Genomic DNA, 143,613 nt, shown 5'->3' on the forward strand with positions numbered 1-143,613 from the left:
ATTTAAGAGTATGAGGTGAATAGGGCTAGGAAATATATCTCTACTATATATATATATGGACCTTAGCTTCTTAAAAAGCTCATGAAGGTAGAATATGGACTGGATGGTATTGCTAACTTGGAGTGTGCTATGGAAATTCACAAGCATGGTGCGTCGAGAAATGTTAACGAAATGTGTGATTTTTGCAATACATAAATAATGCATGTATGTTGCTGCTGAATGGACTTATATTAGTTGTGGACGTTATAATTTAGTGGTAATTTTTTTATATAGTTTGGGAATTTTAAAAATTTATAGATGACGGGCCTCACTTAAGATTACTAATGGCTAATCATCAAGTGGAATGAAATTTGTTCATTAGATAAAACTACAGGATTGAAGAAATAGGGTAATTTGGTAATAAAATTAGAAAAATTAAGCAATCAAGTAAATAAGATCATTAGAGAAAAAAAAATTGAAGTTGATAAAAATAATACTGTTTTCTTTAAGAATGCAAACAAGTATAGTTATGACATTAAAACAACCCGTCCACCGGAGCGGTATAAAACTAGTTATAACTGGTGATTAATTCTATATATGTGTGATGGATAGTCTTTCTTTAAATCCTTTTGTTTCTACTGTGCAAAAAAAAAATGTTAGCAATGATCATGATGAGAAATAATCTTATTGATGGTCTTGGATTCTAATTTTTATTCTAACAATTCTAGTTCATATATGAAGAAGATATATGGACTGTGGAGTCACTGGAAACAGTGTGGTTTGTCAGTATATTGCTTTCTTTCTTGTTAATAGATAGTTGGATTGATATTATTATTCATATGCTTTTGGCTATTTTTAGATAATACCATTAAGTGAGAAGCTTATGATTACAGATTGAATTTGTAAATGGCACTCTTGGTAACACTTAATGGTAAAATATATATCTCAATCGGTGATGTGACGGTAACTTTACTACACATGATTTCGTCTTTATATAGTTCGTACTTACCATACTCCGTAATAAATCCTTCACTCAAAGGAAAAACTCGAATCTATTGCTAAGCAACCCCCCCCCCCCTTTTCCCCATTTTCAAACCAACTTGCAAACCTAGGGTTTCAATGAAACATCTTCTCCTTGAAATCGCCGAAACTAGAGTTTCAATGGCATCTCTTTCCCATGAAACTACTGAACCTATGGTTTCAATGCTACATCTTCCCCGTGATATCCAACGAAAGATATTTATAGGATTGAGTGTAACGGATCTCATCCAATGCAAGAGCGTTTGTAAGTCTTGGTCGTCTTTGATATCGGATCCGGTTTTTGTTAAAGACCATCTCAACCATCAATATCAAAATGATCGCAACGATAAAGGATTTAGACACAGAAGGATTACTATGTCTAAACAAGCCGATTACTTTGAATGTCGAAGATGCTTTTGTGTCAACGACCATCATCTACTTGGTTCTTCCAATGGTTTGGTATGCGTCTCGCCTTACCCTAATGAAATTCTAGTAATCAATCCTTCAACTAGGGAGGTCCAAAAAATAACCAAGCCCCAAATTCCTGTAGCCGATTCTTCGTGTTTGGGGATTTGGTTATGATTCCCTAAATGATGATTACAAGATCATTATAGGGGTTAAGAACGGTGAGAGTTGTACATGCTTTCAAGTGTTTAGTTTAAGATCCAACGACTGGAAGGTTATCATGGAGATAAACTATGTTTTTACTAGTAGAGTGGGCATGTTGTGCGAGGGGCCCTTCATTGGCTGGTGTATGATACTTCACCCACAAAGAAAAATGCAATTCTCTCATTTCATTTCTCGGATGAGACGTTTCTGGAAGTCCCCACGCCAGATGATGTGACATACAACGCGCTATATACTGGGAAACCCTTCTTGATGCGGTTGGGGGACTATGGACGGGCGTTTATGTTTATTCAGGTTCACATATGTCCATCATATGTGGGTAATGAATCAGGAGCGATCTTGGGATAAATATGGGACAGAACTCGAGATCAAGAATGACGCTGTGCACCTGATAAAACAACTGAAGAATTACATTCCATATAAGAGGCCCTTGTGTCATCGAATATGCTCTCGTGATTATCAGTTGGTCAGCATCGGATGTTTTTCGGAACACCATTATTTGTGGAAAGCCTTGTATCTCCCCACTTTCACAAGAAAGCGCAGAGAAAAAGACAGGCCACGAGTGCCATCAAGTGTCCAAAGGTGCGTCTTAATTGTTATACTGTTTTTTTATGAGTAGTGTACATATGATCAAGTTATTTTGAATGAATTGATTTTGAGCCTTTAACTACCTAGATCTTCTATCTGTATTCATGTTCAAAATGTACCATAACCTTAGCCGATCTATTGTGCCCACAAATAACACCTAGGCATTGCATGACCCAAGCCTCTGTAACCACCTGCACAAGTGTAAACTTAAAGCTTGGTGTAAACATAACATAGTTAAGTAAGCGTATGATAATAATATGTGTGTATCAAGCAATAAATTGTTAACATTGATTTGTGAAACCTTACTTGTCACAGTAGGAACGACATCCCAAACCTTTGCAATGTTCAGTCTCTTTATCACAGAGTTGTTTACACTTACAGATGACCATTGATTCTGAACCGTGCATTGGTTGATAAACAATTGATGATTGAATATTACGAACAGGTTTTTGATTGTCTGTGCATATTATATTGAATGCAACAGATGTATAACAAACGAAAGATAATGGTATTAGAATGCTTGGTAACTGTCTATTGCAGTGAATACACACATATATACTTATATATTGGTGATGTTTCATAACGACGTTTTGAAACGTTGCAACAGTGAGGATCATAATCTTAGTACAAGTTAGCCGCCAAGATATATACGGAGTAATACGAAACATAGACACTAAAGTATACGTTCTAAATATATATAATAACATAACATAATAATTCACCATTAGTATCAATCGTCTATATATTGGTTATTGTTATTGAGTTCCAAGCCCTCTTTTGTGACCTTTTAGTTGTTTTTTACTTTACTCATCTGTTATACAATTATCATATTTTGGGCTTTCTTCCTTTTCTTGTAGTTCTATCTTTCACAGGTATGAGAACTATTTTATTTTTGCATCTACTATTGAATTTGGCACACTAACTTGTTATAAGTTTTCAGGTCAAGGCAAACAGGCATGGCATTCCTGATGCCCGTGGGAACGCCAGTACCAGTTCTGGTCTCGAGAATTGATGTGTGAAGTTGACAAGAGATGCTGGTTGTTTTGTGTTTAAAGGTCTCGACAGTTTAGATTGTGCTTTAAAAATTGTTATTTTGTTGGAGTCTTACTGGTTGTGCTTGATTGTGTTTAACTATATATGCTTTTAAATATTGTGAGTTTGTTGGATGTTCCTCGCGTGTTTGGTTTTAGAAAAAAAAAATTCGATGGTAGATTTCTATTAAGTTTAGGGTGTAAAGATGCAAACTGTGAACTAGGCCTTGAAAAACGGATGGGTCAGGCCTGAATCAAGTAACTGGTTGAAACAGGTTCGGGTTAAAACAGCTCGTATTGGTAAAACAGGTTCGGATCGATGGTGTATTTTCTTGACTTAATAGGATGCACAGACGCAACCTGTGAACTGTAAATATAAATTTAGATATATAAATGACTTCACATTATTCTACAAATCACAAACATATATGTACATCCTACAAATGTATACACATAAGTTTGTGGATTCATTTATAGCTCATTACTAATCGTATTTGTGAACCCATATAAACTAGTTCATCAAGTTGTTCTTGCGGTTCTTCTATAATCCTGTTGAGCGGTTGATTTGTTGTTGGAAGTTTGTTTTGTTGATCCTAAGCAAAACTCCCATTTTCTCCTTCATTTGCAGGATTTGATTATAATTTTGGATGCATATGGCGATCGATTTTGTCCATATTACTGCTGTCATGGGCGGTTGTGGTGCTAATTTGAGATGAATCAATGGTTAGAAACTTAGAAATATAGGTGACAGTGGTGGTGAATAAGTAGATTTATCAGGTTTAAATAATCTCCTAATAAACTAATCGAACCTAACTTCAGTTCAAGCTTATAATATCACAAGCGAACCGGAATCACTTTAGGCCAAATGTTTAAACATTGCACCCCATCATATACTATTAACTTACAAAATAGACTTTGAGGATAAATATGTTTTGATTTTTGACCCGAACACAAGATTTCTCCTGTTGTTCCTCCCATCGTTAAGCCACTGTTACGTCTGCTCGATTGGTCCCACGGATTGGTGTGTTTTCACAGTTTTGATCGAGACGTAGCTAATAAACAGAAGCTGATTGTTCCTTGGAATCCATCAATTAGGAAATCTTTATGTATAGTGTTTCCGAGTGAATCAACTGGTGTTGTTGGTTTTGGGGTTTGTCCTAAAACTAGCGACCCCTAAGATCGTCAAGATTGCACGTGATAATTCGCAGGCGGAGGTTTTTACCTTAAGCTCAAGGACTTGGAAGAGTGTGTCACAGAATTGTCCTTGTAAATCACCTAGAGTTTACACACACACACACATACATACATATACATATACATACCATACCCTAGATCTGTCATGATAAATAAGTGACTAAAGTAGCGTTTCAATTTAGAGCTTTTTCTCATCTTCTAAAAGCTTTAAGCTCCTCTTACCAAACAATATTTTTTATTAGATAGGAGCTTTTTCTAAAAGCTTGTAGCTTAAAGCCCCTAAAAAACTCCTAAAAGCCTTTGCCAAACACACCCTAAGTATCAATCAGCGTTTGTAGTCCAACGGTTAGGATAATTGCCTTCCAAGCAATAGACCTTGGTTCGACTCCCGGCAAACGCAAACTTCGTTTAATATTTTTTTTTGAATTGCATTTAGTAGTGGATGAGGAGCCAGGATCAACAAACCTTCAGAACAACGGTTAAAGACGATATCACCAACGAGGTGGTAGGTGATGTGGGTTAAATTATACATATTTTATATTAATATTTTCTACACTTTTAGATACTTTTTGAGCCATGTTTTTATTAAATATTATTCTTAATTGGTTCATATGTGAGTTTCAAGGTTTCAAGAGACAACGAGCCAAAACTTATAAATCAACTAAAAAAAGAGATATACGTATTTGCTTGTTACATCACACATGATTTACGTATGAGTTATATATTTAAATTTGAAATGTTAAATTTTTGTGTGGATACTAATTATATGTCACAAATTGGCAGAATACGTTGGCGACATATATAATTTTCTTGGATCGCACAGAAGTATAAAAGATTGGTGGGTTGCAAGGCTTTATTTAATTTGGTGTGGACCCGCACAATTTCATGGTGGGTCTATGTGGAGCGAATGGTGAAGTTAGAACAAAATGGCTATGATTTAACTTGACTAAACATAAATTATAATTCAAATCGAGCTATGGGCTGCAGACGTCAAATTTGGTGGGCCTTTTTGTTGAGATTTCTTGGAAAACAAATTTGCACAATCTAATATAAATAATGAGATCATAAGAAAACCCTACGGGGGCAGTTGACGAGAGAGAGATAACCCACCATAGCCGCAAGTCAGAAAATATTTTATTGGGAGGCTTATTTCGTGAGGGTACTGTTCGTTCGAGAAAGAATAAAGGAATAAAGGAAAGAAAAGGACAGAAGCTAGCATGCATTCTAGGCTACTCAATTTGTTTTTGAACAAGACACTCACCTTATTTCCTTTTATTCCTCTTCTCATGAAGTGTAATATTTATCTTATTTTATTGTTTTGGACATGATTATTGGCTAAACACTTTTAGTTATCTAGGCTTGTGATGATGTTTTGTTGATTATTTTGGACTAGTCGGTTCTCATGCTTATTTATTTTTGATTTGTGCTTGAATGAATGTTTCACATGTTACTTGCTTGATTGTCTTTCAATTATAGGTTGCATGTTAGGGTTGTTGACTGTGTGTTTCCAACTTGCTTATGGTTTATTGAGCTCATTCACCATAGAAACTTATCTTTGGCATTTAATTAGAAGTTTATATTCTTACCTACTTAGATATCCGACGGGTGATAAGTAGTCAGGTTTGTCTGCGTTGTTATGGTTTTAGGTTAAATTATCTAACAGGAAGTTTGCCTATTTTTGCCTTAATTTCACTGTTTACCCGTGTCCTTTAAGCTGTTCAAAACCACCCCATGTACTTAGGTGCATTGAGATAGTGAAACCGACGGGTTAGCTGTTTTATAGGGTAATTAATCATAATTGGTGAACTGACAGGTGAACTAATAAGCCGGTGTTTTTACATGATCTCTAAGATTTCTTTTTAGGTGACACCTTGAGAGTGATTAAGGATCCATTAAGTTTCCTAGAGCTTCATATCTTTAGATTCCCGGTTCCCACAACATTTTCCCGTAACCGATAACAGCCCGAGTCGTCACAATTCGGATTCGGATTCGAATATAGTGGTGGCAACACAGGAGGATCAGATATAGTGGTAGTTGAGTCGCCACATCATATGAAGGTTAGCATGTCTATGGATGATCTAGATAGTGGGTCGCAACCGAAATCGTCAAAGAACAAAAGAGGGCTCGAAAGTGCTTGGATCGACAAGTTTTGAGGGTTCAAAAATGGTACATTAGTAGGCATCAATTTACATGTGATTCTCGGTAAACCACATCTGACTACCATGAATGTTCACGGGATGTTGAGCTCCACTGAGGTACTTATTCGTGTTCGTGGTGGTTTGTCACATAATTTCATATCTGATTTTTGGCAAGTGACTGAAAGTGTCAACCAAATCAGTGGAACCCTTTGGTGTCCAAATTGGTAATAGAGAGGTGACACGATCGATATGGTCAAGTATGCAAGGACCTATCATTGCAGATCAATGACCCTAAAGATATATAGTTCAGGATTTTTACCCGTTTCCTATAGGCGGGACTGATCATGTTTTGGGGGTTCAATGGCTCAAGACTTTGAACATGGTCCAGGCAAGATCAAAAAACGATTGGAGGAACTATTAACAGCTGGAAAAGGACAATATGAGGCGTACTTGTGTAGACTATGGCTTTAAACTGGATTACAATCGCCAATTAATACCCGATTCCCAATATATATGAGTTGTTGGACAAGCTATATGGGGCAACAGTATTCTCTAAGCTTGGTTTGCGCACATTAATTCTTTCATACCCTCTCAGGTCACTACGAGTTTCAAGTGATGCCTTTTGGGTTGACTAACGCCCACTATTTTTCAAGCGGCTATGAACGACTTATTTTGCACTTTTATGACGTTGTTTTATAGTGGTGTTCTTTGATGTATCCTTATCTATGGTACAGCACTAAGGGCACTTAGGAGCAGCTCTCGGTTAACTTGCTGCCCAACAGTTTTATTCTAAGCTATCCAAGTGCTGTTTTGGACAGCCACAGGGGTACAAGTTGACCAGGAAAAAATCAGAGCCGTTCAATCTTGGCCCATACGTGCCCTCCAATGTTTGTGAGGTACGGGAGTTTCTGAATTTAACAGGTTAATTATTGGATGTTCGTACGTAACTATAGGCTGATTGTTGGGCCCCTTTTGGTATTAACTAAGGAGTGTTTCACTTGGCACGAAGAGGTCACCCGAGCTTTTAACCGACTAAAGTGTACTCTGATCATAGCCACAGTCTTAAGCACCCTGATTTTTCGGAACCAATTCATAATCGAAGGCAATGCTAAAGTCAGCTTATGATTGGGAGTTACTTGCTTTAGTTTTGCAAGTTCAGAGATGGAATCATTATCTTTTAGGTAGGCTTTCGAATCATTATACGTTGAAGTTCTTATTAGAACAGAGGGTTTCACATAACAAGAACGGCTTCTCTTAAAATTGTTGCCTTTTGATTTTTCTATCATTCACCGGTCGGGGAAAGAAAATTGTGGGGCAGAGGCATTATCGAGAAGACCGCTCACTGCTGAATTATTGACATTACTGCTTCCTTACTTACGACAATACCAGCATCTGTAGTAAAGTTATTTACGAAGCCCATGTACACCAATAGCTGGTCACTGAGGGGTCTTGAAAACCTTTAAACGCATAGCCTCTCAGTTCTTTTGGCCTCAAATCAAACAAGATGTATGACTTTTCTGAATAGTTTTAACATCAATTGTCTTGGATCGGGATTGGGTTTTTTTAAGCAACTTCTGGCAAGAATTATTTCTTCTGCGTAAACCGTCTTTAAAGAAGAGTGCGAGTTAAAGTTTTTATTGTCTTCTTACGCATACAGCCTTACCATCAGAAGAGTCTTGCACGTTGCCGTTGTGGAAAATTGTCCCCACGCGCCTTTGGACTGTTCCGTATTAAATATTAATAGCTTGAGGTTTCTTTTTCGGTTGCTGCTAAACGTACCCTCCTTTCTCTAATTTTACTAAACATACCCCCCCCCCCTTCTAGTATTTAGGAAATACAATTCAAACCTCTTACTTTTCTTTTTATAATTTGTATACCATATTAGTTATCTTCACCTTCTACAACCACTTTTTACAAATCATCCCACCAATCCACCATAATACATTTAACTTGATATAAATTTGAAAACCCCTTTAGTCATCTTGGTGATTACGTATTTTTTTAGTATTAATATTAGTATTAATATTATAAATATTAATAATATATATTTTTTTAATTTTACTAGTATATATATTTACAATATCCTTATTTTACCTCTTTATCTTTTACAAAATAAACCCGAAATTCGAAAACCTAAAACCCTAAACCCGAACCCTAAACCCTAAACTCTAAACCCTAAACCCGAAACCCGAAAACCTAAACCCTAAACCCTAAACTCTAAACCCGAAACCGGAAACCCGAAAACCCGAACCCTAAACCCGAACCCTAAACCCTAAACCCGAAACCTAAACCCTAAACCCGAAAACCTTTACCCGAACCCTAAACCCTAAACCCTAAACTCTAAACCATAAACCCGAAACCCCAAAAACTAAACCCTAAACCCGAACCCTAAACCCTAAACCCGAAACTCGAAATCATAAAAAAAACGCAACTTGTAAAAAAAATATGAAATCCTTATTTTTGTGCTAATTTGGTAATTATATAATTTCAATGGGTAATATTAAAGTTGGTTTTTCCAGGGGGGTATGACAAGCAACCAGTGGGTACATTTAGCCTGACCCTTCTTTTTCTTTATTTGGTGCCTGTATGATTTAAGCAAACAAATTATTAGCAATGATAATGATAATGATGAGACTAATAATTTTATTGATGGTTTTCTATTATATTTAAGTCGAACAATTCTAGTTCACAATCATGATGAAGATACCTCAGATATGGACTATGGAGTCCCTGCAAACAGCCTATTCAAACCTCGGTGATGACACTGCGTGATTTGTAAGTATTTGCTTATCTTTCAAGTTGATAAATAGTGGGATAGAAATTATTCATATGATTGCGGCTATTTATAGATAATACCATTAATTACTGAGAAGCTTATGATTATGGATTGAATTTGTAAATGGCACTCTTGGTAACTTTTAATGATAAAATATATATCTCAATCGGCAATGTGACGGTAAAAACTTCATTAACCGTGACTTGTCTTTATATAGTTGGTACTTGCCATACTCCCCAACTTCACTTAAAGAAAAATCTAACCCCCCCCCCCCCCTTTCTCTTTTAGAACCAACAAAACCTAGGTTTACAATGGAACCTCTTCCCCATGAAATTGCCGAAAAGAAGGCTTCAATGGCATCTCTTCCTCATGAAACCGCTGAACCTATTGTTTCAATGGCAGATCTTCCCCGTGATATCCAACATAAGATATTTATAGGATTGAGAGTAACGGATCTCATCCGATGCAAGAGCGTTTGCAAGTCTTGGTCGTCTTCGATATCAGATCCAGTTTTCATTAAAGATCATCTCAACCATCAATATTATAAAGATCACAAAAATGAACGATTTCGACACAGAAGAATTACAATGTCTGATTACAAACTATGTGAAATAAGAGGTCGTGGCATCATCGACCGTCAGCTACTTGGTTCTTCCAATGGTTTGGTATGTGTCGCCCTGTCCCCGACTGAAATTGTAGTCATTAATCCTTCTACTAGGGAGGTGAAGAATGTAACCGAGCCCAAAATTCTAGAAACGGATTATCTGTGTTGGGGCTTTGGTTATGATTCAATAAAGGATGATTACAAGGTCGTTGTAGGGTTCAAGAAAGGTGAGAATAATACATGTTTTCATGTATTTAGTTTGCGATATAACAAATGGAAGGTTATCGGGGACACACATTATGTTTTTACTAGTAACATTGGTATCTTATTCAACGGGGGCCTTCATTGGTTGGGATATGATACTTCAACCAAAACGAAAAATGTAATTCTTTCATTTCATTTCTCGGATGAGAAGTTTAAGGAAGTCCCCATGCCTGATGATGTGACACACAGAGAGCTATATACCGGGCAAACTTTGTTGATGCGACTGGGGACAGTGGACGGGTATTTATGTTTATTCACGCATATATTTGCCTTTGAGATATGGATAATGATTAAGGAGCGCTCTTGGAGAAAATTTGGGCTGGGACTAGGAATCAAGTATGATGCCGTGCACATGATAAAACAGTTGAAGAATTATATTCCACATAAGAAGCCCTTGTGTCGTCAAGGACGGTCTCGTAATTATTGGTTGTGCAGGAATCGGACGTTCTTTGGAACACCAATATTTGTGGAAAGTCTTGTATCTCCCCATTTTCATAAGAAACCGCAGAGAAAGAGACAGATCACGATTATCTTCAAGAGGTCTTAGGTGAGTTGTAGTTGTATTGTATAATGTCTACTTTGCCTATCATAAACAAATTCACTGTGAGTTCTAAGCTTAGTGACTCTAGTTAAATTAACATAAAATTGTTAAGTAAACATATTATATAATTATAACTGGTGATTAATTCTATATGAGTGTGATGGATAGTCTACCCTTAAATCCTTTTGTTTCAACCGTGCAAGAAAAATTCTAGCAATGATAATGATGAGAAATAATCTTATTGATGGTTTTGGATTCTTTTTAGTCTAACAATTCTAGTTCATATATGCAGAAGATATATGGACTGTGGAGTCACTGCAAATAGTGCGGTTTGTCAGTATTTTGTTTTCTTTCATGATAATAGATAGTTGGATTGAAATTACTATTCATATGCTATTTATAGATAATACCATTAAAGTGAGAAGCTTATTATTACAGATTGAATTTGTAAATGACACTCTTGGTAACACTTAATGGTAAATTATATATCTCAATCGCCGATGTGACGGTAACTTCACTAACCATGATTTGTCTTTATATAATTGGTACTTACCATACTCCGTAATAAATCCTTCACTCAAAGAAAAAACTCAAATCTACTGCTAAGCAACCCCCCCCCCCCCCCTTTCGACTTGCTAAACCTAGAGTTTCAATGAAACCTCTTATCCATGAAATCGCCGATACTAGAGTTTCAATGCTACATCTTCCGCGTGATATCCAACAAAAGATATTTATAGGATTGAGTGTAACGGATCTCATCCGATGCAATAGCGTTTGTAAGTCTTGGTCGTCTTTGATATCGGATCCGGTTTTCGGTTTTCGTTAAAGAACATCTCAACCATCAATATCAAAATGATCGCAACGATAAAAGAATTAGACACAGAAGGATTACTATGTTTAAGAAAGTCGATTACTTTGAATGTAGAAGATGCTTTTGTGTCAACGACCGTCATCTACTTGGCACTTCTAATGGTTTGGTATGCATCTCCCCTTCCCCTAATGAAATTCTAGTAATTAATCCTTCGACTAGGGAGGTCAAAAAAATAACCAAGCCCCAAATTCCTGTAACCGATTCTTCGTGTTCGGGATTTGGTTATGATTCCATCAATGATGATTACAAGATCATTATTGTTAGGTATTACGTGTACGCGGCTGACCCGAAAGGAATCGGATAGGGTGACAAAAATCAATACAATACAACGGTATTTCTAATTGATTTCTAAAACGAATAATAATACGAGACGAATAAGCGCAGCAGCGGAATAAATGACAAAACCCAACACAAATCTGAACTAAATTAATAACCCAAGAAAAAACAAACAGAACCAGTGGCAGCAACGTACCGATCGAAACGGAGCAGCAGTTGAAGTTAGGAATGCGGCTATTAATTCTTCAATAGTAATATTAATTGTTAAAAAGGGGGTTGGTGGCTTTGACTTTCTCACGGATCAATTAACTAATGTTGGCAGTAGGTGTATCGCAAAAAACACACACACAGAACAATTATGATAATAATATAAAGCAGTAAATATGAACAAGGGATTTACGTAGTTCGGTCACGGTGTGTAACCTACGTCCACGGGCAACGAACAGGGTCTCTTCTTTTATTGAGGTGCTCAAGAAAATTACAAGATACAACATTGTTTATATAGGGAGGCTAACTAGGGTTTTATTTCTACCTCCATAAGTTACAAGAAATAATATAAAACGGGCCACTAAAGTTGAGTGGGTGGCCAGCCCATTCAACCCTTCTAGTCTTCAACTGCCCAACCCAAGACGGGCCGGGGCTACACCCGTATAGAACCCAACAATCTCCCACTTGGAGCCTTGGAACGTCTTCACTTGCTCCACCTGTAAACACACCAGTACCTGTAATCTTTTGTCTTCAATATAAACCATGTCTTCTACCTGTTCGTCGCCACCTCCTCAACACTATTCCTGGAGACCAACTGAAGCTACACATAGCTTCAGTTTGTCCAAGGTCACAACCTTGGTAAACATATCCGCCGGATTCCTGTCTCCCCTAATGTTGTCCAACCGAATAGTCCCATCACTGACTAAACCCCGAATGTAATGATAACGCATATGAATGTGCTTTGTTTTACCATGATACACAGGATTCTTGGCTAATTTCACAGCACTTTCATTATCGCAGTACAATGGATAATCTGTTTGTTCCCTGCCTAACTCCTCTAAGAAAGTCCTCAACCAAACAAGCTCTTTACTCGCTTCAGCAGCTGCCATATACTCAGCTTCTGTGGTTGAGAGTGCCACACTCTTTTGCAGTCTAGACTTCCAACAGATTGCAGTATCCCCATAGTGAACACATATCCCGTAGTACTCTTATAAGTCTCCTTACATCCGCCCAAGTCAGCATCTGAAAACCCTTTAAGAATTGCATTCTTGCCTTTAAAGCATAACGCCATCTTTGAAGTTCCCTTTAGGTACCTAAGCAGCCACTTCACTGCTTCCCAATGTGCTTTCCCTGGATTTGACATGAATCTGCTAATAACTCCCACTGCGTGAGCGATGTCAGGTCTCGTGCATACCATTGCATACATAAGACTACCCACTGCAGATGCATAAGGAATCTTTGCCATGTCTGCCTTTTCTCCATCAGTACTAGGAGACTGATCCTTAGAAAGTTTAATATGACTACCCATAGGTGCACTTCGAGTAGCGGTTTTCTCATCACTTATGTTAAACTTCTCTAAAATCTTCCATATGTATTTCTCCTGAGATAAAGTTAGAGAACTGTCCTTCTTGTTTCTGGTGATGCTCATGCCAAGAATTTGCTTGGCTGGACCTAAATCTTTCATTTCAAATTCTTCAGACATCTGTCGCTTCAACTTATTAATCTCTGACATGTCTGAACCGGCAATCAACACATCATCTACATACAACAGTAGAATGATATAAGAACTGGCGAATTTCTTGAGATAACAACAGTGGTCCATCTCACATCTTTTATATCCATTCCTGCCCATAAAATCATCAAACTTGATATACCACTGCCTGGGCGCCTGCTTCAACCCATAAAGACTCTTCTTTAACTTGCACACCATGCTTTCTTTACCAACTGTTTGAAACCCCTCTGGCTGTGCCATGTAGATATCCTCCTTAAGGTCACCATGCAGAAAAGCTGTCTTCACATCCAACTGCTCCAAATATAAGTTTTCTGCAGCCACAATACTAAGCACCAGTCTGATTGTAGTCATTTTTACCACAGGGGAAAATATCTCATTATAATCAACCTCATGCTTTTGTTGGAACCCTTTCACTACCAATCGTGCTTTGTATCTCTTTGTATCATCACTTTCATCCTTGATCCTGAATACCCATCGGTTCTGAAGAGCTTTCTTCCCGGGCGGAAGCTTTGTAAGAACCCAAGTCTCGTTCTTGTTAAGTGAATCCATCTCTTCTCTATCGCTTTCTCCCACTGAGACGAGTCTTTCAAGCTCATTACTTCAGAGTAACACTGTGGTTCACCATTCTCTGTCAGTAGAAGGTAATTAACAGAAGGAGAATATCTCTTAGGAGGTCTAATGGTTCTGGAAGACCTCCTAACCTCTAGCTGAGGTGTAATCATTTCTTGTTCTAGTGGAGACTGTTCAGTATTAGGCTCTGAACTCCCACTGTCAGAGAAATCCTCAAATTCATCTGCATTTTCTTCCAAAACCTCTTCTGATGTTTCTGAGCTCTGACTATCAACCTTCTCACTTGAATCTTCAAACTCTACATGTTCTTTATCAACTTCTTGTGTGAATGACTTTCTATCTTTGTAAAGTCTTGCTTCATTAAAAACCGGATCACGAGCCCGACATACCTTTCTGGCCTCTGGATCCCAAAGCCTATAGCCCATCTTTGTGTCTCCATAGCCTATAAAAGTACACTTCTTCGCCTTAGGGTCAAGCTTGTCCCTCTCAGTATCTTTTATCCCAATGTAAGCATCACAACCGAACACTTTAAGATGTTTGAATTTAACCTCTTTTCCACTCCATACTTCCTCTGGAAGTCTGAATCCAAGAGGAACTGACGGTCCTCTATTTATAAGATATGCAGCAGTGTTGACTGCATCTGCCCAGAAGGTCTTTGGAAGCCCTGCATTTAACCTCATTGCCCTAGCTCTTTCATTCAGTGTCCTATTAATTCTTTCGGCTACTCCATTCTGCTGTGGCGTACCGGGAACGGTATTAATCATCTTTATACCCCTCTCAGCACAGTAATTAACGAATTCCTTGCTGATGTACTCCCCACCATTATCAGACTTTAAACACTTCACTTTCAGATTCGTTTCCATCTCCACGGCTGCCCTCCATTTCTGAAAAATCTCAAATACCTCGAACTTGTTTTTGAGAAAATAGACCCATAGCTTCCGTGTAGCGTCATCAATGAAAGTAACGTAGTAGTTGGAGCCTCCTAATGATGATACTGGTGTTGGTCCATACACATCAGTATGAACGAGCTCAAGTTTCTTTGCTTTAAGTGTTTTTCCTGATTTTATGAAGGTGACCCGTTTCTTCTTGCCAAGCACACAAGGTTCACAGAACCCTGTATCAAGTTTCACCTTTTTCAAATCAGGGAATTTTCCTTTCTCTGCCAGTATCTTCAAACCTTTCTCACTCATGTGGCCGAGTCGTTGATGCCACAAACATGATGGACTCGGTCCACTAGCCACTAAATTCACCTCTCCCGCTGAGATTTCTGCCATGTACAACGTACCCTTTTTCTTCCCGCGAGCAATTACCAAGTTACCTTTTATGACCTTCCATTGCCCTCCTCTGAAAGTAACACTATAACCTTCAACATCAAGCTGCCCAATAGAAATCAGCATCTTCCTTAACCCAGGAATTATTCTGACATCTTTCAGAGTCCATGTAGTTCCTGAAGAAGTCTTCAAGTCGATATCCCCCATCCCGGTAATATTTAGAGCCTCATTATTCGCCAAACGGACTTTACCAAAGTTTCTTGTTCTAACATTCATTAGGCTCTTTGTGCTAAACGTGGCATGGAAAGACGCACCAGAGTCCATGATCCAAGACTCAACTGTGTTCTCAACACAACAGACTAGGGCTTCATCATCTGAAACTTCATTTGTAGCAGCATTTACTTCCGAAGTAGATTTTACTTCCTTTTTCTGTTAAGGTGCTGGAGGGTTGGTACATTGACTTCTGAAATGCCCATTCTCCTGGCAATTCCAGCAGGTAATATCTTTTCTTGGTCTAGATTTGCTTCTTTTCTTAGATTTTGATCTACCCCTGTTGCCTCCTTTGTTCTTGCTTCTCCCTCTACCTTCAGCACTTAGCAAAGTGCTTGATGATTCTCCATTATTTCTCCTTCTAGAATCTTCATTCAAAATCAGGTCACGAACTTTGTTGAAAGTCAAGGCATCCGAACCTACTGGACTGGTGACTGCAGTGATTGTTCCTGACCAGCTGTCAGGTAATGAAGACAAAAGTAGGCAAGCTTGCAATTCATCATCAATCTTGAACTTCACCGATGATAAACGTCTCAGGTGAGAATTGAAGGTGTATATGTGTTCGGTAACAGAACCTCCCTCTTTCATGCGTGTGTTTACCAACTCCCGGATTAGGAACACCTTATTTGCAGATGATGGCTTCTCATACATGTTTGACAACGCCTCCATGATTTCACGCGCTGTGGTTTCGTCTAAGATGTTGTACGCCACGTTCATAGACAAGGCAAGCCTAATTGTTGACTTCGCCTTCTTGTCAATAGCTTTCCACTCATCTGTAATCTTTTCTGGCGGTTCCTCCAAAGCCACATCTAGATCTTTCTGTATTAGCAAATCCGTGATTTGCATCTTCCACCATCCAAAGTTTTGTCCATCGAACTTCTCGATTTTCGTTTTACCCTCATCAGCCATAATACCGGAGATCAAAGAGTGAGAGCCAACACTGGCTCTGATACCACTTGTTAGGTATTACGTGTACGCGGCTGACCCGAAAGGAATCGGATAGGGTGACAGAAATCAACACAATACAACGGTATTTCTAATTGATTTCTAAAACGAATAATAATACGAGACGAATAAGCGCAGCAGCGGAATAAATGACAAAACCCAACACAAATCTGAACTAAATTAATAACCCAAGAAAAAACAAACAGAACCAGTGGCAGCAACGTACCGATCGAAACGGAGCAGCAGTTGAAGTTAGGAATGCGGCTATTAATTCTTCAATAGTAATATTAATTGTTGAAAAGGGGGTTGGTGGCTTTGACTTTCTCACGGATCAATTAACTAATGTTGGCAGTAGGTGTATCGCAAAAAACACACACACAGAACAATTATGATAATAATATAAAGCAGTAAATATGAACAAGGGATTTACGTGGTTCGGTCACGGTGTGTAACCTACGTCCACGGGCAACGAACAGGGTCTCTTCTTTTATTGAGGTGCTCAAGAAAATTACAAGATACAACATTGTTTATATAGGGAGGCTAACTAGGGTTTTATTTCTACCTCCATAAGTTACAAGAAATAATATAAAACGGGCCACTAAAGTTGAGTGGGTGGCCAGCCCATTCAACCCTTCTAGTCTTCAACTGCCCAACCCAAGACGGGCCGGGGCTACACCCGTATAGAACCCAACAATTATAGGGGTTAAGATAGGTGAGAGTTCTACATGTTTTATTTGTTTAGTTTAAGATCCGACAATTGGAAGGTTATCACGGAGATAAACTATGTTTTTACCAGTAGAGTGGGTATGTTGTGTGACGGGGCCCTTCATTGGTTGGCATATGATACTTCACCCACAAAGAAAAATGCAATTCTCTCATTTCATTTCTCGGACGAGAAGTTTCTGGAAGTCCCCACGCAAGATGATGCAACATACAACGCGCTATATATCGGGCAGCCCTTCTTGATGCGGTTGGGGACTATGGACGGGCGTTTATGTTTATTCAGGTTCACAGATGTCCATCATATGTGGGTAGTGAATCAGGAGTGATCTTGGGATAAATGTGGGACAGAACTCGAGATCAAGAATGACGCTGTGCACCTGATCAAACAATTGAAGAATTACATTCCATATAAGAGGCCCTTGCGTCATCGGATATGTTCTCGTGATTATCAGTTGGTCAGGCATCGGATGTTTTTCGGAACACCATTATTTGTGGAAAGTCTTGTATCTCCCCACTTTCACAAGAAAAGGCAGAGAAAAAGACAGGCCACGAGTGCCATCAAGTGTCCAAAGGTGCGTTTTAATTGTGATTACTGTTTTATTATGAGTAATACACATATGATAAAGAAATTTTGAATTAATTGACTTTGAGCCTTTAACTACCTAGATCTTCTATCTGTATTCATGTTCAAAATGTACCATAAGCTTAGCCGATCTTTTGTGCCCACAAGTAGCACCTAAGCATTGCATGACCCAAGCCTTTGTGACCACCCGCGCAAGTGTAAACTTAAAGCTTAGTGTAAGCATAAAATAGTTAAGTAAACGTATGATAATAATATGTATGTATCAAAGCAATAAAATGTTAACATTGATTTGTGAAACCATGCCTGTCACAGTAGGAACAACATCCCAAAGCTTTGCAATGTTCAGTCTCTTTAATCCAAAGTTGTTTACACTTACAGATGACCTTTGATTCTGAACTATGTCATTGTTGTTGGTATTAATAGAAAATAAAAGGATCCAATTACAATAAAAAGGCAGGTAAGCGGGCAATGCGCTGCCACCCCCTAAACAAATTAGTGATCGAATATTACAAACATGTTTTTGATTGTGTGTGCATATTATATTGCAACAGACGTATAACAAACAAAATATAATGGTGTTAGAATACTTGGTAACTGTCAATTGCAGTGAATACATACATATATACTTATATATTCGTGATGTTTAATAACAACGTTTTGAAACGTTGCAACAGTTAGGATTATAAAAGTATTACAAATTAACCGCCAAGATATATAATACGAAACCTAGATACTAAATCATATGTTTTAAATACTAAGATTAACATATTAATTCAACATTGGTATCATTCATCTACGTATGGTTATTGCCATTGAGTTCCAAGCCTTCTTTATGACCTTGTAGTTGTATTTTACTTTACTCATTTGTTATACAATTGTCATATTTTGGGCATTCTTCCATTTCTTGTAGTTCTTTCTTTCACAGGTATGGGAACTATTTTATGTTTGCTTCTACTATTGAATTTGGCACACTAACTTGTTATAAATTTGCAGGTCAAAGCAAACAGGCATGTCATTCCTGATGCCCGTGGGAACACCAGTACCACTTCTGGTGTCGAGAATTGATAAAGTGGAAGCTATGAAGTTGACAAGAGGTTTTGGTTCTTTTGTGTTTGAATGTTTTCAGAGTTCAGATTGTGTTTTAAAAATTGTTACTTTGTTGGAGTCTTACTGGTTGTGCTTGATTGTGCTTAACTATGCTTTTAAATATTGTGAGTTTGTTGGATGTTTCTCACGTGTTTGGCTTTAGAAATTATTTTTTTTTTGTTCGATGGTAATTTTCTTCTAAGTTTATAGGGTGCAAAGATGCAAACTCCCATTATTGCCTTCATTTGCAGATTTGATTATAATTTTGGATGCATATGGCGATCGATTTTGTCCATATTACTGCAGCCTTGGGCGGTTGTGGTGTTAATTTGAGATGAATTCAGGTTAGAAATATAGGTGACAGTGGTGGTGAATTGGCAGGATGTTATTTGTATAGAAAGTTTTATATTTTGCTTAGCCTTTAAGCCTTGATCCATTGGGTCATTAGATTGGCCTTTGAAGTCAAGTTGAGAACTTCTTGTCTTTCATGGACTCGTGGATGAAAACTACATATGTTAACTCTTCAAAGTTCAAACCATCTTCACACATGGTTGGTTACTTGGTTCAGCTCGAAATGACCAGAGTTACTAGCCTATTATTTATATAAAATAATAACATTATTTATATAAAATTTTAATTACAGATACCAAATGATAAAACTAAATATATAAAAGAGTGAACTGTGGTTTTCGTACCTATGGTTTATTCAAATACGTAGTTTTAGTCTAATAATTTCAAAATTGCGATTTTCGTCCATGTGGTTTCATTTCACTTGCAATTAATCCCGACTCCATTAACCCCGTTAATTCTGGTTGTTGAAACCATCAGTATGCCCTCACGTGAGGGGTAGTTTTGTCCTGCAATGTGCTGTTGTTGTAACTCAACTATTCAAGTTATGCCAACGACACCATGTCATCACTCTTCGCCATAGAGTCAATTTCTTGTAGTGGTACTAGATTGAAGAAGGTCGGTGGTGGTTCGGTGGTGGTTGGTATTGATTCATGGCGATATCTAAAGATGATGGGTGGTGGTCGGAAAATTAGCGGCGATACTTGTTTGCGAGTGGTAATCGCGCTGATGGTGGCTAGACCGGCGAAGGAGATCGAGAAAGATAGATTACAGAGGGAGGGAGAGAGAGAGGTGTTTAAATTTAAAAATATTTAATTGTTTATATGTGTGTATACATATTAGTTTCTTATAATTTTATATAATTTGTTTTATCACTATCATTATTCTTATACGACACATTTTGTAGTTTTGAAACCATTACTAACACTATGTTTTATGAGGCAGGCCTTTTATAGAGTTTGCAGGCTCTCACTGGAAGCAACTCTCTATCCATTAGAATAAATATATGATTCACATACATCTCATCCTGCTAGACCCTACCAATAAACTTTGGTATTTAACTGTTATTGTTATTATTATGTTGTTTTTCAACAACATGGACATTTTTGCATTATCATAATTTAAAAAAAAAAAGTTAACTAGAAAAATCTAAGGAAGTTAGCAAATTGGACATGTTAAAATTCGAAATCCTGATGGCCCAATGGGTTACCAACCCATACAAAATAAAATAAAAGAACTTTAAAAAGATTATATTCATATTCATTCATGTGTAACTTAACTTTAGGGTTTCAATGGCACATCTTCCCTTCGAAATACAACGTGAGATATTCAAACAATTGCATGTAAGGGATCTCATCCGATGCAAGAGTGTGTGCAAGTATTGGTTGTCTTTGATATCAGACCCACTATTCATTAAACTCCATCTCAACCATCAATATCACAATGACTGCAACAATAAAAGATTTGCACACCGAAGAATTACTATGTCCAAAGAACCAGATGATGTTATACTTCAACGGGGTAATATTAGTACCAACTTCTTTGACCTCAATGATCGTCATCTTATCGGCTCTTCCAATGGTCTGGTGTGTGTCTCACCTTCTCCTACTAAAGTTGTAGTCATTAATCCTTCAACTAGGGAGGTAAAGAATGTAACCAAGTCCCGAGATATCCCTGAAACCGGTTTTACGTGTCAGGGCTTTGGTTATGATTCCAAAAATGATGATTACAAGATCATTTTAGTGTTTCAGAAAGGTGAGAATAATGCATGTTTTCATGTATTTAGTTTGCGATATAATATTTGGAAGGTTATCGCGGAGATAAACTATGTTTTTATTAGTAGAATCGGTATCTTATGCGAGGGGGCCCTTCATTGGTTAGCATATGATACTTCACCCGAAAAGAAAATTGTAGTTCTTTCATTGCGTTTTTCGGATGAGAAGTTTATGGAGGTCCCCATGCCGGATGACGCAAGATACAACAAGCTATATAATAGTTGGAAATCCTCGAGGATGCTATTGGGTAATATGAATGGGTGTTTATGTTTATTCTGGCTTACATCTATCAATATATGGGTAATGAATAAGGAGCGGTCTTGGGAATATTTTGGGCCAGTACTCAAGATCGATTATGATGTCGTGCACATGATAAAACTATTGAAGAATTACGTACCAAATAAGAGACCCTTGTGTCATCAAGTATCACCTCATGGTCATTACTGTTTGATCGAGAGTCGGATGTTCCTTATCAGCACACCAACGTATCTGGAAAGTCTTGTATCGCCCCATTTTCACAAGAAACCGCAGAGAAAAAGACGGGCTACAAGTACCATCAAGAGTAATAAGGTTAGTTCTTGTTGTGACTATTGTTTTTATGACTAAGTTTTAAGTTTATTGAGTCTAGTTGAATAACATAATATAAGTGAATATATAAATATATGTCTTACTAAAACAATATAAACATTTAACATTGAGTTGTCAAACTTTTCATGGCTAGGCAAAGTATGTTTACTAGTACAGATGGCATTGGATATCGTTCATCTATTGGTCATTATTATTGTGTTCACAAGCTCTCTTTTGTGACCTTGTAGTTCTTGTTTTTTTCTTTTTGTTGTGCCTTAGTCTTCTCTTTCACAGTTATAAACACTATTTTATGTTTGCTTCTGATATGTAATTTGGCACACTAACTTGTTAAGAGTTTTCAGGTTATCAAAAAAGCAAATACTCATGCCGTTCCTTATGCCCATGGGAACACTAGCACGAGTTCTGGTGTTGAGAATTAATGAAGTGGAAGCTGTGAAGTTGACAAGAGGTTTTGGTAGTTTTGTGTTTGAAGGCCTTCAGAGTTCAGATTGTTTTTAAAATATTGGTACTTTGTTGGAGTCTTACTAGTTGTGCTTCATTGTATCAACTATGCTTTAATATTTTGTGACTTTGTTGGATGTTTCTTGCGTGTTGGGTTTTAGAAATTGATTTTTTGTTCGATGGTATATTTTCTCGAGTTTATTTGGTGTAAAGATGCATGTTCGTGCAACTAGTCGAAATAGATTCGGGTTTAAAACAAGTCGTTTTGAATAGAAAAAAAAAAGATCAATTTGGTATGGCTTAAAACAATATAAGAACTTTTGATTGTTTTGTTTAATGGTATATACACATATACATATACGTGTATGCAACAATTTTTCTACAATATATGATACATCCTACAAATGTATGCATAGGTTTCTGGATTCAATTTGATAATCATTACTAATTATACATTTGATACCTCTAAACGTACGCATCTAAACTCGTTTATTGAATTGTTCTTGAATTTCTTCTATAATCTTGTTGAGTCTTTCATTTTCTTCTTGAAGCAACTCAAACTGACACAATATACTCGTTATTTGCAATTCAATGGCCGCATCACTCAGCTCAAAAACGCTCTCGACAACCCTCAAAACCCGCCACAAACTCACCACAACAATCAACCCGACCCCAACTCGCTCCATCAAAATTTCAGACAACAATGCACCAATCAAAACCACACCATCAGCGACCAACCCAGGGCGTTTAAAAATCGAACTCCCACACCCTATTACTAGTGCCACACTTTTGGTAGCAAGAATAACCAAGATTCCAATTCCTATCCAATGGTACCAAACATCTAGTTTCTTGTTAATTCTATTCCTTGCGGGACAAGAAACGATGGTTCTCGAGAGTTCAAGAACTACCATAACTAGATCAACGACGAGTAACACGATGGCTATAATATGAACCGGGGTAGATTCTAGGAAATGTGTTAAGTGGTTTCTCCAAGGAGGTTTGTTGTTGGAAGTTTGTTTGGTTGATCCGGAGAAAAACTCCCATTTTTGCCTTCTTTTGCATGATTTGATTAGATTTTGGATGGATATGTTGATCGATGCGGTTGATATTACCGCCGTCAGGGGCGGCGGTTCGGGTTGGTGGTGTTGGATTTGAGATGAATCCATGGGTGGAAATATGTGTGTGACAATGGTGGTGAATATATGGTAGGTTGTTATTTGTATGGAAAGTGTATGATATAGTGTTAAGGTTTATTGGAAGGCAAGTTAATGCAAGATTTTAAGCTTTATAAGTTATGAGATTGGGCTTTGAAGTTAAGTTGAAAACCTGTGTATCATCTGGATGAATATCACATCTACTAACTCTTGTAACCATGTTCACACATCCTTGGTTTATTCAAACTTGTTAGATAACTTTGAATGGCTAGAGAGCTTATTTAATAATACATGTATTTTTTTAACATAGTTTTAAGAAGCAACGCTTATTTAATAATAAATATATTTTGCTGTTTGAAAAGACTTGTAAGGCTGCAAGTAAACCGAACTAAATCGAACAAGGTCTTGTTCATGGTTGTCTATTAAGCTTTTATCGAAAAGCGAACTGTTCACAAACATCTAACCGAACAAAATCTTTTGTTCATGTTCGTTTATTAAAAAATGAACTTATTCGTGAACCGACGCTCACGAACACAAACGATTGAGCACAAATAAACACATACAATGTTTTATTTCATTTGGCTAACCGAAATAAAACAAAAATGAACGTGAACAAAATTCACGGACATAATAAAACAAAAATGAACGTGAACAAAATTCCTTGATCATGTTTGTTCATATACTAAATGAACTTTTATTAAAACAAATGGCAGGACATATAAAATATTATTACATAGTGATTCATTTCATTATCTACCTACCTTATACATTAGTACGGTCAGATAAAGCTTCTAACAACATCAGCATGACGTCAACAGTGATGCCAAAAGTGAAGCTGGGTTCACAAGGTCTAATGGTTTCAGCACTGGGTTTGGGTTGTGCGGGTATGTCCGGGTTCTACGGACCCCCCAAACCCGAACCCGAAATGATCAAACTTATCCATCACGCCATTGACTCAGGCGTCACGTTTCTTGACACCTCCGACGCCTACGGCCCTCACACCAATGAAATACTCATCGCTAAGGTCAGTAATTAGGCGGAAAGTTCGTTTATGTTCGTCCGTTTTAAAAAAAAAATTTGTTCGGTAAGTTTAAGGACCAACATGGACAAAGGCCGCGTTCGTTCATTAGTGTTCGTGAGCATTCGGTAACGTCCGTCTGTTTAATAAAGGAACCGAACATTTTTGTTTGATTGTTCGTTAGAGTTGTTTATGTTTATTTGTCCATTAATGTCCATTAGTGTCCGTCAGTGTTCGTTTATCCATTAGTGCCTGTTAGCGTTTTGTGACACGGACATTGGCGAAGTTTAATTGAGGCCCGGGTGGCCCCGCCCCCCCCCTGTTTTTGTGCGCAGTAGTGTAAGTTTACCCATTTTCGGTTGAAATTTTTTATACGTAGTCAGGGCCGTATCGTGGGTAAGCTAAATGAGGCAATAGCTTTAGGCCTTCATATTTATAGGGCCTCCATCTTAAATAAGAGTTATGTATTATGAGATTTTGAAAGTAGAGTTTTTTTTAGAATTAGTAACACAATGATGAGCCACAAGCTAAGGATGATTGCTTCATATCCATTATCACGACATATCATTCATATTCTATAATTTTTGTATACTCTCTAGCGTTATACGCATAAAGAAAATAAAAATAAAAGGCCTCAACATTTTAGAAAGTTTTAGGCCTCCGAGGACGTTGAGACAGGCCTGTACGTAGTGTAAGTTTAGCCTTTTCCGGCCAATAATTTGACAACCACCCCCCTCCCCCTGGTGCCTCAGTCCAAGCTTCGCCGCTGGACAAGGACAAACTCAAATCCTTAATGAACATACATGAACACGAATTTTTGTTCGGTAGAGTGTTCATGAACCGACTGTTTATCCGACAAAAACTTAACGGACGGACACGGACAATGTCTCGTCCGGTCCGGTTCGGTTCAGTTTGCTTACACCCCTAGTCAGTATCGTAATTTTAAACAATGTGTTTCGACCCAAACTTGTTCTACATCGAAGCCCGTTCCGACCCAGACTCATTTTGTGTGGGCAACCGGCATTGAGCACACGTAACTGACGTCGCTTACTCATCCGGAGCAAGCGGTAAAGCATGTACCAGGACCAGGTTAAGCGCATCACGTGGCGTTGTAAGCACGTTTCGTGGCCCCGGTACATGTAAGCGCCATTTAAACATGCTTAACTTATGTCGCGAGCATAACCAATGCCAAAAACTGGAAGCAAAATTTAAATGTACTACGATTTAAAAAAAAAAACACAAAAAACGTTTTAAACAACCCGTTTTGACCCAAAATCCGTTCCAGCCTGAACCCGTTCTAACTCGAAACACATGAACCCCTATCGAGCCGAACCAAACCAACCTTTTATTACTCGAAACTTTATGCAGGCTTTGAAAGGAAAAGGACTGAGGGAGAAAGTTCAAATAGCTACTAAATTTGGATTACGATGGATCGATGGAAAGCCAGAGGCGTGTGGTGATCCGGCGTATGTTCGATCATGTTGTGAAGCTAGCTTGAAGAGACTAGATATTGACTGCATTGATCTCTATTATGCTCATCGGATTGATATCCGAGTTCCGATTGAAATCACTGTTCGTTTTTCTTGCTTTTTTTGTCTGTTATAACTTCGCCTAAATTCATTATTTTCTGCCAACTTGTTTTCCCTGCCCAAAAAATTCAGCCCAAATGGCAAAACTGAATAACCAAAACCGAGCAGTTTTTATAAACTCAAAAACAGTTTTTGGTTCGGTTTTAGCCCAAACCGAACTGGCTGAAACAACAAGACAAGCTGTTTTGCTTGGTTTACATATTACTTTGTTAGCAGGGGTGTACATGAAACTGAAATAACCAAAATAACCGACATAATCAAACACAATCCAAAACCGACGATTTGGTTTATGTTTTTCCAAAAAAATTGAATTTTCAGTTCGGTTTCAGTTTTGCATGTACCCAAAACACCGAACAGAACACGTAAAACTAAAAATAAATATATATAAAAAATAAAAAAAAAAACCCTCTTTTTGTTACTGCATTTATGGATTACAATTTTTTATTTTAGAATACTAAATAATTAATAAATAAAAAATTATGTACTCCAAAAGTTGTTGGCCCAAATATGCACAATAATTTTTTTGGTCCAAATTCATTATGTTCACCATTTTTATCTGTCAAAAAATTAAAGTCCAAATGACAACATAAAAACTGAAACCGAGCGGAACCCATTATGAAAAACCGAAAGCCAAAAAACATTATTTTTGGTTTGAACCCCGAAACCGACCCAACCTGTTAGTTTTGCTGCTCTTAATCACTTGTATATGTGACTGAAAGATGGGAGAAGTGAAGAAACTTGTGGATGAAGGGAAAGTGAAGTATGTAGGATTATCAGAAGCAAGCGCTTCGACAATCCGAAGGGCTCATGCTGTTCATCCAATAACCGCAGTGCAAAACGAGTGGTCTTTATGGTCTAGAGATTTGGAAGACGAAATCGTTCCTACTTGCAGAGAACTTGGAATTGGCATTGTTCCTTACAGTCCTATTGGCAGGGGATTCCTAGCTGGCGGTCCGTCATTGGTTGATAACTTGATAGAAGGTGACTTCAGGAAGGTATGCATAATTTTGAATATTAGTAAAAAAATCTTATTTGTATTAAAACTTAAGTTTAAGTTTGTTATTGCAGAGTATGCCAAGGTTTCAGAATATGGACCACAATAAGATTGTGTTCGAGCGAGTGAACGAGATGGCTACAAGGAAAGGGTGCACTGCGGCTCAACTAGCGTTAGCTTGGGTGCACCACCAAGGAACCGATGTGGTCCCGATACCAGGGACCACAAAGGTTCAAAACTTTAACCAAAACATTGGAGCGTTGTCTGTTAAGCTAACACCCGAGGAGATGAAAGAACTTGAGTCGTTTGCTTCAAGTGATGTCGTGAAGGGGGAAAGGCACGCGTACATGCAATATACGTGGATAAATTCGGATACTCCTTCGTTGTCATCTTGGAAAAGTAGTTAATGTGGTTGTAGTACTGTAAACCGTTTGCCACACCAAGCCTTGCTAGTACCATAGTTGCTGACGTGGAAGTTGTCGAGTTGTCAGATTTTTGCCATGTCAGCTTTCTTTTGGTGTGGAGGTGTTCAAACTGCAAAGTGTTTTTTTTAAAGATTGTGCTTTGTTGGAGCTTTATGTTAGGCTTGATGTTGTTAACCAAGGTTCAAAGGTTGTGACTTTGATGTTTTTGGTCTATTTAGTTTCAGCATATGTTGAATTGTTGGTGTTACTTGTTGGAGCATTATCTTAGGCCTAATTATTTTGATTATAATTAAGTTTTCTTTTTTAATTGTTATTGCGTATTAGGTACCTTACCAATCGTACCACAACGAATCAAACCGATACCGATTAAATTCTTACCACATCCTGTCATGCCGGTTTAAATCAAGGGAAAGTATCCACTATAAAAAAAACTTGGGCGAGTATTTTGAAGAAGAAAATTATTGGGACGAGTATTTCATAAAATTTTGTTTTTAGAATTATATATTATAATTAATTTTACATAAATTAGTTTTCCTTTTATATTTATTTAAAATATAAAGTTTTAAATTACGCGTCGACATAAATTTTATTCAAAACCGAGTCAGGTTAAATTAGTTCTATACAAATTTGACCCGGATCGGTTTTGAATGAAATTTATGTCGACACGTAAAAAACAACTCTTAACAGTGTATTGGAATTTTATAAAATTTTATATTTTAAAAGTTATAAAAGAAAAACTATATCTAAGTAAAACTAATCGAGATATTATAATATTCATAAAACAAAAAAGCTATGAAAAAAACTTATCCTGAAAATTCTGTTCTTCAAATACTCGTTCCTTGCATTTTTCTTCTTCAAAACACTCATCCCTACAATTTTGTTCTTCAAAATACTCGCTCAAGTTTTATATATTGAACAATTTCAGGCATTAAATAGACAACTTTTGAATCTATCTCTTGCAAATGAATATTATGAAAATTTCCTACTTTTTTATAACATCGAATTTCTTATATGTTAAACCACCGCATCCTCTAATTTTGAGAGCCCTGTTTTCTATCTCTGTCCAGATTATATTGTCTTAACCAGGCTTACGTTGGTTTCAGAGTTTGACTTAGATGAGCTTGGCATATAGTTTGATTAATCTTAAATGAGCTTGGCATTCGAACCGACAACCAAAACCAATAGAATTTGAATGATAATATTAAAATTAAAAGTTGTACTAATGGATTTTAAACACGTCGTGGCAAAGCGAATCTACAGAAGTAAATAAAATGTCATGAGTGACTTCATCATCCTCTTTCTATTTTTTTTCAATCACTATCACACTGATACTCATGACTTATGGAGAGCTTCTTATAACTTATGAAGGGGTAAAAAGACAAAAATGTCCCTCCATAAGTCACTATAAGTTACAAATTTAAATTACAAATAATATTAATTCATTTTCATTTTGTTGTTTTATGTAAATGAGCCAAACTTCCCACCAAAGTGATATTTTGTGGATCCAACTTATGGGCTGGACTCAAGTACTCTTAAAATAAATTTTGTGTTTGATTTTAATACGCTCATTATAATATTATTGGCTTTAAATTTTCCTTCACTTTTTTATGTGTAATAAGGGTAATAATTAATAAATGTTTCTGTAGTCAATATGTCACTTGCTCCAAGTGACTGATCATTCACTCCGTCTTAGTTAGAAATCACAATCACTTTGACAGGGGACATTTTTGTCTTTTTAATCACTCCATCAAGCTTAGCCAAACATGCCCCTCAACTCATATATATCACTAAACATTAATCACCAAACAATAATAATGGCTTGTTCATCAGTGGTGCCACAAGTGAAGCTGGGTTCACAAGGTCTGGTGGTTTCACAACAGGGTTTGGGTTGTATGGGTATGACCGGTAACTACGGACTACCCAAACCCGAACCCGACATGATCAACCTCATCCACCACGCTATTGACTCCGGTGTCACGTTTCTTGACACGTCTGACGTGTACGGACCTCACACCAATGAAATACTCGTTGGCAAGGTACTCATTATTATTATTATTAATCGATCAATTTTGGGGCTTTATTATTTTGATTTTGATTTAGAGGCTTTTTTTTTTATTTCAATTTTGGGTTTTTTTTATCTTGATTTCAATTTTGAGTTTTTTTTATTTTGATTTCAATTTTGGGTTTTTTTTTTATTTTGATATCAATTTTGGTTTTTTTTAATTTTGATTTCAATTTGGGTTTATTTAATTTATTTATTTCAATTTAGGGGCTTTTTAATTATTTTGATTTTAGTTTAAGGGATATTTTTATTATGTTGATTTCAATTCAGTTTTGTTGATTTTTTTATTATTATTTTGATTTCAATTTAGGGTTTTTTTTTAATTAGTTTGAATTTAATTTCATGCTTTTAGTTATATTGATTTCAATTTAAAGTTTTTTTTTATTTGATATGAAAATATGGGCCTTGTTATTAATATTTTGATTTCCATTTAGGTGTTTTGTAACTACTTTTTAGGTATTTTTTTTATTATTTTTATTTCAATTTAGGGGTTTTTTTAATCATTTTGATTTTGTTTAGGAGTTTTTTTTTATTTTGATTTCAAATAGGCTTATTTTTTATTGTTTTGAGTTTTTGTTGTTGGTTTTTGCAGGCTCTGAAACAAGGAGGACTCAGAGAGAAAGTTCAAATTGCTACGAAATTTGGAATCCGACGGGTGGATGGAAAGACAGAGGCGTGTGGTGATCCAGCGTATGTTCGATCATGTTGTGAAGCTAGCTTAAAGAGACTTGATATTGACTGCATTGATCTGTATTATGTTCATCGGATTGATATTCGAGTCCCAATCGAAGTCACGGTTAGCCTCTCTTAATTTCTGCAAAATACCAACTAGTTTGATACTGTAGAAATACGGCTAAAACGAACCGAACTTTCGACGAACTGCGGGAAGTCCGTTTATGTTCGTTTGTATAGTAAATGAATGAACGTGAACAAGGAATTTCGTTCGAATAACTAAGTGAACAAACACAAACAGAGGCTATTTGTATACGTTCGTTTATGTTCATGAACCGTTCACGAGCAATTTCATTTTCTAAATGAATGAACTCGAACAAGAATTTCGTTCGGTTAGATGTTTGCGAACCGTTCGCTTGTCCGATAAAATCTTAACGAACGAACGAACATGAACAAGTCCCTTCGGTTCGTATACAGCCCTATGTAGAAACATCAAGTATTTATAAAAAAAATAATATGGTTGAGACTAAACATTTTAGACTCAAATGTGTAATAATAAAACTTTTAGGCCCGAAAGACAAAGCTGGAAAACGTCGAACACATTGTGAAAACCAAAACGGATCGGTTTTCTAAACCCCAAAAACTGAATCTTGGTTTGAGCCCAAAACCGACTGATGTACACCGTACTTGTTACTTTCGTTCTTTTTGTTAACATTTGTATATATAATTGAAAGATGGGAGAATTGAAGAAACTGGTTGAGGAAGGGAAAGTGAAGTATATAGGATTATCAGAAGCATGCGCTTCGACAATCCGACGGGCGCATGCTGTTCATCCGATAACCGCAGTGCAAAACGAGTGGTCTTTATGGTCTAGAGATTTAGAAGATGAAATTATTCCTACTTGCAGAGAACTTGGAATTGGCATTGTTCCTTACAGTCCTATCGGTAGGGGATTCCTAGCTGTCGGCCCGTCATTGGCTGAAAACTTGATCGAAGGTGACTTCAGGAAGGTATGCATAAATTTTGAATATTAGTAAAAGAATAAAAATATCTTATTTGTACTAAAAACTTAAGTTTAAGTTTGTCATTGCAGAATATGCCAAGGTTTCAGAATATGGATCATAACAAGACTGTATTCGAGCGAGTGAACGAGATGGCTACAAGGAAAGGGTGCCCCGCAGCTCAGCTAGCCTTAGCCTGGGTGCACCACCAAGGAACCGACGTGGTCCCGATACCAGGGACCACGAAGCTTGAAAACTTTAACCAAAACATTGGAGCGTTATCTGTGAAGCTAACGCCAGAAGAGATGGCTGAGCTTGAATCATTTGCTTCAAGTGAAAATGTTAAGGGTGAAAGAAACGCGTTGATGCAACTGACGTGGATAAATTCGGAGACTCCTCCGTTGTCTTCTTGGAAAGGCGTTTAGATGTTTAATATTAAACGGGGTTTATTGTTAACGGTTTGGGTCAAAACTTGTCGTTTTAAAAGAGTATCAATTTGGTTTGGATCAAAGTAAATTTTAATAAAAAATTGAGGCCACTTTTATGAATGAATAAAATTTGGATATGTATGACTTCTCCAAGAAAGTTATTAATATGTTTTTGTTTATGTTACTCTTGATCATGGTATGTTATGTTATGTTAAAGATCATGCATTTGCTAATAAACTTGCATATTTGTGATTTATGTCTTGAAAATAAATTTTACGAATGAGACATTGATGCATATTTTTTTTTCTTTGAATGGCGGGAATTATTATATAAGGACCACGACTGGCAAGAAGCTAGGACCATTTATAAGCGAACAATCGAGCCAAGGCCGATTCAAGCTTGGCCATTTAATATAAGAGTCGAACTCGGCTTGGGAGTAAATACATGCTTCATTAGGGGTGTAAAATAGCCAAGTCAATTATGAGCTACTTAGCATATATCCATGTGACTATTAATAATATGATACTTTGAGGGTCGCACGCTACGCAACATTATTTAGCATACGCTTAATGTGAGTAAACAATAAATCTCGTCAAGACTAATTATGTGTGTGTTTATTATTTGATGAAATAATATATAGAATGATATAAAATAATGATAAATTAATAAATATTCATTAATCATATTTTGCAAATAATTTCATAAATGATCACTATTTATGCATTAATCATGTTAGTAAACTAGTAACCATTATAAACAATCACTAGCTTGGTCTAGTGACAAAAGTGTGTGGCATTCAACCAAAATTGTGGGTTTCTAGTCTCACACATAGAAGTAAAATAGGTGAAAAAATAATTGATTATTCAAAATCGAAAAAAAAAGTAACTAATATAAATTAATAAAATCAAATCCTTTTTGTCACGATGTAACTAGATAATCGGTATCTAGCCAGTCTTGAATTGATTTGATTGGAATCCAAGTGGATATATTAATGCGCAATGTACAAGTTTCAATACTTTTGTTTATTTGTTGAAATGAGACCATCTCTTAAAAACCGTCTACCCGCCTCTTTATGGTGGCGGGTAGGCCAAACCCAAATTTGAAGGTGATGGTGGCCAGTAGGCCATTGGAAAATTGGCATGTGTCTGCAGACGTGGTGCGTAGAAAAAAGATGAAGTGGTGGGCAGGGTCGAGTGGTGGTGATACTTATTTACTCCGTATATGTTTAAATGTTAATAATTATCAAAATGGACCCCACATTTCACTCTCATTTTTATTTTAATCTAAAATCCATTAAAAATTAAAATGCACTTACGCTTTTGTAATTTTACCGTCTGGAAAACTTAACGATATGTAATCTTACCGTCTGAAAAACTTAACGATCGTTAGTGAAAAGGACGAATGCAAGTCAAGTTTTCTGAAAAAAAAAACAATTACTGAAATTAGTAAAAAATTTGAATGACTCATGAAATAACTTGATATTACTTTATGTAAATAAAATGTAAAATAATATTAAAATCTTATGCATAAATTTAAATACTGAAATAAATATAAACTAATAGATTTGTACTTTTGTAGCACGTCATGGCAAAACGAATCCATGATATCGACGTCATCAGTGAGTTCATCAGCTTTTCAAGCTTCAACAGTACTAGAGATATACTATATATACGTACACATATATTCACTAGCATTAATACAATTCCAATCAACAAACAATAATAATAATAATAATAATAATAATAATAATAATAATAATAATAATAATAATAATAATAATAATAATAATGGCTTCTTCATGACTTCATCAATGGTACCAAAAGTGAAACTAGGTTCACAAGGTCTAGTGGTTTCAGCACAAGGCTTGGGTTGTATGGGTATGTCCGGTAACTACGGACTTCCCAAACCCGAAGCCGACATGATCAAACTCATCCACCACGCCATTGATTCAGGTGTCACCTTCCTTGACACATCCGACTTTTACGGCCCTCACACCAACGAAATCCTCATTGGCAAGGTACATATACTAGGGGGTGTAAATGAGCCAAGCTGAGCTTTGAGCTTGAGCTAGGCTCCTGAGTTGTTTTTTTAAAGCTCGGGCTAGGCTTGTTTATTATTTATCTGTCAATTTATATACTATTTTAATTTTTATACATTTTGGAAAAAAGAAAACTTAAACAAGCCAAAGCTTGGCTCAACCTCGATTGTGCGGTGTGAAATTAATAAATAGAAGTCTAAATGAGGTCAAACATAAAAATGTACCAGGCTTGAACTCATGCTCGACAACTAAATGAGCTATTTGAGGCCCCTGCTCTGGTCGTGCTTGAGAATGCTCGGCTCATTTCGAGCTTTTTATTGATCCGATCTCGATCAGATTCGTTACGTAGTGTTTTTTCTGTATGTTATTTATAATTAATTATTTTTTTTGCAGGCTTTGAAAGAAAATGGACTTAGAGAGAAAGTTCAAATTGCTACGAAATTCGGAATCCGATGGATAGATGGAAAGCTGGACATTTGTGGTGATCCGGCTTATGTTTGATCATGTTGTGAAGCTAGCTTGAAGAGACTTGGCATTGATTGCATTGATCTTTACTATATTCATCGGATTGATACTCGAGTCCCTATTGAAGTCACGGTTCGTCTCTCTTGCTATTCTGTGTTATCGGGCAAAACCGTGTGAATTTCTGACACGACAGGAACTTAACACGAATTTGTGGGTTTGGGTCGGGTCGCACTCGTTTAGCTAAACGGGTAGTGTTTGGGTTTGACCTTCCAGGTTCACTAGTTGACATGTTTAACCTTTTTATTTTTTTTATACGTAACAATTTATATTGATCAGGTATCTTAAGCTAAAATTTAAACTTAAAAAAGAAATTAACATAATATTTAATAATTAAAATGTCATTGTTTTATATAAATTTGTAACTTTTTTTAAAATGTAAACTAAAGTATTAACTTGTGAAAGGAATGTAAAAAGGAAAAAAAAAATACTTTCGGGTCAAATGGTCGTGTTTGGGACTTCCCATTAATATGTGAGCCGTGTTCAAGTTCATGTGACTGACACGATATTAACATTTGTGTTCTTTATCATTTGTATATGTGATAAACTGTAATTAAAAGATGGGAGAGCTCAAGAAACTGGTAGAGGAAGGGAAAGTGAAGTATATAGGATTATCAGAAGCATGCGCTTCGACAATCCGAAGGGCGCATGCTGTTCATCCGATAACCGCAGTACAGAACGAGTGGTCTTTATGGTCTAGAGATTTAGAAGATGATATTGTTCCTACTTGCAGAGAACTTGGTATTGGGATTGTTCCTTACAGTCCTATTGGCAGGGGATTCCTAGCTGTCGGTCCGTCATTGGCTGAAAGCTTGATAGAAGGTGACACCAGAAAGGTATGCATATTTCTAAAGAAAAATTAATTTTGTAATTTTAGAAATGGAAGCTTAAGTTTAAGTTTTTCATTGCACTTTTTCAGCTTATGCCAAGGTTTCATAATATGGATCACAACAAGGCTGTATTTGAGCGAGTGAACAAGATGGCTACAAGGAAAGGGTGTACCGTGGCTCAACTAGCCTTAGCGTGGGTGCACCACCAAGGAACTGATGTGGTTCCAATACCAGGGACCACGAAGCTTGAAAACTTTAACCAAAACATTGGGGGTTTATCTGTAAAGCTAACACCAGAAGAGATGGTTGAGCTTGAATCGTTCGCTTCAAGTGAAAATGTAAAGGGGGAAAGACATGGTCTCATGCAACTGACGTGGATAAATTCGGAGACTCCCCCATTGTCGTCTTGGAAAGGTAATGTAGAAGTTGTTTAAAATTAAGCTTCGGGAAATGGGTTATGGCCATAACGATTTAGATAAAAACGTGTTGTTTTAAAGAGTATTGATCACTTTTGCGAGGCGTGTTTAATATAGAGACTTTTCTAAGAAAGTTTTCATTATGATGCTTTGGATGGCAGGGTATGTTATGTTTAAGATCATGCATCTTCTAATAAAACTTGTATGCTTGTTTTTAATGTCTTGGGAGTAAATTTTACATATAGAACAATTGTTTAAATTTCTTATATTTTATATAGTTAAGCTTTGTATGACTATAGGTGCTCATTTTACTTTTACTTTTTTCTCATTATCATCATATACTTAATTTTTCATAAAACGAAAATATATAATATAACTAACTTAGAACCGTGTACTACATGGTGTAGAAGATATCAATATTGGTTCAGGCCCCACTCCACACACACTAACACAAACTTACGTATACATTTATGTAATATGCACTGAAACAAAATAAACTTTGGAACTCTCTGAGATGCTCAAACTATTATATTGAAATGAGAGTACAAGTAATAAAATAGCAAACCTACTGTCCTATTTATAATAACAAAAGAAATAAGCACATGCATAAAATAAGCACTACCCTATCTTGTTGCAACAACCACTAATTAGCTCCACATAACTCGGTCAACATGGACCAATTCTTTAACTACTCACGTACACACATGCTGACCCATGATCCGCAACCCGTACTTGACCCGAACCTACCCGAAACATCAAGATTATACCCAACAATCAATACATAAAAATGTTAAATGTTTATATACATCTTATAGATGAAAAATGTAATACATGTACAGTGATGTACTAACGATTTTTAAAAAATATCTAAAAGTTAAATGTATAATTAGGTTCCAAAAATACTTTGATTACTATGTAATGTAATTTGACTTAATTCCCTATTATTTGATTGAAAACAAAGATTACATAACTATATTTTATTTTATTTTTGTAAATAATGAATAGTTTAATGTAAATATGTTTTATTACAGTAACTTTTATAAAAAAAGTCATTATTAAAATATATATATATATATATATATATATATATATATATATATATATATATTTAACAAGAGAAAACTAAGAAAAAATTGTTGAAAAAAAAGAAATTAAAGAAAAATCAACTTATGCTTGTAGACGGCAGCCGCCTATAATGAATAATAATATTCTACTTTGCTTCCACTTACTCAACAACGACATGCTTTTGGACAAGTCAACTACCAATCATATATTCATATTCAACAACACCTTACAATATATTTTTAAGTCACCTTTAAATTCATATAAACAAACAAACATTCAACGTTTGAAAACGTGTCAGGCGTGAGAAGAATCAAGCTTGGACCACAAGGGCTAGAGGTTTCATCCATTGGACTAGGATGCATGGGCATGTCTGCCGGCTACGGCCCTGCGAAACCCGAAGAAGACATGATAAAACTCATCCACCATGCCATCAACTCCGGCGTCACTCACCTAGATACTTCTGACATCTACGGACCTCACACCAATGAAATCCTCGTCGGAACGGTAATTTAATTACTAGTTTATAATAGAGGTGTAAACGAACCCAGCTTGACCGAGCTTGAGCTTGTATCGGTTTATTTATACCAAGCTCGACTTGTGAGAAATTTTTCAAGCTAGTATATTATTTATTTATTAATTTATACATTTTTATAGTTAATTTTTTATACGTTTTAATTTTAAGTTTATATATATAATAATATTATTTAGTTATTTCTATCATAGTTTTATATATAACAATAATTATTAAATAAATATATATCAGATATATATATATTAGATAAAGCCATATAAATAACAAGCTTGTTTAGGCTCACGAGTTCGATAAGTGAAGCCTGGACTCGTTTACTAAATAAGGTTTTTTTAGGCTTGGATTCGTTTAATAATTAAGCTTTTTTAGCACGTTTACTAAACAAGTTTTTTAGGCTCGAGCTCGTTTAAGCTGAGCTCTGCTAAGATCTTTTATGAACCAATCAAGTAGCTCGCGAGCAGCTAGGCTCGTTGACAACCCAAGCTTTATTGTCGAAATTCATGTGATTTGTAGCATATAAAGTGTGATTTGATTATGAATGATCAACTTATAATGTGTGTGTGAATTGATATTTGATACATGCACTAAAGGGAGTGAAAAGAGAGGAGGTTCAAGTAGCTACTAAATTCGGGGTCAAATTTGGTGAAGGTGAGGATGCGCTTAAGGCGGAAATTCATGGTGAACCGGAGTACGTTAGAGCTTGTTGTGAAGCGAGCTTGAAGCGGCTTGATGTTGATTACATTGATCTTTACTATGTTCATCGCATCGATACAAAAGTCCCTATAGAAATCACCGTAAGTTCATCTTCATTTCTTTTTATATTATAGTTCGCTCTTATTCGGTTATGATTTGTAAAAATACAAAGATTATTAAATAATGCATGGCTATATATATAGATGGGAGAATTAAAGAAACTGGTTGAAGAGGGTAAAATAAGACACATTGGTCTATCCGAGGCTGGTCCTGCGACTATTAGAAGGGCACACGCGGTTCATCCTATAACAGCTGTACAACTCGAGTGGTCTTTGTGGACTAGAGATGCCGAAGAAGAGGTTATTCCCACTTGCAGGTATGCCATAAGCTATTTTTTTAAAAGAGTATACGGTTAGTTAGTTAGTTAGTCAGTCAGTTAAGTTGTTACCGAGTTGGTTTTACTTTTGTTGATCGTTTAATGCATGATTCTAACTAAACGTAAATATGAAGTGGCCATCGTCGATCAGGATCGCTTAGACGCATTAATACAATATTATAAACTTATTATAAGCTAAATCTAAGAACAAGTGAGAGAAATGTGTATTAAGTTAACTGCTTAATAAACTAACTCTATACTCTTTAAAATTAAGTAATATTATTAGAAAAGAACAAGTCATTGAAAATTTAACATTATGCTTCTATATCTTTATTTTTTTTTAACTTCAGGGAATTAGGAATTGGGATTGTTCCTTACTGTCCGCTGGGTAGCGGGTTCTTTGCATCGGGTCCAAAGTTGATGGAGAATTTGACGGATACCGACTATAGAAAGGTTTGTACTTGTACAACATTACAATTCAAAGTGAATGTGAATATGTGATGTGTAAATTTCATGACTCTTATCAAGATATTTTTTTTTTCATCTTTCATAGATTCTACCAAGGCTACAAGGAGAGAATTTCGACCAAAACAAAGTTGTATTCGAGCGAGTGAGTGAAATGGCGCAAAAAAAGGGATGCGCCCCGTCACAGTTGGCCTTAGCTTGGGTCCTACACCAAGGGGATGACGTAGGTCCAATCCCCGGTAAAACCAAGATTGAAAACTTGAACCAGAACCTTGGAGCCCTTGCGGTTAAACTCACGCCTCAAGACATGGCTGAGCTTGAATCATTGGCTTCATTCAAGGGTGCTAGAATGCCCGAACAGATTTTAGCGCACACTTATACGAACTCAGATACTCCACCCTTGTCCTCATGGAAATCCGAGTAAGAAGATTGGCCGGCTTTTTCTATTGCGCGTTACATATATGAATTTGTGTTTTTGTCATGATGAAATTTGATGTGTCTTGTTTGTTTCAACATGTTATGTTTTAAACTTCCAAATAAAATATACTCTAATTTGTTTAGTAAAGTTTTGAACATATGTACAATTTGCTTGTAATGTATGGTAACTTGTTCTAACCGAAAAAAATGTATAAATCAAACAAAAGTAACGCCTTAGAAAACAACGTAGAGATTTATTATACATCGCGGCTCCCTTGATAAAATACAAACCGAGGCTTATTATCATAAACTCGCATGCCTCCAAGACGAGGACTCTCAAAGAACATACAAACACGATGATGTAACACAAAAGAAATTTATACGTTATAGCAAAACTAACATATCATTTAAGGTTTCCATGAGGACAATGGTGGAGTGTCGGATGATTGATACGTGGGGAAACCATCCATGTACCGCTCGCCCTTTGCTGCCTCATCTAAAGCAATGGACTCAAGTTCTGCCATTTCATCTGATGTTAGCTTTACAGACAAAGCTCCTATGTTTTGTTCAAAGTTTTCTATTTTAGTGGTTCCTGTATAGGAACCACATCCTTACCCTGGTGGTGAACCCAGGCCAATGCTAATTGGCCTGTGGTGCACCCCTTGTTTGCCGCAATCTGACTAACCCGCTCGAACAATGTTCTATTATGCTCAAGATTTTTGGCTTGGAACCTTGGTAGAGACTATATATTAAAAAGTACATAAACATGAGTTTGAATCCAAATTATTGTCTTTATTGTACTATTAATTTTTATGATTCTTTAGCTTACCTGGCGGAAATCACCCTCAGGTAAGCTATCGATCACTTTGGGACCCGATGAAAGAAATCCCCGTCCTAGAGGACTATACGCGACAATCCCAATTCCGAGTTCTCTGCCAAAGTAACATATATGCAAAGTTAAGATAAATATAGATTTAATATGAAAAAGGGTGAATATAGATTTATAATGAACCTGCAAGTAGGAATAATTTCATGCTCAACATCTCTAGACCATAATGACCATTCTAGTTGTATAGCAGTGATTGGATGTACTGCATGGGCTCTTCTAATGGTGGAAGCTGAGGCTTCTGATAGCCCTACATATTTTATTTTGCCTTCTGCCACAAGTTTCTTCATTTGTCCCATCTTGCAAGTAATATTTCAAAAGTTTTAGGCAATGTTCTCATAACCGGACACCCGGTCAGACATCTCTGACCGGAAACATGTTGGTTGAGTCTACTTAGATGCCTCTATATGAACCGGCTAGTTACAAGTCGGAGTGGTGAAGTTAGAAGAGAAAGTATGTATCTTTTGAAAACTTATTTATTGATTCATTTACTAGTGACGACTCTATATTTTATGAGGAGTAAGTTTATGGATGTGTGAGTTTGTCGTTTAAAAAAAAAAGTAAGACATGGATATGATACCGTGATTTCAATGGGCACACGAGTGTCAATACGGTGCTGATAATAGAGATCGATGCAATCGATCTCAAGCCTCTTTAAACTTGCTTCACAAGCGGCCCGAACATATGCTGGATCGCCACATACTTCAAAATAATTGTCACGCTTAATCCCAAATTTTTTGCTAGTTCCACCTTTTCCCTTACACCACCTTTCAAAGCCTGTTTGCAGTAATTTATTTGTGTATTATAATTAAATGGTTTAATGAATTAGCAATTTCACTAATAATACACTAATTAAATGTTTTTACACAATTTAGTGTTGATCAGTAACTGACTTTTACTTTTACCAACCAATATATAACTTACTATGTGTGCAAACGAGCCAAGCCGCTCTCGGATTGATAAAAATTACGAAAAGAGCCTAGCTTTATCGAGCTCAAGCCCTAAATAAATTTTGTTTAGTTATCGAGTCGGAGCTCGACCCTTGTATGGGAGGTTTGTTGAGTCTTGATGAGCCTTATGTGTTTTTTAAGCTTTAACTCTCTAGGACTTCTATTTATTAATTTCACACTGCAAACCCGAGCTCAATCCAATCTTTGGCACGTTCAAGATACTGCACACAAGCTCGAGCCGAGCTTAGTCTCATCTAAGGTTATTTTTTCCAAAATATGTAAAAATAATTAAAATGTATATAAATTTTTTAATTAATAAATGACATCCAGGGTCGACCTCAAACCGACCTGCAACCACCCATACGTACTGAAGATAATCGTCGTTTAAAAAAAATTAATAATAGACAAGCCGAGCTCGAGCATGAAAAAATGACTCACGAGCTGAAAAAGAAAGAGTGGTGTGAAAGAATGTGACCTTTCCGAGTAAGACTTCGCTGGTTTTAGGGCCATAGACGTCGGAGGTGTCAAGAAGGGTAACTCCTGCATCAACCGCGTGGTGGATTAGGTTGATCATGTCAAGTTCGGGTTTCGGAGGACCGTAAACACTAGACATGCCCATACAACCCAAACCCTTAGCTGATACCTCCAAACCTTGTGAACCAAGTTTGATTCTTGGAACATTTACCATCTTCTAGTTACACTTTGATCAAATGAATCTTTTAATGGTTTGATTGTTGGTTATGAGGGTTATTATTAGTGAGTAAATGTTCATGATATATATAGGGTGCATGGTGACGTAATAGCCTACCTATGATCATGTCAACTTGTATATTTAGTATTCTAATTCTAATATGTTATTGATTAATAATATAAGTTAGCCGACTACTTTTACCAAGGAAATTAAACTAGCTAGTCCTTTTCTATATGTTGTAACATCTTTTAGAAGTATTTTTCAGTGCATGTTAACTAAGATCTAGTTTGTTAACTTTTGTTTCTTAAAAAGTTTTGGTGTTTAAATTGTTTCGACTCGTGATAATTATTGACTGATTGTATTAGAGTCGTCGAATATTTAATTGTAATCGAACGTTATGATGAGACCGAAATTATATATGTTAAGTAACAATATATAGCTTGTGTAAGGTCCATTTCATTAGTAGTCTTTCGTATTTGTAACTAGTTTACGTTTGTATGTTTGGGCCCGAGGCCTTGTGTATTTGGTGCCTATTGGGCTTGTTATTAACGGAATGGTGTATAACATACCCACACTATATAATGTGTGTGGATGGAATACACCACATAACCCTTTCACATTTTAATTTCATCCAAGTAAACTCCAAAACTCTCTCAACCTCTCTAACCATCCTCTCACTTTTGGCCTCACTTACCCACACACAAGATCCGAGATCTCGGTCCGACTAGTTGTTTCCGCCAACTAGTTGTGAGGTTGATCCAAGAACGACTAGTACTTAGTTTGTTGTGTTGTTTGATCCGGTCACGGAACCTACAATTGGTATCAGAGCTTTCGGGCTCTACTAGTTGTAGATCTTGGGTCACAACCTTGGATTTTGGTCTTGTGTGTAAAAAGACGGATTTTTTGAGAAAATAAGTGATTTTCGGATTTTTGTGTTCTTCAAGTTCTTAAGAAATTTAAGTTGTTCTTGTTCATGAAGATGTTGAAAATGGGTTAAAGGTTGTGTTTGTGGTGTGTGATTCTCAAGAAATTGTGTTTGTATAGTTGCATGTATTTAGATATGGTTGAGAAAGGTGACAAGGAAAGTGGGTTGGTGACTTACTAAATTTGTTTAAAATTTTTGACTACTTTGCCAAAATCGATCAGTTTCAAAAAATCGATCAGTTTCCAAAATCGATCAGTTTCCAAAATCGATCAGTTTCAAAAATCGATCAGTTTCCAAAATCGATCAGTTTTCTAAAACGATCTGTTTCCAAAATCGCTCAGTTTTCAAATCGCTCAGTTTTCAAAATCGCTCAGTTTTCAAATCGCTCAGTTTTCAAAATCGCTCAGTTTTCAAATCGCTCAGTTTTCAAAATTAGATCACTTTTCAAAAGGATCACTTTTCATTAAATCATATCAGACTTAGTTTTTGGGCAGATTTTAAGAAATGATAAACCCAATTTCCACTGTTACTAGTGTTGAAGCTGTTCAATATGTGATGTTTGAGAACGAGGCAGGAACCACTTCTAAGCCTCCAAAGTTGATGAAATGGGACTGTGATTTTGATGAGTTTAAGTGGAGGTTTTACAATTATCTCAAGATCATTGATTACAATCTTATTAAACCTATTGAACAGGGTCCACACCGTCCTATGACAACTGGTACTGATGGTGAGGTTCCCAAAACCGTGACTAACTACAATGATGATGATCGAAGAATGCTTGCTGAAGATCAAAAGGCCTTTGGTATCCTAACTGTATCCCTTTCACGAGAAATTGCTTTGACACTAAGAGACTACACCACTGCTAATTAGTGAACAAATTTGAAGGGAACCTGGAAATGAGAAACAGCCGTAAAGGGATGTTGAAGGGAGAGTTTAACATGTTTAATTACATTCAAGGAGAATCAATTGATAGTCTCATATCAAGATTTGAAACGTTGATAACAAAAATCAACAGTGCGAAAATTGAATTCGAGCAAATTGAGATCAACGACAAGCTTCTAAATTCTCTCCCTTACTCATGGAGCAACAGTGTTATCACCATCAGGAGAACTTCCAACCTTCATCTCATGAGTTTGTCGGATTTAGCCTCAGTTATCAAGTCATTCGTGATGGATGAGAAGCTAAGGATGAACAATCACATAATTTCTCTATCAAAGGCAGGCATGGCAACTGGAACAGGTGTTAATTCAGCATTCTTAAGTCATTCAAACTACACTACTCAAAATTCAAGTTCAACCTTTAAGAATGCTGGTGTGTCTCAAGCATCATCAAGTGCAAACTCAAGCTCATTTCAATCTGTTGTTAATCAATCCGTGGCTAAGCACTTAATGCTCATGGAATCAAGCCTACTTCAAGCACTCCAGCTTTCACTACTTCAAAGCCTCTACCTACTGATGACTCTAATGTAGCTTTGATTCATGCCTTCCTGTCAAGTCATGAGGAATTGATACAAGGAAAGTTGCTTCCTCCATCGTTTGAACAAGGAGATCTTCCCGAGATCAACAAGTATGATCTCAAGAAAATGGATATCAAATATCAGATGGTCATAGCTGTTCATCGGGCCATAAACTTTATGAAGAAGTACGGGAAGGATAGTTTCAAAGATGGGAAGAATCTTGGTTTTGAGAAAGACAAGCTCCGGTGCTACAACTGTGGGGAGCCAGGTCACTTTGCTCGTGAATGCACAACTCCTCCAATGGCTGTGAGAGAGATCAAGATCACCGAGATGTCTGACAATGAAGGTACTAAGAAGTCTGGTAAGAGAATCATCCAAAACTACTCATCGAAGCCAAGGGTCCCTAGAATCAATCAAGGAAGCTCATCAAAAGGGAACTTCGAATTGAACTCCAAGGCTATGATTACTAGGAATGCCGATTCAACTGTACTTGATTGGGAAGAAGATCAATTTGAAGAGTTAAAGAATCCTCTGAACTTTGCGGGGATGGCATTCACTGATCAGGCTGGTACCTCTTCAAGCACCACCGACGGGATTCCCACACCTTCCTCTCTCATTCCCGAGGTACACAAACTCTGCTCTCAAGAATGTATTGATAAAGTTCTTCACTATAGAAACCATAATGCTAAAATTCTTGAACAAATTGATAGCATTAGAGTTCAAAATGATGATCTTAAAAAGGCTGCAAATATTTACACTATTAGAACTAACACTCATGGTAATGATATGGCCGATCTTAGGGAACAAGTTTCAATTGCTAGAAATTTAGCAAAACGTCATGAAAATCAAGTAGTTGAACTAAACGCAAAAATTGTTAAATTAGAGATTGAGTTAACCTAAAAGAAGATTGCCATAGAAAACTTTGAGTTAGCCACCGAAAAGCTGAACAAACTTATTGGGTCACAAATGGAATTAAGATTAAAGACTGATTTAGGCTATGATTGTTCAGTTGTACCTCCACCATTTAACAATAACTATACTAGCGTTCCTCATCTTGATTTTAATTCTCCTCCTGCTGAAGAAATGGTCTATGGTATTGGTCATGTGCCCATATCAAAGACATTTGTTCCTGCAGCTCCCAAGACTGTTATTTCAGCTAATTCTTCAGTTAATCCTAATAATGATTCATCTTCTGTAGCAGGTTGTGTAGAAGAAAGTGGGTGTATGGAAACAAACATGGGTTTTGGAGATAAAAACTTGTTTTTTGATTCATCTATTAACTACCCTGTCTGTAATAATATTGTTTCCAAAAATATTTTGAACAATATTTTGAAAAATATTTCCAAAATTCTGATGAGAGTGTTCATGTTGGCACGCCTCTTGAAAATGAAAATGAAGTTTCTACTTCAGATAGTGATTGTGAAACTATTTTTGATGAAACCATTATTGATAGAACTGTGCATGAAAAGATCTCTGTGAATACTAACCTACCCAGTTGCTCATCAAAAGATTGTAAAGTTGAGGAAACTAAAATTAATGAAAATCATTTTGAAAAGGAAAAGGCAAGTACATCTGGTAAATATGTGCCACCTCATAGAAACAATTTTTATCAATCCACAAATCTATATTATCAACCTCAACTATACAATCAATTTGGTAATAGCTACTATGGTTACTATCCACAAGATTATGTTAACTATTTCTATACAAATGTTTTTGATGATCGGGGTCATAGATCTGACAGCTTGTTTGTTCCCATACAACCATCTCCTTATTCGCCACAACCCATGTATTATCATTCTGACGGTTTCTATAGGGAAGATAGAAGAAAGTTGTGTTTTGTGTGTGGTAATCCTTCTCACCTTGCAAGACATTGCAAGAACTGGCATGATATGAAAAGGAAAACGAACAGTCGGTTTAATCAATTCAGATCCAGAGCTAAACCAAGCTCAAGGAATAGAAATGATCAATCTGACAGTTCTGCCAGTGAAATGGACGTGAGATCCAAAAGTAAAAAGAATGAAAAACCTCCTTTTTAGATAACCAAGAAGGAGAGAGCAAAAATGAATTCAAAGACCGACAAGTCTGAGAATTCATCAAAAAGAAAGCAGAAAGACACTCAAAGATTGAAAAATCTGAGGATGTTGTTTTAAAACCAAGAAGGAGACGAGATCGAAAATCTTTTAAAAACAGGAAACCTGCTCGTGCATGGAATCCTAAAGACTGCTCTTCTGATTCTGACACGTCCCACAACTTCATAAACAACAACGAGAAAAGGACATTTGACCCTCCCGAGACAACTAAGTCTCGGGAACCTGTATCTAATTGAACTGCTAATGTGTAGGGTCAGCCAAGACATTCTGTTAATAGTATATGGTATTTAGATAGCGGCTGTACCCGACACATGACAGGAGACGAATCCTTGCTGTTTGACATTAAACTGTTCGATGGCGGATATGTTTCCTTTGCTAGTGATATGGGTGGAAATATTTCTAAACAAGGAAAAGTGTCAAATGGAGTCCTGACATTTGAAGACGTCAACTTGGTAGAACAACTAAACCACTACCTGCTTAGCATCTCTCAAATCTGAACCGAAAGCTTGTCACAATAGAACGGGTCGATACTGATGACAACTATGCAGACCTATTAACTAAAGCCTTTGATCGTGCCAGATTTTTGTTTCTCGTTGAGTCACTTGGCATGATCTCTTTTGTACAAAATTTAGTTTTAATTTTTTTATTTGTCTTTATTTTTATTTTAAAATTATTTCATTTTATTTCATTTTATTTTTTATTTTTAAAGTTTATTTTATCTAAGTTCTTTTTAATTTAGTTTCCTTTTTAATTTAGCTTAAATTTTTCTTTTATTTTAATTTTAAACTTTTATTTTCAAATTTATTGTTTTTAAAAGTTTAAAATTTTGAAACTTTTGTTTTATTATTATTTTATTTTTAAATTTTCTTTTTAATTTGCATTTCATTTTATTTCATATTTCTTTTATCTTTTTGTATATAAAATTGTAAATATTTTTTAAATATGTCACAATTTTAGAGGGAGAAAATGAGTATTATCTCACCAAAAAGATTTTACTTGTGCTAAGAAAATCAAAAATTAAGTCAAAATGAGTCTTGACTTTCAAAAATATTTTATATTATTATTTGAAAATGAGTTAACTTTAACTCGTTAAAAAGATTTTACCTTTGTTAAGAAAAACAAAAATTAAGTCACTTGACTTTCCAAAAATATTTTATATTATTATTTAATTTAAGAAAATCTGAAAAAGACTTATAAATATAATCTCTCGTTTAGAGGGAGCTCCTGCTTAGGGGGAGTCGGATTATATTAAAATACAAGAAAATTTTGAGAAATCGATCCGACCTTTGGAAAATGATTGAAAATTGTCTTAGGTGATCCTAGCACATGAAAAGAGTAGATCAAAAGCCAACAAAATCATTGCTTGATGTGTAGATAGGCTTAACAAATGAGTAAGTATCATAGTGATATAAACTTAAATATCTGCCTTTGCTAGTGGTTACACTCTTATGAAGAGGTTACCGACTCCAAAATAAGTCATATTGATGAAGGCAAAAATGTTTTTAGTCAGTCATACACGAGCCCATTAGTGATTGGTCACAATGAAAATTATTTCTTGCTTTAGCTTCAAATATTGAATAATATAAAAAATTATTGAAAAAGCAGAAAAACTGCAAAATACTCAAAAAGTATTCAAAAATCAACAACAAAAATGTTGATAATTTTATCAAACAAAAAGGGGTATATTAGAATCACGTAATGTGGGGCAAACAAGTAAGTCCTAAACACTTTATATGAAGGCATAAGTCAACAAGACTAGTAAGTCCATGGTTCAACCTTTACATATTGCTTGAAAGAAAAGTTTGCAAAAAGTCTATAGAAGCTCAAAATGTTTTGATCAATCATTAGGGGGTCAGAGTCAATTCGGGGTGATACTGATGAACACAAAGTATGCCCGAGGTATTATAGAGTATGTAACATGTTGGATTAACAGGGGACCACACAAGTATTGTGCCTAACTATGTCTTAATGTATCACGGTGAAATCAAAATACTTGTTAAGTTTATAGTGGACCAACATATCTACAATCGACTTTGGGTTCTTGGCATTATAATGTCCAAATAGAAGTGTGATCTAGGACACTATAGACAATATGATTCCACGTCGTGATCTTTCTCACCAAAAACAAGTATTAATAGCCTCTTTTATAAATTAATTAATATAATATTAATATTCTCCTTATCTAAATTTTAAATTTTACTTCAATTTTAAGTTTATGTTTTATTTTATTTTACATGTTAAAATTAGTTTAACTTGTATTTCTTTTAATTTTATTTTATCTTATTTTATTTTAACTTCTTTTTAAATTATTTTTGAAATTATTTGATTTTACCTTAATTTATTTTATTTCAACTTTATTTTACAATCTTGTTTTTAAATTTTTTTTTCTTTAAAGTTTTAAACTTATTTTCTTTAAGGTTTGTATAAATCTTGTGTCTGTCTTAATTTTTAATTTTGAAATTTTTAATGTTCATTTTAACTTTATTTTTTATTTTTAACTTTATTTTTAAATTTTATCTTTATTTTTAACTTATTTATTATCTTATTTTATTCTTATTTCTTAAGTTATTTTACTTTTGTTTACATCTTTGTAGTTGTTTTAAACCTTCTTTTAAATTTTGTATAAATTTCATTTTTGTCTAAAAAGTTTCATTTTCTGTTTGATTTTAATTTAAACCTTTAAAACTTTATTTTACTTTAAACTTATTTTAAAATTTTTATTTTATGTTATTTTTAAAAGTTTAATTTAACTTTTAAGTATTTACTCAAAATGGTTTTTGTTTACAACAAGGTCTTCATTGCATTGTTTGTTAAGTATTGACCCGATAAAATATATCTTGAAAATTGCTTAGATGGAGACAATGATGAGTCAGAAGAGAGATGACAAGGATGAGGATGAGTATGATAGCTATGATGATACTCGTGGTGATGCATGGTAGTGGTAGTGGAATTGGTAGCGGTGAGGCTACCGGAAATAAGACGGCTGATATTGAGCCGTCAAAAGAGGCTGAGAAAACGAGGGAACCGGAAGTTGCGGTGGAGGCCGAGCTCGCCTTCTTACTTAACGTTTGTTCTTTTGCAGGTACCGTTCCTTCAGTTTAGAAAGCCGGTGAAGAAAATAAAGATGATGATGACGGAATCAACTATTCTCCCGAACCCGAAACATCACCAACTGGGAAGAATGTTGAGCCAACCGTTGACAAGCATGTTGTCACTCCTGTTGCTGATCCTGCTAGAAGTCGGTCAAGAAGAGGAATAAAATACTACAGCATGAGCATATTGGGAAACATGCAAGCAAGATCAAAGTCAACAACAAATTCGATGATGTCATCATGCATTGCACTCGCAGTCACGAGCTCACGTTCTTTGATGAGCACAGATTGATTGGATTTGGACTCCGCGACCTCAGGAAGCTAATTGAGTCGCCTGTATGTACAGTCGAAGATGTTCGTCGTGACTACACGGACGCCATCGTTGGAAAATTCAACAAGTTTGTTAGATTACTTGTTGAAAAGCAACCTTTTGAAGAACTCCAGATGGTGTATTTGACTACGAGTCCGAATGCGAGTGGTGAGAAGGAAATAAGACAAATACCAAAAGACTAGAGGGAGATTGTAAGGTCCATTTCATTAGTAGTCTTTCGTATTTGTAACTAGTGTACGTTTACGTTGTTTATTCGTTTACGTTTGTATGTTTGGGCCCGAGGCCTTGTGTATTTGATGCCTATTGGGCTTGTTATTAACGGAATGGTGTATAACATACCCACACTATATAATGTGTGTGGATGGAATACACCACATAACCCTTTCACATTTTAATTTCATCCAAGTAAACTCCAAAACTCTCTCAACCTCTCTAACCCTCCTCTCACTTTTGGCCTCACTTACCCACACACAAGATCCGAGATCTCGGTCCACTAGTTGTTTCCGCCAACTAGTTGTGAGGTTGATCTAAGAACGACTAGTACTTAGTTTGTTGTGTTGTTTGATCCGGTCACGGGACCTACAGCTTGGTTTGATTTATACCTATAGAAAATTTTTCTAAATGCTGATCTTTTATATAGAAAAAATTACTTCATCAAAGATTTAGTTTCTGAATTCTAATTGAATATAGAGAAATAAGAAAGATATGACAATTATGATATAAATCAATGTTGAATAAATATAAAATTTTGAGATATAAAACTATTGAATCTAAATCAATCAATCAATCATACCCAGTTAAGTCCCACCAACAGCAAAGCTATAAGTAGAGTCTGGGAAGGGTGGGATGTAGGCACACCGTTCCTCTATCCAACAGGATAGAGAGGTGGTTTTCAGAGAGACCCTCAGCTCTGTAATACATAAGTATGAGGAAAATATAGTAAATGAAATAGTAATAATAATAATAATAACAATAATAGTAATAATAAAATAATAATAATAGTATTATATGGTGTGTGAGCAAAATAAGGTAAATAGAAGTCTTTAAGTGCTCATTTGTCCCTAAAAATCTTTAACTTTAATTCTATTTCTCCAAGAATTCCTATCTCCAACCATGTCCTCGGAGAGGTTTAGGTCTATCAAATCACGCCTATTCCTCTCATCCCAAGTCAATTTAGGTCGTCCTCTACCCCTCCTCCCCTCTATAGTCATGTTTTTTACGGATCTAACAGGATTCGTCGAATGTCTTCTCTTCACATGTCCAAACCATCTCAATCTCCACTCTCTTATCTTGTCTGATATGTTCGCTACCCCTAATCTCTCCCGAAACACAACATTTCTTATTCGGTCTATCCTTGTGTGCCCACACATCCATCGTAGCATTCTCATTTCTGCTACCTCCATCTTCCGTACTTGTGCCTTCTTGATGGCCCAGCAATCTGTTCCATATAGCATTGCAGGTCTAACTGCGACCCTATAAAATTTTCCCTTTAGTTTAGTTGGGAAACTCTTGTCGCACAATATACCTGTGGCCGCTTTCCATCTACACCATCCTACCTGGACTCGATGGGTTACATCACTGTCTAATTCCCCATCGCTCTGCACAAAAGAGCCTAGATACTTGAACGCTGTTACCTGCGGTACCATCTGCCCTTCAATGGTGATCTGTGTGTCATCATTGTCATTTACCTCCCCAAAATCACAGTGGAGGTACTCCGTCTTTGAGCGACTAATCCTTAAACCTTTTGTCTCTAAGTTTGCTCGCCACTCTCTAACCTCATGTTTAGATCTTGTTTTGTCTTCGCAAGTAACACAATATCCTCTGCGAACATCATGCACCATGGGAGTGTGCCCTGAATCGACTTTGACAACTCATCCAAAACTACTGCAAAAAGAAACTGACTCAACGCTGATCCCTGGTGAAGTCCTACCTCTACGGGGAAGAACTCAGTATCCCCCATGGGCGCACGCACACTTGTTGCGCTCCTGGTATACATATCCATAATTATCTCTATATATTTCCTCGGTACTCCTCTACCCTCCAAGCACTCCCAAAGCACCTGTCTTGGCACACTGTCGTATGCCTTTTCAAGGTCAATAAACACCATATGCAGGTGACGTTTCTTCTTCCTATACTTTTCCACCAATCTTCTTATAAGGTGTATTGCCTCTGTGGTGGAACGCCCCGGTATGAAGCCAAATTGGTTCACTGTAACTTGGGTTTCCCGTCTAAGTCTAACCTCAATCAATCTTTACCATAGCTTCATAGTATGGCTTAGTAATTTGATTCCTCGGTAGTTACCACAACATTGGGCATCTCCTTTGTTCTTATAGATAGGAACTATGACGCTGCTCCTCCACTGGTCTGGCATCTTACCAGATTTGAAGATAATATTGAAGAGATTAGTTAACCACAGGACTCCTTCCTCTCCCAAACACTTCCACACCTCGATGGGTATGTTGTCTGGGCCAACCGCCTTATCCCTTCCCATCCTCCTAAGTGCAGTCTGAACCTCTTCTCGTGTTATCCGTCGGCAGTAACAGTTATTCGGTTGTTGTCGTTGGGAGGTTGTGTTGTCATGTTCTTGTTGGTAAGCTCTCTCATTGTTAAAAAGATTGTGCAAGTAGGTTTGCCATCTTAGCTTGATGTCCTGCTCCTTGACCAGTACATGTCCATCTGTATCCTTTATGAACTTCACAGGTCCTAGATCTTGCCTTCTACGCTCCCTAGCTTTGGCAATCTTAAACATAGCATGTTCCCCCCTTTTTGTTTCTAAACTTTCATACATCCGTTTATACGTCGCGTTCTTTGCTTCCGCCACTGCCTTCTTCGTCTCTCTCTTGGCCGTTTTGTAGGGCTCCCTCAATTCCACTCGTTCCTCCTCATTCGTGCACCTCATAAGCTCCCTAAAACATCTTTGTTTGTCCCTTATCTTGTTTTGTACGGCCTCATTCCACCACCAAGACTCCTTGTGCCCACCTGCCTTTCCTGTTGTTACCCCGAGAGTCTCCTTTGCTACTTGGATAATGTTTGTCGCCATAACTTCCCATATATGAGTTGAGTCCTCATTTAGTCTAGCCCATGTCTGCCTTATGAGTTTATCCCTAAACAGTAGGAGCTTTTCATCCTTCAAGCTTCCCCATCGAAATCTAGGTGTACCTTTCTTCTCTCGAGCAATTAGCTTATTTCTAAAGCCTATATTAGTCACCAGCAGTCAATGTTGAGCCACAACTGTCTCCCCAGGTATGACTTTACAGTCTTTCCACCAACGTCGATCTCCTTGTCTCATCAAAAGGTAGTCAATTTGCGTGTCGCGTCCTCCACTGCTAAAAGTGATCAAATGAGAATCTTTTTTCTTAAAATAAGAATTTAAAATACCTAGGCCGTGTGCCACCGCAAACTCTAGAAGCTCTGTTTCGGTCTCATTCCTATCCCCAAAAATGAATCTAAATAAATATAAAATTTGAAACTTACAATGTAGTTATTATTTAACATTAGGATAACGAAATATATATAGAAATATTAGTAACGAATTAAAATGTAACAACATATTACATACTGATATATAATTATTTTCTTAGTTTGATTGGTCAACAAAAGTTAAAGAAGGGGTCCACCCTCACCGTCGACGTGTAAAATCCTCTTGCCATGTCATAGACTCCGATTGTGACCCTCCCTTGACCCTTCACACGCCGTGTGACTTAATGCATCTTTTAGATACTAAGTGTTTAAAATATATTATCATCATCGTACTTAATAAATCTCACAAGTATCAAAGTTATAGTAAGATCTAAGAAATGTAAGATGTAGATAGCCTTACATTTACCTTCATATGAATAGAAAGGCTACTTCAGGTGAGACATCGGCTCGATAGTAGTTTTGCATCAAGCTTTGGACGTAAGGCTCATAACACTCAACCATCAAGACACCGACCGATTAGTATATATACCCTTGTCTTTGTAAACATACATACCAAATGATACGTACAAATGATATGTATTGAGACACCGACCGTTTACCTGTCACTTTATTGTAAACGATATGTATCATTTGTATGTATAATTAACTCCCTATGTAATATCTCATTTTCTTCAAAAACTTCCTACTAAGAGATTGTTAAAGTCCGCTTAATGATCATACACAATGATTTAATAGAACCAATTGATCATTTTACTTGTTCATTAATCAAGTAGGAGGATTGGATAAATAACCTGATAACGTAATAGATAATTTTATAAAATGCTAATATGAAAGACCAAAAAAACAATATTTGGAGCATAAATATAGCCAGTTTCCACATGTCACATTCATAGTACATTTCTCCATTAAGGAAGCAATCAAAACAGGAAAACATTTGTACTTTTATACCATTTTAGGAAGCACAAGACACGAACCTTATACAACATTGTATTCCACCTTGTTCCACCACCTTCAAAACTTCATAAATCAAACATCGCCATAGCTCCATTGAATCTTATTCAAAATGGAACCCGTTTCACGCATCGGTCCTTCCTGACGTTCCCGGAGAAAAAACCAAAGTCACCGCCTCCATGGTCGATACCGCCTCCGCCACCATCCAAGCTTTCGGTCCTACCAAAAAAATCCATCAACATTTTTGCGTGTAAGTCTGAATCAATGTTTTCAGAACATACTGGAAACATGCATGTGTCCGAGATTTCGGGTTACCCTAGCAAGAACTAAAAAAAAGGCATTTATACATTTAAATAAAAAAAATACTAAAAATTGACGATAATTGTGATAATAATAAAATGATAAAGTAAGGTGAACCCAAAATAATCCAATTGTGTTATGATATTTAATTGTTTTAAGTTTTATTGGCTGATGATAATTTAATTGTGTAGATGTTTAAGTTTAGTGGGCCCAAAATAACCCAATTTGTGGACTTACGTCTTACGCTCCTTTATTTATGGTAAGTAGAGATGGGCAAAAACCGGTTAATCGAATTGACCTGAAAATCAAACCAGTTTAAAACCAATTATGTAGAAACCGGTTTGGAATTGATTGAAACTACAGGTTTAGAACCAACTTGTAATTTTCTTCATCAAAACTGTTCCAAACAGGTTAATTAAACTGAAACCGGCCAAAACCAGTCAAAACCTGAACCAAAACAAATCGTAACTTGGTCAATAAACCGGTTTCAACCCAAACCAACATTACCGATTATAAATCGGTTTTGACTTTTGTTGACCAAACCAAACCAGTTTCAACCCTTCTTATTTTGAGTTTTAAACCGGTTTGAGCACCTCTACTAGTAAGTTTATTGATAATACGATTGTTTATATATATATTTTTTTAATATATATGTATATTTTAAATATAAATCAGGCTCTAGACGGTCGCCTAGCCTCGCACCACCTGCAGGTCGGCCCCGACTAGATAGTAAACCGGTCCACTTATAAAAAAATTATGAAAAAATAAAATTGCATATATATCTAATACAAAACATAATATGAAAAATGTTTTAATGTGAATTTGTTGAATTTGTAAATGTAATAAAATATGAAGACTTAAATAAATTGAATGCGTATTGATAATTTTGTTAATTAGTGATTTTGTTAATTAACATTGGTAAGGTTTCACTTGTATGCCGATGACATGACTCGACAAGTTCGGAAAAACCCCTTTGGCATAGCCACGAGTATGAGGTGAAGAGCGGTGTGCTTTTCATGCCTGGTGTTCCTGGTCCAGTTGAACGTCAAGATCTTGATAAGTTGGTCCAAACTTATGGGAAGGCGATTCATTTTTGGCAAGTGGATAAAGGCGATGAATTGCCGCTTGGGTTACCGCATATTATGATGGCTCTAACACGAGACGGCCAACTATATCCTAACCTCGCTAAAGGTATTGTTTCATTCGTAATCAAACTAATACTATTAAACAAATGAGTATCACTGACAACCAAATTTGTTCGTTTGATTTTTAAATCGAATTCAGACATAAACTCGGCTTGACAAGCTTTAAATGAGAAAGAGTAACGAAAAATCGTCAAAATGGACATGTTGACCACCTTTTAGGTCAAAACAGACATTGACTTCAACCCGATATAAAAAACTTTTTCAAGAATGGTCAATTAGAAAAAGTCAAATAAGTTAAGTCAGCTAAGGAAGTAATTGTACCGGCTAAAACCTTGTCTTCTTAGCCAGCTTAGCTTATTTGTCACTTTTTTTGCAGTGAGCTAAAAGTCAATGTCTATTTTATCTTAAAAGATGGCCAACATGTCACATCTGTATTATTCATGAACAGTTTAACCTCTTCTGCGTCGTCATCTCTGCATGATATTCATCGGTGAATACAAGTAAACGTTATTTTTCACCGGTGAATACACTATACATGATCATGGTGACATTTTTATAATTAAAGCGGATCTTACATTCATGCTCATTGATGACTATGCGGATTGTTTACAGATATGGAGACTCGATATGGCGTCTCCTTCGATAAGGAAAGGGAGAAACGAGCGAACATGGAAGGACCACCCCACGGAATCCACCCAAAGGCGAATGCTGCTGGGATCGGGCTCAAGACCGTGCTACGAGAGATCGAATGCAAGCCTTCCGGTCTCCCTAATCTTGAACCAGTTTCCAGGGATAAAGCTTAAACCTCACCATTGTAATTAAGTCTTTTGTTTTAGAATAAAGATGATGACTGTATGAATGCAGCCATATACATACATACATACATACATATACATCAGTAAAAGTAAAACAATAGTTACAGGTTTAATGTGATTTCTGTACAACAAGTAGGCAAGTGTAATAATAATTCATGTATATCAAGTGAGTTAATATCAACTCACGGAACACGCTCGAGCACCCTCTGTAACGTACTTTTTATCCCGTCTTGATCGAGTGAAGTTACCAGTTGTATTTCTTGTACCTGAATAATATTTTTAGCCACATGTTATTTATAACACTGCATATATGTCTACTTTTATCTGATCTAGTTCAAGTCCAAATATTATATTATGTTATATTATATTAAAATGAGGTGTTGGCGCCAGCGCAAAGATACCGTCGGGCCACGTGGCAGCAGTGAGGCAGGGCTGGGTGGTTGACCGACCCTGGCCCGACACCCCAATATGCCCGATTTTTTTTAATTATATATATTTTTATGAAAAAAAATATGTATATTACTCAACTAATTTAAGGCCCAAATTCTTTTTTTTTTTGCGTTTGGCCCAAAAAAAATTCATGATTCTCGGAGACAGCCCTGCATGGCAGCCCCTTGGAATGTCGCGTCATCAGGTAAAATTGTTTTTTTTTTAAATTTGGACATTTACTAATTTATTTCTTGTGTTTACTGCTGATAATGTATAGTTTTTTTAAATTATGTTAAAAAAATGTATCATAAGCTATAATTATACGAGTGCTAATACCATTCTGAGCATTTAATACATATTTTTGTATCATAAGCTATATGAGTGCCGTTATTATTTTGGTGTTTAATTTTTTTAGTGCAAGTAAGCTATACAAGTGCCGATATTGTTTTGACGTTTACAGCTTTATTATTTGGATTTATTGTTAGTAGCGTAACAAACCTAACTGATACCTAACATTGTAGCCATAGTACATAAGCTCGCATACCTGTCTTCCCGCCCGAGCTAGTAGAGTGAACTGATTTTCATTAGGTGGTGCCTGTAAACAGTGCAAGATCAAGAAACGTACAGACACGCGTTCAAAAGTCAAAAGGTCAACTTACATTCGACAACCAAAGTTGTAAATCTTGTGACACCACTCGTTTCTCAAATCCTTGACGGGTTATCTTTATGTCAATTATGCTGGTTTAGTAAACCAAACCGATTAGTCAAAAACCATATAATGTTCCAAGTTTAAAACACATAATCTTATTATATACCCATCTTCTCGTTGTAGCTCCTCCACTATTGTTTCAAGTCCCGGAAGTGGCACAATAACATAATCATCGGTGTTGTCTAAACCAGAACCAGCTGAACCATCCTGCATACGATATGTTATGATCATTAGTTGAAACACGCATAGTGTTAAAAACTTAAAATATGAAGGAAAAAAAAACTATACCTGTGGAATGACTTTCTCTAAAGTTTCAAGTAGTGGATCTTCCTCTAGTTGCTTTATTGACAATGTAATTCTTGACTTATTCCTGCATATTATTAATTTACGGGTCGCGTTTGTGACGTGACACGAAAAAAATCATATTTAGAGTTGTCATGTATTATAATAATAATAGTAATAATAATAATAATAATAAAAATAATAATAATAAAAATAATAATAATAATAATAAAAATAAAAATAATAATAATAAAAAAAACTGTCACCTGTCGACACCGATGACTTTGACCTTTACGTCATCCCCCTCGTTTAATATATCTCTCACGTCTTGAACCAAGTCCCACGACACCTCGGACACATGTACCAGTCCAGTAAGATGATACAAACCTGCAACGAGTTCCTGATGCATCAATATAAACTACAAACTTTGACTTTGACTTTGACTTTGACCATGTGACGTATACACTTTGACCCCAAAACTTTTACCATCTGGGAACCGCAAATGAGCAAAGGCGCCATAGTCTTCAACTGACCCAACTTTTGCTTCGTAAATATTTCCTATTTTGACCGTGTTCGAATACTTTGACCAAACCGCTTCTTTTTCAGAGAATATTAATTTACGTTTCTCCTCTTCTGCGTGAATCACCTAACCATTCATATTTAACATCAGTTATTATTTTTCTTTATGTATAATAATCTTAAGTTAAAACAAAATTTTCATTTTGGCACCTTAACGGAAATGAGAGAACCAATTAGCGCTTTCGCTATCTCTTGAATGCTTTTGTCTGGCTCTGCATGATTTACCATCAAGTTCGTTTATGTATGATATCTTAATGTTTGTTCATTAAAGGTTATTAATACTTTTTAATGACTTTTTAAATCTTATCATATACATTTAAGCATACTTATCAACTATAAACACAAATATATACACGACTATTATGTAATCCATTTATAAGTATATTAACATATAAAATTGTTAAAAAAATTATTTTTTTAAAAAGACACAAACTTGGTAGCAGGACCGAAACGTTGACACTAGCCATTATCAGTTAACCAAATCAAATAAAATATTGTTTCTATTCGTTAACCGTTCACAAACAAGTTCATTTTCTTAATGAACAAACACAAACAATAAATTTTGTCTGTTTGTCCGATAAAATAATAAAATTGTTACAAAAAATTTAAAAAAAAACACAAACAAGAAATTCTGTCTGTTTGTCCGATAAAATAATAAAATTGTTAAAAAAAATATAAAAAAAAAACACAAAAAAGAAATTCTGTCTGTTTGTCCGATAAAATAATAAAATTGTTAAAAAAAATTTAAAAAAAACAAAACAAGAAATTCTGTCTGTTTGTCAGATAAAATAATAAAATTGTTAAAAAAATAAAAAATAAAAAAACACACAAACAAGAATTCTGTCTGTTTGTCCAATAAAATAACAAAATTGTTAAAAAAATTAAAAAAAAAACACAAACTTGGTAGCAGGACCGAACCGTTGACACTGACCATTCTCGGTTAACTAAATAAAAAAAACATAGTTTATGTTCATGAACCGTTCACAAACAAGTTCATTTTCTTAATGAAGAAACACCAACAAGAAATTCTGTCTATTTGTCTGATAAAAACTTAACGGCGGAACATGCGCAAGGTCATGTAATCATGTTCAGTTCGGTTTGTGTGCAGCCCTATGTATTGTGGTTGTAACATGACTAGAGTTATATAACTAGTGATAATGAATATTTACCTTTACAAGAATGTGATGGGCCCAACTGTGGAAATGGAAGAAAGCCCACAAGAGAATAGAACCGAATGAGTAAACCGCCACCATTGGATCCTTCAACTCTGCCTTGATATACAATCCCATTCTCTAAATGAGCCCTTGCTGCCTTCCAATCAGCAGATCTCTACTTCTTTGCACAAACTAAGTTTTAGATACCAACTTACTAGAGAAAAATAACACTTCATATAATAATAATAATAACCAAAATTTTCAAGTATGCACCAAAGTTGCTTCAAGTTTTCTTATTCATGTAAAGTTACTTTTTTTTAGAACGGCGACTATTTTTTTTATTTTATTTTTTGTGTTTAGGCCACCGCACTCTTCAAATTGGAGAGCCCCGTTGCCCCGAGCTGGCCAGACTGTGTTGACTTAACCGGGGCCCACGCTGGCTTCAGAGTTTGGCTTGGGCATTCCCCCAGGATAACCATACCGTCTGCTACCTCTTGACAGTCGTAGTACCGCCACAAGATCATATGTCACTAGCGAGTGTTTCTACTTAATGATAGTTTTTAATTTGACTTGAAATGAACAATTACGAAATAGAAAATTACCAAAATAGACATATTTGACAAATATCTATCCAAATTGGACATAGCCAATAGAACAATGACGCATAACCCCCTTGGGTACCACTAGGCACCAAATGAGTCTACACATTATATCAAGCAAAACTAAGTTGTCAAAATGATATTAGGACACGTGTCGCAACTGGACTACGTTGGTGCCTAAATGTCGATATATAGGTAACGACGGCACCTTTTGTTGTCTGCCACGGCTCCAGAGGTGCCTAGATGCCCAAGAGAGAAATGTGTAACTGTTGTATTGGTTATGCCTATTTTTGTGTATATATCTCAGTGCCTATTCTGTATAAAACTTTGTCAAACATGTGTATTTGGTAATTATTTAGAGATAGTTTTCACTTAATAACTAACTCGTAATTGATTCATATGTGTTCTATTAAGTACCCTTTGGCCTGTAAACGAGCCAAACGTTCAATGAATGAACTGTTCATGAATTATTTGGCGGGAAGTTCGTTTATGTAATAAATGAATGAACGTTAACATAAAATTTGTGTTCGTTTATGTTTGTTCATATATGTACATATATCTTTGTTCATTTATGTTTGTGAATTTTAAACAAACGAACATAAACAAATTAACCGGGCATGCTCATTTTTCAAACGAACAAAATATTTATCTGACTAAGTGTTTGTGTTCGTTTAAAGTTCACATTAGGGATGTTCACGAGTCCAGGCTAAGTTCACACCTAATGGCAGCAAATTAATTAAGTCCTAACTATAGGAATTACTTGTTAACTGTAAATAGTAAATCATTTTGAGTTGCAATTTTACACTACCAATTAATATTTAGAAAAACATTGTGAATAAGTAAAAAGAGAATGAACTACCCGAGCTTGTCTGACGACATCTTGATCGGAGTCAATGAGATCAATGAGCTGTTGAGTCGTCGTCGTCGTCTTTGCTGAGACCGCATCAGAAACCTTATTATTATTATTATTAGGAGGTGGGTTTGGAGGAGTTAATGAGCTTCGACAAATGAACATATTATTATTATTATTATAAGAGTTGTTCCATTTCAATGGTGAAGCATCGGTGGCGAGTAGGTGAGAGATAAAAGCGATACGAGGCGATGCTGCTGCTGCTGACGTGGCGGCGGAGAGTTGCATATTCCGGTGACGGAAGAAGTGCAGTGTTATGTTTTAAAGGATATGAAGATTGAGATAGAGCATACAAAATACCACATAACTGTTAGTATTGTTTTGTGTTTCATGGGATAATAGGTTTGTGTCGTCGTGTCATGCTCATGCCCACAGATTGTCGTCTATCTCATCATAACTTACTTAATAATAATAATAATAATAATAATAATAATATGGATTTTATTTATTTTTAACTTGATCTATGGTGAGCAAAAACCAAAACATAACCCGAAGACCAAACCGTTAATGATGGTTACGGTTATAGCTAATGTGTCCTTGTTTATAGACTTTAACCGAAATTGAATCGAACATGCATGTATTTTACAAATTTTTATACTTTATACTTTTATGTTCATCTTTTATGCCTCAATTTCTAGTTTTGAGTATTTATTTTTTTGTTGGAACTGTTATTATAAATTTATAACATAGCTTGGAAGTTGCAACGCCATAGCCAAACTTGAAACGGGCATGTTTTAGATTCAATAGTTCATGATTGAGCTTGGAACACATAAGCGAACAATTTTCAATTGGAGCAAAAGAAAAGAAAAATGAATTAGACAATGAACCGAACTTAACGGAAACTGACTATTCAATTTAATGGTGTAATTAAAAAAAAGTAAAGACGAAGTAAATTTCATTATTATATATATTAAAAAAGGAGATTTTTTTCCCCTCAAAAAAACACTATTCATTTTACTATTTATTTTAATAATATTTTATTATAATTTATTTTTTTATTAATTAACTTTTACTATATACTTGTTTATGTTTAAAAACTGATGAAAACATGAAAAGTTAGCTAATGAAGATTATGAAGTTGAACACTTCATGGCCCATACATAGATCCTTCGAACTTCGAAGTACAAACTCCAAACTTAAAATTCACTACAAGAAAATGGGCCTAAATAAACCCAAACATGAGAACATGTTACGGTTGCTTTCTCTTAAAACGGGCTGGGTAGCCCAAATGAACCCTCAATAGCCCATGATTTGAGACATATATATCCACCATCCACGTACTATTTCCAAAACATTTGATTCGTTCCTAGATTTTGACACATTCGAATATTGCTTGACATGAAGAAACTATTCTCTAACTTGAACACGGATTTTATAACGAGTTTTTCAATTTGATGTATAGTCCTAACAACTATATGTATATCGATTTAGAGTGTTTAGGTAAATGTACATGCTGGTACAATGTGACATGTCTGAAGATTCACTTTAGTATAGTTGAAACACAATCTAACAAACTCGAAAACCAGTTTCAAAGACGATCATCATGTCCCGGTTTACCCACTTTTTTATAATACATGGGGCTTCTGAACTTGTTTAGTGGTTACTGGATAATTTGATGTATGTTTTATAAGTATTTGAGCAGTGTTTTGAAAACTTGTTGAATTAATCAATTCGACATTAAACAAAAAACCGTCATTGTCATCGTTTGGTTAGGAGCTAATGGACACCCAAATAAATTACAAGGTTTTGAGAAAACTAGGTAAAAATGATGATAACCAACATGTCGTTGACACGTGTCTCCTCTCTTGGTTGCCCTACCGGCTTTCTAAAACATGCAAACTCATAACCACTAGAGACCGTAACTTTTAATAACTTGTATTTAAGTTACTACTTTTGTTGTTTTTTTAACTACATAAGCGAGTGTCATGTACTGTTAACAATTAATCTTGTTAGTATATAAAGAATATACTACGTAGAAAATTTATTTTAAAAAAATAAAATACTGTTGTTAATAGTTGTTAGTAATTCGTGCGGTCTGACAAACTGCAATAATTTTAATAATAAACTTTGTTTAAGGGGGGGTTAATTATTGGGTCAAATATTGTTTAGGGTCTACTTCAATGATTAATGCCACCTTAAGATCCATAGGCCTCTTTTTAATTTCAGTTTACTTCTTTATTTTCCTATGTCTAGAGACAAATTGTAAAGCAATATAAAATAAATAAAGTGAATTATTCTCGGTATATATTTTTACACTATTTAAAAAATCACCCTTAGGTTAAGTTGCTCACAAGTCACAAATACACATCTTTAGAGTTTTTGATTGGTCTTTTATAAATTACAAAGGTAACTTTTATTGTTTATTTGGTGATATCATATTAACACTTTGGAACAAAGTTATAGGGTTAAAAGCTACACTGTTGTTACTATGTTGGTCAGTTGGTGGCCAAAATGTTAACACGGTTCAGAAGTAGGGGTGAAAGGCGTTCATTGTTTCGATTTTAGTAATCATGGGTTGTAACAGGATAGCTGAGATGACGCAAGGTCCACATGGCAATGATATCACAATTTCAAGGGTGGAACATTGCCGATTTAGTGTCTCTCATTACAATCACTACACATGGTCTTAAGAAAAAGTACGTATTAGTATTTAATCAGGTTATAAAATGACAAAATAATGCATTAGTTTCTAAACATCTACAACTCCTCTAGATTCTCTTTTCCTCTTGTTTTTTAACCGTTTTAGATTTGTTTCTATCCCCTTTGTCTCCACTATTGTTTTCTTTTACCTTTTTTTATCAAGAAAAGAACATAAGAACAAGAAAATTACTTTTCTTCCACTATACTCCCAGTCCCAAACACCATTGTATATGTGACAACCGGCGGTGAGGTTTTTATAATGAATGCCCAAGCCAAACTTTGAAGTGAGCTCGATTAAGACAACATAGTATATATGGACAGAGTGGAGATAACGGAGTTCTTTAATTTGAAGAATGCAATAGCCTAAACATAAGGAAGTAGCCTTTCAAATAATAATAAAAAATAAAAAATTATATAAACGATAGTTATGTCGCTTGATGGAAAGTTTCAGGTTCAATCTTTAGACATGAAACTAGTTTAAGAAAATGGTGTAGTATACAAATATTCTAGTTTGTAGTTAACTAAAAGAAAGGGATAATTTATACTCATACTTTATAAATGTATATGAGAATTTACTGTTTATAAATGAATGTTGTATAATAAAACTTACTCCTAATAATAATATGACTAGTAGTAGTAGCTAGCACACGCTTTACCTTTTAACCTTTTGAAACTGAGGCCGTGAGGCGCATTATGACTTTTTATTAAATAGTCTTTTAGTTGCTCTATATCAATCAATTATTCTTATATACTAATCACTTTATTATATGGTTATTTTTATTGCATGAACATAGTTCCTTAATGAATATATATATATATATATATATTTTCTCATCTGTAATTGACGTTGTATTTTGCTTTAATATTAAATGTTTTATTACTAAGTATAATAAAAGGCACTCTTTCAAACATTGTCATGCATCACATAAATATTTGGGGTTTTCACATTCCACATTGAAAAATTATTATAAGTAATTTGGTTAAATTTGATTTAAACAGCTTAACCTTTTCCAAATCTCTTTATTTTTTTATCAATATGTGTAATTATATATGTATATATGTTTAATATTTACTTTTATCATAAATATACATTATACTATTTTTATTTATTCTATCATATAATTTCTTTGAACGACATAGATTATCACGTGTAAACCCATCCTTTCAGGATATGTCCAACGTCAACTCCTCGACCGTCGTGAAACCATATGCCCCTAATAAGCAGAAGCCATATAAATTCCGTAAACCCTTGCCCCCTATTAAATTCAGACTAGCCTAAATAAAAATCAAACTTACGTCTCTACTTAAAAAGAATAGACTTCTTACTACTAGACCAACTTCCCAAACATTTATTATGATATTATCTATTATTAAAATATTATGTCATATGTATATATTTTTTATATCATATTTGTGTAACTCACTTTCGCTTTCCCATCTCTATCTATTATTATTATTATTATTGTTATTATTATTATTATTATTATTATTATTATTATTATTATTATTATTATTTATCACCTATCTTCAACTCACAACTGCCCTCCCACACACACTTACAAACACCCTCTCTCACACACTCTATCTTTCACATACTTTAAATTCCAAGAATCAGAAAAGACTTATCAATTCTCCCAAAGTTCCAATCTTTCTTACTCCATCCCTCAAAACTAACACACACCCATTTCAAGATTTGCAAGAAACTGCATACCCTTTTAATAATTATGGAAGAAGATCAAGTTTTCACCAACACCGGAACTGGAACTGGAACTGGAATTGAATTCCCTCAACACTGGAATTCAGTCTTTGGAACTGGAATTCAAGGTTCATTTTTCAACTCAAATTGTGAGAATTCAATGGACCAAAGAGATGTTTTTGAGTCTGTTTTGAATTCCAATTCCAATTCCAGTTCCGGAGTTTCAATTCCCGGAGCAGCAGCTGACAGCATTGTGCTCCGGGAATTGATTGGTAGACTTGGTGGAATATGCAATTCCACTGACACAAGTGCTACCAATTCTTGTTACAATACTCCATTGAATTCACCTCCAAAGGCTAATCTTTCAGTTCCAGGGAATCACCAGTTCCCATTCAGGACTGATCCTGGATTTGCTGACAGAGCAGCAAGGTTCTTGAGTTTCGGTGTCGGATTCCCAGAAGAAAATAAAGAGGAACCATCTGTATCCGACACTGAAACCGGAACCGGAATGAAAGGACAGGATAATAATAATAATAATAATAATGGAAGAAAGAGAAAGGTGATTCCTAAAGGAAAAGGAAAAGAAACACAAACAAGTACAACAACTTCTAAAGATGACAAGGTTAGTTTGGTCATTTTACTAGTAATATATTTTTGTACTTGTTGACAGAGTGTTGAAATTTGAAGTAAATCTCGTGTTTGCAGGTTGTGGCAGAGGCAGAAAAAGAGGAATCAGATGCAAAAAGAAGCAAGTCAAATGAAGATAAAAAGAGGAATGAAAAGTCAACAGAAGAAGCACCAAAAGATTACATTCATGTTAGAGCCAGAAGAGGTCAGGCCACTGACAGCCATAGTCTTGCAGAAAGAGTAAGCAATCTTTTCCAACATTAACAAGATTAATATTATTATTATTAGTCCCGAGTTGATGCTGATGACAGAAACAAAGTCTCTTAGATGTTCAAAGGAACTGCGTTCGAGTCATAGTAAATAAAAGAGCGTTGTCTTTATGGAAAACAAAATTATTATTATTAAAATATTATTGTTATTATTATTACGGCTATCTGATGTGGATGAGAGAGAGGGGGGGATCAGTTAGTTTTTATCTCGCCAAAATGTTGTAGCGCATGAGTCTTAGGAGACGCGGCGACGCGATTATTACAAAATTAACTCACATTTCTTTATTTATATTTACTTTTTTTTTTTGGAAAAATTTAGGTGAGACGAGAGAAAATTAGTGAACGGATGAAGTTTCTTCAAGATCTTGTTCCGGGTTGTAACAAGGTAAAAGAAAGTTTCAATTTTTATTACTTTTATGCACATTTTGAAGTAAAAGATGAAGCATTTGGATATTAAGGTTGTAATCTTGATTTTATAGGTCACAGGAAAAGCTGTTATGCTTGATGAGATTATAAACTATGTACAGTCATTGCAGAGACAAGTTGAGGTAATTAAGATTGATTTAGTACTAAATTATCATAGTTTAAATAAAAATATATTGATTTGTTTCTAATGGTTTTTTTTTTTTTTAGTTCTTGTCTATGAAATTGGCCCATGTTAATCCAAGGATGGATGTGAGTATGGAAGCACTTTTATCTAAAGATGTAAGCTTTTCTAACTCGTTTTTATTGAATCCGAGGGGGGTTTTTGGACGTGGATTTTTTAACATGTTATCAGATAACCTGTTATTTAAACTCACGTCCAAACACCATTCACTTCCGTATTTGATAATTTGGGAGTAATTTTGTGTGCAAATTTTCAGATGTTTCGGCCTATGGTTTCTATGCCTGACAATGTGAACCCTTTTGATGCCTCGGTGCAACCACTCCCATACGGATTCCAATCCCAAATAAATGGTATGGTCCTTGATGGACCCGAGAATCCGTTTTCCATGAACCCGTTAATGGCGACCATGAAGCCATCTCACATTGATGGTTTTGGTGAGGTAAATTAAATTAAATTTTTAGTTACTAAAATATATGTCAAGATTTGTATTAAGAATTCTTGTTACATAAAAATTTAGGCTTCAACATTTTGGGAAAATGACCTTCAAAGTATTGTAAAGATGGCAATAAGCCAGGATCAGCCACAAGGCGCCTTTCACGGTGAGTTAACTTTTTTTAAAGTTTGACTTCTTGTGAGTTAAAAAGTCAAGATTTTCTTACGTTTGAACATTTTTACAGGTCAGATGAAAGTTGAGCTATAATACTTGATCACTATACAAATATGATGGATTTATGTATAGAGAGAGAGATATAGAAGACACATTGTTGGTATAATTCTAGACTAATTTCAAGAATCCGGTGGCGGTGTTGGCTGGCGGTGGCCGAGGGGTTATGGAACCTTATAAAGTTAGTTGCTAGTAATATGTTGTAACATGGTAAGGAAAATGTTGTAGGGGTTGATGATAGAAAAAAGAAAGCTTTTTTACTTCAATCTTTTTTTCTTCATATTATTCTTACCATATTGATAAATTTAAATCGAGTTTCTTGATTCATTTTCAACTTTTGTTTGTTTGCTTTTACTTATACGACTTTATTACTCTAAACCGTCAGATATATGTTACTTGTCGAGTTGTTTTAGCCTCTTTTTACCGTCTCACAAAACAAACTACTGATCATTAGTAAAATTTGGGTACTCGATTGCTTATATCTCCATTCGATATCCCAAAACTTGTAGTCAATAACTTGACATGAAACTACTTGAATACATTATCAACAACGGATAAAACAAACACAAAAACATATGATATATATTGACTACTAGATTTTTAAATTTTAACAAATAAAATTGACACAAACAATATGTTTGTTAGGTCTCTAGTCTTTTCAAGAAACTTTTAGGTGTTATCAAGATTGCTCTAAAGATTTTTGCACTATGGTTATTGCTTTAACTTTCTGAAAAATAAAAGATTTTTTTTCTTTTCTTACTTTTTATGGTGATTTTAACTGTTGAGAAGTGTCATAATCAAGAAAATTTATTTTCAAGAAACATCTAGCAATACTAAAGATGATGTTACATTTAAAATATAATGCTTATCTTAGACTTTGTATAACTTGATATATATTTAGGGTTGTAATAAATTGTATAGTACAGTATAATACATATACGATAATATCAAACGACAACATATACGATACGTATAAATAACTAAACTATTTCGAATTCTTGAAACATTTGATTGCGGTTTGCGTAATTTGTGGCAAGATTATATGTTTAAATTTTCTTGTTAGATTGTAGAACAGTTGTTTGTGGGGACATGACATACATAAGTCCATTTAATTTTGATTAATAAGAGGGATTGATGTCTACAATAATAAGTTGTAATATACACATATAGTTTGGTATGCATTTAAAAAATGTTGATATACAAAAAACTTTTCACAGTATATAAAAATTTCACATTAAACTTTACACGTATTTTATGATCGCGTGCTAAAATTATATGCTTCAAATGGTTAGGGGTGTGCGTGGTGTGGTTCGGTGCCAGTTTAGGCTAAAACCAAACCGAAAACCAAAACTTCGGTTTTTGGATTTTTTGAAACCGTTCGATTTCGGTTATTTTGGTTTCGCTTTTTCGGTTTTCATTTTAGTTTCGGTTTTTTCGGTTTTTTTCATTTGAGCTTGAAAATTTGAGGCTAAAAAAAAAGTAGCAAAAAATAATTAATTTAAGTATAAATAATTTTGTTCATTGTTAACTAATAGACTATTATATATTTGACCAAAAATATACGAGTTACATATTTATTAAATTCTTATAAATTACTTAAAATAATAATTTAAATTAAAATTTAGGAATTCGGTTCGATTTTTTCGGATTTTTATTACATGGAAAATCAAAACTGAACCGTTAGTTCGGTTTTTATAAAAACATAAAACCAAACCGTCAGTTTCGTTTCGATTTTTTCAGTTTCGAAATGGTTTTTTGGTTTCTTGTACACCCTATAACATACAATGTACCCAAAAGTGGGTAATGGTACTTTTGGGTGTATCATATGATTATTTTCGAAATGACATTGTGATTGTTCACCAATATAAAATAAATGTGAAGAATTTGTTTACGTTTTTCATGATCGCATAGATAAAAAATATTATATTTGTATATATATATATATATATATATATATATATATATAGGGTTAGTATCATTTAAGAACTCTAAAAAAATTAAGAACTATTAGGAACTCTATACAACCAAACATGTTTTTTAATTTTTTTTATATATTAACATTATTTAAGAGTAGTTTTATCATATTTTATATAAAAAATTTTGATTACATATATTAATCACAAGTTTACATATGTGTAAAATTAATATACTAACAAATTTACATAAGTGTAAAACAAAACATAGATATTTATAAAAACTAATTTTAAAAACTGAACTCGTAAGTATAGATATACAAAATGATAAAGCTACACTCAAATACCATTAACATACAAATTTTTTTTACAAAAAACGTTAGTTTTCAAAGACTCCTTCAAGTTCTTAAACAATTTAACAGTTCTGTAATGATACTCATCCTATATATATATATATATATATATATATATATATATATAAACAGACATGTTGTGGTTGTCATTATATTGTATATATATATGTATATCATTAATGCTTTTCAAATTTTGATGTTAACTCAAGAAATTTGGTCTTGAATATTTTTCTGGATTACAACAAAAGTATCAATGCAATACGTCAAAGACTAGAGATATAAATAAAGGTGGGCCTACATGTGTATGTGCCTTATCCTGACCCATACTCACCTTTTAGGCTTTAGTTTTTCAGCTTACATTAAAAAGAAAGTATACAATATACAACTTATATAAATATATGTTTTTATATGTTATATATAAAACCCAAAGTGTTGTTATATCATTTTATTTATATGGCTAGTAATTTTTCAAAGAATGTAACCCTCACATAGATGATGACAGACCACATAATATTATACTCTTATATAAATAACTTAGAAATATAAATAAAAGAATAGACTATTATTAATAAGTTCTAGAAAAAAAGTTTAATAATACACCATTTCTAGAGAAATTATTATTCCACCGGCTTTACTAAAAATATTTATGAAACCAAAAAATCCCTTAGTAGTTTTGTGTTTATAAAACATTGTAACATCATTGTTAATGGTGGTCTAATTTCTAAATATGTAACAATATTAATATTGATTTATATGAGAGTTTTCATTCTAGCTGTAAACAAAATGAATGAAAAAGACATTTGATTTTGAATAGATATAAAAATAAATGAACAAAAACATGTACTATCACGTAACCTTTAGACATTGTACCTAAAAGTTTGTAGCATTATTGTAAATGTAAAGTACATTCCAAGGCAATTTATGGCAATTCATGATGATTGTTAACAACAAAAAGCCCAATCAACTATTACAAACCTACCCAATCATTTACCCTTTTACACAAGGTTTCCATTTTCCAAACAAGCACACATTTCTAAAATGTTATATTTTAAAACATTGTACAACTTGCATTGCATGATGTGCATATCACTAGAGCCTGTCATATTTGGATTTGGTCATAGTGGAGTGTTGAAGTATGTTACAAGGGAATGTAATTAGGAATAAGGGTTCTTGTGAATAATGGAATTGGGGTTGGTCCCTCTTAGTTATTATCCACCAAATAGTGGTTGAGCCAGCTTATGTGAACATTGACATTGACTTTACATTGTTTTTGGAAGATCATAACTTGATGCAAATAGTAAGTGTTACCAAACTTGTCATTAGATTTCAGTCACCTTCCCATTGATTAACCCAAAGTTTTATATCTATAAAAAGAGAACATTAAATAGTCAATAACAAAAATAATAAAAAAGGCATTTGAAAGAAAATATAAATAAAATCCAGATACAACATTATATTGGGCAAGCAACTTTTGATAAATGCTAATAGTAGTATTGCATAACCAGGGTTTATTTATCTTTAGCACATTGAGTTGGTATATAAAAATTATTTAAAACCTTTTATTAAAGAAATTATTTTAGTTTTGTAAATATAACACTTAAATAAAAATACACCATGATATACGGGTGCATACATTGGGGTTTCATAATATTTGGTTTAGACTTTAGAGTACGGTTTTTTACGTTAGATCTGATATGGTGTAAAGTATTCATAATATTTGGTTTAGACTATAGATTGTTATATGTTACTACTCATTATTCGATTTAGTAACTTTTTTTCAACAAGATGTTTTCTTAAAACATTTTCTCAACCTAAAAGGCAATGCTTGGTTAAAAAGTGGACCTTTCTTTTACCATAAAAATAAAGTAAGCATCACTTTTACTTGGTTAAAGTTCAAGGAGAAAAGATGATTTATATATGTTTGTGACTTGCATGTAATGTTCTAAATCCTTTTTAAAAAAATGGATAGATCTGAGTTATATATTATATCTCTAGCAAATTAAACATGTAAATTTAAAAAGGTATCAAAATTTATTCAAATGATCACTATCTCATGATTCTCATCAACATATTATATAATAAGAGACAATTAGACAAACATGTCGTTAGAGTTTTTATGATTATAATCAATACATCAATAGTATAATGAACTCATTGCCACCGCTAAATCGCTAACCATATAACTTAGTCAAATATCATTTATAATGATGTTAAAGTGAATACTTAGTAGTACATAATAATAATAATAACTAACAAGACTAGTAATAATCCCATTAATATTATTAATATAGTTAAAGAGGGGACGTTGATGGGAGATGTTTGTTTTGGTGCAATTATGATTAAGGAAGATGGGCCAATAACCAGGCTGTCACCAGTTACATATTCATAAATCACACTCTTTGTTTCTTACTTTATGTATCTTTCTTTCTTCCAATCCTTTTAATGGGTTGGTATCATCTAATTATATATAGTTGGATGAACCAATGGAGTAACTTGTAAATAATTACTAATTTGAGTAAATGTTCTATAGTAACAGTTCAACTACCAAAAAAACTGTCACTAATTTGATTATAATGCCCAAAGATGGTCCTTCTGTCAGAATTAACTTGCATACTTTATGTCCCTAAAGTTTTTCATATAAACAGGGCCAACTTTCTCTATCTTTATGCAATTCAAGTTCATAAGATTAAGATATAATAAATATCCTAACTATGAATCTAGGCAAATTGCTAAATTATAAAGATTACAAATCATACTTGGTCCAAAATAACAGCCTAGACATAGAGGAGGCAATTTTAACCCATTCACTCAAGGTCAAATAAAAAGATAACTAAAAACCAAAGGCACAACAAACGAGTCAAACCACTCGCGAGCTACCCGAGCTCATATTGACAAAAAGCTCAAAAGGAGATGAGATCATTCGAGCCTGAGCCTCAAACAAGTTTGTTTAGTTATCGAGCCCAAGCTCGAGCCTTGCATGGGAATCTCGTTCAGGCTCGTCAGGCCTTAACGGGCCTCGTGTATTTTTAAGTTTTACCACCTTTGGAATTGTACGTATTAACTTCACACTGAGCTCGAGCCAACCTTAGGCTCGTTTAAGGTTTTCTCAAAATATATAAAATAATTAAAAATAGATAAAAATTAATTTATAAGTAATAAACGAGCTGAGCCCGGGCAGAGTTCGAGCTTGAAAAAACAACTCACGAGCCGAGAGTTGAAACTAACCAAGCTCGAGCTCTCGTAAAAATATTGTATATGTATCACACCTTTCTCAAAGCTCAACCAGAAAGCAATAATATATGTAAAAACTGGACAAAAGGAGCTTGTAGGACAACCGGCCTGATATCGCGATCATGGCCCATTCTGTGTCTTGATAATCGTTTATAAATCCCTATCTTTGTACAAATAAAATATCATAAACGATTATCTATCTTTATAAGATATTGTAAGGCCAAGATTGCTATCTACTTGGTTTTTTCCTTTATTACATATATACCCTTAGTGGTCCATAAGTAGGGGAGATATACATATCAAAGAAGACAATGCCATAAGCTACTTGTTTAATGGTCTCTACTGACATGAAGTAGACTCACCACACAACAGGATTCAGGGGGGCTACTAAAATGGTACTTGTGAACTCCCTGTCTATGCTTATTTTTTTAAAATAATAATACTAATATCTATATATTATTTAATAAGTGTAATAAACTAATAATAATATTAATAAGTAATAGACATGATCTACTTGAAGATTTCCCTCTATCCAGTTGACACTTAAGGCCAAAGAAAATAAAGAATCTAAGATTCTGAAACTTACATTATCTAAACATGAATCCGAAAGATCATTTGTCTCTCTATGAATAGGGCCCTACATACCCTATCTATATTTCGAACAAAATATTATCATCATACATATTGGCTAAAGATTGTTTGTGAAGGTGAACTGGAAATATTACATTTCTATAACAAGAACTTTATATAAGTACAAACAAATTTTGAGACGAAAGTTTGGTACCTAAATGTTGCATGTGTCTTTTCCGGAGAACCAGGAAGTGGGTTCTTTATCCAGATTAAAGTACTGTTCGTATTCCTCTTTGGGTTGATGGTCAACTGTGAAGTTTGACCCTGTATCGTATATTGGCATGTCATAAACAGGAGTTGATGGCGATGCTTCAGTCTTTTGCTTTTTCTTCAGTCTTTCAATCTGTTTGAAAGCATTTTCAGTTTCTTGTTCAGCCTCCATAGCCCGTGCCTGCATTAAAGAAATAAGAAACATTATAAGTTGCTAAATCTTAAAACAATTCAATTTGACTAGAATGCATTAGTCCAGGTTATGCTATATCCACAGAAAGCCAAATGAAAAAAAAAAACTAAACGGGTCAAACCGGTTGAATATAGCCCAAAATGTATTTCCAACGCATAACACCTCCTAAATCATGTTATTCGTATAATCATATAACTAATAAAACAATATATATTTTTTATCATATTTGGTACACTGGTTAATTATTGAAAATTTAAAACGTGTTTTGGCCCATTTACTTATACATGTGTCAACCTCGTTTGTGTTCTATCTCAAACGAGTCAAATTAAAGTAAAAGGCGAAAAGGACGAACGGATGAAACAGGTCAGCACTAGTTAAAAGTCCATTTTAATGCATACAACGCCCAAAATTGTTTTAGTCAAAGATATACTGTTGTTGCAACAATATCGTTTTTTTTAATAATAGTTAAGTTATAAACATTGAAAAAAAATTCAATAAAACGGACTTAAAGAGTGTTATCCGGTCAACCCGACCCCATATCACCAGTTTTAACCCAAACCCGTGCCACATGTCTATCTTGCCAAATCTATATGCTCTCAAACTCCCAAATCACAGTGATATTATTTATTTTTATACAACCTTCTATCATTTCAGTAAAGAGTATAAGAGCTATTAGTTAACATAAATAACTACAAAGCATTATTATTACCTATGATTCATATGAAATGTATGTGTTAATTAGCAAAAACAAGAATCTGACCTGTGCAAGAGCGACAGCTTCTTCTGCATCTCTGAGTCGAACAATCAACTCACCAGCAGCCTGTACAGCTTCAGAAGTGTCATTTAACTGTTCTTGAAGCCCTTTAATTTCATCTCTATATCTTCGTTTCTCCTTTTCTCTTTCAACTTTTAAGGTTGAGATCTCAGTAGCAAGAGCATTGATGAATCTAGATTCTGCACCTCTAACTCCCGCCTTAACAGCCGCTTTCTTAACATCTTCAATAGAATCTTGAATTTTCCTTTTACTTATAAGCAAGTCCGTATGCTTTTCTTCCAAATCAACATACTGCTCGAGCATCCGTGCGTGATTCTCCAAAGCCATTTGCAAGGCTTCCTTCAGTTCTTCTGAACATTTTCTTTCATAATCAAGATCACGCCTTTGTTTTTCAGCAAGCAAATGGCTTTCTTGAAGTTCAGATTTCAGTTCTTCTATAAGTGAATTCCATTTGCTTTCGGTTTCACTGAATCTGATTCTTTCGGATTCAAGTATCTGTTCAGCACTCTCAAAAGTTGACTCTCCATTAGTTATTTGCAAAAGTGGACTTTCTTTTTTGGTCAACTTTGGTGTACAGTCAATGTACAATTGAAGTTGACTTCTTAAATCTTGAACTTCCTCAATCAACACATCTCTCTCTCCCATATCAAAAAAGTTCTTGTAACGCTCCAATTCGTCTTGAACATTTTTTAACTCGATTCCTTTCTTTAAAATTTCAGGATGGTTCTCATATTTTTCCTTTAGAATCTGTATTGCATGTAGAAACAAAAGCACAAAAGATTACCTCATTTACTTATAAACGAGTCAACTCGGATCGAGTATTATCTCGAATGGATTGAATGGGTTAAATATGAAAATTGAATAAATGGCAAAATGGGTCATACAAAAAAAAAAAGCCAAATGGGAAACGAGTCACACAGGTTGAAAGTTGCATGAAGTGTATTTTTATGCATAAAACCTTCTAAAATCACTTAATTCAATAAATAATTATAAAATTAATACTTCTGTTTTAGTAATCACAATTACCGTATCAGTTTATTGAGTACTTAAAAAATTCAATAAAGCTTTTGCGTGTCAACCCAACTAACCTGTTACTTAACCAGGTCATCTCAATATATCACCTAGAAAGATGAGATGGTAAAAACTTGAATGTAATTGAAGAATAGGAATGCCTATACTTATGAATGGGTCTATTTTCGATTACATTTAACCTTAAAAAATATTGTTAAACAAAAAAATGGCAAAGTGAGAGACGGGTCAAACGGGTTGATATTTGCTTGAAGTACATATTCTATGAACACAACCTTCTAAATCACTTTACTTACATGCTTAGATTAATATACCACTTTGTTTTAGCAATAAATAAAATTGTCAAAATAATATAACTGGAATATAGAATGTATACCTCATGCTTATTTGCTAAAGATCTCAATTCTTCGTCTACAAACTCCTCTGTTGATAATACTCCATCCATGAGGTTCTCAAGGCGGGCAATTTTATCTTCCTGCAATTGCCCAATAACTGAATTGCACTCCCTTTCATGTTGGTATTGTTGTACCTGTAGTGGAATGAAAGTGGTTGAAAGGGTTTTTGCATCATCTCATGATAGCATAAAACAATAAAACAATCAAAACCAACATACCAAACGATTCAGTTGCATGATTTCCGCATTTTGTCTGGTGCAAAACTCCTCCAAAGCCATTTCTCGCCTTATGGATCCAGCAAGAACCTTTTCTGCCGCCTGCAAGAATGTTAAAACATTAACAAGACCAAAAACAAAAAGAAATTAAATCCAAACAGCTTTTTTTATGTTAAAATCATACTTTTGGAATAACAATCTGCTTTGATACATTATCATCCGACAGCGCATAATCAACAGGAACCAACTGTAGACTCAAATCATCATTTGCATCTTTTACTTCTTCCAAACTTTTACCCTTGCATTTGCTGCAAAAAAACTCGTTCTCTAGAGAAATTGTTTGCACGCCGATCTCTTTTTTAACTGGCTTTGGTTCATATGCAACAGACTTATATGGAAATCTGAATGATGAACGGCCCAAAATAGGACTTTTTCTATGTTTGTCAAGTATTTCAAGCCCGTTTATTAAGCTGGCAGCCAAACGGTTAGTTTCCGGAGAAGAAGTCAAAGTGGAGGAATTCCTTAAACTTTTTCTACTGCTTTTAATAATTCGTGGTGTAACGCTTGGAGTGGGAGATTCCAGAACCAGGGTTGCTTCAGATGGGGCTATGGTTAGGCTAGGGGTCCCACCGTCCTCCAACTTCTTTGAAGAATCCTGATCACACGTTTTATCATCTAATGAATGGATCAAGCTTTTTTGATTATTTGCATCTGTAGGGTCAGTGTAAAAGATTTGGTGGTCAACTGTTTGTAGACGAGTTTAGCTTAAGAAGTTATCATTTTCAAGATTTAATGTCTACCTGATTCCATGATTTCGCATGCCTCAGTGGCTGCTAAAATCGTTTGTTCTGCTTCCTCAACTATTTCCATTTCTTCATCATTATCATCATCCATGCGAGGCAACACCATTGGATGACGACTTAAGCTATTTTTCAAAATATTTAAGCTTCTTCGAGCGTTCCAAGCTGTTGAATAGCCCGTTCCTGGGTCAACGTGGTTACCATTTGACTTCATTCTCAACAGTTCTTCCTGTTAAATATCAATTCCGGTTAGTAGATGTTAATTATTAGTGTTCTATCATTCGGGTTTATTAGTGTATGGCCTGTAGACCCAACAGTTCACCCTCCATTGTAATTACAATATTCAGATATTATCACATGGTCACTTTTACAGTAGATATATAAATTTCAACCTGCTAAATATTGTTATTGTGTCAAACAGAAAATATTTAGAAAAAGAAACAATGGCCTAATAGGAAACAGGATGTGTGGAATGTATCAGTTCATGTCAACAACATTGGCTGATGATTAAAGCATAAAACTTCATAAATCATATCATTTTAAAAGTTATTATGTTAGCAAAATATTTGTAATCATAGTTTTTCACCAATTTATGACTTATTAACTTTTTGAAAAGGAATAAGGTTTTTGGGGTTGCTTTTGATGTGAGAGGGAAAAATTATAATGAGTTTTCATAAAAGACCCCAAACACCCCCTTTATAAGCGAATTGTTTGAATAAATTTTTTTTTTAACAAAAGGGGCCTGTTTTGACCAAAACCAAAAATTACTCGTATTGAACCAAACCATTTTGACCCGTTACTAAGAGAGAGAATGAACTAAAACTGTACCTTAAGGTGCCTAATGATTTCACGCAGAAATTTTGGATCATCTTGTGTCTCTTCATTCACAACCGCTTTGTTTTTAATGGCTTTGGCACGCTGAGCAAATCTCAGTGTACTCAAAGTCTCACTCTTACAGCTGTATCATTAAATTACAAAAGATATAAGTTATTGTGAAATCACAAATATGCTTAAGAAATTAAAACAATAAAACATAGAGTTAAATAAAAAAGATATAAAATAAAGTTTCACAATACCTTTGTGCAGGAGATATGGCACAGACCATGGCAAGCTTTGCATTGCCACCAAGAGATTCTTGTAATAAAAACGTCAACTTTGAATCTCGATAAGGAATGTGCCTCTGTTTTCCACTTTGAGAAACCTCAGCAAGAATGTTAATCAAATTCCTGCAATTGAAACACATAACTTAATTCAATTATAAATCTACATTCAATTAAAATAACAAAACAATTATCAGATTCCATACCCGAGCTGTGAGAGGGAACGATTAATATTCCCAGCTTCTTTTAGGCGCTCTCCAGCTGCTCTGGTCAACTTCTGTCTTTCTGACCCCGCAAGGTCAACAAGATTAATTCTGCTAGTTTTGAAGGAACTTAGGCCATCCATACTCTACAAAGTTTAAATCGTAATTTTTTTGGAAATTAGTTTACAAGATAAGATACTATAAATCAACAGTTTTTTCATGTATAACACAGGTAAATAATTTGAAAATGAACTCTCTTTAACCATGGTTTTATTGTATCACCTTGCATCTTGATTCTACAACACAAGTGAAAACACTATGTGAACGTGAACTCTCCATGTTAATACTTGTAGCGCCAGTTCTCCTATTTGACAACCCCTGCAAAGGAAACCAGATTTTATGTTTGTACATAAGAAAAATACTTGTATAATCTAACATAGTTTCCACAAATAGCAGGTGAAAACTGCTGGCCAAAGTTTCAGTCACTTTCCCAACACAGTATATATCAATCCAACAAATATACACCTTTTATGTAAGAGTTTAGATCACGTCAAATTTTAAGACATCAACATATTAAGTGGCGCCATATTTTTATATCAGGTTTCTAGATCTGACACTGAAATACAAGTATATGTACTCTTAAAAGGGTCATGCATTATTTAATCAGGGCACTTCTATGACATGTGAGAATATATAAATCAAAAGCAATTGATTCAATGTGAATTTAGACATAGATACCTTTTTCAAAAGCTGGGTCACATCCTTTATACTGCAAACAGACTCCTCAGTCAAATTTTCCACATAAACACCTGTTTTAATATCTTCTCTTATTTGAAGGTTTTTTTGAGTTGGATCCAACAAGTCAGTAATTTGTTCATTGTAGATCTGCAAATACAATGTTTCAAAATTAGGATACGTGTAACAGTGAAAGTTCACACGTCCATGATAAATAGACTAGCACATTACCTCGAGAAAAGAGCAACGACATTGATATACAAGTTGTTTGCCAGCATGTTTGTTTTGTTCCTATGCAAATTTGCAATTGAAATGTGAGATAACAAGAAAAATGAACATTAAGCTAATTTATTACAGACATATAATCTCACCTCAGAAATGCGAGCAAAAAGTCTTTCAAACACACGGGGTGTCAAACCTTGTTGACCGCTAGATAGTTCGCCTTCTAATAATGCGTTAGCTGGCCCCCAAATTGTGTAGGTCTTACCACTCCCGGTCTACTCAAATGTTATAGACAGTACATAGTTAATACAGTTATACATAACAGCCAAGAGGACACAGAAACAAACTATTACGCTCACAGTAAGAATACCTGTCCGTATGCAAATACAGAGCTGTTAAATCCAGCAAGACAATTTTCAACTAGTGGAGCTCCAACAAGATTGAATATATCCACCTGAATAGACAAACAGAAAACAACAGGAAGGTTATAATATTATAATACATCATCCAGGTTAATACTGAAACAGATTCCACTCAAAACAAACAAATTAAGAGCAACTAGCCTGAGTAGATGTTGAGTCTGCAACATAATCGAAAGTAAATGGTTGTTCAAGAATGGTCAAAGAATCAGTACACGTCTTCTGGACTATAGCTTCCCCCTCTTCTTCGTTCTTGTTTGGTGGCCTCACACGCACAATAACCTAAATTCAGCCACATCAGAATAAAACAAAATATTAAACATCTTCCTTACATTCAAAGTTCAAACAAACAACTTATGAGCACTTTGTTAGTTTTCAAATAACCTACATTGAGCCACAACATAATAAAATCAAATATCTTAATTAAATTCAAACAAACAACTTATAAGCAACCTGTTAGGTTTTTAAATAACATACATTGAGCCACATTATAATAAAATAAAATATCTTCATTAAATTCACAAGAAACAGCCTATGAGCAATCTGTTAAGTTTTCAAATTACCTAAATTGAGCCACATCATAATAAAATTAAATATTGTATATCTTCATTACATTCAAACAAAAAACTTATGATCAAATAAACTAAACATCTTCCTTACATTCAAACACACAACTTATGAGCTATCTGTTAGCTTTTCAAATAGCATAAATTCAGCCACATCATAACAAAATTACTAATTAAAATACAATCCTAGAATTCAAAGTTTCAAACAAACAACTTATGAGCTATCTATTATGTTTATAATTAACCTAAATTCAGCCACATCATAACATAATCAAATATTAATATCTTCCTTATATTTAAACAGACAGCTTATGAGCAATCTGTTAGGTTCTCAATTAACCTAAATTCAACCTCATCGTAACAAAACTATATATCTTCCTTGCATTCAAACAAACAGCTTATGATCAAATAACCTAAATTCAGCAAAAATAAATAAAACTATATAAATAATAATAATAATAATAATAATGATAATAATAATAATAATAATAATAATAATAATAATAATAATAATAATTCAAACACAAAACTTATGATCATATAACCTAAATTCGTCCAAATCATAATAGATACTAAATATCTTCATCACATTCAAACAAACAATTAATAATCAATCAACTAAGCATTCCAAAAACTACCTTCACTCCAGTATCAGCTCCAGCCACACCACTCTCCGCCACAAAATCATTACTCAGCTTCCGCTTCAACACATTAGCCATCGGCGGCCGCGGCGGAAGCGGCGACTTGACTTTTCCAACACACGGCGAACCTGCCGCATCCGTAATCTCACACGGCGGATCATTCTCCTTCAACAACTTCTGTTTCCGACTCGAATGCTTCACCTGCTTGCTAGGGCTAGGGTTTGGCGACGGCGTATCATTCTCCCGTAAGATCGGATTTCGCAACGGCTGCTTAACGTGCTTCATAATAATCTAATTGAGATCACAATTAGTGTTTTGACGGACAATTATGCGAGAAATGAGTGAGAGATTAGTGCAATTGTAATGGTAGCCGTTAGGGTTTTGAGCGGTTTGATTATTTGAATTGAATTGAAATCAAATTGGGGATCGGTGAAGTGGCTTTTTGACTGTATTACCCCTTTGGGATTTGATTGAAGTGAGATATTGCCTCTTATGTTTGGGGTATGTATGGTAATTACCCTTCAATGTTATTATTTCCTAAATAGAAGTGACATTGTTTTATATCATGTGAAATGTTTACTTAATTAGCTAGATTCATTATATTATACTCCAAGTATTTTATTAACTGTTATTGGTATTACACTATAGGTGCGTAAACTGGTTTAAAACTCAAAACTGGTTCGGTTTGGTCAACAAAAATCAAAATTGGTTTATGATCAGTTTCGGTTTGTGTTTTGATCGGTTTCGGTTCGGGTTTTAACCGGTAACGGTTCGGTTAACTGGTTTTGATGGAGAAGACTACAACTCGGTTCCAAATTGGTTTCTATATAATTAGTTTCAAAGTGTTTTGATTTCAGTTTGATTTTCAGGTCGGTTCGGTTAATCGATTTATTTTCCCACCTCTATATTATTTTATTAAGTGTTATTAGTGTGTGGTGCTTGATAAAGTTAACAAGTTGTTTTGTTAAATGCTTCATCACAATCATTATTTTGATAATGGATATTAGACTTGTTAGTACGACACGATATAAGTATTAACATGTTGGAGTTTTAGTAAGTTATGTTTGTTAAACATGTCGACTTGTTTAAAACTTATTTAAATTTGTGTCCTAACAGGTTAAATAATTGCTAATTAAAAAACGTAAAGGATTATGCACTTATGTATATTACCGTGTCTCTAAATATATCATGTTGTATTATGAGATTCCTTATACTAAAAGCTAGAACATAGATAATCAAGTTTCATATTGGTAGGAGTATGCAACCTTAAAACTAATTTACAATCTTCACATGTTATTTATTTCTAAACTTTAACCAATGAATTAAACATTGAGTAAGAAAATAAATGATGATATTAATTGATCATATCTACTGGGAAAATTATATATTTATTATTATTATTTTATAATATGGAGTGATTTAGTAAAAAATTAAAGGCCAAATTGATATAGTCCGAAACATGGAGGGAAGAAATGTGACAAAAATAAATCTCAAGGGTTGACACTTAAAATAGTTGTCACATGGGTCTACCATATTTGTAGGATCAAATTCAAAAAAAACAAAAACAAAATTTGGACACACTTGGTTTGAATCTATATTTTATTAAGCATTGTATTTTGTCACTTTGTCTCAACATTATAATTAAAGTCACCAAAGGATTAAATGTGCATATAATGTATCTAAACATAACATAAAATCACAATTCTAAATTCTAAATAATTCTTTCATAAGTCATTTAATTTAAGCAAATATGAAAAATGCTTAACAGCCTAATAATGTTAAAACTTGAATGGTCGGGCATGTTTGTGATTGAGTTTGAAAAGTACTTATTGACTTGTTGACTTTTTCAAAAAACCATTTTAAATAATTTTAAAAAACTGATTTTTAACGTATTTTAAAAAAGCTAAAATAAAAAAGAATTATTATTATTGCCAAACATTTTTCTAACTTATTGGCTTTTTGAAAACACTTATAAGCCAATAAGTTGTTTGTAAACAATTCCTAGTACAATTCAACCATTTTGTATCACTTGAAGACACGATAATGATCCATCTACTATATAAAAATATACAAAATACGAGTTTTGCAACGGTTCTAGCAACGCATTAAACAAAATATAGACCCCCAATCAAGCAAACTATCCAACTATATTACCGCATTCGCATAATCTTCTCGTCTTTCTAGTTAACAACGTTTACCGAAGAACAACATACGAACGGGACCCACGAACTTATACCCTTAACCTTCTTCTTCCCCTTCTTATCATCATCAATCAGCTTCAGTGGTGACGACACGTCAGCATTGACCGCAGGGTTGACTACAGCTTCATCTTTCTTAACCATGGGCTCAGGTTGTGCGCCACGTGGCGACTTAGCTTCACCCAACAGGTTCTTTAACGGTGCAGACTGCTTCCCGGCGCTCCAGTTTGTAACTTTTGCAATTGCTTCCGCGTTTCTTTTTCTCCCTTCGGAATCATTGTTGACTTTGACCATAGTTGGGAACCACCCGGCTTGTGAAACTTCGGGATTTTGTGGTTTTTGAGAATCTTGTGCGTTAGAAGATTCTGGTTTCTTATCTTTGCTTTCGGTTTCCACTAGTGTCATGAATGAAGGTGGCTCGTAAATATCAGAAGTTGCTGCATTTGACTTCCCGGAGTTGACTTTTAACTTTTCTGTCGATTGAAGCAGTAGAAAGCACTGCGATAGCATACATTCATAAAAGATTAAAAGTTTAAACACGGTAGCAATTGTATAATATGACTAAAAGTTATTAAAGATTCGGATTAAGATAAAAAAACTATTGAAGTTATTAAAGATTCGGATTCAGATTTCATAATATTATTCTTACGGGCCATTGTTAGTCCATATGCTGTTTTAACAATGCTGTCAATTTGTAGTTTTTAATTCACTAATTCAAGTCAATCAAGATCGGATCATAATCTAACAATCCAACGGTCAACGTTGCACTTTTAAAAATGTTGCATTTTTTAAACTCAACAAAAAGATTCTTTTTAGCATATTATAAAACCATTTTTAACATTCAAAAAATTAATGAAATTGTCCTTTTTGAAATATGAAGTCCTTAAAACTTTATAAAATAAATGACCGCGAGTCAGCAAATGTACCTGAAACCGATCCCCAATTTCCCTCCAAACTACTGCGACTACTTGAAGCTACCGACAAAGCAGCACCAGAATCTTGAATGTTCATCTTACCTTCTTCTATAATAGGCACATGAACAACATCAGAAGCATTATTGTCATTCACAACCGATTTATCAACGCTGACATCAGCAACACTACTACTATTATTATTATCCACCTTTTGTTCTATAACTTCATCTTTTGAGCAATTTTCCGACTTAAGCGCACCAAAATCCTTTTTTTCGGTCAAAATTGTATTGGGCTCTGCAACGTGTTCTTTTGAGCATTTTTCTACTTCGAGTGCACCAAGATCTTGACTTTCGGTCAACACCGAATCGGTTTTTTCTACAACTTCATCGGCTTGTTCGTTTAACTGTTTTTCCAAGTGGGGTCCACCAAGATCCTCTTTTACAGTCGAAACAGTGTCAGGTTGCTCAACAACTTCTTGAATCTGTTCTTTTGAGTTTTTTTCCGATTCGAGTGGACCAAGATCGTGTTTTTCAGTCACAGCAGAAATCGGGTTTCCAATAACTTCACCGGCTTGTTCGTTTAACTGTTTTTCCAAGTGGGGTCCACCAAGATCCTCTTTTACAGTTGAAACCGTGTCAGGATGCTTCACAACTTCTTGAATCGGTTTTATTGAGCTCGTTTCCGATTCGTGTGTTTCAAGATCCTTTTTTTCAGTCAAAACAGAAATCGGGGTTTCAGCAACTTCACGGGTTTGTTCGTTTAACTGTTTTTCCAAGTGGGGTCTACCAAGATCCTCTTTTACGGTCGAAACCGTGTCAGGTTGCTTCACAACTTCTTGAATCTGTTCTTTTGAGCTTTTTTCCAATTCGGATGGACCAAGATCCTGTTTTTCAGTCACAGCAGAGATCGGTGTGTCAACAACTTCATGGGTTTGTTCGTTTAACTGTTTCTCCAAGTGGGGTCCACCAAGATCCTCTTTTTCTGTCAAAACTGTGTCAGGTTCCTTCACAACTTCTTGAATATGTTCTTTTGAGCTTTTATCCGATTCGGGTGCACCAAGATCCTGTTTTTCAGTCAAAACAGAAATCGAGTTTCCAACAACTTCATCGGTTTGCTCATTTAACTGTTTTTCCAAGTGGGGTCCACCAAGATCCTCTTTTTCAGTCAAAACTGTGTCTTGTTCGTTTAACTGTTTCTCCAAGTGGGGTCCACCAAGATCCTTTTTTTCAGTCGAAACTGTGTCGGGTTCCTTCACAACTTCTTGAATCGGTTTTACTGAGCTTGTTACCAATTCGTGTGTTTCAATATCCTTTTTTTCAATCAAAACCGCAACGGGCCTGTTCAAATATTCCTCAGTGTGTACATTTGGTGCACCAAGAACTTCACTTTCAGTTAAAACCGAAGCGTTTTCAACAGTTGCGGATTCTTTAGCCTCTTCTGGAGCATGTTTATAATCAGATTCAATATTTTCATGCTTGATTTCACCGAAAACTGCAGAAACTTCAGGGGATATTTTGGTCAACTCTGAATCTTTAGCTTCTTCGGTACTGATTTCAGACGTTCGACCTTTTTCCTCCCCTGCCTCAGCAACATCAATAGAGTTACTCTCTTGTGAGTTGACAATGTGAGTTGACTCAGGTGCGTGTCCCGAGACTCCATCTTTGACCAAACCCGTCTCAGTCAACTCAAGGTTTGACTCGATCGAATCACATACAGTGGTTATCTCAGCTTCTCCAGATTTCTCTACACGGGTATCAACTTTTTCAGAAACTTCAACACCGGTATTGACTTTGTTGATCTCTATTAGAGCATTCAACATATTAGCACCTATAATTAAATATTTATATAATGTATAATAATCCAGAATCGTATAACGTGCTGCAACAAAAAGGCCTACGAAAATAGTGTTTTAGGGTGCTTTTTAAAGTTCTAAAAATAAAATAATCAGTTGTTATGAGTGTTTGGTAGATAACTAACTACATAACCAGAATCAGTTCTGTTGCATCCACTAAAACTGACTATTCAACCTCTAAATACTTATATTATATAATCAAAATCGTAAACTTGAAACCGACCATATGACAAATGTGTCTAGAGTAAATATGAGATTAATAACACTCCACTTACACATATTACTGTCATAATACACTATTAACAACATACTTTTAGATAATGCTGAATTAGTAATTTGGACCTAAAAAATAAAATAACACTAATCACTTTTAATACACAATGCCAAACATCATAAAATATAAATAAACACTCACCATCATACTCAGCATCATCAAATGATAAAAACAAGTCTCTATGCAGAGTTTTGCTTGCAGATCCACTGTCCGGAAATTCGGTAACTGCATCCGAAAACACCTCATCTTCAGATCTACTAAAACTTACCCTGACCCCACCACCACCTTCATCACCCCCAATGTTCATCTTTTTCTCAAACTTGGGACCTTGAACAAAACAAATTTCACATATTATAAAAAAAATAATAAAAAACAAAATAATAATAATAATAATAAATAAATAAATAAAATCTCACTTGGGGTCTTTTCTTTATCATCATCTGAAACCACTTCTGAACTGGCCAAATTAGTGTTATAACCATCAATGGTTCCACAGATCTTCTTGTGTGCTCTCCGGTGTTTCGCACTAGGGTGTGGGTTCGGAAATGGCCATCCAAACCTGTGACATACATAAGCCCCTGCAAACATCAAGAAACCAATAAAATCAACTAACCCACAAAGAAAAATGACAACTTTGAGTCAAGAAACCAATAAAATAATAAAACCCACAAAGAAAAATGACAACTTTTAGTCAACAAACCAACAAAATCATAAAACCCACAAAGAAAAATGACAACTTTTATTCAAGAAACCAACAAAATCAACAAACCCACCAAATAAAAATGACAACTTTGAGTCAAGAAACCAACAAAATCATAAAACCCACAAAGAAAAATGACAACTTTGAGTCAACAAAACCAACAAAATCATAAAACCCACAAAGAAAAATGGCAACTTTGAGTCAAGAAACCAATAAAATCAACAAACCCACAACCAAAAATGACAACTTTTAGTCGAGAAACCAATAAAATCAACAAACCCACAAAGCAAAATGACAACTTTGAGTAAAAAACCCAGCAAAATCATAAAACACACAAAGAAAAAAGAAAACTTTTAGTCAAGAAACTAACAAAATCAAGAAACCCACAAAGAAAAATGAAAACTTTTAGTCAAGAAACCAATAAAATCAACAAACCCACAAATAAAAATGACAACTTTGGGTAAAAAACTAACAAAATCAACAAACCCACAAAGAAAAAAGTCAACTTTTTGAGTCAAGAACCGCTATTAATGTACTAAATCAACAATGGTGAATAGACTATGAGAAAAAGAAGTAACCTGAATGGGTGGTGTGTCTGGTGTGATCTTTAACATCCATTGTTTTTGTGAAGATCAAGAAATTGGAGGGTTGAAGAAAGAAGAAGATTTGGGGAAGAAGTTTAAGAGTGTACGGAGTGTTGAAAGTATAAAGTCTTTGTGGAAGAAGAGATAATGTGGCTGGTTGTTATGGAACAGGACATAAAAAAAGGTGTTGAATTTTGTACCCTTGCAATTGTTGGTCTTTTTCTTGTTTTATCATGGTGTATGATCACATAACGTGTAGTTTACTCGTGTATAGGCTTTTAGAATAATGATTGTATTTCATGTGATACTTTAATTTTATTTTCATGTATGGTGAAATCCTAATTTAGTAATGAGTATATATCATTATATTTATACCTATTGACTAGCTACTTATCTAATCGTGACACGTGTGTTGTCATATATGTTACTTATCTAGAGTAGTGTAACTGTTTTTTAGATTAATATACATTCGTTAGATCATCTCAGCTTTTGATCTAACCGTGCTAATTGAGCACTTAAGCTTAAAATGAAAGTTACATGTTGTAGTTACTTTTTTTTTTTGAAAGTTAACTTTTATAAACAAACGCCCCCATAAACAAAGGCCCCAACAACAAACCAATTACAACATATTACACAAATGCAAAATTATACCATCGGCCCAAGATGCCTATCTATCTCTAAACCTATTTTTAAGCCAAAGATAACCAAGAGACTTGACTTCATCCAAAATCTTTCTAGGAATAGCGTCCTTGTTAGAGAAATGAAGGTCATTACGGGCCTCCAAATGCACCAACAAGTGATAACCAAAATACCATAAAAGATTTCTTTAAATTGATCTTCTTTCCAAACCGTCAAGTGAAGCTTAAGGATGTCCCTTATTGTGAAGGCAAAAGTCGGTTCCACTCTGCACCATTGGCTAACCCCTTGCCAAACAACTAATGCGATGAGACACGAGGTGAAGAGATGGTCTACCATTTCAATAGAGTCCCCGCACAGAGGGCACAAAATAGAATCCAATATAATGCTCCGCATGCTAAAGGCTGATAGCGTGGGGGATACGGGCCATCTCTATCCTCCACCCGAAAATATTACACTTGCTAGGAATCCACTTACACCATTGGAAAACAAAATCCCCACCCGGATTAGGCGGTTTAGCAAGCAAACGTTTGACCAACTTAACCGAGAAGATCTTCGAGTCATCGCCTAACCAAACCCATTTATCATCATAATCCTTCGAAAATTGCACCTGACTAAGAAGAGTTAAACAATTCTGCCATTAATTTAACTCATCCCGAGATTGGGGGAGCGCTTCCACCTCCACTTCCAGACCACGTTTTGATTATGACTAGAAAAACAGTCTGAAGCCAAACATTTTTTTTACCAACCGAAATAGATTTGGAAAAGCGACCTTAAGAGGTTCGTTTTTTACCCAAGGGTCAAGCCAGAATCTTATCTTATCCCCATAACCCGGAGAACCTCTTATGAGATATAAGAAGGGAACTCCATCTAGTTTTAATTTGAAAACTAACCCGGCAATATTGTTCCAAGAACCCGTGAGAGACTTTTTGAGAGGTATCGTAAACCAAGAAACCTGATTATCATGGAAGGTTGAAACAATTTGTCTCCAAAGACTTTGTCCTTCGGTTTTGAACCTCCAAGCTCACTTAGCAAGAAGAGATTGATTAATAACACCAAGCGGGCAAATACCTAAAGTCCTAAACCACCAAATTTCTTCGGTTTGGTAACATTGTCCCACGTCACCAATGAATTTTAATGTGATCCTCACCACCTCCCCATAGAAACCTCTTACGGATAGACTCAAGCTTCTCAAGCACTTCGATTGGAGCCTTATATAAGGAGAAATAATAAGAAGGAAGGCATTCCAGAATAGATTTGATTGGAGCCTTAATCTCCCCCCTATTGAGAGAGATTTGGCTTTCCATAATGATAATCTTTTTTCAAACACATCTATAACTACATCCCCATTGTGAATTCTGTTCATATATGCACCAACCGAGGCCAGGTAAGAGAACGGTAAAGTATAACTATTACAGCCTAAACTCGAGGCAATCTAATTAACTTCAGAGATTTCCAACTTCACCCATAAATAGTAGACTTCTTTAGGTTGATCTTGAGCCCAGAACATAAATAAAAACATCTGATAATCCTAGCAAAACTGGCAGCATCAAAGCAAGAGCCATCGCCAATAATGATAGCATCATCAGCATAAAGTAAATGGGAAATAAGCGGACCACCATTAGAAGAATGGAGACCGTGAAAGATACCGACATCAGTGGCTTTCTCCAGCAAGCTAGAGAAAGCCTCCATTGCCAAATGAAGAGGAAAGGGGACAAAGGATCCCCTTGGCGGACCCCTCTCTCACATTGGAATTCAAAAGTGGGCGACCCGTTTGGGCATAATATAAAAAGCCTTTGATCCACCTACACCACTTATTCGGGAACCCCATTTTGGCTAAAATATCTAGCAGAAAACCCCGATTTACACAATCGAAGGCCTTTTCAAAATCAAGTTTGAGAATAACAACCTTCTTCGCGGATTTCGTGGCCATGAGATGACTTCATTAACTATTAGAGGACCGTCTTTTATGAACCTGCCTTTGAGAAACCCGGATTGCCTGTCCGAGATAAGCGAGCCGATGCCCAGTTTAAGGCGATTTGCAAGAATTTTGGAAATCACCTTACTTATCACCCCAATTAAACTGATAAGGAGATAATCATTTAAAACCAACTAGGCTGGAAAACCATCTGCCCCATATATAAATCCTTATTATCCAAAAACTTGTTAGCCCTTTCAACAGATCCGAAATCGAGTAACAAAGCAGACAAAGGAACTAGGCATCCAAATCCGAGAGTGATTTAAACCTAAGACCAGCAAGCTTAGGCCCACACGGAGTTTTCAGAGAATTTATTTCTACAGAATTTCAAGACCTATATTTTAATAAGTTTGGGGTTGGTACACCAATAGTTGTCTATAGTCAAACCGGGAATATAATTTTTTGACCCTTTACTTTTTACGACACCGTGAAAGTACGTCGTATTGTCGTCTCTGAATGTCACCCATTTGACACGAGATTTTTGCTTTAAATCCTTAGCCTTGGAAAGATCCAATTCCAAAAGGCCTTTTTTGCATTCCAATCTCATCCAGATTTCTGTCTCCATAAGGTCTCTTGACTCTAGATTCTCATCCAGTTCTGCCATTCTTGTTCCAAATTTAATTTAATTTAATTTCAGCCTCTTCCACGTTCGATCCCATGAACTCGACCCACCTCTACCTCGGTTACCGGACTGATCATACGATTTGCCTTTGTAACTACGTTTTGATCGATTGAAAAGTAACTACCTCGGTTAATCTTCACAGCCAAACGCTCGATGTTGGTGCATGTACAAATGACAACTTTAAAACACAATAAATACTAGTGACATGCCACTAAGTGTTATAATTAAAACTAAGAAATAACAAAACAAACAACATAAGTAAAAACTTACTTATGTTTGTAAGTTACAAAAAATGACATTAAACTAACAAAATAAGATGGGGATCTGAATGGTGGCGGTGCTAGCGTTTACACTGAAGTGCACTATCCTCATGCCGTTGACATGCACGCTCCAATTGGTTTTTACTTGTGTGGTTGAGTCATAAGTCGGATTAAGGTGGTTCTGAAAAAACTTAGTTTACCGTAAGGAATTCACTCTAATTTTAGTATTTTTTTTAAGTAAAAATTGTGTGGTTTTCACATTTATTACTTTATTTATGTATATAGTGACGATTTTCAGGTTGTGTAAAACGGGTTTTTAGGCAAAGGCTAGAATAGGTTAGTGTGGTTAGGCTTACTGGAAGTGTAGTGATTATTATGTTTCGGTTATTATGGATGTCATCCATGCCTATATGATCATGTATAAAACTCAAGAATAGACGCATTTAATGAATGTTTAATCTCGATTTAAGATGTTTGTACCTCTTTATATGGCTGAAACACAACCTTTAAGAGTCTTCAAATAGATCAGAAAGAGCTGTGATATTTTGTAAAAATATAAAGTTAACATGTGAATTCGGATGATCAAGGTTGGCTTTTCAAGCTACCTTGTTGGGAGGAATTTGGGGACTCTTTTGGAGTTTCATGGGGTTCAATCAAAGCTTCCATATCTCGTTGAGTTAACACGTGTGGGGAGGTTAAAACTCGAGTAAAAAAAAGAAGCAAGAAAAGTTACAAAAGATGACTAGCTAAGGTTTGTGTTACCTAGACCGTGTGACAAAGAATCAAGAATCAGAACTAGAATTTCTTGGATGGTTCATGGACTGAATCACATAACAACATAGGATTTTGTCAGAGATCAAAATCAAGAATCAGAACTAGAATTTGCAAGAATTGAATATTGATGAATTTTTCATATATACCTTGATGAACACTTGATTATACTTTCGGGCTGATTAGGATGTCTTCAAGGACTTCAAAAAGCTGATACAGTGGGAAACATAAATGACTCTTGCATTTTTTATAGAGATTTCTTGCATGGAGATGTAGAGGTTGACTACATCCTAATAATGCAATTAGGAATTGTTTGGTCATTACTAATTAAGTCGAGAAACGGCAAGTCATGGAGGAGTAGCTTTTAAACAGAGATATTTCTGAGAAGAAAGATACGAAAGATTCCAATAAATAAATAGAGAAATCAAAGTGTTTGAAGCTGCTCCAAGATTACAGATTTAGTTAAGTTTTGAATTAATGTTTATTAGGCTTGGTTTATAATTAGTTTTCGAATTAGAATAGGACTGGTCTAAAAGCGCTATGAAAGAAAGAAGAATGATTCCGATGATTAACTCACTGTTAATTGCATCCAGCAACTGGCTGAGTTCAGAAAAGCAAAGAGAGAGAATCCATCGGTTGGTTACACGAATCATCTAAATCATCAACAAACTGAAAAGAGCTAAAGTTGATTATACGAATATTCCATTCCACTTCTTCTAGAGAAGTTGGAGATCTAACGAATAACATAACTACCAGATCCGGATCCAGATCAGATTTGTAAACAGAATCCGCCTTGCAGTGAAGTACTTATCAGTACCAAAATTAATCGAAGCGTGAGTGTTGAAATCCTCCTTGAACATGTTATCACATGGTGAAGGCGTTCGTCTAGAACCTTCTGGTCTTGAAATGATTCATATATTCAAGAATGTATATATAGTCGTTTTGATTTAATCCAAACCGATGCTCGAACTTATTGCGATGGTTCTGAGGATTTAAATTATTATAACAAGTGAAAGTTATGTTTTTATGTTGAGTGTTATGGAAAGCAAATTGAGAATCGGATTGCAGGCAACGGATCTGTAGGTATTGCTATACGATTTATAAGCTTAAAACGCAGGAGGTCATGAGGGCTCGTTATATTACATATAAACTCACATTACTCTTATACATTCATTTTGTTGATACAAAGGCATCACTTAAATGACTGAAGGGGAGCAAATCAAAGTCTGTAAGTTAACCGACACAATGTTTAACTCCACAAGATTTGCACAAATTATCATTTAACTCCATGGACGTACAATGTTTAACGTCATAAGATTTCAGTTGACAATCGAATGATAAATTAAATAGATGCATCTAAGCAAATACTATAGATATTGCAACAAAAGATCCACTTGTACTCAAATGTTATGCATAGATTTAAACCACATGTACGAAGAGAGATATATAAATACTAGAATTATAATTTATCTCGAAACATAAAAGTTCTAACTTTAAGACAAACTAAATAAAAAAGGTAAAGGAAACCAGCATCCAAATGACGGGACTTTAAACAAAAATAAAAAGATAACATATCCGGGCATTTAACTTTTCAAGAACCTTAAACGATGCGCGCCTTAATTTATTCATTTCAACCTAAAGTTACCTTCTCAGTGATCGAGCAAAAGTAGTGTTTCCATATAGGGAAGAGAATGGTATGAAATTCCGTTCCCAGAGATACCACCAAACATAGGTGTTCGAAATGGAGTTCATGAACAAAGATATCATGTGCATTGTCATCGGCTCTCTTTACAAATATAGGTTCATTATTTGCCCTAACTCCAAGCACCTGTATTATTGATGCATCTGGTGAATTTATGGTAAATAGCTTTGTAAACAAGTTTGGAACACCATGCTCCATCATCCATACACCATAAACTAGTTTCCCAGCCTCTTTAACTGCTTTAACGACAACAAGAGACTCCTTTAGCTTAGATAAGACAACATTATAGTAACTGGCACACACTATAGTATCAGGGAGATCGAGTGATATTTCCATAAATCTTTCACGTGTCATATCGAATGACACAATCATATAAGACCACAAATCCATCGTTCTGATATTAGGACGATGATCAACTGCAAGCCAGTAAATAAACTCGTCTACCACAACTTGATGCTGCATCAATTGAATTGTGTTACGGGGATGATTGACTGTAGGTACACTTCTCCAAGCCCGTGTGCTCAACGTATAAACCCCAACTTGCCACGGGGAGAAAATTGTGTCGCCCAAGGTTGACAAAATGTGACTAAAGTTAATCTTGACAATCTTCGGATCAGTAGTGCAAGGACAAACCCCAAATCCAATAAACGTCTGACCATTGTCCAGATCTGACACATCAGGCACACTCAGAGCAACCGATTTTCTAATGGAAGGATTCCAAAGAACAAACTTAATAACATTTCCAGGCTTATTTGGATCTCCATGACTGTGCAAAGAGAACACGCCTTGAGAGCTACCTAGTATTATTGGCATGCTAACTCCGGGTATGGGAGTAGTCAGGGAAACCTTAGGCTGCGGGAAGGTATCCTCATCAACTATCGAAACATATTTTGTTTCAAAATTTTCTAGTTCAAGGTAACTCACTAAAAGGTGTTTCTGGTGAGTTTGGTTGACGCTGTAATCAACGACAAACTTAGAACTATCGATCAACGACTTCCACGTTTTCGAAACAGTCCTGAACTGCATCAGTGACTTCGTCGGAAGCCTTTTCATGATTTCTGCTTGAATTGAAAAAGGCATGTAGTCTGACATATTGATTTTGAGACTAGCTTGCTGAAACATAAAGATGTTATTAGCTAGATTGTTGTAGGCTACATATGTTGATCATTAACGAAACGTACCTAAATTCGCCGATCGGTAGATATATGAATTGATTTGGATCTCTTACAACAACCAATTCAGGGTTTGAAGTTTGAGCAATGAAGTGAATTTGTGGGTTTAGACTACGAACAATATAGCCGTTTGACCAAATTTGCTGATGTTGTTAACTGGCTTCATATATGAGTGTATGGGCCCATCTAAACATTAGCCCATTTCTTTAACTTACTAGTTATATATATACAGCATATTAACTGAATTTAACACTTATCTTATCCCAATTTAACCAAGTTAGCCTTTTTATTTTTAAACCATTGAGGTCAAAGTCTAATTTTTATTAAGTTGGGGTAGATCATAAGTAGTTGAAATCGTTAAGAAAAAATTCATTTTGGATCGGATATTCATTGGTAAGATTGGATATTCACTTTTTTGGAACGGATTTGGCAGAACATATATTTTTTAGAGACCTAAAGTATAGATCAGATATCCGATGGCGGGGTAAACTGCAGCTCTTGGAAGCTTACATCTCACATCGTTTACATCATAACCGTTGCTCAGATTCACTGTCTTCATCACTTCTTTACCCAAACCTTACTTTTATTTTTCGCATAAAATTTTATCATCCAAAGTTCGATCCGATACATTTTTAACCTATATTTACATGTAAAAAAACATTACGAGCCTTAATTTTCGTTTTTATTTTATCTAGCAACTTCATTATACTAGATTTTTTTTTGACTTTTTAGCCATTTTTAAATTCCAATTCCAATTCCATACCCTTAACTAGAGGTGCATAAATCGGGTGGAATTGGTTTCGGGTATGATCGAGTATTGGAAAATCGGGTATTGAGAGAAATCGGATAGGGTTCGGGTAGGGTATTGAGGAGAAAAACTCAACCCTATGTACCCGGGTAGGGTATGATCGGGTTTGGGTATTGGAACCGGGCACGACCGGGTATTAATACCCGGTTTTGAATTTGTAATTTTTTTATACATTTTTTATATTGTTTAAAATTTAAATTTGCTTTGTAATTTATAAAAATAACTAAACTATATTACAAAAACCATAAATCCACTTAATTACAAATTATTTACTTAGTATTATGCATTTTACAAAAACTTAAACATAAAAGTTGTGAAGTATCTATACTATATATAATAAATCAAACAAGACAAATTAAGACACTCATTTTTAAGTAAATTACAACTTTTAAAGTTTAAAGTACACCTTATTTAGCATGTAAGAGAGAGACAAACTTATCCACTACAAATTATGTCTTGAAATAGTTACAACATTGCCCCCTCAACTATAATCAACTTTTGTAAATATTAGAAATAGTTACTACTTTGGACCTTTATCTTTCCCTATACATTCATTTTAATTTTAATTGTAAATAACTTCCCACCAACGATTTTACAACGGCCATAACTTTTTCATACGTTAATATTTTTTATAAAAAATTACGCTATCAAAATGAGCATTTTATTGTCTTTAATTTGGGTATGGTATTGCTATAATTTTTCAAATAAAAAAATTAACATATTATGTACGGGCGTTCACAATTCGGTTTTAACGGTTTCTAAGTTATACCGTTGGTTCGATTATTTGTTATTGAGAACCGAAATTGAACCGTAGAAACTTTAAACTGAATCGTTACTATTGGTTTTGGTTTCATGCATTGAGCCTTAATAATAAGTTTACCGTTAGTCCGGTTTTATATGGCCAAATTTCTGTATAAACCACAAACCAAACTGTTTGCTATGGTTTGAACATTCGGGAACCGGCTGACCAAAGTGATGATTGGTTCAAACGTTTTCAAAGTTTCAAACGAACATGATTACTATGATTTTTTTTCCCGCCGCATCGCGCGGGCACCTGTCTAGTACAAAAAAATACACTATAAAAACTCATGTATTATTTCGGGTATTAGAAAAATGGTATCGGGTATCGAGTATAACCGGGCATGGGTATAGGGTATGACCGGGTCTGGGTATTTACGGGTATAGATCGGGTACGGTTCCGGGTACGGGTATTGACCTCAAAATACACCCTATCCATACCCTACGGGTAGGGCCGGTTCCGGTTTCGGAATACCCGGGTATAAAAAAACCGGTTCCGGGTATTTTTTTCAGGTCCGGTTCCGGGTACGGATTTTTTTTCACCTCTACCCTTAATCTAAGCCAAATTACAACTCCTTAAAAGACCTCTTGATTTATATTACTTTCTCATGTTATTTGGTGCAAATTTTTTTTTATAATATTAATTGTTATGTAAGTATATTATTTTTAATTAAAGTCGAAACATAGATATTACATCAAAGTGAATGATAACTTATACACCTATACGGCGAACCTTTGAGTGAAACATATCTGTAACGTTTGGGATTATTATTATTCCCTTATTTTATGCATATGAAAATTAAAGTATATATAAAATTTATGGGCTACGTACAGTTTACATGGGCCTACACACTAAAATCACTAAACACAAAAATGAAACCCACTTGGTAATCGATATATAACTAGTTGGTATATAGCACTGACAAATTTGTGCAAATGACTATATATTGAAACCCTAAATTGGCGCAGACGACTTCACTCCATCCTCAAACTTAAAACCCTGATTTCATCTAATTTAGGTACGTTTCAATTTGTCAATTGATCAAAAAAATTAGCCTACAACAATCTATTTTATAACAATATTAGATCTTTATATTTCAGCTACTCCCATAATCAAAATGTCCGACTACATACCATTGTCAATCCAAGAAGAGATCATGAAAAGGCTTCCAACAAAATCTTTGATGCAGTTCAGGACCGTTTCGAAAGCGTGGAAGTCTTTGATCGATAGGTCTAAGTTTGTCATTGATTACAGCGTCAACCACACTCACCAGCAACACCTTTTAGTAAGTCACCTTGCAGTAGAGAATTTTGAGACAAAACATGTTTCGATTGTTGACGATGATACCTTCCCGCATAACAAGTTCTCCCTGACTACTCCCGTACCCGAACTTAGCATGCTAAAAATACTAGGTAGCTCTCACGGCTTGTTCTGCTTATACTCTAAAGGTCACAATCGAAGTTTTATATAATTTACTATAAAACGATTACAATAAAGTGGCAGGCAAACGGGCAACAAGCTGCGCCGCAAAAGAAACAAGCCCACGGCTGTTCTTTGGAATCCATCAATTAGAAAATCGGTTGCGATCGATGTTTTAGGTTCAGCCACTAATACTATTATTGGTTTTGGGGTCTGTCCTCACACTATTGATCCTACGCTTGTTAAGATTCAATATAATTATGCTTTGTCGAACATGGATCCGGATACTATAGCATTTTCCCCTTGGCAAGTTGAGGTATATAATTTAAGCTCACGGGCTTGGAGAAGTATACCTACCATAAATCAACTGCATAACACAACAGATTTCAATGAGAAGCATGTAGGTTTAGATGGGTCTATTTACTGGCTTGCGGTTGATGGTAGTACTATGAGCATGATGCCACCTACATTTTTTCTGGGGTATAATCTGATCATATCATTTGACTTGACAAGTGAAGAATTTGTGGAAGTATCACTCCCTGATACTTTAGCTCGTAGTTGCCACAGCTTGGCTATATCTAAGCTAAAAGAGTCTCTCGTTGTGGTTGATGTAGTTAACGATGCAAATAAACTAGTTTATGGTGTATGGATGATGGAACATGGGGTTCCAAACTCGTTTACAAAGCTATATACCATAAACTCACCAGATGCGTCAATAGGTGCGGTGCTTGGATTTAGGAGGAATAATGAACCAGTATTTTCAATGGCATCCGACACAGAAGATGTCGATGTTCATGAAGTCCACTCGGAAGACCTAAGTTATGCTAGGATTTCAGGGAATGCATATTTAGTGTCTGCAGGTACATACATGGAAACACTACTTTTGCAAGATCAGTGAGATGGAAATTTGAGGCGTGGATCTAATTAGAACAACCAACTCTTGAAGCAGGCGATCTTAGATTGGAGTTGAAATGAAGTTGCAGCGTATGCCGGTTAAGGTAAGTGAAAAGTTACATGTAGAATGATTTGTTATATTATGTATGTTGTTCAAACTCTCACAGTCTGGATGTTGGTTTGCTTTCGTGTGTTGAAGATAAATACATGATATTTCAGGATTTTCATCTTTTAATCTTTTATTGCAATATATATATGGTATGTGCTTTGTTTTGTTATTCATTTGATTGCCAATTCCAAAGCTGATTTAATGCATGAAATGTATTTGGAAGTTCTAAACGATTTGATTATCAATTTCGGTAGTAATCCTTTTCCATTTTACGTGGTGTTGTTATGAGTACTGAAATCCGCTTTCAAAAAATGGAGACAAATATCCTCACCTAAACACATGCCGCCTCCTTATTCCTAAGTTTTTTAGGTAAACATCGTTTTTTGTTCATACTTTAACAAGATGCGCTAAGCATTATACGTCTTGCCTGGCAGGAGGAATGCATTTGAATGTCTTAGCTCATTTAATTATCATCTCCTTAAGTAAAATAAGCTGGTTAAGTAATATATTGAAATGAATGATTTCTTATATGTAGGTTGAACTGTCAATGTTTCCTAGCTTGCTCGTTTATTTTGAATGGTATAAATAAAACTGAAGATGATAATATAATGAACGTTTTATTTTTTATTTTAAAAAGTGTTTTATATGAAGATATTCAACTATCTAATATATTTACACGCACGTAATTGGTGAAAATATAGGTTTTAGTTAGTATTGTTATTGGCGGAAACAAAAGTATATTTTGGTTATGTTGGGTTTAATTGATTTAAGTTTTTTTATATGTTTTGGTGATATGATAGACCTAAACCTCTCCGAGGACATGGTTGAGGATAGACATGATTTGATAGACCTAAACCTCTCCGAGGACATGGTTGAGGATAGGAATTCGTGGAGAAGTAGAATTAAAGTTAAGGATTTTTAGAGAGAATTAAATACCTTAGGGCTTAGACTTAACTTATTTAGGTCACATACCATAATGGTATTTCCCTTACATATTTTATTATTATTATTATTAGCTTTTATATTGCGGTTAAACTGTGACCTTTTTATTAATATTATTATAATTAGTAGTAGTTTTTTATATAACTGTTAAACTTTGATTTCCTTTTTTTTGCTTCATACACATGTTCTTAGAGCCGAGGGTCTCTCTGGAAGCCACCTCTTTATCCCTTTGGATAGAGGTACGGTGTGCCTACATCCCACCCTCCCCAGGGTGGGATTTTACTGGGTATGATTGATTGATTGATTGATATGTTTTGGTGATATTAGGTTTAATTTTCTCTGATTGTAAGGGTAACAGATCTGATTCGGTTGAGTGTCAATTCAATGCAAGTTCTAGAATTACTCCCATTCGATCTGTGTATCAAAATATTCTTAAAATTCGCAGTTAAGAGGATACTTTTTCACTAATGTCAATTTTTGCTGTGTTTAAAACTCTTAACATTCGATTCATATGAATGCTTAAATGATACTAGACGCACTTACAACTAGGGTCCTCTACCATTGAGCTAGGAACCCAAATGCAAATGGGTACGACCATCAAATTAAATAAAATTGTCAAATCAAAGCATCAGTCAGTTACATCTATTGTTGAACATCTATGTTGGACGTTTAATGATATAAATAACCGTCCAAATCCCGTGTTCGGACATTTAGGTGCTGTTTGTTTTTGCAGACATAAACTGTCTGCAAGCTGATTTCATCTGTTTTCATGTCTGCAACTGAAGATGTGGTCTGAAGATCTGCAAGCTGAAAATATAAGATTGTTTGTTTTTATAAGCTGATACTGTCTGCATAACTGTCAAACTTATCTCACAAGATAGAAGTCATTTATTCAAGTTACATCTAGTTTTTAGTCTTTGCTTGCCATGCCGATTTGGTTTTGGTGGGTGGTGGAAGGTGGTGGTGGATGGTGGTAGTGGCGGCGGACGGTGGGTAGTGGCGGTGGATGGTGGTGGTGGACAATGGGTGGTGGTGATGGATGGTTTTGGTTGGTGGTGGAAGGTGGTGGTGATGGATGGTGGTGGTGGTGGGTGATGGATGGTGGTGGTGGTGATGGATGGTGGTGGTGATGGATGGTGGGTGGTGGACGGTGGTGGTGATGGATGGTGGTGGTGGTGGCGGACGGTGGTGGTGATGGATGGTGGGTGGTGGACGGTGGTGGTGGCGGTGATGGATGGTGGTGGTGGTGGCGGTGATGGATGGTGGTGGTGGTGGGTGATGGATGGTGGTGGTGGCGGTGATGGATGGTGGTGGTGGTGGCGGACGGTGGTGGTGATGGATGGTGGGTGGTGGACGGTGGTGGTGATGGATGGTGGGTGGTGGACGGTGGTGGTGGCGGTGGATGGTGGTGGACGGTGGCGGCGGGGTACGGGGGTGGTGGTGGCGGCGTACGGTGGGTGGTGGTGTTGGAGGACGGTGGTAGGAGCAGTGGATGAGAGGGTGGCTGCAAAGGGAGAAGAGTAGGGTTTTTTTGTGAAGATGTTTTAAGCAAGATTTCCTTGCTTTTCTTTTAAGATGAAAGAAGATAACTTCAGATCTGTTTTAAGAAAAAAAACAAACAGTCTTCGAGGGTAATGTCTGCGCGCCTGCAGACATTAGCTCCCTTGAAGATGTTTGAAGAAAAAACAAACACCCCCTTAAACTACTTTTTTGTGTTTTGTTGTTATTTTGTTTTCAAATTATGAGATACCTTAGCTCCTATCCTAATTAGACAATATTTGGGCTGTAGAATCGCGATCAAACACCTTCCCATCAACCAATCGCTTTATGCACTAGTAATCAAACATGACTTCGTATCCCCCATTTTAAAGTTGTTATGCTCATTTTGTTATTAGTTTTTTGTATTTAATTGTACTTCAACGTCTATGTAAGTTTGCTAGGTGGTTTGTCTTTACTTGTATGTTTGGCCCGATGCTATGTATTTTGGAGCCCATTGGGCCGTTCATAATAGAAGATAGCCTATTTATGGGGAAGCATGCACATGCCAACATAACCTTATCACAAACTCTCTTTATATCCCTTCTCTCTTCTACCCTCATAGTAATAACAAACAAAACAAGATCCGAGATCTCGGTTCCTCACTAGTGATTTCCGCTAACTAGTGTTGAGATTCATCCAAGTAGACTACTGTTGTGTTGTTTGATCCGTCCATAGGACCTACAAAAGTGTTTTAAATTTTAGGGAAAACCATGGGTTTATATTAGTTTATATGCAATCAACAAAAGTGTAAATGTTTGATTAAGTCATTCGTATGCTGATAAAAAATCCATAAAGTAACACAAACAATTAACTCATTATGAGCCGCTGAATTACGTGTACATTACTATTTGGGTCTCATTAGCCCCATTCTGATCGGACACGCCAATCGCCATATGAACTGCATGTTATTCTTAAAGCTATGTTTACAGTATAAAGTACAAACATTGGCAAAGGGTAGATTATATCAAGAGTTTGTAAAGTGGGCTTTATCATTGATCATGTGTTTGCATATGAATGCGCTTATAAAGAAGTAAGTTGGAAGCTTTATTTTATAAGTATGCTTGGGAAGACTAATGACTTTGACTAGTTTTGAATAACTAGTGTTAGAAGTTGTTTGTTAAAGGCAATGACTTTGACTAGTTCTTACATATTCGGGGTGGTGTGCATACTAGTGGGTAAAGTATGAAGTTTTACTATTAATTATGCATGTCGTTATACAGCAATAGCATCACAAGATAAAAAAGCTAATTAAGACAAACTAAGTTAAGACTTCATAAGTAATGTTGTCACCGGATGTCCAACATTGAGTGTCCACTTATCTTCAAGCTCACGTGCTAAGTTTTACGAAATTTAGAGGTGATTTGATATGAATTAATTATTTATTAACGTAAAATAAAGCAAAAATTATGAAAATCGTGTTATAAAACTTCAAATGAGTTCAAATTTTTACAGGAACTCTACTTGGTATAAAAGTATTCGAGTTAAAATTTTATGACATTTGGAGACGGAAAAGTATGATTTTCGAATTTTCCTTTGTTTTATGTTTCAGTAAGTCATAAATATAGAAAACTTATATAAAATCTTCAAATCTCATACAATTTAATTTTGGGAACTTTTCAAGGAAATAAGAACCCCAGAATATTTGAAAATGTTTATAAGTTCATTTAACAATTTTTTATGATTTAATAAAGCTATTAGTAAACTTTAAAGATAAAATAAAAGTGATTTTATAAAAGTTAAAAGTTTTCGTAAAATAATGTAAAAGGCTAAGGATTTAAAAGTTTTAAGTAAGTTAAGTTATTTTTATGAAAACCATGTGCAAGTTGATTTACTTTTAATAAATTTTAAAATGGTTTCATAATACTAACCCCGATATTATACACACTTTTAAAACCATCACCTTATGTATTATAAAATCTTATTAATTCACTAACTTTTAATTTTTATATTTCTATCTTTTTATGCAAAAAAAATATATAAAATAAGAATAGTATTAAATGTATTTGGGAATCCCAACATATAAAGTTTTAACAAATCAAAATAAGGAAAATATATAATGTATTCACGTATGTAGAAATCTGTAAATCTCATTATATAATTGTAACAAACTTATCAATATACTTGAGTTTGACGTCACTTAAATTGGGCTCCGTTTGATTCTACTAGCTCGATCCATTTACACCAACGTGTATGACTACGAAAAAGTTTTTGAAAAATAGCAATAGGGCCACAAAAGTTGTCATGTTCATATAAGTATATAACACATATGTCATAACTGGTTTTTGTAAAAGACATGATATTTCGATACGAGGGTTGTTATCCCAACACCATTTGATATCTTAAAAAAACAGGTTAGTTAATTAAAACTTCAAAATTAAAAAAACATAAAATTTAAGAAATAACTTCTGACATAGTTATAGAACAAAAACATAATTTATAATAAAAATACACATATTTAAAAATGCATATTGTTTACGGACATTTGAAAAGTCCACGAACATTTGTAGCATTTTGAGTTACCGACCTTTAGAAGACGACTTTCAAAAGACCGGCACCTCGTCACACTCCTGTTTTTCATATATTGTTTAATTAGTATGAGGCGAAACATGCACTTTTAATTGGGCGTATTTTTTATAAATTATTTATTTTGTAGCTGTGTAGGATATCATTACTTAAATTTTGTTCTTTTAAAAGTTTAATTAATTTATAACGTGATCTTATAAAAAAATTTACAACAAAAATTCAAAAAAAAAACAAATCGTGCCTATACGACTCATGCATATAAGAGATCCTTTGTCCATATACGAGTGATATAGTATAGCCGCAAAAAGCTGCGATTCTGATTTCTCTGTATATATGTCAGGCATACATTGTCTTTATGTAGGTTGTATAGCTTTGTACAAGCATACAAAACAATAAAGAGTAAGGTTAAAAAAGAAACAGTTCTTGTCAAGTCGTTTTCTATGGCAGATTACTCTAGACAAAAAGAAACAATGCTTGTCAAGTCGCTTTCTATGGCAGATTACTCCATTATTTCAGGATTCCTGTGTTTGGGCAAGGACAATCAAAAGTAATGTTCTCATTAGTTATGTCTAAATCCCTAGAGACCGATTTCTTCCCCCTCCGGTTTAGGTATTTCGTACAATTTTAATAAAGAATCATCTTCTATTGCATATACCCCATAGGTATTATCCGGTTGCTCGACAATGAGAATAGGTTTCGCTAATCTCAGCTAATCTCAGGAAACCATGATTTTCTACAATCAAAAGTGGTAATGTCATTTCTTCAAATGTTTCGACGCTCATATATTTCAGCTATCATGTTTATATTTCTCTTTTTTTTCCTCAGTAGCAAGAAAGTAAATTTTAATAATAAAAATTAATAATTTATACATTTTTTTATATTAAAGAAAATGATCCAAATACAATAAAGAGGTGGATAAGCGGGAACAAGCTGCCCCCTTTTGAATGGCAAACCCGATCCTGCTGAAAACAAAGTTATAGTTCTTTGGCGTCTATAAGTTATTGTGCACGACCCAGAACTCTTTTAAGAAATGTAATAGCTTCGGGGCAAGGGACCCAAATGTATCAAAAGCAAAAAAATTGAAGACACGTTAATTCTCGACACATGCTTTTTCATTCTTAGTAATTTTTCCTGATTCCACCTTCAACACAGTCTGCCTGACAACAAACCGGTATCCCCTAAGCCCAACAAGAGGGGATACTCCACTAAGGTCAATACAAGCATGCACCCCTGCCCATCCAAACAGAAGAACGTCTGCTGGCCGAAGAGTAGACCTCCCTTCAAGGGGATTCGACACGAAAATCACAGGAGCTTTTTTTTTTTGCAAAGTTCCCCGCTCATTTCAACACATTACAAAGGACATCTCTGACCAAATCATGTCTATATTTTAAACCCGGAAACTCCTTGCAATGAATGGCATGTTCACCAAAATTATCAAAACAACCTTTACGGGGTAATAACTTTATGCTTTTTTCCCTATTTTTTACTTGTAATGTGTAAATCGACTTTCCACTCTTTTTTGCAGCGGACAATTTTGACTATCCCAGGATCGTTTGTTTCAGGACAAACACGGAGACCGACGACATTAGTTTTTCCTTGAAGATCGACACTGACCGACCTTCGTATAGCCGGATTCCACAACACTACGGTTTGTACACGGGCCCATAAGATAGACATACTACACATCAGCATAACCCCTTTGCAAGAAGCTAAAATCAATTCATTGTTTTCGGCCAGATTTTACAAATTGACAACTGTTCCCGGTAATGATTCATCATTTTTATAAGCATAAACTGATTTCCAACCGTTTGCTTGGCTAAAATAAAGAGTTCACCTCCTTGGTAATTTTGTTTATAAATTTTGGGCTTTTAACGAGTGTTTCCTATTTGTTTTACAGTTTCTGGAACCGCACGATTGATTTGGTGGGTTGGAATTTGGCTATTTCCAACTGAATGTCATATGGAAGTATATGTATATATGATTATGATGTCATTGTTGTTTTGCAATGTTAGATAACACCATCAGTTTGTGTATGATTTATTCTAGAGTTTGTATGAGTTATCATAGGGTTTTAGATTACCAACTGGACTTGTGAATCTCTCAATCCTTTTATTTACTAACACACAAATTCATATCATTCAATCCATCCTAGGGTTATATGGACTTGTGAATAATTCAAACATACTATTTATGAATACAAGTATAAACACAAGTAGACACTTATTTATATCAATCAATCCTATGCATATCAGTTAATCAATCCTATGGTTACGGATTATGTAACATCGCGTAATTTTCGGGCCAAAAATGTCAAGTTTTCAAAGTCGTGGGACCAATTATGCCAATTTCTAAAATCCAGGGACCAAACAGTAAAATCTGTTTTTTTGACCAATCGCGCTACGCGACAGGTCAAGAAAAACCCCTATCGTGTACCGCGATGGGGGTGTCTGACAGGTTGTGACACGTGTGCCACGTGGCAACGCCTGCCGCCACGTGTCACCACGTGGCAACACGTCCGCCACGTGTAAGCGGTGCCTGCCACGTGTTGACACGTGGCAGGTCTAGGCACTGACTCAGCAAGCCTTCGTCGCGGTACGCGACGGGCTTGCTGAAGGGCCTGTCGCGGTACGCGATGGGACCCAAAATTAGGCCTATAAATAGCAGCCCCCGGGTCATCACAATTCCACACCAAATTTACACACATACTATCTCACTACTCTCTCTAAAACCTCGTAAAATGTGCCCTCGATCCGTCTCGAAAACCGTGCCCGTTACCTCGATAAACGTACCCCGAAACCTCGATATTCGTGCCACTCCTTGACATTCTGAACGAGAAAGAAGTGCTGCCCGACGACCCGGTGATTTCCTCGAAGTACGTGCCAAAAGTGTCGAGAAACGTGCCAAAAGTGTCTCGAGAAACGTGCCAAGTGTGGAAAGGAGTATTGATCAAGTGGACGTGGAAAAGTGAGTAGCGTCGAAGTGCTGCCCAAGTGTGAAGGGTATTACTAAGCCAAACAAGGTAGGCATAATGCCCGACCAAAATATAATAAAATATTATAAAGGCTTAATACCCAAAGTCAAAGTTATTCTCGATAATCAAAGAAAGATATAACAAAGAAAGTAAAGAAAAGAAAGATAGAATATATATAAGTATATAAATTATTCTTTATTATGAAAAATATTATTTAAGTATAATGAGTATACTTAAATAATAATAAAGAAAGAAATACGTTTCTTAATGAAGAAGAAACGTCGGGTTTTATAAACTAAAGGTTTGTTAAGATTACTTTTCAACTAAAGGTTTTAAAGTAAAAAGAAATAATGAACTAAAGGTTCATCGAGATGATAAGACTAAAGGTCTTAAGCCGGATCGTATATCCGACTAATGAATGTTATACTAGTACTATAGGTGCGAGATAGTGAAGGAGAACTAACGGACGGTGTTGGAAGCCGATCCTATTGAAAAGGTGAATACGCCCCACTTTTACAAACTTGTTTTCAAACAAACAAACGTGTTATGTGTAAAACTTTACATGAGGCTATGTGTCTCTAAAAACATTATATATAAGAGTATAAGCCAGCCCTCAGGCTATGATATACGTTTGTCTGGATCCTTACATATGTGGAATGCTGTGGGCACATCGCACCACACTTGGTCACGACCTCCAGCCACGATGGGACGGACCCAAGTTACGTCCGAGTGGGGAATGGCCATGTGTATATTTATGGTACCTAAGTTATGTCATAAACGCTGCGGTGTTTCGCTGAGGTGACCTAGTGCAGAGACTCGAGTTTATGATGATTGTTTAACTTGATTATTCCTAAGCCAAGATGGGCCGAGACTTACGTGGTCTCGAGGGGTGATTAAGTAAAGAAAATATTTTTAGCGTCAGCATATTCACCAGCATTCGTTGTTGACGTATTTTATTTACATTTGCAGGTAATCACGAATAGAGCTTGCAAGAAGAAGAAGCTCAAGAATCCTATGGCTTAGATAATTTTGTGTAAATATAAAATATGGTGGTTTTGTAAAACATATAAACAAGTAAACTTAAAACGAGACTTTCGTCTCGTCATTTGTATTGTAAATATTTTAATAACGATCCTTTGTTTTATAAAGTCTTCCGCTTAAACCCGTAACTCTGATTTATTTACAAATACGATACCAACTATGATTCACACTCCTAGGCTTGAAATAGGGGTGTGACAGGTTGGTATCAGATTCATCGATCTTAGCGAATTGGGTGTCATAAAATAATAACCAAGCTTCGATCCAAGCATAGGAAATATTTATTTGTATATTTGAATAGGGATAAGATTGGTTGGTAAACTTTTCTTTCCCTCTCCACAATCTAAACTACCCATCAAGATGTCTTACGAGAATTTAATGAAGTATTATGATAATGAAGTAAGAAGAGCTAGGAAATACTACAAGTTTCCAAGATGCATCATGAGCAAAGATTACTTTGAATCATTCTTCAACGAAGAGCATAACCAAAACCCCAATCCAAGTCCAATCTATCACCTAGACAACACTCCACATGAAGTATACCAACCCCCAAGGCATTCAATCTATCATCCATCAAGCCTTCCGATGTACCGACCATCCGAAATGCCGACATACCATCCTTCTGAAATTCCCACCTATCATCCATCCGGAAGTTCAACACAATTACCACCAAATCCTCACCCTTCGTACGCTTTCCTCTCAAATATCCCAATCAAGGAGGAACCAAAGTCTTCTTCGTCATCCGACTGGATGCAGTGTCATTCCGACCAACGAAGGTGTCATACCGGCTCATCAACCATGGATACTGTCAATTCTCACATCAACAAAGCAGGACCATCCCACAAGCCCAAGATGAGGGTGACTATGCCATACGAGAAGATTCACATGCCGACAATGACCAAAGAGGAACTAGAACCAGAAGAGGAACCGGAAGAAGAGACTGATCCGGAAGAAGAATATCCGGACAACCCGAATGAAGTGACTACACCGGAAGAAGAACAACACTCAACCCCAAGTTATGGGTCTGTGGATCCGTACATAAAATTTCTCCATGAACTCAAGGGACAGGCATCGTCAAGTTTCCCACCTTACCAAGGCGAGATTCCGTCCATTGAAGAACAAGCGAATGAAATCCGTGAACAAAATGAAGCTGCCGACGCATTCTTCAACTATCCCTCCGATGTGACATCTCCGTATCCAAATTCGAAGAATCACTATGACATTGTGATGATGGGTTACCGCGACCCACCTCCAAGATACGAGTATCCTACGAACATACCACAGTCCCAGGAGGAGTATTTGGATAGAGCCTTGCAGGAAACGGATGAGTTGAGAAAGAAGATTGACGCTGATGGAAAGAAGAAGAAGAAAATGGGGGATAAACTTCTTCGCAAATGCAACAAGCTCACAAAAGTTGTGAAGAAATTTATGAAAGATTGAGAAGATGGTGACGTGTGTACAAGATGATGAAGTTTGTGTGTAAAATAGTTTGTATGATATGTATCATATGTAATAAGGATAGGATCTTATATCTCGTTTCAACGATATATAAAGTATGTTGTAAAATGATATACGTATCATTTATGATATGTATATGGATGTGAAATAAATAAAACTTGTATAATAAGAAAAGAAATGTGTCAAATTTCAGATAATAAAAGATAAAAATGTCTCGACAAAGTGATAATCGAGAGGCCTTCCGAAAGGAAGCCGAAAGACATGAAGCTAAAGGGAAAGGTCCCGAACGAGAGGAACCAATTCCCCGACAAGTATATGAATCAAATACAACAAATGATTAGAAAAGCTGTTCAAGAAGAATCTGAAAATAGATCCCGATCTAGACAAACAAAACATACTCAATTTGAAAATCCTTCTCGAAAATCTGTTTCTAAACCCCGTACTCGACCTTCACGTAAGGAAGAGAGTGATCATGATTCAAATGACGATAAGGGTGTTAGAAAAGAATTAAAGAAACTTAAGATAGGAGGATGCTCGTTCAAAGACTTCAAGTACTACGGGCCGAAAGAATTCCACGGGGACAAGGGAGCCATCACAACGGTGAGGTGGCTCGAGGAAATGGAGATGATAGTGATTACGATCAAGTGTTCAAACGAAGAAAAGATCCAATACTCCGCTTTGATGTTCAAAGGCGAGCCACCAGAATGGTGGAACACATTGATGATGAGTAGAGGAAGAGAAGTTATGTATAGTTTGTCATGGAACGAGTTCAAGGAGTTGTTGATGTCAAAGTTCTGTCCAATGCACGAGACATACCTGATCCAAACCAAGTTCTTGGCTCACAAGGTTATTGGAACAAACCTTCATGAGTACAACACGAAATTTCACGAGTATTGTCGTTTGGTTCCCCAGCTGGTTACCCCCGAGTCCAGCAAAGTCACGCGTTACATACGGGGATTGCCACGAGAGATTCGTGACATGGTAAGGTCGCACCTACCACAAACCGCTGACTCCGCAATGGAGTTAGCTGGATACCTGATGGGCGGAATGATCCGCAACAAGGAAGAGGATAAGAAGGTTGTACCAGCACATGACTCGAGGAAAGGTGGAGTTACCCGCTTCAAGGGTAAAGGAATTGATCAACGAAGGTCTAATTCCAATCTTGGTGCCCCTCAATGCAAAATTTGCAAGAAGTATCATAGAGGTAGATGCAACTTCGCCTCACGAGTCTGTGAATCATGCAATAGACCCGGCCATGCCACGGCCGATTGTTGGAAGAAGAAGATGACCTGCTATAACTGCAAAGAAATGGGGTAGCGGTCAGTAGAACGAGCTCAAGAAGGGCAATGCAAGAGTCTTCGTCCTTGATACGAAGAAAGCGGCCGACACACCGGAAACGATTACCGGTACGTTCCTTGTTAATAACGCTTATGCTAGAGTCTTGTTTGATTCGGGTGCCAACTTAAGTTTTATAGATTATAAGTTTTGTAATCTATTAAACGGACCTTTAATCAAACTAAATAAAACCCTAAGCGTCGAGACCGCTAATGGCGAAACAATTAAAATCACCAAAGCCTTAGAAAATGGAACAATCTTTCTAGCCGGTTACATTTTTCCTATTCATTTGTTACCCATGACTCTTGCTGGTTTTGATGTTGTATTGGGTATGGATTGGTTATCTGACAACCATGCTCGTATCCTTTGCAATAGTAAGACCGTTGAACTACAAGCCCCTGATAAACGTACCATACGAATTGAAGGGGATAAAGACGCTGGCCAAGTTAGCCTAATCACGATGATAAGGGCTAACAAGTGTTTAAATCAAGGATGCTTAGCATTCATGGCCTAAGTTACCGAATAATCAAAGCCCAAACAAATCAAAGACGTTCCCGTTGTTTCCGATTATGCCTATGTATTCCCCGACGAACTCCCCGACATTCCTCCCGATCGAGAAGTAGAGTTTAGGATCGATCATATTCCTGGTACTGCTCCGATCGCTAAAGCTCCATATCGCCTCGAACCAACCGAAATGAAAGAGCTGAAGAAACAATTGGACGAGCTTCTTGAGAAAGGTTTTATACGACCGAGTTCATCACCATGGGGAGCGCCGATACTATTCGTCAAGAAGAAAGATGGATCCATGCGGATGTGCATCGATTACCGAGCTCTCAATAAAGTTACAATTAAGAATCGTTATCCACTTCCGCGTATCGATGACCTTTTTGATTAACTTCAAGGTGCTAGCAACTTTTCAAAAATCGATCTTCGTTCCGGCTATCACCAACTTAAAGTTCAATCCGAAGACATTCCGAAAACAGCCTTCCGAACAAGGTATGGCCATTATGAGTTCACCGTTATGCCGTTTGGACTCACTAATGCGCCAGCCGCGTTCATGGATATGATGAATCGAATATGTAAGCCTTACTTGGATAAATTTTTTATCGTTTTCATCGACGACATACTTATTTATTCTAAGTCTAAGGACGATCATGAACATCATCTTCGAACCTTACTTGAAATCCTTAGGACCGAGAAGTTGTACGCCAAGTTTTCGAAATGCGAGTTTTGGTTGCACGAAGTGCAATTTCTTGGTCACATTATCAACGTCAACGGTATTCAAGTGGACCTCGCTAAGATAGAAGCCATCTCGAAGTGGGAGATCCCAAAGTCACCAACCGAGATTCGAAGTTTCTTGGGATTGGATGGCTATTTTGAAGGTTTATTGAAAACTTTTCTCGAATCGCTGTTCCCTTAACCTCTCTAACTCGAAAGAACATTAAGTACGAATGGGGAACAAAGCAACAAGAGGCGTTCGATATACTTAAGCAAAAGCTTACCCCAAGCTCCTATACTGGCCTTGCCAGAAGGTACCGAACATTTTGTTGTCTTTAGTGATGCATCTCATTCCGGCTTGGGATATGTGCTAATGCAACGAAAGAAAGTCATAGCTTACGTCTCTCGTCAACTTAAGGTACACGAAAAGAACTATACGACGCACGACCTAGAGTTAGGCGCCATAATCTTTGCGCTCAAGATATGGAGGCACTATCTCTACGAAGTAAGATTATCGTGTACACCGATCACAAGAGTTTGAGACATATCTTTGATCAAAAAGAGTTAAATATGTGCCAACGACGCTGGATGGAAACTCTTAACGACTATGACTGCAAAATTGTCTATCACGAAGGTAAGGTTAACGTTGTGGCCGACGCCTTAAGTCGTAAAGAGCACGAAAAGCCAAAAAGAGTCCGAGCGTTAAGGCTAGAACTTCAAATCGATCTTATAGATCAAATCAAATCCACTCAAACTCAAGCGATAAATGAAAACAAGATCTCCGATGAAAAATGTAACGGCACCATTGACTCGTTAGTCAAGGGTGACGATAGTATCCTTAGAATGGGAAACCGGATTTGGGTACCAATCGTTGGAGATTTGCGTGAAAAGATAATGAATGAAGCCCATAAGTCCAAATATACAATGCACCCCGGTAGTGACAAAATGTATCAAAATCTTAAATCAAACTACTGGTGGAACGGAATGAAGAAGGACATCGCTTCGCATGTTGCGAAATTTCTAACTTGTTTAAAAGTCAAGGCTGAACACCAAAAGCCTTCGGGATTGCTTCAGCAACCCGAACTTTCTCTATGGAAGTGGGAGTTAATCACAATGGATTTTATAACCAAACTCCCAAAAATGAATCGACAACATAATGCTATATGGATAATCGTGGACCGTTTAACAAAGTCCGCACATTTCATACCTATTAATGAGTCGTACTCAATGGATAGATTAGCGCGTATCTATGTGAACAACATTGTTTCTTTGCATGGAGTACCGTTATCAATAATTTCTGATCGAGACAGTCGTTTCACGTCTCACTTTTGGAAAAGCTTCCAAAAAGCACTCGGTACAAAGCTAAACCTTAGCACTGCCTATCATCCACAAACCGATGGGCAAAGCGAAAAGACAATCCAAACGTTGGAAGATATGCTCCGCGCTTGTGTGATAGACTTGGGTGGAAGTTGGGACGACCACTTGCCCCTAATGGAATTTTCGTATAACAATAGTTATCACTCGAGCATTCAAGCCGCACCATTCGAGGCGTTGTATGGTCGTAAATGTAGGACGCCCGTGTGATGGCCTGAAACCGGAGATATTCAATTATCTGGACCCGAAATAGTCCAAGAAACCACCGACAAGGTTCTCCAAATCCGCGAACGACTTATGACGGCACGTGATCGCCAAAAGAGTTATGCTGATATCTGTCGTAAGCCGTTAGAGTTTAATGTCGGTGACAAAGTTCTTTTAAAAGTTTCGCCGTGGAAAGGCGTAATTCGATTCGACAAGAAAGGCAAACTAAGTCCTCGATTCGTTGGACCCTTCAAGGTACTCGAACGAATTGGTACTGTCGCATACCGTTTGCGACTACCCGAGGAAATACAAGGGATACATGATGTATTCCATGTTTCGAATTTATGAAAGTGTCTAACCGATGAATCTCTTTCAATGCCCCTAAAAGACGTAGAAATCAAATGAAATTTAAAATTCGTAGAACGTCCCATCCAAATCGAAGATTCAAAACTAAAGAAACTTAAAAGACGAACGTTGAAAATCGTGAAAGTAAGATGGGATTCCCGACAAGGACTCGAGTATACATGGGAACTCGAGTCTGAAATGAAAAAGAAATACCCCCACTTGTTCTCGTAAGCAATCTCGAGGATGAGATTTATTTCAAGGTGGGGAGGATGTAACATCACGTAATTTTCGGGCCAAAAATGTCAAGTTTTCAAAGTCGAGGGACCAATTCTGCCAATTTCTAAACTCCAAGGACCAAACTGTAAAATCTGTTTTCTTGACCTATCGCGCTACGCGACAGGTCAAGAAAAACCCCCATCGCGTACCGCGATGGGGGTGTCTGACATGTTGTGACACGTGTGCCACGTGGCACACGGTGGCAACGCCTGCCGCCACGTGTCACCACTTGGCAACACTCCCGCCACGTGTCGCCACGTGTAAGCGGTGCCTGCCACGTGTTGACACGTGGCAGATCTAGGCACTGACTCAGCAAGCATTCGTCGCGGTACGCGACGGGCTTGCTGAAGGGCCTGTCGCGGTACGCGAGGGGACCCAAAATCAGGCCTATAAATAGCAGCCTCCGGGTCATCACAATTCCACACCAAATTTACACACATACTCTCTCACTACTCTCTCTCTAAAACCTCGTAAAACGTGCCCTCGATCCGTCTCGAAAATCGTGCCCGTTACCTCGATAAACGTACCCCGAAACCTCGATATTCGTGCCACTCCTCGACATTACGAACGAGAAAGAAGTGCTGCCCGACGACCCGGTGATTTCCTCGAAGTACGTGCCAAAAGTGTCTCGAGAAACGTGCCAAGTGTGGAAAGGAGTATTGATCAAGTGGACGTGGAAAAGCGAGTAGCGTCGAAGTGCTGCCCGAGTGTGAAGGGTATTACTAAGCCAAACAAGGTAGGCATAATGCCCGACCAAAATATAATAAAATATTATGAAGGCTTAATACCCCAAGTCAAAGTTATTCTAGATAAACAAAGAAAGATATAACAAAGAAAGTAAAGAAAAGGAAGATAGAATATATATAAGTATATAAAATTATTCTTTGTTATGAAAAATATTATTTAAGTATAATAAGTATACTTAAATAATAATAAAGAAAGAAATACGTTTCTTAATGAAGAAGAAACGTCGGGTTTTATAAACTAAAGGTTTATTAAGATTACTTTTCAACTAAAGGTTCATTAAGATTACTTTTCAACTAAAGGTTTTAAAGTAAAAAGAAATAATGAACTAAAGGTTCATCGAGATGATAAGACTAAAGGTCTTAAGCCGGATCGTATATCCTACTAATGATTGTTATACTCGTACTATAGGTGCGAGATAGCGAAGGAGAACTAACGGACGGTGTTGGAAGCCGATCCTATTGAAAAGGTGAATGCGCCCCACTTTACAAACAAACAAACGTGTTATGTGTAAAACTTTACATGAGGCTATGTGTCTCTAAAAACATTATAAATAAGAGTATAAGCCAGCCCTCAGGCTATGGTATACGTTTGTCTGGATCCTTACATATGTGGAATGCGGTGGGCACATCGCACCACACTTGGTCACGACCTCCAGCCACGATGGGCCGGACCCAAGTTACGTCCGAGTGGGGAATGACCATGTGTATATTTATGGTACCTAAGTTATGTCATAAACGCTGCAGTGTTTTGCTTAGGTGACCTAGTGCAGAGACTCGAGTTTATGATGATTGTTTAACTTGATTATTCCTAAGCCAAGATGGGCCGAGACTTACGTGGTCTCAAGGGGTGATTAAGTAAAAAAAATATTTTTAGCGTCAACATATTCACCAGCATTCGTTGCTTACGTATTTTATTTACATTTTGCTGGTAATCACGAATAGAGCTTGCAAGACGAAGAAGCTCAACAATCCGATGGCTCGGATAATTTTGTGTAAATATAAAATATGGTGGTTTTGTAAAACATATAAACAAGTAAACTTAAAACGAGACTTTCGTCTCGTCTTTTGTATTGTAAATATTTTAATAACGATCCTTTGTTTTATAAAGTCTTCCGCTTAAACCCGTAACTCTGATTTATTTACAAATACGATACCAACTATGATTCACACTCCTAGGCCTGAAATAAGGGTGTGACAGATTACCAATCAGACTTGTGAATCAATCAAATTCAATCATTCAATTACTACAATTAAAATTACTACCAATGCAACTGATATACGGTGATTAATCTCCAATGAGCGATGATTTCAAACATGATTAGAAGATGAAGATTGAATTTGAAGTTGAACTAGGATCTCAAGTAAGTGATGAATACAAATCTGTTAGAAGATTGAAGTTTACCTAGGGTTTTGATGAACGCAGAACAAATTTGGTGGGAGAGTGGATATTTTGAATGTAACCTAACAATATTAATATTTGAAGATGGGTTAATTTTGTAACATGGAAAATCATTTCATTCTTTTGTTTAGTTTCGGTCGGTTCCTTTCAATTTAGGACGTTTCAGTTTTTTTTGTTTCGTTTTAGTTTGGTTCAGTTTCGACTTTTATTAGTTTTTTGGTTTCGCTTTGGTCCCTTATGATTTCATTTTGCTTCTTTGTTTCGTTTCGGTTTCAGTTTTGTTTTGGTCAGTTTGTTTCGTTTTAGACGGGTTTTTTTTTTAAATTCAGTCAAGGTTCAGTTTCGACTTTTTATTAGTTGTTTTGGTTTCGCTTTGGTCCTCTTAATTTTTCTATTTCATTTCAGTTTATTTTCTTTGTTTCGTTTCGGTTTCGGTTTCGTTTTGTCCATTTTGTTTCGTTTAGACGGTTTTTTTTTTAAATCAAGCTTTCGCTTTTAGAAATGCTTCGATTATCATGGACCATTTGAAGCGGTTGTAGATAGAGCAAATTTACGTTGGTCTTTTCAGCCGAAGAAGATCCATACCATTCAAATCAAGTAACATATTTCTTCGTCACAAAAAGACCAGGCTAGGTCATAATAAATCAAGATGTGTTGATCGGGTCAGGTTGAGCCTCAAGTAACTTTTTGTTCAGTTCTTTGTTATGCATTGCCGCTTTATGTAAATTCTCTATCGAATCAGCCGTGTCGGCAGTTTCATCTTCGGAGGGTGTCGAATCATAATCAGACGGGATGGTAGCATCGACAGCCATATCAACAAACTCAATGGATTCCTTAGAACTGCTGACTTCGACAACGTCATTCCATTTCCATTCTAGCAAGGCTATGGTTCATTTTCTTTTCTTCTTTATACGACGGATCTACAAACATATATAACTTGTTCGTTGGAAGTTCATAAACTCAATAAGACATAAATACATTAAAAGTCGAATAAAAGAACTTCATGCAAACTACCTCGTCGTTGAACTCACCATAAAATTTGTGATTTGTACGAACTGTAGGGTCCAGATGATACAACTTAAACACTCTCACATCATGTCTAAAAATAAGCAAGACCATAAACAACAAAAGAAAATATATAAAGTGTACATTATTCATTGCAATTAAAAATACAACATAATCATCTTTCAAATAATATGATTAAATGATGAAGGTAAGACAAAAGCAACTTACATATGTATTGCACCTTACTTGGACATGTTTATCAGTTTCCTTCCATCTTTTATGCAATGGTTGATGTATGCAAAAAGTTTGCTTCAAATTTTATATAAATATGTCTAGCAGTGGGTGGTTACCCATGTAAATAGGTGTTGTGGGGGTAGTTAATAGGTGTAGTGGGGTAGTTACATGTGATGAAAAGTAACCGCCTTTTTATCCATCATTATCGAACGACCAATATACAATCTTAGATCTTATTGGACGCAAGGGCGGAACATCATAGGGGCTTGTGCCCCCCCCCCCCCTTTTTGGCTTAGAAGTACCCTATACATTCATGCATCCAACACAGAGCCAACATGGAAGTGTGTGAGGAATATGAACATAAATATGGAAGAAGATGAAGAGATTGAGGTGAAAAAGAGGAGTAAATGGGTTGGCTTTCATGATGTGTTTTTTTTTTTTTTTCAAAACTAGCGTAATTATTTTTATAACTAGCGTAAATACTTTTATAGTTAATCTAATTATATTAAATAAATAGTGTAATTATTTAAGTATTTGTATGTCAACCATGCAATGTAAAAGTTGTATAAAAGTAATGGGCTATGGCTGAAATGAGCCCACACACTCAAATAGTCAAATTCCCAAACTCAAAACTGAAACCTATTTGGTGACAAATTCACTTTTCTACTACATCGTTCAAGCCCTAATTGGTGACAAATTCACTTCATCGCTCTAGCTTCAAACCCTGAATTTGATGTACTTGCAAGAGATCTGAATCGCCCATTAATTAATTCACCATCGTCTAATTTAGGTACGTTTTTTTAAGAGACCAACATATGTAACATCCAACAATCTATTTTGTAAAATCAACAACTTTATTGCTTAGGTACGTTTTTTTAATAGACCAACAACATATGTAACATCCGACAATTAATCTATTTTGTAACAATTTCAGATCTTTTTTTCTATGTTTCAGCAAAATCAAAATGTCAGACTACATACCTTTTTCAGTCCAAGCAGAAATCATGAAAAGGCTTCCAACGAAGTCTTTGTTGCAGTTCAGGACCGTTTCGAAAACATGGAAGTCGTTGATCGATAGTTCTAAGTTTGTTATTGATCACGCCGTCAACCACAATCACCAGCAACATCTGTTACTATGTTACCGTTCACGAGACGATCCTGGCAAACAAAAAGCAGTTTCAATTGTTGACGATGAAACTTTCCCGGAACAGAGATGTTCCCTGCCTGATCCCATAGCCGGACTTGGTTTACCCACGGTACTAGGAAGCTCTCGAGGCTTGTTCTGCTTATTATGTAGAGGTGGAGATCCAGATGAGCCTGGAAGAATCGGCACACGGCTGTGCTTTGGAATCCGTCAATTAGAAAATCTATTGTTATTGATGTGCCTTATGAGTTAACAAGCCCGGACACTAATATTGCTATTGGTTTTGGGGTGTGTCCTCGCACTATTGATCCCAAGATTGTCAAGATTATTTATAGATATGTTTCGACGACGAACTTGGGCGCTCTAGTGTTCTCCCCTTGGGAGGTTGAGGTCTATACTTTGAGTTCACGGGCTTGGAAAAGTATTCCTACAATTAATCAACCATGTAACTCAATTCATTTTACGGGAAATGAAGTAGTTACAGATGGGTTTATGTATTGGCTTGTTGTTGATTGTTCAGTTCAGGAGTATAATATGATTGTGTCATTTGACATGGCGCGTGAAGAATTTAAGGAAGTATCACTCCCTGATACTTTAGCCCGTGCCAGTCAATACAATATGGTTATATCTAAGCTGATAGAGTCTCTCGTTGTGGTTGAAATGGTTCAAGAGGCCAATAAAAAAGTTTATGATGTGTGGATGATGGAGCATGGTGTTCCAAACTCGTTTACCAAGCTATATACCATAAACTCACCAGATGCGTCAATAGGTGCGGTTCTTGGATTTAGGAGGAACAAAGAACCTATTTTTTCAATGAGAAGTGATGCCAGTGTATGTCACGTTCGTGATGCAGATTATTTCTTTGTCCATGAGCTCCACACAGAACACCTAAGTTATGTTGGGATTTCTGGTAATTCAGATTCACGCTCTGCTAGTTCATACATGGAAACACTACTTTTGCTAGATCAGTGAGATCGCGCGCAATTTGTATTTTGACAAAAAAAAATACAAATATAATGTCAAGATTGTGAGGTATGGATCTTAGAACAGCCAACTCTTGTAGCAGGTTGAAATTATGAAGTTTAAGGTTTGTGAAAAGTTAAAGACAGTACAAGTAGATTAATGTGTATATTTAATCTTGTTCAAAGTCTCTTAGTCTGGATGTTGGATTGTTTTCTTATCTTAAAGTGAAATTTATAATATTTCATGATTGTGAATTATTGATCTTTAATATTTGATTGCATTATATGTAGTATGTGCTTAATTTTATTAATTATTTGATTGCGAATTGTATAGGTTATGTAACGCATGAAATGTATTGGAAAGATATAGAGTTTTAGACCATTTAGTTGTCATTTTTCTTAGTTATCACATTTACATAGTTCTGTTTTATATTTCAAAAAATAAGGTGGTGTTATACCGTTTTATATGGTGTTGTTGTCAGCGTGTAAAGGTCACGTTACTAAATGGACACAAACCCGGCCGTGGTGGTTGGTTTTTTCGTGGTTGCCAATCTCCCATTGCTAGCTATGCCGTAAAGATGGCCACTATGTTAATGATTACCCTTATCTTGCTAGTTATAATTTTAATGTTCCTAGTATCAAATATGACTTGGCTAAAGCATTACACGCCCAATGTCACGTCACTACATCAGAACCTGACTGGTGTGTTGATTCCGGTGCGACGGATCATATGATGCTCTCCACAGCAAACATTTCCCCAACCTGAACCCTATTTGGGCAACATTAAGGTTACTTTTGGTAATCGTAATATTCTCTCTCGCAGATGGTCCATTCTACTATTAATAATCGTATTTGGTTGCGGGATGTATCGGTTTTTCCCAATCTTACTAAAAATTTATTATTTATTACCAAGATGACAACGGATAAAAATGTGGATGCTTTATTGTCCCAACCTTATTTCTATATTTGGGTCCGAAAAACGAAGGAGGTACTAGCACAACGAAGATGTGAACGTGGCTTATATGTTCTCCACAACAGCCCTCAAGCTTTTGTGGCATCTTATCAGTCTAAATTACCAGCTTCATATGAACTTTGGCATTCCCAGTGGGACAAGTGTCGTTTGACAGTATTTTAGTTTTAAATAAAATTGGGACATTTGTCGGTTACTTCTGTTTTACCCAAACCTATTATGTGCTCAGCTTGTCAATTTTCATTAGCCCACTAATTTCTGTTTGTATTAAATGAAAAACGGCCCTCAAACCCCGTTAGATTTGATACATTAATTGTGGCTTGTTTGCTCAGTTGACAGTTATTGTTATTACATGGCATGTGTTGATGATTTTTCTAGATTCTACAAGGTAAATCGCTCTTTGCACTTTTATATTTTCATGACCGTGCATATGATAATCATCGACCGTTTCCATGTCGTGTATATCCCTATCTTTGGGTTATGCGGAACATAAACTAGCACAGAGAAGTATCACTTGCATTTTCCTTGGTTATTGCTCCAAATACAAGTGTTATCGCTGCCTTGACCCAACTTCATCTAGCATAGATGAACATGCTTTCCCATAAATATTTACCGGCGATGCCTTGACCCAACTTCATCTCGCATAGATGAACATGCTTTCCCATAAATACTACTGTAAAAGACATTTTTATGTTGCAATTAACAAATGTTGTGCAGGATCCATCAGCTTATGATATACCCACTCATACCTCTAGTGTTAATTCTTCGTAGAAGGCCGATCACAATCACCTTCACCTAATGCAGCCTAATTTCCTGTGACCCTAGAGCCTCCGGATTGAACACTCCCATTGTGGATTCTGCCCCAATTTCACAAAACAATCCACTGCCATCCATCCTGTCATCAAGTGTTAACACGTGCTAAGGCTGGGATTTTTAAACCAAAATATTAGGCCGAGTGTTGTTTTAACACAACTCATTAATTTTCTAGGAAAAATATACCAAACTTGCATTATGCAGGATTTGAACCTCCAATTTTTTGGTTGCATTGGGTACGGTCGGTACACCTTAACCACCATGATATCCACTAATCATTTGGACAAGGGTTAAACGGGTTCAAAGTAAAATCAGTTTGGGCCGGTCAAGACGAAACATTTAAAAAAAGAAATAGTACGATTTGAGCCGGAATGGTCTCTCTGTCTAGAGATCAAATGTTAGTCTATAACCAGAATTGGAGGCTCACTTGTAATGTTCTTTGTTAAATATATACTAGATTATTAGTACTAGACTCACTTTAATATACTAAGTAAAGGCTACCCGAGAATGAATTTCAAACTTTATGTGAAAACAGGCACTGGGAGGGTGACAAAAAAGGAGGATGTTTACGCGTTTGGGATTATTTTAATGGAGTTGGTTACCGGCCGAAAACCAATAGACGTCACTATGTCAGATGAGAGTTGTCATTAGGCTACATGGTTTAGAATGGTCCTTATCTCCAAGGAAGACATGGTAACTTGCATAGACCAAGCTCTTGATATGGATGATGAAGCAACACTTGAAAGCATCTTCAAGGTGGCTAACTTGGCAGTCCACTGTACTGCATTTGACCCTTGTCAGAGATCCGACATGAGTTATGTGGTTAACGTGTTGGGTCCTCTTTTAGAGAAATGAGAACGTACCCGCTCAAAAGAAGGAAGAACAAACTTATCATTACCAAAATGGGATCGCCTTGGAATAGAAACAATATCAAAATGGTTTACTAATTAAGAGCGTACTTATCATTAAAAAAATTGATCATGGAAACTTTATTTCAAATAGAAGTCCTTGAAATTAAACTATGAAAATCAGATAGCATAAAAGAGATTGGTTATTAAGGTGTATATCAACTCATGAGCCAAACAAAGACCATCTGGTGTTTTTTCCACAACTTCTAGATATATAAAACTGTTTGCCTTAGTTGCTAAATAACGAGTTTATAACGTATAGACGCTTCCCGTCCAAACTCAGTTGAACTATTTGTGGCCCCCTAGCATCCGGTGTGGAACCTGGCCTAAATCCAATGGTTTTCATTCCTAAATTGTGGGAGCATATTTTTTGGTAGTTAATTTTTTGATACTTTGAATCAGCATGTAGCTTCTCTTTTGTCTACTTCACATGATGGGAAGCCTGCTATTTCCAAATTTTCCCCTGATACGGGATTTTTCGTCAATGGGAACAAAAAATTGGATTTGCTAAAACGGGCCAGTTAAAACAGTTTCGGTAATTCAAGTCAAAACTGGTTGGTTAAAGTACACACATATTACATACTCCTCAGTCCTAACAAAGTAACAATAACATATCACATTATGAATTCAGATAAATAAAACACAAATTTATTGTTTCTGTAACTTCATAATTGAACTTTGTTGTATTTCATACACTGATCGATAAGCTTGAACTGCTTTTCGGCCCCTCCATTTCTAAGTGTTTAACAATTGTTGGGTGATAATGGATTAATGGTACCCATTAACCCAATAGATATGCAATTAAAATCCTATATATCAAATGCTTGGAACACAGATGTCCTCAAACAGATACAATTTATGTGTTTTTGCCATTTTCTTGCTATCCATTTAACTAATTTAAAACTAGTACTCAAAGAATAAAACTTTATTAGTAGATTTTGTCAAAAGCTGAAGCCAAAATTCCATTACTGAATTTTGTCAAAAACATGTGGATTGCTAGTGATTTTTTGGGAAAGCCTAACCCAATAATGACTAATCCAAAAGTTAAAAACTTAAGGAATTAAGGTAGTCAGCAGAATCATGAGAATGAGAAATCGAAAACTTTGGTTTTGGATTTTGTTACGTGTCAAATAAGTGGAGGGGGTTAAATGCAATTGTTGATTTTTATAGGGGTTCTAAATTCTAATGAATAATCCAGTTGTACATATACAATGGTGTTTGATTAGTATATGGGTTCTTCTTCTATCTCTTAATCGATCATAATGGCTTTGAACCATGACAGAATTTGAAACCAACATGTTGAATGTTGATCGTGAGAATGAAAATTTTCTATTGTGATTTCGTACCAGATCGAATCTGGTCGCTCTCTGTTCGCTTCTAGTTCTAGTTCGTTAGTCTGACATCTATATGGTGCGTAATTTTGCGCTTCAGAAAGAATCGGGTGCATTGGGCATGTTCAAAAGATGAGAGGAGGGGGGGGGGGGGGGGGGGTGGCCGAATAAAATTTGAAAGGGCCTTGTTTATATTTTAACAAGATTCACACTATTATTTCTGGTGCATGCATTGGGCCTCTATTGGGCTGGCCCTAAATCTAATGGTTTTATATAATTCTTAAATGTGTGAGTATGTTTTCCGGTATTGAATTTTCAATGCTTTGAATCAACTTGTGCAGCTTCTCTTTTGTCTATTACTCCATTTCACATTCTTTTCAAAGTTTAACCCGTACGTATAACACACGACTGGCTGACTAACAAGCTATATAACTTAATTTCCACTCCTTAACGTCTTCACACCAGAAGCAAATGGCTCATCACCACCGCACTCGTCTCCTTCTCCACCTGACCTTCTTCATCCTGTTCCTCTCCTCCTCCACGGCCAATGACGTTGCTGTCATGTCAAATCTATTAACCTCCATTTCCCCTACTCCATCCTCCTGGAAAACCGACGTCAACTTCTGTGCTTGGGAAGGAATAAGTTGTGACAACTCCAATCGTGTAACCGGCATCAATCTAGCTTCTAGATCACTTACCGGTACTCTCCCTTCCACCCTCAACCAGCTCTCACAACTTAGAATTCTGGCTCTTCAACGCGACTCACTCTCGGGCGACTTACCTACTTTAGCTAACCTTACTCTCCTCACAGAAGTGCATCTCAATTCCAACATATTCACTTCAATTCCTTTCAATTTTTTCCTCAGCCTCACCAATCTCCAGAGTTTTAACATTTCCAATAATCTTTCCTTGTCACCATGGAGCATCCCTGACGTCCTCACTCAAAGCGTCTGTTTACAAACCTTTGAAGCTAGTAATGCTTGCATGACCGGTTCCATTCCGGACATTTTTGATAGTTTCCCTAGTTTGCGCAACCTCCATTTGTCTTTCAATAATCTCACCGTACCCTACCTACAAGTTTTGGTGGGTCGAATATTCAAAATCTTGGGCTTCACAATCAAAACAAAGGCCTTTCTGGTACGCTTGACGTAATCTCTTCCATGACTTGACTTAGGCAAGTTTGGTTACATGGTAATTCATTCACAGGCGCCATACCGGATCTATCAAAATGCTTCGATATATTCGATTTGCGACTTGGTGATAACCAGTTAACAGGTTTAGTTCCTAATTCTTTGAGGTCTCTTCCTAAACTGGCCAACATTACCGTACAAAACAATAAGTTGCAGGGTCCATTGCCTGTATTTCAAAGTGGTGTAAAGATTGAAATAGAGATAAGTAATAACAGTTTCTGTTTAGCCACACCCGGACCGTGTGACCCACAAGTAACGGCTCTCCTCGAGGTCGCTGAAGCTCTAGGGTATCCAATATCTGGCCGAATCTTGGAATGGAAATAATGCTTGCGCCAATTGGTCCTCTATTACATGTAACTCTTATGGGGAGAATGTGACCATTGTAAACTTTACAAAACGGAAATTTTCTGGTACTATTTCACCTTCCTTTGGAAATTTGACTTGGTTGAGGAGTTTATTATTAAACGATAACAACCTCACAGGTTCTATTCCAAAGGTCTTGGCATCTTTGCCGAATCTTCAACTTCTTGATGTGTCAAACAATAATCTATCTGGGCCTATACCAGAATTCCCACAACGGGTGACATTTTTACATGATCACAGTTTATTATTAAGTGAACCTAAGTCTAAATCGAATTCAAGCGTTTCAGGTGGGAGACCACCTCGACATTCGCAAGGGTCACTTGTTTCAGCTGGTATGGTTATTGGTATCGTTATTAGTTTTCTTGTTTTTGTTGGGATTGTGTCGTATATGTGTTACTATAAGTGTTATGGAGTTTCTACCAAATTACAGAATCAAGCTAGCAGAGATCATAACAAAACACATATTTCCGAGTATGGTAACTTAGGGATTTCCATTCAAGTCCTTGACCAAGTCACTGATCATTTCAGTGAAAACAATGTGTTGGGGAGAGGTGGCTTTGGAGTCGTTTATAAAGGCCAGTTACATGATGGAACTATGATTGCGGTCAAGAGAATGAAGTCTGATGAAGTGGGAACAAAAGGGGTGAAAGAGTTTCAAGTGGAAATCGAAGTTTTAACGAAAGTTAGGCATAGACATCTTGTGGCTCTTCTTGGTTATTGTATTAATGATAACGATAGGCTTTTGGTATATGAATACATGTCGCAAGGAACGCTTAGTCAACATTTATTCAAATGGAGAGAAATTAAAACCCCTCCTCTTAATTGGAAGCAAAGGATTTCAATTGCTTTAGATGTGGGAAGAGGAGTTGAGTATTTGCATAGTTTGGCAAAACAAAGCTTCATTCATCGGGACTTAAAGCCGGCTAACATCCTTCTTGATAATGAAATGAGAGAAAAGGTAGCAGATTTTGGTTTGGTTAAGATTGTGCTTGATGGGAAGTAATCTGTTGAGACTCGATTGGCTGGGACGTTCGGTTATCTACCACCTGAGTATGCTAGTAAGAGCCAATACCTTTATTTTTTGGTTCATCCTTTTACTAATATTACATTTGTTATAAATATAATCAAGTATATTAAATGAATGATCCCTCTAATGTATTAAAATATTTTAAATGAGCTTCAAAATTTAACTTTGTTGTGAAAGCAGGCACTGGGAGGGTGACAACAAAGGTGGATGTTTACGCATTTGGGGTAGTTTTAATGGAGTTAATTACAGGCCGAAAAGCACTGTATGAAACTATGTCGGATGACATAGGTCATTTGGCTACCTGGCAAATTGTATTGACCAAGTTCTTGATACTAATGATGAAAAAACGCTTGAAAACATCTTCAAGGTGGTTGAGTTGGCAGGCCACTGCACTGCATTTGACCCGCTTCATAGACCCGACATGAGCTATGTGGTAAACGTGTTGGGTCCTCTTGTAGAGCAATGGGAACCCACTCAACAGGAAGAACAAACTTATCACCGCCATCAACGGAGCCTTCCTCACATTCTTCAAGCCAATGGAGATACCTCTAGCATGTTGTGCAATTTCTTTCAGCCAAACTCATTCTAGCATTCATGCTTTCATAATTTTCACAAGCATCGTGGTTTTTGTCAATTTATCTGGTTTTAATGTCGATGACACAAAATAGTTTCATAAATTCATGCAACCGGCAAGGGTATTTTGTTTAAAATAGATGACTGTATAGGATTATATTTCCTTATTTATCTTGTATTGTAAATATTTTTTCAATGGTTTGGAATGAAAATGATCCGACAATTCAGTTCATCATGGGTGATGCTAACAAGTCGGTTGACAAAACCGGTGCTCTACACCAGTCTACACCGTTACTAATATCCAATCTCGTGTTCGCACCCCGGATAACTCTAACGTAACAAATTCTGCTTGTGTTAAATAGTTTAAATTACATTCTCATGGGTCTGAGTGTCTAAACCACATCGTACCCAAGAAAGACAAAAGACAGGTCCATCATATGACACATGGATCAAAATTGATTTCATTGTTCTCTAATGAATCTTTTATATTGTTTCTGATGAAATACTTGGCCCAACAAAGCCTAAGGCCGCCGCTCTAGAGACTGAGTTCTCAAATCTAAGGCTTCAAATTTTCCCATCTATCGAGGCCTACTGTGAAAGAATCAGAGATGTCGGAAATCAATTAACCGATGTCAGGATACCAATGAGTGATGCAAGAATGGTAATTCAGCTTGTTAACAGTCTACCCATTGAATATGATGTCACTGGCTCTTACATTAATCAAGCCATGCCGACATGAGAAAGAGTGTGTAGCATGCTTCATTCAGACAATCGCCGTAAGTTGGCTCGTGATTAGCCCTCTTTGGGTATAACTGCTGTTGACACACCACCCACATACCACACTAACTGCTGGTTCAACTCTAGAGGAGGTTCGGTTCGTAACCAAAACCCCGGTCTAAATCCTAGGCATCCAGATTATTCCAGAACTCGTGACATGCCAAGAGGTGATACTCGAAACCGCAGCCCAAACTAACGTTACAATAATAACTCCAGGCACCAATCTCAATGCTTCAGACCAAATACCTTGCCCAATGGCCATCGGCTTCTCAGCCCCCCTCTTGCCCCAATACTCCGGCCTCATGGCCCAATTGGTGTAACACCCCACCACCACCACGGTGCCCCTTCCCAACCCAATCTGGTTGCGCTCATCATAATTCCTGACTCAATCCCGCAAGCTCATGTGACAAATTATAATGCTTTGCATCCGACTGATCTTCGTGATGCGTTTTAACAAAGTATTTAATTTATCATTTCCGTTCTTTATCTTGTGACTACATGCGTTTTAACAAAGTATTTAATTTAATTGTATCATTCAAACATGTTTTTTTTTCTAAATATACAAAATGTAAAATTGAATCAAACTATAATTTTTTCTTCTTTACCATGGAAAACTGAACCGTTTGTTAGCCTATTGTGCTAATTCCCAAACGCGAGTTATGGGTCGGGGAGTTGGGGCTGGTTGGAGCTTATGAATTGGAACACAAATGTAATATTTCAGTTAGAGATAAATCAATTAAGTTATAATTGATTTATGATTTAACAAGGAATATGTGCTAGTCTCTTATTGTAACTGTCTGAGTAACATAAGTATTGAATATTTTTCTTTTGTATCACAACTATATTGAGCGTTCGTACCATACCGGTATAGAACTGTTACAAGCCAAACAGAAAAACTCAACCCAAAAAGACTAGTCTGATAGGTGAAGGAACTCATTTGGCTTATAAACCCCACATCAGTTGTCCATACAACCGATGTGGGACAAGTCCCATACCTTGCATTGGTTTCAGTCCGTAACAAGAACAGATACCGTTCAAACATCGCTACCAATACCGGTATTCGATTATATTGTTTTAGGTTTTTATTGTACCAAACCAAACAAATATTGACGGAAAGCTCTAACGTCGCTCAGTTAGACACAATTCTCTATAGTATATTACTAAAACCCACCTTAACTTATCCTCTATGAGCTGTACTTTATTTATGGAAACCAATAAAAAGGAGGAATCAAACCATTCTTTTGTGTTAACAAGTATCCAAGCAAGCACATGGAGGAATCAAACCATCTTTGACAATTCTATGCATAAACTATTAGGCACAATTCTCTATAGAATGTTATTAAAATCCACTTTAACTTATCCTCTCTGAGTTGTACTTTATTTATAAAAATAATTAATAAAAACGAACCTATAAACATTTTTTTTCTTTTAATAAGTATCCAAGCACGTGGAGGAATGAAACAAATTGTTGCATAATTAATTTAGAATCAATATTAAAATCCAATAATGTGAATAGTCATTTTTGGAGTTTTTTGCTTTTTAAGTGGAAGACAAATAAAAAATAATGCAAAACGAGTAAACCGCGTTTACACTGTTTTGAAGACTACAATTTTGATTCCATACAAAGAAAACTATATCTCCTCTTTAATTAATTTGTCGGACACATTAATAGTTTAGCCTCCAATACCTCATGATCATGCCTCATGGCCGATCCCAGCCAACTCCTGATACTCAGTATTACATCCTTCTTCTTGTTCATCTCATTCTCCTCCTCCGATGACGCCTCCGTCATGTCAAAGCTTTCCACCTCCATTTCTCCTGTTCCATCCAACTGGCTGCCTTTGGACTGGAATCGTATGTGATACCTCGAGTCGTGTAATCGTCATCTATCTACCTTCTAGATTACTCACCGGAACTCTCCCTCCCAACCTCAACAGCCTCTCACAGCTCCAACGTCTGTCCCTTGAAGGCAACTCACTGTCCGGGGAGTTACCTTCTTTAGCTAACCTTACTCTCCTTGTACACGTGTCCCTCGCCAGCAACAATTTCACTTCGGTTCCTTCGAATTGTTTTCTTGGTCTCACCAGCCTCGAGAGTTTTAGCATATCCAATAACACTCATTTGTCGCCATGGAGCCTCCCTAACGACCTTGCTCAAAGCACCAATTTAGAAGAATATGATGCTAGCAATTGTAACATTGTGGGAACTGTCCCTCCCGAATTGAATAACCTCTCAAAGCTCTAATTTCTGTCTCTTAGAGGTAACTCACTCACCGGAGAGTTACCTTCTTTAGCTAACCTCACTCGCCTCGTACATGTGTCCCTCGACAGCAACAATTTCACTTCAGTTCCTTACGATTGCTTTGTCGGTCTTACTAGTCTCCAAACCTTTAACATATCTAATAATCCTCATTTGTCGCCATGGAGTCTCTCTAACGACCTCACTCAAAGCACCAATTTAGAAAAATTTGATGCCAGCAATTGTAACATTGTTGGCTCTATTCCGGACTCTTTTGATAATTTTCGTTATTTGCAGACACTCCGTTTATCATTCAATAATCTCACTGGAACCCTGCCTGCATCTTTACGTGGATTGGATATTCTCTATCTATGGCTTGACAATCAGATTCAAGGCCTTTCTGGTACACTTGATGTAATCTCTTCCATGACTCAACTTAATCAAGTTTGGTTACAAGCTAATGCATTCACCGGTGCCATACCAGATTTATCAAAATGCATCCATTTATTCGATGTGCGGCTTAGTGATAATCAACTGACAGGTTTAGTTCCCAATTCTTTGGCTTCTCTTCCTGAATTAACCAGCATTACTATGCATAACAATAAGTTGCAGGGTCCAATGCCGGAAATTATAGCTTTCTTATACGACTATGAATATACGAATGCTAATAGTTTCTGTTTACCTGAGCCCGGAAATTGTGACCCACAGGTGACGGCCCTCCTTGAGGTCGCCGGAGCTCTAGGGTATCCAATGTCATTGGCAGAATCTTGGCAAGGTAATAACGCATGCAACGGTTGGCCCTTTATAACTTGTGATTCTTCTGGGAAGAATGTCACCGGCATAAACTTTTCAAACATGAAATTTGCGGGTATTATTTCACCTTCCTTGAGGAATTTGACTTCATTGAAAAATTTATCATTGAACCATAATAATCTCACGGGTTCAATTCCTGAGATTTTGATATCTTTGTCAGAACTTCAGTTCCTTGATGTGTCAAACAATAATCTTTCAGGCCATGTACCTAAATTCCCAGAAAAGGTGAGGGTTGTACTTGATAACAATCCTTTTATAGGCCTGGATGTGAATAAAGGACCAACGATTGCGAGCCCACCTCAACATTCACCGAATTCAATCATTTCAATTGGGAGCCCACCCCGACATTCACAAGGATCGCTTGTTTCACCTGGTATGGTCATTGGTATTGTGACTAGTGTTCTTGTTTTTGTCGGGATTGTATCATATCTGTGTTACTACAAGTGTTATGGAGTTCCTACGAAATTAGAGAGTCAATTTAGTAGAGATCATAACGAGATAGTTATTTTTGAACATGGTAATCTGATGATTCCAATTCAAGTGACTGGTCATTTCAGTGACAACAATGTGTTAGGGAGAGGTGGATTTGGAGTTGTTTATAAAGGCCAATTTGATGATGGAAGTATGATTGCAGTCAAGAGGATGAAAATGGGAACAAAAGGTATGAAAGAGTTCCAAGCGGAAATTGAAGTTTTAACAAAATTTAGGCATAGATATCTTGTGGCTTTCTTGGTTATTGTGTTAATGGTAACGAGAGACTTTTGGTCTATGTGTACATGCAAAAAGGAACTTTAAGTCAACATTTATTTGAGTGGAGAAAAGCTAAAACCCCTCCTCTTAGTTGGAAACAAAGGGTTTCAATTGCTTTAGATGTAGTAGGAAGGGGGGTGGAGTATTTGCATAGTTTGGCACAACAACACTTCATTCACCGAGACTTAAAGCCGGCTAACATTCTTCTTAATGATCATATGAGAGCAAAGGTGGTGGATTTCGGTTTGGTTAAAATTGTGCTTGATGGGAAATACTCTGTTGATACAACATTGGCAGGGACTTTTGGTTATCTACCACCAGAATATACAGGTGAGAACTACCACTTTTACATCTTTAAATTCAGTTTTTTTAATATTTTAAATATATATAAATGAAACTTTTAAAAGCTCTCTAAATGCTTCATATATATTCTCAAGCCCATCAGATTGTTTTATGTGCAAATGAAGGTTTCTCATGCATTTGACTCTAATTCACGGGTATGGGTCTTACCAAACCCATATAGCCCTTAAACGGGTTATAGCATCTAATATCCGTTTTTTTAAGTATATTTATAATTAAGAAATAATTTTATAATAAAAAATAAGCAGTTCATTGGTTTCACAAAACTCAGATAACTTTTAAACCGGGTTATAAAATCTCATTTATTTGTGAAACAATTTCATTATCAAACCTTAAGTATATTATAAATAAAATTAAAATTCAAAAAAATATATATATAAATATTATAAACGAATAATGTAAAACAACTTATATAATACAGGGGAAAAGCTAGTTTGTTATGGGGCATTTACATATATTGCATTCCTGAGTTCTCTTATTACATAACTAGTAGTTTACCCGTCCTGTGGACGGGTGTATCAAGTCAGAAATGTGATATCTTAATTGTTACCCTTTTTCTTTATTTTTAGGGCCTAAAAGAGGCTTTTTGAGGTTTTATGCAATAATCTAAGTAAAGGTATATTTATGTTAATAATGTAAATCAAACAATATTGTCATAATAATGAATAGACTTTAGACATTTGTCAACTGATATTTGAGATTAACATGTCATAGTACTTAAATTTTTTAGATTTGAAAAAAAAATGGTTTAAATGAATGTCATTGGCCCTAATGTTGTGTTATGTATTAAAGCTTAATAAAGGTAATAAGTGAAGTTTGTATTGTTTGTCACTCATTAAAAAGAAAAAAGATTGGGTAAAAACTCTAAATCTTTGTCACAATTAGAGTCAAACCAAAATGAAATATATCATTAAAGTCAAAGCTATTCAAGTCAAATGGATTGAAATTGCCTTCAAAAGTACGAGTTAAAATGATCAAACTTACAGAAAATTTAAATTTGTAATCCAAAAGTTGTAAGTATTTCTAAAAACAGCAGATCAGGTGATATTTATGATTAAATTCATAACATTTTAGTCATTTAACTCATATTTCAAAGATAACTTAAAACATCATAATTAGTATAAACCTTTGTCACAAGCTCTACAAACATGATATTTTTTGTACTCATGTCAAAAGTATCATTTAAGTCAAACTTATCAAGTTTAACATCTAAAATAACTTGAGTAAGATGATCAAACTTTCAGAAAAATTAGACCCATGTGGTAAATATTTTAAACATTTCTAAGAACAATAGATGATCAACCTTCATAAATTATTTAAATGGAGGATATAGACCCTAGCATTGGGTAATGTATTTAAACTTAATAAATGTAGTAAGTGACGTTCAAATGCTTGTCAGTTTTATGTATTAATGATATTTTGTAAGACATATGACGCATCACGCATAACAAGTTTAACACGTAATATATAATATAGGTATCAAAACAATTATCATAGACATTTAGAAAAAAATTACCAAAATTTTAAAGGTAACATACATTTAATTAAAAAAATGCATACGTTCTACGAATGTTATTATAAAAAAAAAATTTAAATCGAACAACCCAGTTAAGACTTTGGATACTAAATCTTGGAATCTTAAAATTTGGCCGGAAACTTGAAGCTGAGTCATTGCTATAACCTGTTTGCGAACATGACACTGTAATTATGATTAAAAAAATAATAACCTTTATAACCTGCTTTCTCCCACATAGCTAAAACGTTTCTATCCATTCCCCCTAACCTTTTCCACTGATATTGGTTTAATATCCAACCAGTTCTCCAATATTCCCTCAATTGTGAGCCCTTTGCCACCATATATATACATATATATATATATATATATATATATATATATATATATATATATATATATATATATATATATATAAAAGTATATAACTAACCATAATGTGTTAAGTCATTAGTTAAAACTGCAAAATAAATTAATGATCTAACCTCAAAGTAGTAAGTATAAGGATAACAAAAAAAACGTCACACTATTTAGTACTCCGTATTTACAGAAGTCATACGCCCATAGGATGACTTGTGAAAAAAATATATATTCTAATATCAATTCAATACTTGGAAATGGGTGTCTTAAAAGGGTCATGTTGGCGATCCAACATGAACATAACTGGAACCCGAAAATTTGTAAGAGACATGAACCCGAACATGACCCACAAATCTGCGGATTGACCTGAACACCACCCCTTTGACCCAAAATAAAACACATTTTAAAAAATTAAATAATAAATAGGTTAAACGGGTCAGCTCATGAACCCGTCGGGTTGAACCGAAAATGACTTGTTTAGCTAAACGGGTTTGCGAGTCCAACACGAAAGTAAATCGAACCTGTTTGTACCAAACCTGCAAATTTCATGTTCAATCCATGTCATGTGAGAAATTCAGACCATTAATTTAAAATCAGTTTGTTCTCTAATTATCATCCCCAAACACAGTTTTTCCTGCATATATAGTTCACTAAACCTCATTGAATTATGTGGGCCCAGCCTAAGTTACATAATTTGTACTATGTAAATTCATATAAGCATTCACATCTATTCAGTCTAACTACATCCATCAATAGTTCAGTGCACATTTACTCCTTCGGGAGCCAGCCTAGAATCAGGTTTCTGAACCAAATGCCTATGAAGCCTTTTGATACGTCGAATAGGCATGTGTAATCTAATAAGAATGTATGTACTCCTTTGTGAGCGGCTTAGAATCAAGCTTCTGAACCAAATGCCTATGAAGCCTTTTGATATGTCAAATAACTATGTATAAGAACTTGAATCAAACTTCAGAACCAAATGCCTATGAAGCCTACATGACTGATGTAGGGAGCTAGACACTCAGGCATTAGCGGACTGTGAATCAAGTAAGAACTTGAATTGAGCTTCAACTTATTTATCAATCTCTGAAACAACCATGTAGCCAAAATTGCAAGTAGATACTTAAATAGATGATAATTCACAAATACATTTCCATATTCTTCCCTCCACTAAGCTACTTTCTTCCTTGTAATAATGAATTTTAATAATAAAATTTAGAAGTATTTGTCACACCTATCTCTGTGCAGTAGCTACTAGCATCTGATGTAATTAAAGATGATTATTTTCTTGGTAATATAGTTAACATGTTTTATATTTTGTTAATACCTTAGTAGTTAGTTCCATAAGAATATAATGTGTGTTAAAATCAACAATCACCTATTCCAAATCATTAAAACAATGACAAATATTCAGTAAGTTTTATTACCTGCGCCGCACATAATCAATAAATAGATATTAAATGGAAATAAAAGTTTGTTAGATAGTTTAAGTACCTGAGTCGCATTTGCATCTTTCGTTCTGGACATATTCAGAGTTTCTACAATTTTCTGTAAAAAGAGTGGTGTAGCATAAGAAGATTAACTTCAAAAACTGGGATAAATACACCAGTGAAGCGCCACAACTCAAGCGCAAGGCTAAAGGCAAAACTGGCGCATGGGCCAGTAAAAAACAGAAAAAAGATGATGCCTCTGTTGCCCAGAATCTTCCTCCTACTCAAGCGAAGGGACTTGAGAAAACCAAGGGTTTTACATCCAAGTTTTCCTCGTCTTCCTTGCCTCGAGGTGTGGGCAATCCTCCAGTCCACACGAGGTATGGTGTTGCCACCTCATCTCTTCGCGCGGCGGACGAGGGAAGCGGCGCTGCGCCTGCTGTTCCGTCTTCTCCAACAGGTATACTTTGTTTATATTTTGTGATTTTATGAGCGTGATTCTAATAGAGTTATTAATGAAGCTTTGTTCACTCAAATGTTTGTAGAGCCGGCAACGTTGGTGGCTCAACCTCAGGCGCGGCAAGGTGCCGAGGCTACACCGAAGGTTGTTTTGAAGTCCCCTGTTTTACCCTCGAAAAGGGGGAAAATGGACTTCATGGCGATGTTTAATTCGCGGACTGCAGTGCGCCAAGGTATTTATTGCGCTTTGATTGTCTGATTTTTTTTTCTTTGGTTCAAGTCATGAATCATTTCTCCTTGTTGGTTTTTTCATAGGCATTATAGCTGGCACACAAGCTGCTGGTGGTACCACTAGCGCTGGCGCCGCTAGTTCTGCTCCTGCTCCCACAAGTACTGAATCTCCCCTCATTGGGATCACTAAGGAGCAGGAGACTGTTTTTCGCGCTACTCTAACAGCGTCAAGATCTCCCTCACCTCCTCCTGCGCGCAGCCCTCCTCGTGAGGCTATTTTTGATTCTTCCAAGTCGCAGGAGAAGAGACCTGTTCTAGAGGATGATGAGGAGGTTAATTCTGAAGGTTCTGATGGTGGCCGCGCAAGCCCTATAGCGCCACGAGATTTCGTGGCGCAACTTTCTTCTCGTGGGGCAGGCATGAGCTCATCAGCTGGCGCTAATCTTTCCGCCGATTCTCCTAAGGTATAAGTTTGTTTTGCTCCGCTGTGTAGACTTCCAAATTAGTGTTTAGATAACTAAAACGTTTCTATGCGTTGCTTTGTGTTTGCAGGAAGCCGATCACATATACCGCCCGAGCTGGAATATCACTGAAGAGAGCTCATTCCAATCCATGGGCGTATGTGAAGACTTCTGGGCTCATTCTGTTCCTCCAGCTGAAAGGAGGTTTCAAGAGGACCGCGCTCGCGTGGACTTGCTTAATGACCACCTTTTTGCTGGGTCTGCGTTCTTTGTTGCCTCCCAAGAGCTTCGCAATGATTATATAAAAGTGCGTGATGCTCTTGTGGAGGCCAAGCAAGAGGCTAAGGTTTCTGCTTGGAATCTTTCTGATGCCCGAGAGAGGGCTGAGAAACTCCAAGCAGAACTTAGCGAGAACCGGGCAAGTGCCAACGCTGCTTTTATGAATCGCGGGCTTGAGCTGCAAGCTGCGCGGGAGAAGCTGCAAGCAGCAGAGGCAGATGCGGCCAAGTACGCGCGTCGAGCGCGTGATTTGGAGTTGGAAGCAGAGGCGCGTGACCGAACTATTGCGCAGGCTAATACTGACAAATCTTTATTGGAGAGTGAGGTTGCGCGCCTGAAGAAAGAGCTCGATGTTGCGCTAGCGGAAAAGAATGAAGCCTTGGCGGCAGCAGCGTCTGACAAAGAAAAGCTAAAACAAGCCAAGGAAACTGTTGAGTTGTTAAACTCTCAGATTCCTTCTCTTGAGATGTCTGTTTCTTCCCTCGCGCAGGGCCGTCAATGGTTAATTTCACAGGGTGTGACTCGTTGCGCTTATGCGATGAAATACTCAGACGAGTTTCAGACCCTTGTGATGGATTGTAATGCAGCGTCGCGCTTGGTGGGTCGGGCTGAAGGGTTTAAGGATGGTTATGAATATGGCATGCTAAAGACGAATCCATCCGACTACCCTTATCAGCTCGACGCTGTCTGCGCTGACATGGCTGAGGTGGGGGAGAAGTATTTGAATACTCCAATTCCCATCCTTGAGCAGGTATTTTAACTTTAATGAGTTTACTTGACTTATTTTTATAATCTTTTGTACTCATATTGTTCCTTGTGACTTGCAGATAGCCGCGCTTGCCGACCAGCCCGATCTTGGCGCGTTAAAGAAATTACTTGATGAATGCGAAGGGACTGATGGCAGTGATGATGGCACGGGCAATGCTACCTTTGCCAGCGGCTCTGGCGTGGCCAAAAGACCTACTCCTGACACTATCGTGATAGAAGACGACTCCATTCAAGACGAACAGCTTGATTATGGTAAGTTTGGAGATGACGAGGAGCGGGCTGCGCCAGGTGCTGAGGGAGGAAGTAATGATGAGGACGATGAAGAGGTTGATATTGATATAGAGATTTGAAAAGCCCTTCTTGTTTTTTTTTTTTTTTTTTTTTTTTTTTTTTGTGTTTGTAGTTTTTACCTCATCATTTGTAAATTTGTAAACTTCTATGTTTTGGAATGAAATTTTGTTTTTCCCTTATTCGCATCTTGCGCATTCCCAATTCATCTCTTTATATTGATTGCTTGTGCTTGTTGAATATAACGTATGCTTACACATTGAAACTTGAACAAGGTTGTAAGGAAATTATTTTTACTTAATCCTTAACAGTTGTCATATTTCAAGTTATTTTGCGATATTTTGAATATGCTGACACGTGCCTTGGCATTTCATTATTCCTCTTTTGCGCGACGTTATCGCGCATTTATTATAGGGAATTATGAATGAGTTTTTAGCCTTTACATCAGTATGTGTTACTCTGATATCCATTATAATCCCATGCGCGGCCCCGACCTGAGACCTTAACAACTATGCTTTGGTATGTGCTTTGCCTTAGTTGTGCTTAGGTACTTTTATGGTCCAGCTGCGCAGCATGTAGGATGGATGTTGTGAGTAACTTGAGCTAAGGCTCATATTATTGGGCTAAGGCCCTGAGCTAAGGCTCATATTATTGGGCTAAGGCCCTGACGTTTGAGTTAAAACTCGTTAACGCGTCTGAGCTTGAAGCTCGCGCATGTATGTTTTACTTCGTTTTATTTTTAGTTTAATGTCAATACAATGTTGTCATATTGCTCAAAATTAATAAAGGGAAGTGTGAAACATGTATGCAAAAGGTAATAGAACACATATTAAGAGAAAATAGCGCATATCATTATTCATAATGGCTTAAAAAGCCTTGATTACAATCTTGACAACTTTTACATGAAACATTTTCTAAGTTATGCTGCGTTCCATGTGCGCGGGATCTTCTTTCCATTTAAATCTTTTAAAGCGTATGCGCCTTTTCCCAATTCTTCCGAGACTTGATAAGGTCCCTCCCAGTTGGGAGACATCTTTCCCGTGGGTATTGCGCGACTAGCTTCATTGTTCCGAATGACAAAATCATTCTTCTTGAAGTGGCATTCTTTCACGCGCTGATTGTAATATTTTTCTAGTTTTTTCTTATATTTGGCTTCACTGATGATAGCCGCCTCTCTGCGCCCTTCAAGTAAGTTGAGATCCAACCTCCTTTCTTGCTCGTTATCTGTCTTACTTATCATAAGCACTCTATAGGATGGGCATCCAATCTCTGCTGGAATCATAGCCTCCGTTCCATAGGTTAGGCTGAACGGGGACTCGCCATTGCTGGTTTTGCTTAATGTCCCGTGCGCCCACAAGACATTAGGTAACTCCTCGACCCATGCATGGGATTCTCCCCCCAACCTTTTCTTCAGCCCATTCAGCAAGCTTTGGTTCGCGCGTTCCACTTGGCCATTCCCTTGAGGGTGGTATACTGAAGTGAAGACTTGGTTGATGCGCAATTCCTTGAGCCAACTGGATATCTTCCTGTCAGTGAATTGTTTGCCATTGTTGCTCACAATTTCCATGGGCAGGCCAAAACGGCATATGATGTGGCTCCAAATAAATTGTTTCATTGCCTCGGCTGTGATTTTTGCTAGTGGCTTGGCTTCAACCCATTTTGTGAAATAGTCTACTGCCACTACCAAAAACTTTACTCGCCCCGGCGCTTGTGGTAAGGGACCCACAATATCGATTGCCCATTTGTGGAAAGGCCATGCAGAGGTCACCAGAATCAAGTTGTTCTTTGGCCGCATGGTGTTTGGCGCATAGCTCTGACACGCTTTGCATTTTTGGATCTCTTTTAACGCGTCCAAGTACATGCCTGGCCAATAATAAGCTGCGTTCATTGCCTTGGCAACCACCATGCGCGGGCCAGCATGTATTCCACAGATTCCTTCGTGTATCTCTCTGATCACATAGCTTGCTTCCTCCGCGTCCAGGCATTTCATAAGCGGTCCAAGATAAGAGCGTATATAACGTACCATCAAGCAGTTCGTAGTTCTGCGACTTGTGCCTTATCTTCCTCGCCTGTGCGCGATCGTCTGGTACCTTTCCCTCCCTCAAGAATTCCATTGTTGGAGTTATCCATGATGAAGGTGTTGTATGAATTACAAGGACAGACTTCGCTCCCACCGACGGGTTGCTCATTACTTCCACCCTGACATCTTTGCCAAAATGATCGAAGCTGGTTGATGCCATCTTGCTCAGCGCGTCGGCAGACTTATTTTCACTGCGCGGAATGTGTATGATTCTGAAAGAGTCAAATTGTTTGGTGAGTTTTTTCGCCTGCTCTAGATACAGAGGCATGGTGTTCTCATTGGCATCATAAAGGCCATTGACTTGTGCTGCTACCAGGTATGAATCTACATGAGCCTCTAGCTTTTTGACTCCGAACTTGCGCGCGATGCGCAAACCAGCCAGCAGGGCTTCATACTCAGCTTCATTGTTGGTGCTCTTGAAATCCAACCTGATTGCGTAGGTATACTCATGATTTTCTGGGTCCACCAGTTTGAGGCCTGCGCCGGACTCTTCGTTGTTTGAAGCCCCATCAGTGAATAATCTCCAAACGTTTTCTTCATTATTGGCTTGCGGAGGGTCTACTTCGCGCTGAGCCTCTTCGACTTTTCCTTCAGGGATTTCTGCGATGAAATCAGCTAAGACTTGTCCCTTGATTGCTGGGCGAGGCTTATAGGTGATCGTGTGCTCCCCTAATTCCAGCGCCCATTTTGTCAGCCTTCCTGAGAGCGCGTGACGTCGCAAGACTTGCTGGATGTTGTAATCAGTCAGGACTTCAATAGGATGACCATTGAAATATCTGTGAAGCTTGCGCGACGCATGCATTAGTGATAAAACTAACTTTTCTATGATGGTGTAGCGCGTCTCAGGATCTGTCAGCACCCGACTTACATAATAGATTGGTGTTTGGATTCCTTTGCGATCCACCAACAATACTGCGCCAATGGCGCGCTCTCCTGCTGACAGGTACAACGTTAGAGTTTCGCCAGGTAGTGGAGCTGTGAGCGCAGGCAGATTTATCAGACATTCTTTTATCTCACTGAAAGCTTGCTCGGCCTCAGGCGTCCACTTGAATTGGCTTTTCTTTAAGCAATTTCTCAATGTGTTAATGAATGGGGTAGATTTGCTTGCATGGTTCGCTAGGAACCTGTTAATTGATACGAATCTACCATTCAACTTTTGAACTTCATTCATGGTGGATGGTGAGGGCATGTCGAGGATAGCCTCCACCTTCTCTGGGTTCACCTTGAAACCATCCTTGGTGACCATTACGCCAAGAAATTTCCCTTCTTCCACGCCGAATGTGCATTTGCTCGGGTTGAGCTTCATGTTTACTTCCTTTAGGCGCCGAAGGGTTTCTTCGATGTCTTTGAGCATTTGTTTTTCCTCCCTGCTTTTAATCACCAAATCATCCACGTAGACTTCTAAGTTTTTTCCAATTTGCTCGTTGAAAACTGCGTCCATGAGTCTCTGGTAAGTGGCTCCTGCATTCTTCAAACCAAAGGGCATTTTTGTGTAACAGAAAACACCCTTGTCAGTTCTGAAAGCAGTCTTGTCTTCATCCTGTGGTGCCATTTGAATTTGGTGATAGCCCTTATAGGCATCCAGGAAGCATTTGAGCTTAAATGGCGCCACATAGTCCACCTTTGCGTCAATGTTTGGGAGGGGGTAACAATCTTTTGGACACGCTTTGTTGAGGTCCTTGAAATCAATGCACATTCTCCATGACCCATTGCTCTTCTTTACCATCACAGGATTGGCTACCCATGTTTGGTATCGTATTGGGCGTATGATATTCGCGCGCAATAGATCTTCTACTTGCTCATTCATGGCCTTTGCCTTCTCGTCTCCTATGACTCTTTTCTTTTGAGCAATTGGCTCTACAGACTTGAATGTGTTGAGAGAGTGCTGCGCCAGGTCTCGCGGAACCCCAGTCATATCAGAATATTGCCATGCGAAGACTGACGTATACGTTGTGAGCAATCTTTTCATTCTCACCCTTGTGTCATCTGATATCGTAGCTCCGATTGTGATTGTTTGTTCTGGGAATTTTGGGTTGAGAATCCATTCCTCTGGCGCGTTGTCTGCCACTGGAAGCTTCATTCTCCCTTCTCGAGGTATACTTGTTACTGCGCACAGATGATCTCGATACACAAATGTTACTCCCGTTGGTGTTGGGAACCCCAACGCGCCATGCGCTGGTGACGGTATGGCGTTGAATTGGGCAATCATTCCTCTACCCAAGATCATACTATGGCATGAAGTGGTGGGCAAGACCAGGAAATTGACAATTTCAGCTCGCTTGTGCTTCTCATCCCCCATAGTTAGTTCGAATTGTATCTGACCTAGGGGGTGATTAATTTCGTTTGAGACACCTGAGATTGGTGCACTCACAACTTCGAGCCTTGCTTGGTATTCTGGATCCAACTTCCTGAAACATTGCTCATACATGATGTCTGACTCACTACCAGTGTCCACCAGGACTCTTGACACCTCATAATGAGCGATGTGTGCAGTGATGACTAGAGGACTGCTGCTAGACGGGCCTCCTCTGATTCTTGGAAAGATTACTTGTTGCTCGCGCCAATCCCCTTGGATTTGCGCGCTTCTCTTCCTCGATATTTGCCCTTGCCTTCCTCATTCGGCTACACAGATTCTTTTGAATTTTTTACTGGCCGAGGCTCCGTCTGGTTGTTCGTTTTCTGGTCTTGGGTTTTTTACTAGGTGAGCCAACTTACCTCATTTCACATCTTTTTCGATCGCATCCTTCAAATGGTGGCATGCATCGGTGTTGTGCCCTGTGGATTTGTGAAACTCACAATATTTGCCACTGTTTGGTGGTCCTTTATGGAGTAATGGCCTGGGGCTTTTAAACTGGACATTCTCTGTGCTTAACACTTGCGAAGGCGTTTGGTGAGGGGAGTCCATATTCTTGGTAGAGGTCTATTATGCTCTCTGCCGCCTTCCTTCTTGTCACCCTCTCCGCGATTAAGAATGTCTTTTTGGGGCTGGGGTGAACTTTGTAGCGCTTGCTTTTCTGCGGGAGAATAATTGGTTTGTTGCAACCTGGACCATACAGAGTTTTGTTTGCCCATCCTTTCATTGTTGCGTGGTGCTTCTGTTTGATGCCCTCTATCTCTTGCTCTGTCTTGGGCAATTTGTTTTTCATTTCGCGCGAAGACTCGCGATGCTTCCATAAGCTTAGCCCAAGTGGTTGGCATGCCTTCTCTGCTCACGAGAGCTCTGCGGAGTTGATCACTGCGCGCACCTTGTATAAAGGCCACGCGCAAGAGTTGTTCAGTGATGCCTCCGATTGCAAGAGATTCCTGATTGAAGCGAGTTATGTAGTCTTCAATGGTTTCATTATTCCTGCGCACGCAGTGCATGATGTCATCGGGGTCGCGCGTGTGTCTGCGCTGCTGTACAAAGTGAGCCTGGAACTTTTCCAATAGCTCTTCGAACCCATCGATTTGTCCTGTTGGCAAGCTTTCAAACCAGACACGCGCTGCGCCCGTGAGGCAGCGAGCAAACATGTGACACCATGTTGGCATCGTCCAGCTTTCTAGGTTTCCAGTGTTGTAAAAACCTTGTAAGAAATCATCTGGATCTGTTGTACCATCGTACTTGCCTAAACCACTTGGCATCTTGGTTTTGTGTTGAATGGGAGCCTTCGCAATGCGCTCAGTGAATTTTGAATGTTTTACCAAGATGGCTGGCCTATATGGTGTGGTTACGTCCACTTGCCATTTCGCTTGTGGGTTGTATGGTGTGTATAGATCCATATCAGCTTTGGCTCCATGTGCTATGTTCATGTGTGCGCGAAGCTGCGAACCTCCTGCATGAGTATCTCGCGTCTTCCTCATGCTGTGCACCTCTTCCTCATCACTAATATCAGCGTGTTCGGTGTGAACAGAATGACCGTCTTCCGGCACGCGCGCCTTTTTTGTTGTTCCTTGAATGGTTTGTTTATCAAATTCGAGCCTTTGTGTTAAGTCAGCTAACTTTTTGTGTTTTACCAGCTCATTGTATTTGTCCATTAAACGCCGTTGTTCGTTTATGAGCCATTCTTTAGGGTCATTGGTTTCAACTTCCGGACCCATTGGTCCTTTTTGTTTTGCACCAGTCAGATTTTGGAACGTGAGATCGTCTGGAGGAGTTTCAGTCAGGCTATGAGTTGTTGTGTTGAAGGGATGGTTACTGGTGGTGCGCGCAGTGTCACGCGGCGCCATCAGAACCTGATGTCCCTCATTAACATCCTCGAGCTCATTATCCTCCAGAACTTGATCATTGTTTCGAACACCGGAAACCATGGTGAAGGTTTTCAGAGAGAACTGATGAAATAGTGGTTTTGTTGCCGTTGTAACAGGTGATGGCGCCAATGAAGAAGCGTGAATCGACTTACTTGTATTCGATCTACGTTCCTCGGGTATGAGTGTGCTATATCACCGATGGTTTTCCGAGATACGAGTTCTTCCA

General features: G+C 36.4%; 10 protein-coding genes, 1 non-coding gene and 9 pseudogenes across 17 annotated transcripts; 14 read left to right on the top strand and 6 right to left on the bottom strand.

Annotated features, from left to right (window-relative positions):
- The first annotated feature begins 4,767 nt into the window (after nucleotides 1-4,767).
- Nucleotides 4,768-4,839, top strand: TRNAG-UCC (transfer RNA glycine (anticodon UCC)). Its single transcript has one exon. It is a non-coding gene; the product is annotated as a tRNA-Gly (tRNA).
- Nucleotides 4,840-9,664: 4,825 nt separating this feature from the next.
- On the top strand, nucleotides 9,665-10,790 carry LOC143581134 (F-box protein CPR1-like). Its single transcript, XM_077063983.1, has one exon. It carries the CDS (start codon nucleotides 9,665-9,667, stop codon nucleotides 10,766-10,768), a length of 1,104 nt encoding a protein of 367 aa, XP_076920098.1. The 3' UTR covers nucleotides 10,769-10,790.
- An 865-nt stretch (nucleotides 10,791-11,655) lies between these two features.
- LOC143581147 (uncharacterized) lies at nucleotides 11,656-18,713 on the top strand. Its single transcript, XM_077063993.1, has 4 exons — nucleotides 11,656-11,897; nucleotides 15,750-15,879; nucleotides 15,967-16,204; nucleotides 17,403-18,713. Exons 1-4 carry the CDS (start codon nucleotides 11,656-11,658, stop codon nucleotides 17,732-17,734), a joined length of 942 nt encoding a protein of 313 aa, XP_076920108.1. The 3' UTR covers nucleotides 17,735-18,713.
- A 2,196-nt stretch (nucleotides 18,714-20,909) lies between these two features.
- LOC143581148 (F-box/kelch-repeat protein At3g06240-like) lies at nucleotides 20,910-21,806 on the top strand. The gene has a single exon (XM_077063994.1). The coding sequence runs from the start codon at nucleotides 20,910-20,912 to the stop codon at nucleotides 21,804-21,806; it is 897 nt and encodes a 298-aa protein (XP_076920109.1).
- A 902-nt stretch (nucleotides 21,807-22,708) lies between these two features.
- LOC143581149 (uncharacterized) lies at nucleotides 22,709-23,422 on the bottom strand. The gene has a single exon (XM_077063995.1). It carries the CDS (start codon nucleotides 23,393-23,395, stop codon nucleotides 22,709-22,711), a length of 687 nt encoding a protein of 228 aa, XP_076920110.1. The 5' UTR covers nucleotides 23,396-23,422.
- A 752-nt stretch (nucleotides 23,423-24,174) lies between these two features.
- Nucleotides 24,175-27,396, top strand: LOC143581136 (putative aldo-keto reductase 5). 2 transcript variants are annotated; one of them, XM_077063987.1, is made up of 4 exons: nucleotides 24,175-24,407; nucleotides 25,770-25,973; nucleotides 26,710-27,024; nucleotides 27,059-27,396. In XM_077063987.1, exons 1-4 carry the CDS (start codon nucleotides 24,189-24,191, stop codon nucleotides 27,389-27,391), a joined length of 1,071 nt encoding a protein of 356 aa, XP_076920102.1. In that variant the 5' UTR covers nucleotides 24,175-24,188; the 3' UTR covers nucleotides 27,392-27,396. The 2 variants fall into 2 exon arrangements, with proteins under 2 accessions (XP_076920102.1, XP_076920100.1); XM_077063985.1 differs by having other exon boundaries at nucleotides 26,710-26,985.
- Nucleotides 27,397-29,192: 1,796 nt separating this feature from the next.
- LOC143581135 (putative aldo-keto reductase 3) lies at nucleotides 29,193-31,708 on the top strand. The gene is made up of 4 exons (XM_077063984.1): nucleotides 29,193-29,445; nucleotides 30,064-30,267; nucleotides 30,878-31,153; nucleotides 31,237-31,708. Exons 1-4 carry the CDS (start codon nucleotides 29,224-29,226, stop codon nucleotides 31,567-31,569), a joined length of 1,035 nt encoding a protein of 344 aa, XP_076920099.1. The 5' UTR covers nucleotides 29,193-29,223; the 3' UTR covers nucleotides 31,570-31,708.
- Nucleotides 31,709-33,370: 1,662 nt separating this feature from the next.
- Nucleotides 33,371-35,452, top strand: LOC143581137 (putative aldo-keto reductase 5; annotated as a pseudogene). The gene is made up of 4 exons (XR_013143782.1): nucleotides 33,371-33,589; nucleotides 34,004-34,207; nucleotides 34,693-34,968; nucleotides 35,052-35,452. The product of XR_013143782.1 is annotated as a putative aldo-keto reductase 5 (transcript).
- A 1,261-nt stretch (nucleotides 35,453-36,713) lies between these two features.
- On the top strand, nucleotides 36,714-39,090 carry LOC143581138 (auxin-induced protein PCNT115-like; annotated as a pseudogene). The gene is made up of 5 exons (XR_013143783.1): nucleotides 36,714-36,977; nucleotides 37,563-37,766; nucleotides 37,869-38,041; nucleotides 38,392-38,494; nucleotides 38,595-39,090. The product of XR_013143783.1 is annotated as an auxin-induced protein PCNT115-like (transcript).
- Nucleotides 39,091-39,135: 45 nt separating this feature from the next.
- On the bottom strand, nucleotides 39,136-41,660 carry LOC143581139 (putative aldo-keto reductase 4; annotated as a pseudogene). Its single transcript, XR_013143784.1, has 5 exons — nucleotides 41,235-41,660; nucleotides 40,390-40,586; nucleotides 39,936-40,108; nucleotides 39,753-39,855; nucleotides 39,136-39,665 (listed from the first exon to the last, which is right to left on the bottom strand). The product of XR_013143784.1 is annotated as a putative aldo-keto reductase 4 (transcript).
- A 12,141-nt stretch (nucleotides 41,661-53,801) lies between these two features.
- LOC143581150 (oil body-associated protein 1A pseudogene) lies at nucleotides 53,802-55,966 on the top strand (annotated as a pseudogene).
- Nucleotides 55,967-56,052: 86 nt separating this feature from the next.
- LOC143581156 (uncharacterized) lies at nucleotides 56,053-60,868 on the bottom strand. The gene is made up of 10 exons (XM_077063997.1): nucleotides 60,590-60,868; nucleotides 59,147-59,306; nucleotides 58,128-58,189; nucleotides 57,885-58,044; nucleotides 57,665-57,785; nucleotides 57,405-57,486; nucleotides 57,223-57,323; nucleotides 57,067-57,145; nucleotides 56,952-57,002; nucleotides 56,053-56,244 (listed from the first exon to the last, which is right to left on the bottom strand). Exons 1-10 carry the CDS (start codon nucleotides 60,866-60,868, stop codon nucleotides 56,161-56,163), a joined length of 1,179 nt encoding a protein of 392 aa, XP_076920112.1. The 3' UTR covers nucleotides 56,053-56,160.
- Nucleotides 60,869-64,751: 3,883 nt separating this feature from the next.
- LOC143581140 (transcription factor bHLH62-like) lies at nucleotides 64,752-67,409 on the top strand. Of its 2 annotated transcripts, none has more exons than XM_077063989.1 (7): nucleotides 64,752-65,602; nucleotides 65,698-65,843; nucleotides 66,192-66,257; nucleotides 66,352-66,420; nucleotides 66,506-66,577; nucleotides 66,736-66,918; nucleotides 66,997-67,409. In XM_077063989.1, the coding sequence occupies exons 1-7, from the start codon at nucleotides 65,005-65,007 to the stop codon at nucleotides 67,102-67,104; spliced, it is 1,242 nt and encodes a 413-aa protein (XP_076920104.1). In that variant the 5' UTR covers nucleotides 64,752-65,004; the 3' UTR covers nucleotides 67,105-67,409. The 2 variants fall into 2 exon arrangements, with proteins under 2 accessions (XP_076920104.1, XP_076920103.1); XM_077063988.1 differs by having other exon boundaries at nucleotides 64,752-65,598; nucleotides 65,682-65,843.
- Nucleotides 67,410-72,796: 5,387 nt separating this feature from the next.
- LOC143581141 (kinesin-like protein KIN-12B) lies at nucleotides 72,797-81,371 on the bottom strand. Its single transcript, XM_077063990.1, has 16 exons — nucleotides 80,771-81,371; nucleotides 79,711-79,848; nucleotides 79,518-79,601; nucleotides 79,297-79,422; nucleotides 79,157-79,216; nucleotides 78,929-79,075; nucleotides 78,473-78,568; nucleotides 78,194-78,336; nucleotides 77,964-78,113; nucleotides 77,716-77,845; nucleotides 76,888-77,116; nucleotides 76,272-76,798; nucleotides 76,091-76,189; nucleotides 75,854-76,006; nucleotides 74,434-75,195; nucleotides 72,797-73,661 (listed from the first exon to the last, which is right to left on the bottom strand). The coding sequence occupies exons 1-16, from the start codon at nucleotides 81,056-81,058 to the stop codon at nucleotides 73,425-73,427; spliced, it is 3,369 nt and encodes a 1,122-aa protein (XP_076920105.1). The 5' UTR covers nucleotides 81,059-81,371; the 3' UTR covers nucleotides 72,797-73,424.
- A 1,494-nt stretch (nucleotides 81,372-82,865) lies between these two features.
- On the bottom strand, nucleotides 82,866-87,463 carry LOC143581143 (uncharacterized; annotated as a pseudogene). The gene is made up of 5 exons (XR_013143785.1): nucleotides 87,290-87,463; nucleotides 86,428-86,589; nucleotides 86,153-86,338; nucleotides 83,898-85,712; nucleotides 82,866-83,469 (listed from the first exon to the last, which is right to left on the bottom strand). The product of XR_013143785.1 is annotated as an uncharacterized LOC143581143 (transcript).
- Nucleotides 87,464-93,211: 5,748 nt separating this feature from the next.
- Nucleotides 93,212-94,356, bottom strand: LOC143581157 (F-box/kelch-repeat protein At3g23880-like; annotated as a pseudogene).
- A 2,465-nt stretch (nucleotides 94,357-96,821) lies between these two features.
- Nucleotides 96,822-98,376, top strand: LOC143581158 (F-box/kelch-repeat protein At3g23880-like). The gene is made up of 2 exons (XM_077063999.1): nucleotides 96,822-97,504; nucleotides 97,574-98,376. Exons 1-2 carry the CDS (start codon nucleotides 97,161-97,163, stop codon nucleotides 98,358-98,360), a joined length of 1,131 nt encoding a protein of 376 aa, XP_076920114.1. The 5' UTR covers nucleotides 96,822-97,160; the 3' UTR covers nucleotides 98,361-98,376.
- Nucleotides 98,377-118,026: 19,650 nt separating this feature from the next.
- Nucleotides 118,027-120,733, top strand: LOC143581159 (F-box protein CPR1-like; annotated as a pseudogene).
- Nucleotides 120,734-123,602: 2,869 nt separating this feature from the next.
- On the top strand, nucleotides 123,603-126,397 carry LOC143581160 (receptor-like kinase TMK4; annotated as a pseudogene).
- Nucleotides 126,398-128,574: 2,177 nt separating this feature from the next.
- LOC143581151 (receptor-like kinase TMK4 pseudogene) lies at nucleotides 128,575-131,901 on the top strand (annotated as a pseudogene).
- Nucleotides 131,902-143,613: the final 11,712 nt, after the last annotated feature.

The sequence above is a fragment of the Bidens hawaiensis genome, unplaced genomic scaffold, assembly GCF_021521415.1.
Source record: "Bidens hawaiensis isolate Kalapana, Puna unplaced genomic scaffold, B.hawaiensis_p1.1 tig00030814_1, whole genome shotgun sequence".
Taxonomy (NCBI): Eukaryota; Viridiplantae; Streptophyta; class Magnoliopsida; order Asterales; family Asteraceae; genus Bidens; species Bidens hawaiensis.

Bases quoted from the DNA above. Each gene is read 5' to 3' on its own strand.
- LOC143581134 (XM_077063983.1), top strand. From the start codon at position 9,665: ATGGAACCTCTTCCCCATGAAATTGCCGAAAAGAAGGCTTCAATGGCA.
- LOC143581147 (XM_077063993.1), top strand. From the start codon at position 11,656: ATGTTTAAGAAAGTCGATTACTTTGAATGTAGAAGATGCTTTTGTGTC. The intron at 15,880-15,966 runs GTAGATTTTACT...CAATTCCAGCAG, and splicing joins TAGCAGCATTTACTTCCGAA to GTAATATCTTTTCTTGGTCT. The intron at 16,205-17,402 runs GTAATGAAGACA...AAGATAGGTGAG, and splicing joins TGTTCCTGACCAGCTGTCAG to AGTTCTACATGTTTTATTTG.
- LOC143581148 (XM_077063994.1), top strand. From the start codon at position 20,910: ATGTCCAAAGAACCAGATGATGTTATACTTCAACGGGGTAATATTAGT.
- LOC143581149 (XM_077063995.1), bottom strand. From the start codon at position 23,395: ATGGATTCATCTCAAATCCAACACCACCAACCCGAACCGCCGCCCCTG.
- LOC143581136 (XM_077063987.1), top strand. From the start codon at position 24,189: ATGACGTCAACAGTGATGCCAAAAGTGAAGCTGGGTTCACAAGGTCTA. The intron at 24,408-25,769 runs GTCAGTAATTAG...AACTTTATGCAG, and splicing joins ATGAAATACTCATCGCTAAG to GCTTTGAAAGGAAAAGGACT. The intron at 27,025-27,058 runs GTATTAAAACTT...TTGTTATTGCAG, and splicing joins TTAGTAAAAAAATCTTATTT to AGTATGCCAAGGTTTCAGAA.
- LOC143581135 (XM_077063984.1), top strand. From the start codon at position 29,224: ATGGCTTGTTCATCAGTGGTGCCACAAGTGAAGCTGGGTTCACAAGGT. The intron at 29,446-30,063 runs GTACTCATTATT...TGGTTTTTGCAG, and splicing joins ATGAAATACTCGTTGGCAAG to GCTCTGAAACAAGGAGGACT. The intron at 30,268-30,877 runs GTTAGCCTCTCT...TATAATTGAAAG, and splicing joins GAGTCCCAATCGAAGTCACG to ATGGGAGAATTGAAGAAACT.
- LOC143581156 (XM_077063997.1), bottom strand. From the start codon at position 60,868: ATGCAACTCTCCGCCGCCACGTCAGCAGCAGCAGCATCGCCTCGTATC. The intron at 57,146-57,222 runs GTATATAATAAG...TTACTAAACCAG, and splicing joins GAGCTACAACGAGAAGATGG to CATAATTGACATAAAGATAA. The intron at 56,245-56,951 runs GTATGCGAGCTT...AATATTATTCAG, and splicing joins TAGCTCGGGCGGGAAGACAG to GTACAAGAAATACAACTGGT.
- LOC143581140 (XM_077063988.1), top strand. From the start codon at position 65,005: ATGGAAGAAGATCAAGTTTTCACCAACACCGGAACTGGAACTGGAACT. The intron at 65,599-65,681 runs GTTAGTTTGGTC...TCGTGTTTGCAG, and splicing joins CAACTTCTAAAGATGACAAG to GTTGTGGCAGAGGCAGAAAA. The intron at 65,844-66,191 runs GTAAGCAATCTT...GGAAAAATTTAG, and splicing joins GCCATAGTCTTGCAGAAAGA to GTGAGACGAGAGAAAATTAG.
- LOC143581141 (XM_077063990.1), bottom strand. From the start codon at position 81,058: ATGAAGCACGTTAAGCAGCCGTTGCGAAATCCGATCTTACGGGAGAAT. The intron at 78,569-78,928 runs GTATCTATGTCT...TTTCCTTTGCAG, and splicing joins TGACCCAGCTTTTGAAAAAG to GGGTTGTCAAATAGGAGAAC. The intron at 76,190-76,271 runs GTATGATTTTAA...ACATTCTTGCAG, and splicing joins AGCAGATTGTTATTCCAAAA to GCGGCAGAAAAGGTTCTTGC.
- LOC143581158 (XM_077063999.1), top strand. From the start codon at position 97,161: ATGTCCGACTACATACCATTGTCAATCCAAGAAGAGATCATGAAAAGG. The intron at 97,505-97,573 runs TTTTATATAATT...GCTGCGCCGCAA, and splicing joins TCTAAAGGTCACAATCGAAG to AAGAAACAAGCCCACGGCTG.